The sequence below is a fragment of the Pristis pectinata genome, chromosome 1 (assembly GCF_009764475.1).
Source record: "Pristis pectinata isolate sPriPec2 chromosome 1, sPriPec2.1.pri, whole genome shotgun sequence".
In the NCBI taxonomy this organism is placed as follows: Eukaryota; Metazoa; Chordata; class Chondrichthyes; order Rhinopristiformes; family Pristidae; genus Pristis; species Pristis pectinata.
Window position 1 is genome coordinate 100502164 of NC_067405.1, and position 144179 is coordinate 100646342.

Below are 144179 nucleotides of genomic sequence, written 5' to 3' on the forward strand. Positions count from 1 at the left end.
ACGTACTAATTTAAATCACAGATAAAAGTGGATAATTAGGTAATTTGTTTTCTTTGTTAAAACTATAGCTGAATGCAGTTCTGAAGTGGAAACATGCACTCACTCTGGTGTTAATGGCCATTTGTTTAAGGCCCAATTATACATGCAGAGAAAATCAACCCACTCTTCATAATACACGAAATTCACTAATCTGCAGGCAAGCAGAGGTCTCATTTTTGTTGATTACCACTAATGTTGTTCCTACTTAAGAAGAAAAATAAGAATCTTATTCCTGCATCAGAGCATTCCAACCTATAACCAGGTCAGACCCAAAGTAACTTATTTTATGGATGGTAGGCATTCAAGAATTATAAATTCACCTGAAATCCAAATATTCGACCAGTATAATGGCAGGCAGGCATCCTAATTGTTGTGTTACTGAAGCAGTAAGAACTTAACCAAATCATTCATGCACATTTAAGTCTCAAAACAAAACTTCTACAGAATTCAATTTATTAATTAGTTCATTTTTAATTACTACGTCCAAAATCTTTATAGTAATTTAAAAAAAAATCTCAACTGGTCACAGCTCTTCATAGCCTTCTAGCAGTTGCACAGTAAAATAACTTTAACAATCACATTCTCATACAAAAAAAAGGACATTCTTACAATGAACATTTTCAATGAATGTAAAAAACATATTCTTGTTTTCGGTAGTAAACAATACGTACCATGTACGCATAAACTGTTTATTTAAAAAAAATCCTTTACCATTCATGTATCCTTGAGGATAACAGAAAGCTGCAATTTTCTGAACTTGGGTCGATAAAATCTTTCTAGCTGCAGGGTACAATCTTCACTGTTGCACTGACTCTAAGGAGTGCAACTCAAAGAGTCAACAGTTTATGCAGGTATTCGGAACAGATTGTCATGTCCGCCATCCATTCAGTATCGTCCATAACCTCCTCGTCCACCGTAGTTTCCCGTATCTCCATAGCCACCTCTCCCCCCATACCCTCCTCTCCCCCCATACCCTCCTCTCCCCCCATACCCTCCTCCTCCACCTCCCTGGCCGCCTCCCCTACCCCAACCACCTCCACTTCCTTGGCCACCTCCCCAGCCTCCACCTCCTTGCCCACCTCCCCAGGAACCACCTCCTCCACCTCCCCAAGAACCACCTCCTCCACCTTGGGCACCCCTTCCTCCACCACCTCGTTGGCCACCACCCCAACCAGCTCCACCACGACCACCACCTCCACCACCGAATCCTCCTCTCCCTCCATCTTGTCTCTTCTGCCACGGTGGCATCTCTGGTGGTGGTGCTTCTATCTCAGATGGTCTACCTCCTCGGTCAGGCACTCTCCCCATCAGAACCTGCAAAAAAAAAGGCCACAGGTTTGATTCTGTGTTGAAGATAGCAAGGAAAGTGTCTTCTATGATTTAAAGCAAGAGTTTAGAGCACTAATCAGTGTATTAGTAAAACTATGGTCAAAGTCAATTATTGACTTGGAGCAGAAGCAAACAGATCAGAGGCAAAAACAAATTGCTGGTAGCCTCAGTCCAGCCTTAAGAAAATATGAAGAAGACGAAAAGAAAGAACATTTTTACTGCCATAGAACCAATGGCAAAGAATGCGATAATTGTACATGACAGTTGTGGGTACAAATTATTGAACTAAAAACATGACAGACGATGGCAAATTTTCATGGATTTCAATACAAACCCCTGAACCACTCATTTAAATTGTTTTGTTTACTATATTGATGATTATCCATACAATGATTACTAATCGTTTGCCAAAAACTGTCATGTTGGCAAAATACACAAAATACATAGTCGTACAGCATAGAATCAGGCCATTCGACCCATCACGTCCATGCTGACCAGAAGGCACCTATCCACATTAATCCCATCTTCCAACACTTGGCCTGTAGCTTTCCACGCCTAGGTGAATTAGATGCTCGTCTAGACACTTCTTAAATGCTGTCAGTGACTCTGCTTCCACCACTCTCTCGGGCAGTGCATTCCAGGTATTCAGCACTCTCTGAATGAAACAGATCTGTGTCAGATTGCCTCTAAATCTCTTACCCCTTATCCTAAATTCACGTCTTCTAGTTTTATTCACCTTTGATAAGGAGAAAAGTTTCCGGCCTCATCATTTTTATATACCTCAATCACGTCCCCTCTTAACCTCCTTCAGTCCAGGGAAAACAGCGTGAGCCTCTCCGGTCTCTCATCAAAACTAAAATGCTCCATTCCAGGCAACATCCTGGTGAATCTCCTCTGCACCCTCCCCAAGTGCTATCACATCTTTCCTATAATGTGACCAGCAGACCTGCACACAGTATTCCAGCTGCGGTCTGACCACTATTGTATAAAGTTGGAGCATAACCTCCCTACTCTTCTATTCGATGCCTCAACTGATGAAGACCAGTATCCGTATACTATCTTAACCACATTGTCTACCTGTCCTGTCGCCATCAAGGATTTTTGGACTTGCACACCTCGGTTCTTATTTACCTCAACAGTCCCCAAGACCTCACCACTTATGGTGTATGCACTGGACTCATTAGTACTCCCAAAATGCATCATCTCACATTTATCAGGATTAAACTCCATCTGCCATTTGTCAGCCCATTTAACCAACAGATCGATAACACACTGTAGCCTAAGACTACCGTCCATACTGTCAACAAATCCACCAATCTTCATGTCATCTGCAAACTTACTGATCATGCCACCTACACCCACATCCAAATCATTCACATATATTATGAACAGCAATGGTCCCAGCACCAATCCCTGCGGAACACCACGAGTCACAAGCATCCTATCACAAAACCAACCCTTTGCCATCACCTCGTCTCCTATTGCCAAGCCAATCTTAAATCCAATTTGCCAACTTGCCCAGGATCCCATGGGCCCTAACCTTTTGGACCAGTCTTCCATGTGAGACCTCATCGAAGGTAATACTATAAATCCACGTAAACCACATCTACTGCACTGCCCTCATCAATACACTTTGTCACATCCTCAAAAAATTAAATCCAATTGGTCACATGAGACTTGCCTTTGACAAAGCAATGTTGGCTATCACTGATCTGCTTCTGCCTTACCAAGTGATCATTGATCTGGTCCTTCAGAATTATTCTATTATCTTCCCTACTACTAATGTTAATCTCGATCTGTGATTGCCAAGCTTTTCCTTGCTGCTTCTCTTGAATAGAGAGACCACATTAGCTGTCCTCCAGACTTCTGGTGCCTCACTTATGCCTAGCGAATACTTAAAGATTTCACCCAGAGCCACAGCAATCCCTTCCTTTGCCTTCCTTAGCAAATGGGGATAAATCTCATTTGACCATGGGGATTTGCCAGCTTAGATATTCAAAATACTTCTCCAATGTTCTGTTCTTAAGTTTTGTCAAAATTCTTTTATCAATATAAATCTTGTGCGCACACCAAACAGGAAAACACATTGACAAAAAATTCACTTGAATCATAAACTAGTAATGTCTCTTTAGCTGCAGATGAAACACAGTGTATCTCAGTATATTCTGGTTTTAATCCTTGCAATTTTGAACATTGTGTATCACAAATGTCTTGCATAGGTGATCAGTTATATTTTAATTTTGTCATTATATCAGAAACATTTCTCAGACCACTGAAGAGTCACTTCAAGCTAGTCGCTTATTCCAGCATTAAGCTTTCTCTCAAGTAACCAAACAACACCAGAGACACATTTGTCTTAGACTTAATATTCAAGAGCTGAATGTTATTTTGTTCAAAAATAGCAAAGTTAGGTTGGGCAAGAATAGTATTCCATTATTTTGTATTTTTATGCAATGTTGTACTGATGTTAACTGAATTACCAAATGTTCCACACATTCACTTGCTATCTGAGGAATTAAGCAATTTGAAAAACAGCTATAGAAAAACATTTTTAGCTCCAGCAATCTATATTTTGAAATACTGGAGAAGCAACAACTAGTTCACTCACCAGAAGGTTCAAACAGTGCTACATCCCCATGGTTACACTCCTATTCAAATAGACACTGGCATTGGTATGTCAGGCCATAAAATTCTTAAACCAGCATTTATATTTTTCTGTTTTCTTTTTTAGTTCTTTACCTTTATAATTCAATCTCTCATCTTCATTTACTTCCTTCCCTCCAATATTTCCAGTTCTCTCCATTACCCACCAACTTCTATTTTGCTTGTCCTTCAGGTATTTTCCTGATGAGTTTGCCATTTTACAAGAACCAGCATGCCTCCCCTCTGATATGTAATGAGCAGGTATTTAGTCTGTCTCTCTGCCCTGCTCAAAAGGATACTGGATAGAATTTATTAACTCACAATCATCCAGAAAAAATGAGTGTCAAGTCAGCTAAAATATATACAGTTACTTGTGAGCCACAGGAAGCCTACACCTGTTCCTGACAAATAAACGTGGCACATCTCAGATTAACATTTCCTTTTAAATTAAAACTACATGGTGAAATTCTTCACACTGATTATTCAACAGCATTTTGAATCTTTAGACTTGTCAGAATGCATCATACCGATGGCCCATGATGGCTACATATAGCACAGAGCAATTATGATATCACTTGCTGTTTTGTCAAATCCCAAGTTCATTGCCAAACATCAGATTCAGTCTGCCTGTGATTAACAGCATTAAAACCATATACCACAATACCCAGGAAAAACTGAAGGATTCCAAATATATAGTCATCTTAGCTTTATGACATTCAGATTCTGTAACTTCACTGTAGTATCCTTTCTACCTTACACAAGGTTCAACATCAAATGGGTTTCAAATGATCAGTCACAAATACATGACACACATGTTGAAAATTATTATCTACATTCCCAAAATACATGTTTATCTATGCTGTTATTTGCCATTTGCTTTAAAAACACACAAATGCCCTAAATTATTCTAAATATGATTTGTCTCTCCCTGCAAGATAAGTGACTTGCAAATGCTCTGATTTTTTTGCTGACACTGAAAGAGTCATACGTGGAAACTGCACCATCTGAAAAATGACGTCACTTCAATAACTGCTATCCAAAGTCAAAACATAAATGTGTTCAAATGCAAATAAGCCTACCTTGTTAATGGCACAGGACGTTCCTTCCCTTAAGGAACCACTGCTGGTCTTCATGATTTTGGACAAGTCCTCACGTGCAGCCAGAAGGTGTGCCAGGGTTACAGTTGACATCAAGGATAATGACTGCCTTTTTGGTTGATAGACTTTTGCCATTTTGTCTGTATTTGCCTAATAAAACCAAAAGTGTATTTTTTGTTTACCATATTTTTAAATGATCACACTTTGACTATCATGGCCATCAAAAATATGCTCAGAAAATAACTTGATTGATACTGATTTGACAGGTTTATTGAAATTTTGAATACCACTAGTTTGTTTCTACTCCCAGTGTCTAATTATTGCTTTGCTTTTTCCTTAGTGTAGGCCAATATTAATTAGCCACCTTTAATTTCCCTAGAACTGGTAGCTTACCTGCTTATTCCAGAGAACAGTGATCAGGGAAGAAATATCTGCTGATTGTGACTCTTTAAACCCACAATATTGGGCTCAACTCTTAAGAGTCACAATCAGCAGATATTTCTTCCCTGATGGCTATTAGTAAAACATATGAGATTTTGCAACAAAGTGTAATCACAAAGCCATCAAATGCCAGGTTGAAAGACTTCATAGTTAAATTGGAAATAGTTTAGCCATGTTAATAAATAAACACTATTAACTAAAGGCTATTCATGGCTCTCATCCCCATTTTTGTATTTTGAACTTAATACATCGTATCACTAAATGTTCATGAGAACAAATTAACAGCACTAGCTAACACAGAACGTGGGCAGCTTAGAGTAAGCCAGAGATGACGAATTAGATAAGGCTCGCAGTAATGGGGATAAAACCAGAGCTTGGCAATGCTGGAAATAGAAAACTTTACTGAATGCTGGTATTGAGGACCATTGGGATCAGATTACGTAAGCAGCAGGATAAATTGATAAAATGAAAAGCGGAGGAAAAGGGAGAGCAGGATAGTTCGTTCATTACCACCTTTTTAAGGAAAAAAAAGGATGGACAATAAACTGCAAGTGATGTGCACAAATTAAAATATGCATATTAAAAAGGAGATACAGCCAAGTGTCATAAGTAATTTCAGAATGGGTATGGATGAGCAAAAACTACAGAATGAGCAAAATTTCAGAATGAGCAAAAACTACACCTTTGTACCCCTGGAAGGAGAAGTTTGTAAATTCTCACAACATAGGAAGCGGCCATTGAGAGCAACCCCTTTAACCCTGTTCTCCCACTTATTTCTGTTTCACCTATTCCTTCTCACTTGCCCATTAAGAGTCCTTCCATGCCTCCCTCAATAACCCTACCACCCACCTACAGCACGGGCAATTTACAGTAGACAATTGACATAACACCCATCATGTATTTGGCACATGGGAAGAAAGCAGAACACCCAGGGGAAACCCATGCAAACATGAAAAAATCCTCACAGACAGCACCAGAGGTCATGATCAAACTTAGGTAGGTGGAGCTGTGTAGTGGCAACTTCTTGAATAGCACTGTAAAAATAGAATGCAAGTTTTGAAGGTCTGAAAAATGATAGCCGATGAAGAGTACCAGTTAAAAACAATACCTGCAGAGGAGAAGGCATAAACTGAGCCAGATGTTAAATTGAAACTGGTAATTGAATTTTGATGAGATGATCCCTCCAGACAGGTGGAAATAAAGGAAGCTAAATGATAAGAGTTTTGGATAGCAGATTTACACCCATAGATATTTTGTAATACAATAAACATTACTGTAAATACACATGTCAAGCAGCAACAATGAAGAGAGAAACAGAGCTCATAACCTCTCATGAAAACTGAAAAGTTAACTGCTTCTCTCTCCACTGAAACTGTCTGAACTGCTGAATATTTCTAACATTTCCTTATTTTATTTCAGATTTCCAGTATCTCCACTCAGATATTTTGATCTTTTGCCATTTAGCTTATCAGCTTCTATTATTTATATTCATTACATACATTAAAGATTTTGATGTAGGAGGCATCATTGGCAAGATTGATGATGATATGAAAATTGGTGCTGTTGATAGTGAGAAGGATAGCCTTAGGTGACAGGAGTTGGTAAAATAGGTAGAGCAATGGCATTTGGAATTTAATCCTGTTAAGCATTCAGTAGTACATTTTGGGAAGATTAATCAGGCTAGGAAATATATAATTTGTTAGGATCCTAGGGAGTATGAAGGAACAGAGGGGCCAAGGTATACATGTCCAAGGATCCCTTATGGTGGCAACAAAGGTGGATAAGGTGGTTAAGAAAGCATATGGGATACTTGGCCTCATTAGCTGGGTATGCAATATAAGAGGAGGAAAGTCATGGTACAACAATATAAAACATTAGTTAGGCCACAGCTGAAGTACTGTGCACACTTCTGGTCGCCACACTATAGAAAGGATGTCATTGCCATATGCCTCTTTTTTTTTCTTTATGCACCCTAGATTACTCTTGACATCCAGTGTTCCTTGAACTTGTCGTCCTTATCCTTCACCCTTACGGAACTGAACTCTCACTACTTTACTTCTGAATGTCAGATGTAGACTTACCTGCAAATGGCTGCTCTCAATCTATTATTGCCAGTCCTATCTTATGATAATAGAATCAGTCTACTCCAATTTAGTATCATAATTTCCAGTTCATTCTTACCCATTTTCATAATTACCTTGAAACTTATAGATTTATGATCACAACCTCAAAATGCTCCCCCACTGACACTCCAACAACTTGTCAGGCTACATTTCCTAAGATCAAGTCCAGTACTGCCCTTTCTATAGTAGGACAATTAAAAAGCTCTCTTGAACACAGTTTAAAAATTCCACCCTGTCTAAGCCTTTCACAATAAGGTAATCCAGATAACACTGGGAAGTGGAAATCCCTATGACTATAATTCTATTATTCTTGCAACCTCTCTGTAACTTGCCTACATCTCTCCTCCTCTTCTCCCACTGACTATTAGGAGGCCTACAGTACACCCTAGCAGATTGATCATCCCTTTGTTACTGAGCACTACCCATTTGGCCTCATTTGAAGAGCCTTCTAGGGCACTGCATGGAGCACATTTCTAGTGGCAGTACAACTCTTTAATCTAATACAGCACATTACACAGTATATGAGCAGTGCTTTAATTAGTGCCATTAATCATTATGAGTTGGGAGATTCACCAGTATCTAGATGCCAGAAGGTCAACAAGCATTTCTGAGGTATTGCTCAAACAATATGTATAATTTTCTGCAGGGCAATTGTGGCAATTGGAGAGACTAATGGGGGAGGGGGGTGCAGGGGAGAGGAGGAGTATAAATATGAAGAGAAGTGATCTGATGTACTGTCCAAAGATGCAGAAGTCGTGCACATGAACTGGTGTCATTAGATGCTGCTTGCATGCTTGAGAATAACCAATTTGTTTTTAAAGAGAAAGCAGACACATACACACTGCTGTGCACATACAGTCCCACCCAACATCCTCAACATCTGACCATTTCTCATCTGCGGCGCTCATTTCAACCAACTGACAATTATACATTAAATTATATTATCTGGCAGATAATATGAAGGATAATCATGGCACAATTACCTTTACAAGAAAAGAAACAACCATTTCATATATTCATACCTGTAAGCAATACAATATTCATTTAAACCCAATAAGAACATATTTCTTTTCCCAATTTTTAAAATGCACATTTAAACCTATTTAGAAAATCTTTCTTTTGGTTTTAAGAAGGGTTGCTTTGGTTATATGTTTCATTGGTTCCAGGGCTACAACTGCAGAGCAGCACTCAGGTTTATCCCCTTTGGAGCTGTCCATCAGGTCCTGACCTTCCAGGTCCTGTACTTCATTTCAAATAGCAGAAGTTGCCTGCACACAACTTCTTTTAAAATGAGATGGCTGTTGCACATTAGCTACCACACAGACTTGGAATGAGGTTTTGATCCACTGGCAAAAGCCTTTGACTCAGTCAATCAAAAGGACTGAACATCCCTCACAAGTTTTACTACCCATAGAAATTCATCCACATGCAAAATCTGCTACTTATGACAGACAAGCTGTTACCTTAACCAATGGGTCCACAATAGACCCAAGTTCAATACAGACTGATGCCAAGCAGGAATGTGTCATCGCCCAACATTTTTCTCAATCTTTTTCCTCACAATACTGCATTTCACCACCAACAATCTTCCCACTGAATTGGAATTTAATCTACAGGACAAATGCGAAATCGTTCAACCTATGTTGTCTCTGCTCCAGAACCAGGCTCACACCAACCTTACTCGTTCATCTGCAGTACACAGACAACTCTTGTATATGCACGTTCACAGGCCAAGTACCAAGCAATAAAGTACATGAGAGATTGGGCCTTAAACACAATAAACAAACACAGAACAAAGGTCTTCTCCCAAACTGGCTCAGCTGTACAACACTGCCTTCTGACAGTAAGAGCCATGACTAGACCCTGGAAAATATGAACTGCTTCCCCCATCTTGGGGGTCATCTCTCAATGAAGAGAGACATTGATGATAACATTCCTCATCACATTCACCACTCCCCTCTTCCTGTCTAATGACAAATGTTTTTCAAGGTCAAGACCTCCAAACTCAGCACAAAGCTCATGTTCTATCAGACAGCAGTGATCCTTGCCCCTGTGTACAGTTCTGAGACATGGACTACCTATAGCATACTTCCCAAAGCACTGGAAAAATAGTATCAACACCATCTCCATAAAAGTCTCCAAATCCACTGGCAAGATAAGCAAACCAATGCTTCTGACCTCCCTCATCCAAATATCTGTAGCATTAAGGCCCTAATTATACACCTTGGCTCTGATGGGCAGGCAATATCACTAGCAGGCCCAACAATTCCATCACAGCAACATCAACAGAGGACATGATTCAAGGAGGTTCTCCAAGAGAAACTAACACCCTCACTGACTTGTGAGGATCTCCAGCCCACGCCTGCTTAAAGATGACAAGATACATTTCAGATTGCCTGGAGAAACACAAGTCCATTTGCCCTGGGTAAATGGCAGGAGGAGTGCAACACCTCCGAAGCTACACGCACCTGCGCACCTTCACCCCATCTGTGGCAGAGTCTACAAGCCCCACACTGGCTTCATCAGCCATCTGAAAACCCGAAGAAATGGAGTGGAAGCAAGTCATTTTGATCCTGAGGGACTACAAGAAGAGGAGATTTCATTGGATGTTTGCTGAAGAAATGATAAATTAATAAGCACTGCTGCATCAAATAAAAATGTCAGAGGTTACTCTTATCACAATGTTTGTTTTGCCTGACAGTGACTGCATTTTCCAAATTTTCAAAGAAGTGACTTTTACCTTTGCAGGCACCAGGCTTGTTCTAAGAAAGTCACTTGAAGTCATGGTGAATGTACCAACTTCTACTCCCAAATTCCCACCTCTTTCTTCTTTATCACCTCCCACCGCATCCTACTCAAAAGTAGGGTACCATGACTCCTACTCAACATTTTAGACAAATACTGGCAAATTAGTGAAGGATTTAATTAGCATGGTAATAAATCAGCATTTAAGTAAGGAGCACCCTTCATGCCTTTCCAGCTTATTCAGAAAGCACTTAAAAAGTTTTACTAACCGACACGGAACAACAAAATGTTAACCATTTCTGCATTCATTTTAAAGTACTCTCATTATTTAGCACCTATATACTACAGCCCATGGGTGCATGTATAAACAAAGATTCCTAACGTTCAAAGTTGGAACGGAGTCAGACATTGAATGTGGTTTTGAGAGTCACGCTACAAAAGTAAGCAGCTCCTCTAGATAGAATATCTTATGTCCTCAGACTTTGATTCTTACCTTGGCTTTGTCAGACCAGCCAAATGATTGGACAGTCACATCTAGACGTTTGATCAACATTCTTCTGCGGCACTCATACTCACTGGTGAGAGCTTTATTTATTGCCACAAGGTTCTCCTGTGTAAAAAGATTTTGCAAAAGTGGGTTTTATTCATATGGAAGTTGATTTATGTTTTATATTCTACAGATCCTCTGAATATAGGATATATAAAAGCATTTCAGCCATACTTTAAAAATCATCTGCTTGAATAATTGGCTTCAACAAAAATATATCATCAAGCTAATTTTGTATGTGACTTTTATAACCTATTCCTAGCCCACCAAGGCGATGGCCAAGGGACTTGTGGTACAGCTGTAGCTTTGTGGCTGTATTACTCTCCCAAAGCTTTTTCTTTAATTAAAATCACTCAAGGTTGTCATGCAAAGGGGCATGATCTGGTTCAAGTGTTACCACATTGTACATCATCTAAAAAGTATGATGTATGATAAAATTGTCTAAAATGGTCAACCAGCATAATGCCTTTGCCCTAGGGTTTCAGAATATGCCATAAAATTGAGTACAAGGTTTCCACCTCTAAGATTATCTGAAGTTTATTACGCTCACTGATCAGTTCACATGAAGACAATGTTCCAAAAATCAGACCTCTAGTATATTTTTTCTGCTTAACATTACTCTGCTAGTGCTGATTCGCTACAACGCTTTTGATCCTCCAGTCTGAACACATACATATATACAACCCTTGCATTTTAAAAACTGCTTTTGCTCAGGCTGCAAGTTGCTGAGTCAGGAACCTGGGCAAACCCCTACCCTTCAACTGGGCTCCTGCAGCAATTAATCAGTCCACAGTTTGGTGTGGAGAGGCTGCATGTGAAGCAGGCTGGGGTGAGTGGAGTGACCCTTCAGCAGAAGAGGCGAGGTTCAGAAATGCAGAGCGGCTGTGAGTAAGGGATATTACTCTGGACTGGAGATCTCCGTGGTTCCAAGCTAATATGGTAGATTAATTTTATCTGCACATTAATAATCTCGAATATTCAGATCACTATTTTTTGGACCCATCCAGTCCAAGTTTCTAAATCTCTCTGGTTCTGAGAGCCCCTGAAAGCAAGGATCAATTGACACTGAAGATCAACATAACATCCTGAAACCTGCAGTAGTACTAACAGCAAGGCCAGCAGAAACAGCTTGTATTCATTAAAAATGAAAGCCCAAATGTTGTCCTGTTGCTGATGCAATCTCCTTTCAATAGAATCAGCACAGAGATCACTGTGCAGGGGTGATCATAAATTATCTCCTATTATCAAAGAAAAGGAGACAAAAAGCTTTAAGCCTTTTTCTGTCAAGAGGGACATTGTTATCAGTAACACGATACTTCACAATTACTGCTAATCTCTAGCCCTGAAAAATAGCTCAGCCCAGAACTTAAATTTTGTAGACATTGTTAAAAGTATTTTTTTTATGTTTACTATTTACATTTCTTTCTTAATCCAATGCCTTTGTCACCATCTTTTTTTGCTTTTAAAACTTATTGTTTTTAAAATATTCTAGTTCCCCTTTTCCAAAAATTCTTCAATTTGATTGAGCAATCAGCCTTCCTACTGAATTCCCTGTTGACAAAGTCTACAGATACCCTCCAGAAACAACAAATTCAAACCCAGCCGAGAAAAGAGGAAGTCTGATTTCTGTCATCTGCTAAAAGTTTGTGGACCACTTTTCCATGCTGACTATCCCTAATTAAGCCATGGTTCGCCAAATACTCATACATCCTATCCCTAAGAATCCTCTCCAATAGCTTCCCTACCACTGATATAAGATTCACCGGTCTATAGTTACCAAGATTATCCTTATTTCCCTTCTTGAACAATGGAGCAACATTAGCTATTCATCAGTCCTCCAGACCTTTGCATGTAGCAAGATAGGACACAAATATCTTGGTCAAGGCCCCAGCAATCTCATTTCTTGTCTCTCTCAATAACCTGGGTTTATCCCATCAGGCCCTGGGGACTAATCCACCTTAATGTTCTTCAAGAGACCCAACACTACCTCCTTCTTTATCTCAAAATGACCAAGCGTATTAGCACATTCCACACTGATCTCAATGTACTCCACGTCCTTCTCCCTGGTAAAGTACTCAATTAGGACCTCGTCCACGTCCTCCAACTCCAAGCACACGTTCCTTCCTTTATCCTTGAGTGATCCTACCCTCTCCCCAGTTATCCTCTTACTCTTAATGTACATATAGAATGCCTTTGGATTCTCTTTAATCCTACTTGCAAGGACTTTTCATGGCCCCTTCTGGCTCCCTTAATTCCCTTGAGTTCTCTTCTAGTTTTTTATAATCCTCAAGGGCCCTGTTTGATTTTAGCTTCCTAAACCTTATATATGCTTCTATTTCCTTCTTGACTGAATTCACCACCTCTCTCATAGTCCAAGGATCCCTTACCCTGCCATCCTTGTCCTTCCTTCTTACTGGAACATACATATCCTTTAGTCTGTCCACATGCCTTATGAAAACACACCAGTTAACTCGCAATATCTTAGCCAATATTCCACTTGGACTTTAACCAGCATACGTACATTGATGGTCATTCATGCCACTGCTGATTAAGAGATGTTGCTGTGTACAAAATATCTGTAATGTTTATCCTTGTAATAGCAAATTTAATTCAAAATAAGTAATTCTAAGCAAAATGGTATTGTATTTCCTAAAAGCAGTATCTTACCCATTGTTCAGGAGTTAGTGTCAGCTTCAGCAAAGGTTGACTCATATGACTTTTGGGAGTTTTGGAAATAATACTTTTCACCTGGGAGAACAAAATATATTTAGAAGTTCAGATTTTTAATCGAGTAAATGAAAAACAAGGCTATAGAAAAACAAAATGCATCACTGACCTTTTCCTCTACAGGTTTAAATAACTGTTCATCAGCAACACCGGATGCAGGACAGGGCAAACCCAGTGCTGCAAAGATAGATTTAATTTCCCGAGAAATATCTTTGTTGCCTTCAGCTTTAGACACTGGAGGAGATTTACACTGTAGGATCCTAGCAGTTTGAAGCTCAGACGACAGATATACTGTAAGCAAACATTAAGTCAAGAGACCTCAATATTTCAATCTATTTAACACATCCAGTTAAAACATTTGAAAAGGTTAATAAAAGAAGCGAACACTTTATCAATAGAAATGATGCAAACACTCAGGTCAACCAGCATTTATGAAAGAGAAACAGTTAACATTTCAGATTAAAGACCCTTCACCTGTCGAAGTTCTGATGAAGTGTTCTTGATCTGAAGCACTAACTCTGTTTCTTTCCAAAGATGCTGCCTGATCTGCTGAGTGCTTTCAGCAATTTTTGTTTTTATTTCAGATTTCCAGCATTCATTGTTCTTTTGATTTCCAAACAAATTATCAATTTCCTTTAAAATGGGAATTATGCAATCAATGAATTATTTTTTATATATGTATGTATGTATGTATGCCACAAATTACATCATTACAGAAATAGTTTAAATTTTGCTATGGAGACTAAATACTCCAAATAAAATCCATCTTATATCAAGCAAGTCAGCTGAATTCTATATATTGTTACAATGTTGGTATGTAGATTTAAAAGATCAATACCTAGAACATGCAAAAATCATAAAAGCAGTCACCTTTGTACTGAAACTAATGTTAAAAAATTTAAGAATGTTTATTTAGAACTACTTTTAGAGCTTGTTTTTAAATTGCTCCTTTCACCCCACAGGATATTACAAAGAAATGTAACAACAGCAGAAATGTACTGTCCTTTTGGCCTGTCATGCCATTCATTAAGGCAATGGCTAACTTGTATCTCAGCTCCGTCAACCTATCATGGTTCTGCAACCCTCAATACCTTAAAACTTCATATTGAGAGGAGGACATGGACAGCAGTTTTGTAAACGAAGGGGAAGGAGGGAATAACAAAGAAGGTAATTTTACAATGCTGGTTAGCATAGAGAGGGATGTGAATGGCCATGGGCTTGATGGTAGCAGGGCACAGCAGGAGTAGAGCTTCAAAGAGAAGATAAATTTAAAAGAGAATATGAAAGAAGAAAAAACATTTGAGAAAAATGCAGGTTCACAATTCAGAGAAGTTAAAGGACAATCCGAACGTGGCAGAGATTTCCATGAGAACTTTGCTTGCATTACAAACAAGAGTGCAGGTTTAATCAGATTAGGAGCATCAAAACCAGGGAATATATTGCTCTCCAGACTAACCCAGGAATAGTAGCTATATAAAACAGCTTTATGCACTAAACATCTTAAGACTGCTTTAGCTTTGTTGTGCCTCTGCTCCTAGACTGAGAAAGACAGGATGGACAAGTGTTTCTCAGCCTGATTGTTATCCAATAAACACTTATTGGAGAGCCAGCATTGGACGGTGAGAGAAGGCATATTCGACTTTAGGCACAATGCCTCCACAGTAAAATAACATGTTGGCACTCAATATTCACACTGGAATTGACCTGATGGCCCATCTATTTAGCCAGCTCCCAGCTTTTATGTTTGAATGTAAGCAATTTAGCAATGAATGACAAGCTAATATTCAGTGGTACACTCTAAAGCTCCTTCAAAACTCCACTCAAAGATGCTATTGAATTTCCATACCATGGTATTTTGGAGACACCTTGTGGTGTACCAGATATGGTCTGATTACTTTAAATGCATACACCAGTGTGATGCCTAACAGTACTGGCACTTTTAAAACTAACTTCACGCATCTATTTCTTCACAGTATGTTATATTTAATCAGTAAAATTGTAAAAGATTCCAGTAGCAATTACTGCAACAAATTCTTGCAAAATATTTTAAGAATTCGACCAAGTTAGAGTATAATAATATAACTTACATAGTAGTTTTAAGCAGTCTTCTTTCTTTTTTAGTCTCTCTTTAAAATCTCCTGACAGAAGTGTTGGATAGGGGCAAGACATTTCTTTTAGGAAACCATTAATCTCCAGCAGAAAACTTTCAACATCATCTGCACCTTAAATAGCAAGAGCCAGTAGAATTAAAAATGTATTACAAAGTAACTTGAGAAAAACATGATGCATACAGTTTGTTCAATATTTGCCAAAATGCTACTCAGGAGGATATTTTGATTCACAAATCTCTGCAAAAAAAAAATCAGAAAAATCACACCTAAAAAAATCTAAAATTAGCTGCTGAAATTAACTGCTTTATATCAAATTACATTGCTCTCATTTAACTAACTGATCTAATTTAATTGATATGTATTAAAACTTTTAAATGCTTCTTCACTAAGATATGACAAATCTGTCACATAATTAGTCCAGAGTCACTGAACATCTAAGTTGCATAGAGCCAAGGGCATCATTTGATGAATCCTCATCAAAAAGAGCATTTATCACAACCTTAGTCAAAAAAGACTAATAGTTCTCCACCAATTCATCCCATAATCTTCATGGACACGTGATCTGAACCACGTTTGTCTTTTTCCCATTTGTCTTAACACCTTTTACTATTTGCTAATTTTTCTTTTCAATATTTGAATGTAAAGTTCAAATAATGTCCAGCATATTTTATTAATTTTGGTAAGATTTTCTCTATTTTGTGTCTTCATCTTTTGGAATATTGTTGCCCACCCCTAACTGCTATTGAGAGGCTGGCGGCAAGTCACTTTTTTGAACTGTTGCAGTCTTTCTGGCGACAGTATGCACACAAGGAGTTCCAGGATTCAAACCCGGAAAGGGCGAAGGTATAGGATATATTTCCAAGTCAGAATAGGGTGCAAAACATGCAAGCAATCATGTTTCTATGTGCCTGAAATCCTTTTCTTTGCGATAGAGGCTGCACGTTTGTGCTATTGCAGCTGTCTGGGTGAGTAACTGCAGCACATTTTGTTGCTGGTATCCACTGCAGCCACAGTACACTGGAGGCAGAGTTTAGGGTAGTGCTTGGAGTGCTAATCAAGCAGGTTGCTTGGTCCCGGATGGTGCCAGACTTCAACTGATGTTGAAGTCGCACTTATCCAGGCAGGTATTCCAATATAGCATGATGTGTTTTGTCAATGTCAAAAAGACTTTGGGGTGTCAGGAAGTGAGATACTCAGCAGAAAATCCAGCTTCTGAGCTGCTCTTTTAGCCCCTGTATTTATGTAGCTGGTCCACTCGAGTGTTTGGTTAATGGTGTCCCTCAGGATGTCAATGGTGGGGAATTCAACATTGGCAAGATCACTAAATATTAAGGGTAGGTGGTTATGCTCTCTCATTCTGGAGAACATAGAACAATTAGAGCACAATTCAGGCCCTTTGGCCCACAAAGCTATGCCGAACATGTCCCTACCCTAGAAATTACTAGGCTTACCCATAGCCCTCTATTTTACTCAGCTCCATGTACCTATCTAACAGTCTCTTGAAAGACCCTATCGTATCAGCCTCCACCACTGTTTCCAGCAGCCCATTCCACGCACTCACCACTCTGAGTAAAAAAAACTTACCCCTGACATCTCCTCTATATCTACTCCCCAGCACCTTAAACCTATGTCCTCTTGTGACCACCAATTCAGCCCTGGGGAAAAGCCTCTGGCTATCTACCCTATCAATACCTCTCATCATCTTGTACACCTCAATCAGGTCCCCCCTCATCCTCTGTCTCTCCAAGGAGAAAAGACCGAGTTCCCTCAACCTGCTTTCATAAGGCATGCTCCGCATTCCAGGCAGTATCCTTGTAAATCTCCTCTGCACCCTCTCTATGGCTTTCACATCTTTCTTGTAGTGAGGCGACCAGAACTGAGCACAATACTCCAAGTGGGGTTTGACCAGGGACCTATATAGCTGCAACAATACCTCACGGCTCCTAAATTCAATTCCCCGATTGATGAAGGACAATACACCATATGCCTTCTTAACCACAGAGTCAACCTGTGCAGCCGCTTTGAGCGTCCTATGGACTCGGACCCCAAGATCCCTCTGATCCTCCACACTGCCAAGAGTCCTACCATTAATACTATATTCCGCCAACATATTTGACCTACCAAAATGAACCACTTCACACCTATCTGGGTTGAACTGCATCTGCCACTTCTCAGCCCAACTCTGCATCCTATGTCCCTCTGTAACCTCTGACAGTCCTCCAAACCATCCACAACACCCCCAACCTTCGTGTCATCCGCAAACTTACTAACCCACCCCTCCACTTCCTCATCCAGGTCATTTATAAAAATCACAAAGAGTAAGGGTCCCAGTACAGATCCCTGACATACACCACTGGTCACCGACCTCCACTCAGAATATGACCCTTCAACAACCACTCTTTGCCTTCTGTGGGCCAGCCAGATCTGGATCCACACTGCAATGTCTCCTTGGATCCCATGTCTCCTCACCTTCTCCATAAGCCTCGCATGGGGTACCTTATCAAACGCCTTGCTGAAATCCATATACACTACATCTACTGCTCTCCCTTCATCGATGTGCTTAGTCACATCCTCAAAAAATTCAATCAGGCTCGTAAGGCAGGACCTGCCCTTAACAAAGCCATGCTGACTATTCCTAATCATATTATACCTCTCCAAATGTTCATAAATCCTGCTCCTCAGGATCTTCTCCATCAGCTTACCAACCACTGAGGTAAGACTCACCGGCCTATAATTTCCTGGGCTATCCCTACTCCCCTTCTTGAATAAGGGAACAACATCCGCAAAGACAGTAGGAAATAACGTAACTTTGATATTGACGCAAAAAAGCCTTGTAACGACATAAGATTACATGAAAAACTAGGAGAGGGAAACCCAGGGTTCTGAATTTTATCTGCCAGATAGTGCATCATGCACTGATCCACATGACACCCAGGTCAAGTCTATAATCTTGCCGCTGTCATGCTTTGCGCACTTAGATCATTTATACACTTGAAGAACGGTCATAAACACCAGAAAAATAGGGAATAAAATGTATTTTAAATGATTTCAGACAATTTAATAATAGCAAATTTTGAATCTTTAAGATAAAAATTAAATAACATTGACAGATTTAATGAACAGACCTGAAAACTCACAATGCAACTGATTGTCAAAAATGTCATTTTCATAGACTGCGACAATCCTAAATCAAACTGATCAGGAATTAAGAAATAAGTTTTAAAAACATCAGTGTGCCATTTGTCCCTCAAGCCTAAGTTAACTTTCACTTAAGATTCGTGTCGTAACCACCTTCCTCACTCTGGTTCTATAACTTTTACAAACCTTGCCTGACAAAAATCCATCAATCCCATATTTAAATTTTCATTAGACCTAGTACAACATCTTTTTGGAGGAAAGAGAACTTCAAGTTTCCAGTGCCTTTCCACACCCTGAACTCCACCTACTGGTTCTTCCTGCTCAATCTATTAATGTTCTTTTACAACTTTTCAGCTCTTACCTACACAATTTACAGAGCCACCTAAATTGGTGTCAACAGTAAAACTGAATATGGAATGAAGAGCTGAGGCACCAGTACCAACCCCTGGGAGATAACATTAGTCACAACCAATAAATCTGAATATGTTGCCATTAACCCTATTGTGCCTCTTACTGTCCAATACCCTCTCTTGCTGATAGGTTATTTGTCACTCCAAGTCCTCGAATTTTTGTAAGCAACTCCTTATGTGGAATAACTTTTGAAATAACATAAGTAATATTGACCAACACTCGCTTGGATAAATCTATGCTTGTTCCTTCTGATTGGTTCTCATTTGGCCAATTGCTCTGCCATACTGTCCTTCCTGAAATTCATTTCTATTACTTGCCCATTCCCTATTGTTGTGGAATTCTGCTGCCCTACAAACCTCAGATAAATAGACTGTTCCAATTTTTGTTTTGTGCACATCCCTGATTTTAAAACTCCTTCAATACTGGCAATCATGTCCTCAGTTACTTAAGCTCGCTCCAAAATTTCCTACCCAAACCTATCAACAGTAACTTCCCCACAGAAGACATTAACCAATAATTTCCAAGATTCTTTATTTCATAAATTATTAACAACTTTGATTTTTTTTTTCAGTCCTAGGGACAACTTTTCAATTGAGTGAACACTGAAAGACAATGAATTGGAGAGCGAATATTTGCCCACTTATGACTTTAATACCTTTGAAAATTATTAGAACTTGGTGATTAGTCTGCATTTTGTACATTGCCTAATATTTTTAAACCAATACATCTAACAAGTTCTTTACTCATTATTTTTGCCCCAAATCTGGCACTTCAACCACATTCTTTATATGCATCTGATACGAAGTATGTAACAAGTTTGCTGCTTCCTGCTTTTCAATAACAGTATCAACTGCATGCACCTTAAGTTGCCATTCTCCTCTTAAAATACTTGTTATCAATCTTTAATATCACTCGTGCATTTTTTTCCTTTTATGTAACCACTACCATGTTCTCTGTACTCTCCTTGCCTCTCATTCTATTTTTCCCAGCTCACAGGATCTCTTTGGTTCTTTGTATTTGCACAAGTTCTCTCTCGGTTTATACTTTCTTTCATTTCACTTGGAGACCAATTCCCACGATGTGAACTTTGTTCTCATTCTTTTCTCTGTGGGCAGTTTGGACTTTTTATGTCTGCCTGACCTCTCCCCACTTCCCAAGTTGTTCAAAGTTATTTTTGCAACCATTTCAGCTTGTATTTAGGTTCCAGCCTGATTCAGAGTGCAACCCATCCAAATAGTACAGCTCCTGTCTGTTCCAGTACGAACGCAAATGTCCCATGGAATTTAACTCCAGTTGTCTCTAATGATCCTTCAGCCAAAACTCATTTTTCTATTCTGGATGTCCCTGTGCTGATTTGGTATAAGAACACTGCTAACATTATAAAATGTAAGATCCTGCCCTGTTAATGCTTTCTCAGCAGGCCAGACCCATGCTTCTTATGTTACTTGTTTCCAGATAAAAACCATGACAAATGGATCATCCCACTCCGGGCTGCTTTCCAGCTGCTTCATTTACTCTTCCACCACTGGAAGCAAGTAGGAACCAAACCCTTCACGACTCTCAATGCTATCTATTCTCTAATTACAGAATCTAAAAAAATACCTGCCATATTTCTATTCTATTTCCTAACATTCTATTACAACCACTTGAAAGGGATTCTATAGAATGAATAGATGAAAAGATGTCCTGTTTTCTGCAGCTATTAATTTAAAAGCATATTTCAGTTGTTGTCACTCAATGTTATTGGATGCAAAAACTTCAGTGTTAGAGCCATGGTGTCAACTTCTGTTTAGATTAAAACCCAAGCATATTGTTATCATATTTAGGTCAATTTTTTATTCAAACCTTCCAGTGCAATTTTGTTCAAATAATAATTGAATTTAATTGTCAAGCTTCCAGTAGAAGCAGGTGGGACACATGGCTTTAACTAACATGTCTATGTATACTGAAAATGGAGGCCAACCTTCCAATTTGGAACACTACAATATTTACTTCTTAAAATTACCAGACATTGAACAAGTCTCTTGAGTTTTGTGGTAATCTTTTAGGATAGAGGGAAAGTAATGGAAACATGATACTTGAATGATAGTGAACTGAAGGAAGACAGTACTTACTAGTAATATTATTTATACTTTCTTCCAAATTACATAACATTTTAATCTGTGAAGATAACCACACACACAGTTCAGTAAATTCTGAAGAATATGGTCCAGTCTCAACTGCTTTCAAAAGCGCTTCTTCTTCCAACAAAGGTCCATTGTACCTACATTAAAGAGAAAATGGACAGCTATTTAATGATTAATACAAGTGAAGACTGAATATCAAAACATGTGACTAAATGTACAAATAAAAAAATATAGTAAGGATTAATCACAACTTTATGGACACTAAGATGGATAAGGAAATTAGCAAAATAGTCACAGGCACGCTCTGATAAAGTTCACAATATTTTCAAAACCTACTATGGTTCTTTCATCAAATTTTGTGAATCAACCTCAGCAGTGTTTTGAAAATATTGTAAACATTACTCAAGAATACCCATTAAGTAAATGCACCTCAATCAGGAATAAAAAAGTGAGTGTATTTGATTACTCCCAGGAGAATGGCCAAAACAAAATCTTCTCTGGTACTGCATACAAAATTATTACAACTGGATAAAAAATTATGACATACAAATCAAAAGAAACCTTAATGGAAAATATTCTCAACATGAAGTACATCACATGACTGGGATTGCTTTTCAAAAATTAAAATTTTCCCCCCAAAACTTATATTTCCATGGCCTTCATTAGATTTGAAACCCATATGGATACTTATTCAATAGGGTAGCAAGCATATTATTGAAATCAACTTTAGCTTTAACCTCCATAACCAGTCTTCAACATTCTTTAGTCTACTGAATGCACAACATTGTTTGATTCTATGATACAGATATCTATATCTGCAATCAGATGCAAGTGTTTGTGAAGCTGAATACAAACCTAGCCAGCCCAGATTTTGCAAAACTGTCAGCAGTTTCTCTGTGCAAATGTTACCATTCAAGATTTACAACTCCACTGACTCCCCAGCAAGAAGTCTTTTACTGACTGTGCTTTGACACCATTGCAAAGCACTAAGTATTGGCAATTCACAAATACAGATGACCCTCACATTACGGGTGGAGGGATGTGGCGGGGGGGGGGGGGGGGGGGGGGGGTGGGGAAGGTGGTGGAAGGGGTAAGGTTGTGTTCCTGGAAAATGGTCTGTATTGCGATCTTCCATAATGCAAAGCTGCGGCATGGGATAAGAGTTGAAAGAAAATATTTACTTCCCCCTCCCCCCCATATAAATTCTGAGAGAGTGAATTTTATTCCTCAAAATCTCAAATTTTGCATAGTGATTTGTGAATTCTGTAAGGGCAAACTTCCATATCCTGAATGGCCATAACATGGAGGTTGTCTGTACCTTCATTAGGGAATCAACCTGAAATATGCGTGCAAGAACATTTGAATGGAGATGAAAGGCTGCAAGGAGCCAAGGTCAGCATTGGGTAACTTATCTTTTTCTCTGAACTAATTGTACAGTGTACCCCCACATTACAGCAGTTCAGATTACAGAAATTTGCCCCTACAGGAATCACAGTTCACTACCAAAAAATTTGAAATACGGATAAAACATTCACTTTTACAGAATTTATCCGAGAAAGAAAGAATGGAAAACAACAACTTTTGCCAACTTCTGTCAAGGGTTCACCTTGCGGAAAATTGAGATACAGGCAGTTTTACAGAAACGCGACCCTTCCATAACACGGGTGTAACGGATAATTGTTTTCAATTTTGCTCATACGTGTTTTTTGATAACTGTCAATAATTAAAATGTTTAAATTATTTGATTCTTGAAAGTTTTTTTTATGTTTGTGATCACCAGAGATATTCAGAAACATTCAATGTCTCTGAAAAATCTGACATCTGACTAAGCAATGGGCTTAGGGTTCACACAGCAGCTGGAGCTTTTTTTCTCACTTGTTTCATGGGTTACTCTCCAGTCCCACATGATGGCATTCACATGCACAAGACTGCCATGAAGCAGGGCCTCTCCATTGAGCTTTGGGCTGGTAATTTGCAGGAAATTGACAATGACAGATCCAGGAAAGCTAAGGTCAGCCTCACCACATAAGCCAATGGGGAGCAGAGGTGGCTCGTTGTTGGTGGAAATTTTTAGGCTACCACATCTCTGAACTGTTATGGGATGTTTTAATTCTCCATAAGGGCAGAGATTATACATCACAGCAAAGCAACTTCCATAAGACATGATGACTTGAAAGACTGCAGATGCCGGAATCTGGAGCAACTCAGTGGGTCAGTCAGCATCTGTAGAGGGAAATGGACAGTTAAGACCCTTGATCTGGACTGAAATAATAGAGGGGAGATAGCCAGGTGAGGGAAAGGGGAAGGGGTCAGTAAGAGGCGACAAGCAATAGGTTGATCCAGATAAGGAGGGGTGATTCTCATATGGAGGAGGGAAGTTTGGAAGTAGCAACAGAAGCTGGGAGGTGATAGGTGGAGATGATGGAATCTGATAGGAAAGGAAGGTGGAGCATGAAATCAAATAAGGATGATTGGGTGGGCAGATGGGGGGACCCAGTGAGAGGAGTTTGTGGGTGATGGGCAGATGGTGTAGGTGGAGGAGGGGAAAGAAACAGGCCAATGAGGGCGGGTTTGGGTGTGTGTAGGAGGAACTGGGTAGATCAGGAGGAGAGAGAAAAGGAACAGAGGAAGAGTGAGTTACCTGAAATTGGAGAATTCAGTGTTCATGTTATCGGGTTGTCAACTACCCACACAGAATATGACGTGCTGTTTCTTTAGTCTGTGTTTGGCCTCACACTGGCAGTGCAGGAAGCCAAGGACAGACAGGCTGGTGTGGGAATGGGGAGTGGAAATAAAATGACTTGCAACCGGGAGATAGCCATGGTGGACAGAGCGCAGGTGCTCGGCAAAGGGGTTGCCTCATCTGCGCTTGGTCTCACCGATGCAGAGGATGCCATATTGAGAGCACCAAATGCAATAGACAAGGTTGGAGGAGGTGCATGTAAATCTCTGCCGCATCTGGAAAGGCTGTTCAGGTCCCTGGTTGGTGATCAGGGAAGAGGTGTATGGACAGGAGTTGCATCTCATACGGCTGCAGGGGAAAGTGCCGGGGAGGGGGGAAGAGGGGAGGGAAGAGGAGGGGGGGGGGGGAAAGAGCAGGGATAGGGTGGGAGGAGGTGCGGGGATAGGGTGGGAGGAGGGGGGAGAGTGGGCATAGGGTGGGATGGGGGGGAGGGAGGTGGGGGAGGGGCGGGCAAGGAGGGAACTGGGGGGTGGAGGGGAGACATGAGTAAACCAGGGAGTCATGGAGAGAGTCATCCCTTCAGAAAGGGATTGGGAAAGGAAGATGCGGCTGGTGATGGGTTCACATTGTAGCAGGTGGAAACGTTGAAGAATGATGTGTGTGTCAGTGGGTTTGTAGTAAATGTCAATGGAAAACATGTCTCCTGAGAGGGTAATTGAGAGATCAAGAAAGGGGAGAGAGGTGTCGGAAATGGTCCAGGTGAATTTGCGGGGAGGGTGGAAGTCAGTAGCGAAGTTGACGAAATTGATGAGTTCTGTGCAGGAGGCAGCACCAATGAAGTCGTCCATGTAGTGGACAAAGAGGTGGGACATGGTGCCAGAGTAGGTTTGCAACAATGACTGCTCCATGAAGCCAACGAAAAGACAGGCCTAGCTGGGGCCCACGCGAGTGCCCATGGCTACACCTTTGATTTGCAGAAAGTAGGAGGAATCAAAAGAGAAGTTGTTCAGGGTAAGCATAAGTTCAACCAGGCAGAAAAGTGCAAGTAGAAGGAATTACTTAAGACATGCCTTCTGTAAAAGAAATTGTGAATGCAGAACTGTGGCAAACATTTTCATGATATCTATACTTGGAACATACTGTACCAATTCTGAACTTTTCTTTTTAAAAGAATGTTGGGAGCATAATACTGGGAAAATAAAGCCTCAATGTCTGACATCTTAAAGGGGACAGAATACTGACATTTATAATGTAACCACTACGATGAAATTACCTACAGCAGGCACTGCAAAGGCACTGTAAAAATACCACCAATGTTGTTTCCATAAAATCCTCCAAATTCACTGGAAAGCAAATCAACATTAGTGTCCTCTCACAGGTCAATATCTGCAGTACTGAGTTGATTACTTGAGAGAGATGTACTCAAAGTCTCCATGAAAATATGTAATATTACCACTGACTCCTGTGACTCTCTGGTCAATGACTGCTCAAGATGGAGAAGCAGCACTTGGGATGGCATTAAGAACATGAAGGGCACACAGGGACCCCTTGCATGAGCTGCACACCACCTCGCAAAGTACCAAGTCATCTGCCCCATCAGTGGAAGAGTCTGCAGTTCCCTCATTAGCCACCTCAGAATCCGCAAGTCATCCTCAATTTTGACAGACTGCCTAAGGAGCCGATAATGTAAACACCAAACATTATATTTGGGAAATCCGAAGCCTCCAATTCTTTCATTATAACTTGTAAAGAATAATATTGAAAGTAAACTTTCTTCTAGCTGTTTCACAGATTATTTTAAAAACTACTTTTCAAGGATTTCAGCAATTTTTTTTTCTGATTTAAGCTCTTTCCTTATTGCCTTTTGTTTCCTGGAAACATCAAGCAGTATATTTACAGAGCATGCCCATCCTAACTTGGTGTATGAATCAAGGATTGTGTCCAGGAGAAAGTACCAATGGTTATAAATCAGTCACAATTTGAAAATAAGGTTGGAAAAGATCTGGACATACGGTGGCACTACATTCATGTTATTCAAGAGGCCAGTAGAAATGTAGCACATGGGAGTGCAGATGGATTTGAAGGAGAGCTGGAAAAATTAGGCAGAGGGATGACGGATGGGATAGGAGGAGGGAGGAGGGGGAAGGGATTAGAGGGTGGGGGGAGGGGGGAAGGGATTAGAGGGTGGGGAGAGGGGGGAAGGGATTAGAGGGTGGGGAGGAGGGGGGAAGGGATTAGAGGGTGGGGAGGAGGGGGGAAGGGAGAGGTGGGAAGGATGGGAGGGGAGAGACCATAAGACAGAGGAGCAGAATTAGGCCATTCAGTCCATTGAGTATGCTCCACCATTCAATCATGGCTGACTTATTTTTCCTCCTCAACCCCATTCTCCTGCCTTCTCCCCAAAACATTCGACACCCTTGCTAATCAAGAACCTATCAAGCTCTACTCTAAATATATCCAATGACTTGGCCTCCGCAGCTGTCTGTGCCAATGAATTCCACAGATTCACCACACTCTAGCTAAAGAAATTCCTCCTCATCTCTGTTCTAAAGGGACGTTCTACTATTCTGAGGCTGTGCCCTCTGGTCCTAGACTCTCCCACTACTGGAAACATCCTCTCCACGTCCACTCTATCCAGGCCTTTCAATATTCGGTAGGTTTCAATGAGATCCACCCCTCATTCTTCTAAACTCCAGTGAGTACAGGCCCACAGCCATTAAAACGCTCCTCATACATTAACCCTTTCATCCCAGGATAATTATCATAAACCTCCTCTGGACCTTCTCCAATGCCAGCATATCCTTCCTTAGATATGGGGCCCAATACTCCAAATGTGGTCTGACCAACACCTTATAATGCCTTAGCATTACATCCTTGCTTTTATATTCTAATCCTCTCGAAATGAATGCTAACATTCATTTGCCTTCCTTACTACTGACTCAGCCTGCAAGTTACCTTTTAGGGAATCCTGCACTAGGACTCCCAAGTCCCTTTGCACCTCTGATTTCTGAATCCTTTCCCCATTTCGAAAATAGTCTATGCCTTTGTTCCTTCTACCAAAGTGCATGACCGTACACTTCCCTACGCTGTATTCTATCTGCCACTTCTTTGCCCATTCTCCCAACCTGTCCAAGTCCTGCTGCAGACTCCCTGCTTCCTCAACACTACCTGCTCCTCCACCTATCTTTGTATCATCCGCAAACTTGGCCACAAAGCCATCAATTCCATCATCCTGATCATTAATATAAAACGTGAAAAGTAGCGAACCCAACACCAATCCCTGCGGAACACCACTAGCCAACCAGAAAAGACCCCCTTTATTCCCACTCTTTGTCTTCTGCCAGTCAGCTAATCTTCTATCCATGCTAGTACCTTTCCTGTAATACCACGGGCTCCTATCATGTTGAGCAACCTCATGTGTGGCACCTTGTCAAAGGCCTTCTGAAAATCCAAGTAAACATCATCCACTGACTCTCCTTTGTCTATCCTGTCTGTTACTTCCTCAAAGAATTCCAACAGATTTGTCAGGCAAGATCTCCCCTTAAGGAAACCATACTGACTTCAGCCTATTTTATCATGAGCTTCCAAGTATCCCAAAACCTCATCCTTAATAATGACTCTAATATCTTAACAACCACTGAAGTCAGCCTAACTGGCCTATAATTTCCTGTCTTTTGCCTCCCTCCCTTCTTAAAGAGTAGAGAGACATTTGAGATTTTCCAGTCCTCTGGAACCATTCCTGACTCTAGTGATTCTTGAAAGATCACCATTAATGCCTCCACAATCTCTTCAGCTACCTCTTTAAGAACCTTGGGGTGTAGTCCATCCGGTCCAGGTGACTTATCCAGCTTCAGACCTTTCAACTTCCCAAGCACCTTCTCCTTAGTAATAACAACTATACTCAATTCTGCCCTGACTCTCATATTTCTGGCACAGTGCTGGTGTCTTCCACAGTGAAGAATGACGCAAAATACTTGTACAGTTGGTCCACCATTTCCTCATTCCCATTACTACCTCTCCAGCGTCATTTTCCAGTGGTCTGATGTCCACTCTGGCTTCTCTTTTACTCTTTATATATCTGAAAACTTTTGGTATCCTCTTTTATATTATTAGCTAGCTTACCTTCATATTTCATCTTTTCTCCCCATTGCTTTTTTTTAGTTGTCTTCTGTTGATTTTTAAAAGCTTGCCAATCCTTGAGCTTCCCACTAATTTTTGCAAAATTGTATGTCTTCTCTTTTGCTTTTCTGTTGTCTCTGACTTCCCTTGTCAGCCACGGTTGCCTCATCCTCCCTTTAGAATGCTTCTTCTTTGGAATGAAATGATCCTCCGTCTTCGAATTACTCCCAGAAACTCCTGCCATTGCTGCTCTACTGTCACCCTTGCTAGGTTCCCCTTCCAATCAACTTTGGCCAGCTCTTCTCTCATACCTCTGCAGTTACCTTTACTCAACTGTAATACCAATACATCCTATTTCAGCTTCTACCTCTCAAACTGCAGGGTGAATTCTATCATATTATGATCACTGCCTCCTAAGGGTTCCTTTGCCTTAAGCTCCTGAATCAAATCGGGTTCATTGCACAACACCAAATCCAGAATTGCCTTTTCCCTAATGGGCTCAACCACAAGCTGCTCTAAAAAGCCATCTCGTGGGCATTCTACAAATTCCTTCCCTTGGGATCCAGTGCCAACCTGATTCTCCCAGTCCACCTGCATATCGAAATCCCCCATGACCACCGTATCATTGCCCTTCTTACATGCCTTTTCTACCTTCTGTTGTAATGTGTACCCCACATCCTGGCTGCTATTCCGAGGCCTGCATATAACTCTCATCAGGGTCCTTCTACCCTTGCAGTTTCTTAACTCTGCCCACAAGGATTCCACATCTTCTGATCCCATGTCACTTCTTGCTAAGGACTTGATTTCATTTTTTCACCAACAGAGGCCCTCAACCCCCCACCCCACCTGCCTTGGGAAGGGGGGGAACGAGAGAAAAGCTTGTGTGGAGCTCGGCACCAGTACTGAACCAAACGACCTTTCTCTGCTGCAAAGTTTATAACTCCGTGAGTTCACTGCTGCGAGGGTAGCAGGAGGCGCGGGTATATAAGCGGGAAGGATCCCCCGGCGCCCTTTTAAAGGCCACTTCCCCGGTGCGGAGCGGCTGCTGCTGCTGCGAGGAGGAGCTGCAGATAACGGAGCCACTCACCCCAGGGCATCGAGCGTGTCCAGGATGTCCGCCTCCATGGCGCGGCCCACAAGCTGGAGCGCACACTGCAGAAGCGGGGAGCTGCACCGTCCCCGGCCTCTCCGCCGCCCCTCCGTTCAAACCTCCTCCCGCTCCTTTGTCCAATGACGAGTGAACGAGCGGGGGCCGAAGATGTCCCCTCCTCCCAGAGTGGCTCCCCCTGCTGGCTGGGAGGTGCTGCTGCGGGCGGGCGTCCCTCCTATTTATAAAGTAGACGCTTCCAAAGGTGACAGAGATGGATCCTACACTTTCCACTTAAAACTGCATTTCGTTGATACTGCGATTGGTAGATGTGTTCCCATTTTGATTGCTGTTTTATTATGAGCTTCATCTAATTGAAATGGGTGAATTGTTATATTGACCAAGACCAGCAGCAAATCTCATTTTTAATGTCCAGTATTTAAGATGATTTTCGCTGACGTAAGAAATGGAAGAGTAGGTCCTTGAGTCTGCTCTGTACTTCATTAAGATCGATCACATCTGTTTTCTTGCCAACCCCGACATCACACCATTCCCTAGTGGCCGAAATCTATTGATCCCAGCTGTGTCATCTTCTGAATGTGATACTAACACATAGAAATGGATGGAATAGAAATCAAGTAGGAATAATGGTTTATTAACATGGCAGAATACTGAACTCCAAAACTATTTGCATGTTCCATCCACAACTTCCTAGTTTAGACCAACTGTTCCAGGTACAGTTACAAATACAAACTAGGTATATCACAGAATTCCCTCCAGTAGTGAATTTCCATTTATTGATGAAGTTATGAGCCTTGAGCACATTTAGTGACTGAACATTCACATCTTTTAGAGTGCAAAATTCCAAACATCCCATAACAATCAGGTCATCTTGCTTAATTCAGTAATTCTATTATTGTACAGAATGTTGAGCTTTATTTTGTGATCCTTTATTATTATGAAACTTTCAGCAAAACAAAGAAATAATGAAATGTTTTCAACATTTAAAATTGTTTCCTTAAAGCTCGTTTCAATTTAGAAAAATTCTAGTAATGTTTGCTATTGTTAGAAATACAAAGCTCTTAGAGCCATCCAAAATTGATGATTGCAAACCTTACCTGCACTCCCCTTTCCACGTCAGTGATAAGTGTTAATGCAACAAAGCCTTCAGAGCTCAAAAGAACACTAAATGTATTTTGACAATACATTTTGTAACCAATTGTAATATCTTATCCACATGCATACTCCACACCCCTCACCCCACTTTCCATTATAGAAGCTTTGGACTAAAATATTTATTTTATCTGAAGAACCAAGCCTAATTATTGCATGGGACACAGAAGCAGGAGTCCAACTCTGCCAAGCAGGCAGTTATATATGCATGTGTAGTGTAAAAGCTCATGGCTGTCATGTGACCGTGACAACACTGACCCCTCTGGCTGGGATGACACCATTGAGCACATGGCCGAAAGCGACACCACTGTCGATCAAGGTTTGGCTCCACCCCACTAGGTAAACACCTTTGTCCTTGCTGGACCACTCGGATTGGTCTTTGTGAGCACCTTTGTCCTGGGCACACCTACCATTGACCTGTTTAAACACCTTTGTCCTTGCTGGACCACCCAGCCCCCTAGCAGTATAAAAATGCTCCATGTTTGGTTTTCTACCTCTCTCAGTCTCCGAGGATGTTGAGGTAAGCTGTGCACTACTTCAGGGCAGTTAGATAAGGACTCCCAAGACCAAAGAGCCAATGTTTGTCCAGAATATCAGGGTGTTCAAACATTGTATTGTTTATTCCTCGATCATTTCTACCCAGTTATTGTGTGTGCGTGCACCTCACCCCCTGTTGCGATTCCCTTCACATTCGTGATCTCCTGCTTGAGAGTGTGCGAGTATGCATTTGTTCCTTTCCATTCTGTTCCTGCGTCTGTCTTTGTAAATAAAAATTCTCCTTTTTGAAGTACAAAGACTGTGTGTCCAGATCTCTATCTTGAAGATCCAAAAGGACCTTTCTCACAACATTTGGCGCTGCGAGCAGGGTCTTAAGGTTATTGGCTGGACACAGACGCGGGCGGGATGTTCTGGAACAAGGGGAAGAAAGAAGGTGTAGGCACTGAGGAGAGGATCCCAGGATGGACAGATGAGAGTGAGGGATTTGGGAGCTTGGCCAGCGTGCTGGCAGACCACGATAAGCCAGTGGACTGGGCCGAGCAGTTAGATCCACGTGGTGAAAAACTCGGACACCATGTGGTGGCCCTCCTCCAGCAGTCAGGGTTCCCCAGTGCCAAGGGGAGCCGAAGGGGGGCCCTCTGGCTCCTGGCATCCCTCCTGAGGCGCCAGGTCGAGATTACTGGCCAGTTGCAGGATACCTGCCTGCAGAGAGAAAGAGAGATAGAGTCCCTCCGGCAACGATGTTGCACACTGCAGGAGGCAGTTCAAACTGCCCAGACCCGGGCCAATGACCTCAAGGTCCGGGGTACCGAGGTCACCTGCCAGCTGATCCAGGCACAGCAGGCACAAGCCGCCCGCAAGGCTGGCTGGCAGCCAGATCCATTTAAAATCCGAGCCCTGGTCCGGCGTGGTGACAGGCTGGACGCATGGCTGGGGAGATGGGGATATATGGATGGATACGGACGATGAGGAGGTGCTCGACAAGAAGGGGCTCCCTCGCGCCCGCCCTCCCCCCTACCCACCTGAACCCCTGCATGCTTGACCCGTCACCATGCGGTCCCAGGTCAACCACAGGGGGAAGGGGAGTCAGGATGAGGCCCCCGCAGGGGGAAGTGCCCGTGGTGCCTCCGAGACCACGGAGACCCGGGATTTCTCCATCAAGGAGCTAACCCAGCTGGCGGACTAGTACCGCCAGCGGCCGGGCAAGCACCTGGCTATATGGCTGCTCCGACTGTGGGATGAGGGGGCCCCCAACGTGAGCCTCTCTTACCAGGAAGTGAGCGCCCTAGGGAGCTTGTCTGACCAACAGAGCATTAACAATGCCCTGCGGGCACCACATGGAGGGACTGGGAACAACACTACCCTGTGGAATCGGGTAGTGACCGCAGTGAGGGTCCAGTACCCTACCCTCCTCGAATGGGACTTATATGGGCGACCACAGTGGAGCACGGTCAGTGAGGGCACCGGGGTCGTCAGGGAATGGGCACTGGTGACTGGCATCTATGAGAGGCCCAGCGATCGCGGGTTGTTAGAAAACACCAGGGTGACCAGAGTGCTAACGGGATACCTGGTCACCACCGTGTGCCCCGATTTGAGGCCAGTGGCCCTGTTCCTCATGGGATCGGCTAATGGGAAGATCGTGTGGGACGCCATCACCCTCCTGGAAGGGCTAGAGTTCTTGCAGTGGGGGAAGCCCACCCAGGTCCGTAGGGCAAAGACGAGGGCTGGAGACACAACGCCCTGTTTTACACGCAAACGGCTATTCTTGGACCTGCTGTGTGCAGGGGTGGACCGTGCCAGCACAGATGGGATCCCGATCTCCACCATTTACGTGCTCTGGAAAGAGCAGTGCGGGGGGACATCTGGCCAGGGGAAAACCCATAACCACCCTGGGATCAAGCCCGACCCAGGGGGCGCCCCCAACCTCCAGGCCACACTGGCTGCCCCCGACGACACTGCCTCTGTCCCTCCCCCACTCGAAGCAGTCTCTCCTGCCCTCAAGGCTGAGCTCTGGGACCTGCTGAGACAGGAACTAGCCCATCTCCGCCCGCAGGAACCTTCACCCACGGGGTGGCAGACCCCCCACCCCCCTCCCACAGGATGAAGGCCAGGGGTCCTGGCACATTTGTTCCACTGCCCTCTCCTGTCAGGGAGACCTGAAGCCACATATACCTGTCGCTGTACATTGGGGAAGGGGGAACATAGAGGTGGATGGCACTCATCGACACGGGTGCCCAACACACCATCATCCTGGGTAACCCCACCGCGTGGACGGGGGCACAGATGCAGATAGAGGGGTTGGGAGGGTTGTTCCCTTTTGCCCGTGAGGGAGGTCACAGTCTGTATGGCCATCGGGAACCAGTAACAGTGTTGATAGCAAACTCACCCGAGTGCATCCTAGGGATCAATGTCTTAAAGGGACAGTCTCTCCATACTAACCGAGGCAAGTTTACGTTTGGGGTCACGCAGGCTACAGTCATGGTCGGGGCAGCCAAATGCAAACCAGTTGTTGATCCCCCTCCCTCCAAGGTCGGCTGTAGCTGACAGTACAGAGTGCCAGGGGGATGCCGAGATATCACTGAGGCCATTGCAGGGTGCCCAGACAAGCCTTGGCATGCAGTGGTAGATTTAGATATACATAGCCCCACTATCTGCCATGGCTTAATCTCTCATTCTTATGGGGACCCGAACAACAGGCCACTTTTGAAGCAGCAAAGCAAGCTATGGAACAAGCACTGCCACTTGCTCCCCGCCAGGCAGATGTCCCTTTTGAAGTGCAGGTCTCAGCCAGTGAGGGGGTTGCCGAATGTAGCCTCTGGCAGAAGATCCAAGGGCACAGAGCTGCTTATGAATTCGCCAGCACCTCCAATAAATCAGACTGTGGGACTTGTGTCTGAACCCCAGCACACGCCAGTGAAGCTCTACCACTAACACAGATTCCCCTGGATACTCTTCGAATGAATTGTTTACATGGACTTTCTTTTTCCTTTTGCGTCTGTCGGGTTCGGTATTTTGGTTTGGCAGGGGGGCCGGACAGCAGTTCCCCACCACTCCCCTCACCACTGCAGCACAGTCCTTCCAGAGATTCCCGATGGGGTGGGTGTTTCAGGAGCTGGTATTTCCCTTCCTACAATTTGACCTCCACCCGAGTCCCGACCCTCAGAGCCATCCCACAGATGCTGAGTAGACCAAGGGAATGCTGGTGCAGACTCCACTATGAGCACAGTTCCACTTTTTCAGTTGGTCATAGTGAGTGAGCGCGAAACTGGTATCCAAGTGCCTCCGTGACCACTGCCGATGGTGCCGCTAAGCTGGGGGCTCCCTGCACTTTGAACAGGAACCACTGGATTTGCGGCTACCGTGCCTACCGGTGGCTCCCCACGAGCTGGTATGGCCGCTGCTTTCCTGTGTTCGTGGTGTCCTATATCCATGCTCTCGATGAACTTGGGGAGCACCTGGCATGCAGCGGCCACAGGGACAGGAGGGCCATCGCGGAGTCGGGGAACTTCTGGATGATAGCCTTCCCCACGTATGGCACAGCCCAACTGTCCTGTAAGATCATACAAATGACCAGCGTGCTCCACATGCTGGCTGACGAACTGAGGACAGCAGTGGAGCTGGCTGCCGTCAGGCTGGTAGCCCTGCAGAAACGGATGGCCCTGGATTACCTACTTGCTGCGGACGGTGGTACGTGTGCAGTGATTAGTAAGGAGTACTGCACTTTTATCCCTGATGAATCCAGCAACACCACCAGCCTGGCTGTTCACAATAGGGACTCGGTGGCCAAAATTCAAAAAGTGAGGGACCAGCTCCTCCAACATGACACCTCATGGGGAAACAGGTGGCCGTTTGGGTCACTGGGGGGGGGGGATAGTGGGCAACTGTCACCCAGTGGGCCACCACTTCCATTTTAGTTGTTATAGTTTTTCACCCTCGTTTCTGTTGTTATAGTTTTTTTGTATTTTGTGCTGTGCTTGTCAAGTTATTAGAGCCACATTTGCCTTCCATTAGTACTGCACCCCGATGTATATTTCTTAGTTTAGTTCTAGTTATTCCCTTGATTGGTGAGTGATGTTGCTTTTGAGGGCTGGAAGTGTAATGTAAAAGGTCATGGCTGTCATGTGACCGTGACAACACTGACCCCTCTGGCTGGGATGACACCATTGAGCACATGGCCGAAAGCGACACCACTGTCGATCAAGGTTTGGCTCCACCCCACTAGGTAAACACCTTTGTCCTTGCTGGACCACTCGGATTGGTCTTTGTGAGCACCTTTGTCCTGGGCACACCTACCATTGGCCTGTTTAAACACCTTTGTCCTTGCTGGACCACCCAGCCCCCTAGCAGTATAAAAGTGCTCCATGTTTGGTTTTCTACCTCTCTGTCTCCGAGGATGCTGAGGTAAGCCATGCACTACTTCAGGGCAGTTAGTTAAGGACTCCCAAGACCAAAGAGCCAACGTTTGTCCAGAATATCAGGGTGTTCAAACATTATTGTTTATTCCTTGATCATTTGTACCCAGTTATTGTGTGTGTGTGTGTGTGTGTGTGCGCGCACGCGCATGCGCGTGCACCTCACCCCCTATTGCGATTCCTTTCACGTTCGTGATCTCCTGCTTGAGTGTGCGCGAGTATGCATTTGTTCCTTTCCATTCTGTTCCTGCGTCTGTCTTTGTAAATAAAAATTCTCCTTTTTGAAGTACAAAGACTGTGTGTCCAGATCTCTATCTTTAAGATCCAAAAGAACCTTTCTCACAACAGCATGTAAAATAAGCTTTTCAATTTTAGGGTGCATGAGGAGGTACACACAACATTTCTAACAAAAGGTCATTGGCCCGAAATAACTTACTCCATTTGATCTGTCACTTACCAGGGATTCCCAAGATTTAGTGTGGATGTTAGATTTTCTCAAGATTTTGGTCCTTTAAGTGTTTCCATCTACCTGGTAATCTCTTGCTATGATAGATCTTGGAGTGGAGTGTGCCTGTTTTGTGAGTGGTGTCAGGCAGATGAACAATTTATCTGACGCATTGTATCTAGTCAAGTGTAATTAGAGCTTTGATGTTAGTGGGAAGAGGTGATGATGTTGATTCACATATTCTGTCAATAGACGAAGGATTTTGTGGAGACAACATTTGTGATACCTGTTAATACAGTACATGGATGCATAATGGCCTGTACCTGTGATTGCTGATATAGTTGCTTTCTAGAAGATAGTCTTTTCTAAACTAAAGGCTACACAGAGAGCTGGTTACCAGGGTATTGCAAATTCTCCCATGGGTAGAGATGGAAATTCTAAGTGTATTGCAGTAATTATATCCAGGACTGCACCAACATTGATGCCACTATTCTTAGTGATTACTTTAATCTAAATTAAAATAAAAATAAAAATTAAACTAGCAACTCAACTAAAATTTAAGTTGCAACTTAGAAATCAAATCAAACATTTTTGTTAACAAATATACAAAGAGATAGGTGGTTCGCAAGGTTTGAACTCTAGTCTCCTTGCTTGATTCCTGTAGGTTAAAATTCTACTGAAACTGGCAATGATGATTTACATTTGAAGAAACTTTTAAGTTCATTTTTCACACCATTAATACTGCAATACAATTTTCATATTTAACAGCCGCGAAATTGTCACACGAAAAGATGCAACTCATTCAGGGTTAACTCGAGAATAGCAGAGTCTGGTTGGGTGAATAGGCAAGTAATATTCTAAAACCTGACCCAAACAATCTCCACCCAAGAACTTCTGCATTTGTACTTGGCTTTTGTGCCCACATTTGAGAGCTGAAGGAGGGTGACCTGCAATGATAGTGGGTGAGGCAGTGGTTGATCATGACTACAAAAGTGAAGCAGATTTCAAGTGATATTAGGAGGAATTTAAAAGCTCTAACACAAGTCAGAATAAAGCTTAATTAGGGCAAAATGAAATAAGGCGAGACCAAATTCATGTAGCTCAACCAGCGTGGACCAATTGGTCTAAATTATCAATTAGTTGTAAAATTTTATGTGCCATCTACTAAGTTCCAAAGAATACACCATATTATAGGTCAGCAATAACAACACTGTATCCAGTAATGTTTAAATCCAATGTGAAGTATTAGTGCAGCTGCAGTTAGCACTGAAACTGGAATAAGTAAATTTTTGTTCCCTCCAAAAAAGATTACGATAGCTCTTGGGCTAATCTCAATGTTTGATCATCAGCATCTATAGTGTTTCCCCACGATGTTTTTTTAGTTCATCAGGTTGCTTCCTCCTCGGAATTGTCGCAATTGCAAAAGAATCAAAAATCACATTTATCTGCAAGATTTGTTTTTTGTTAACTAATCCAATTTCAACATTAATCTGTCTTTATGTTGTTAATCTCTAATTACTGCTAAACAGTCTCAAAGATGCTTTGGAGTAAACATAATTGGTAGATTGTGTTAACTGTTTACCATTTTGGCTAGCACTGGCAATAATGGAGTATTACAACAGACAGAATGTAAAGAAATTAAAACTTACTGTTTTATTATGATACTTATTTGATATGTCAAATTACAAGTGTATGATGTAACAAAATCAGTTACAAACTTATATGCATATTTACATTATATATATTTGAGAAATTAAGAAGCTACACCCTCATACATTTAAGAAATTACACCCAAGGCAGGAGTTAAACTAAATTGTACATCACAGACTTTATATCTTTTCAACACAAAAATAAAAAGACCTAAAATTGAAATGTACCAAGTACAATATCAGTCAAATTTAGATGGAGTTTTTAAATGTACAAGCGAGGCACTTTTTGGAAGTTGGCTAGGTATCAAGCAAGTGGCACTAAGCAAACAATAGACAGAATCTGGAGAAAAATCAAAAAGGTACAAGACATTCTATAGATTAAGGTTTCTATTGATGTCTTATTTTGGAAAGCATAGCGTTTAAAAAAGTGGAAGTAGAACAAAGTTGCTTTAAAAAGATAACAGTGAATAAATACCATCAGTACTCAGAAGGGTCAATTAGCATTATTAGCATGCCTTGTAGGCTTTTTTGTTTAAATCCATAAAGCAAACATTGCATACAAATTCAGTACATGGATAGATGCACCATACTAGTTAGTAGTGCCTGATCGTTCTTAGGCCAAGGTATACCAATTACAACAGATAACACTTTGCCACAAGCCAGCAAATTGTTATATTGGGGATAATCACACTTTACATTCCACAGTGCTAGCACTCTCAGACCTTCTCTGGACCCAAAGGGGAAAAAATATATAAAGCAGCTTAAGATTATATTCAGAATTATTTAATGATTAACAGTCTACAGACAACTAGAATTCTGTCTCCAAATTAAATAGGAAATGATTTCCACTATGATAATATTTTTGCTAAAGGATCTTTGTTTAAAAAGTTACAAACACTGATTCCATCTGCACATGGGGAAAAGGATATGAAAGGAAGGAAGCAACTTTTGAATTAAAAACCAAGCATAATGAGAACAGAAAATAATAGAATGCATGTGAAAATTTAATATGTGCACCAGTTCACTTTCACAAATGTACATTAAGAAAAGTTTACCCAATCACAAGAACAACAACATCAATACAAGAGTGAAAAGTGAAAAGGTCAGAAATTGAGTTTAAGGCTTATTACATGGCAACAGTTGGTAAATCACACTTTCTAGGCAGCCAGTAAAGATGATAGATTCTTTTTCAAGCTCTACCTTCAATTTACAATTCACTCTATAACTTATGATGACCAGCTTAATATTTGGAAAAATGAAATTGATTTAGCCAGATGTAGGTACTATTAATATTCATTTAATGTGAAAATGAACAAACCGATATACACACTTTTCTGACCAGACCCCAGATGAGAAGCAAATGCAAAATATTAAGCACTTCAGGAATTCCTAGGTAGAATGAGACTGGCGCAGCCACACACATGAAAAAACACAATGAATGAAATGTGGAAGCCTGAGGAATCTTTTGAAATCTCATGAATTAAGAGTTTCCACTCAGAATATTACATACAGGACAACATTTGACAGAAATCTTACCTAGTAGACATTATACATGCAGAATTTGACAAAGTTTCTGAATGCAAGAATTGGTAAGACTTCAGCTTTAGTTATGTCTATGTGGATGTTAATAATTGCAGTTGACAGAAAAGTCAATCAGACTTTTCCTCAGCTAGCTTGCAGTTCTTTCAAAACAAAACGGAAACATGGACATCAGTTTTTCAAAATGTGGACAACGGAGATGTATAGACAAATACAAAATAAGCAGGTGGTCTCAGACTATGTGCAAGTACTCTAATTACAATTCAAAATGTGTTTTGAATCCCCTAATGTGCAGAACACTGATAAATCAAAGTTCATCAGCATGGATGGAATCCTATAATGAAGCATTACACACAACCTTAAATACTCAAACTTGCAAAAGAAATAACTGCCCGTCACCACAATTTTCCTTGTGAAGCCATTCTATTAGGTACAAAACTAGAAACAAGCTCTTTAAAATTTAGTCTCATATCTTTAGCCTCTACTTTCAATGTGAAATAATATTCAAAGTTAGCTTATGTACAGAATGCTGTCAGTTCATTCCATCTACTCACAGCTGATAAATAGATGCATTCTAAAGTGGAATATCTTACAAATGGGGTTATTTATTTACAATATTTAAAAGCCAGAACCTGGCCAAACAACTTTACCCAAAGTCCTAAATTTTAAATGTAATTTTCCTGTGAATAAATATGATAACATTTAGAAGCATTAAATCTTAGACTGAAGCTGATCCTACCACAACCACATGAGCTTGATTTTCCCCTTCAAAGTCACAGACATGAAAAAATGTAGTACAAAGGTGTGCATAGAAAATGGACAAAATCAAATCTGCCTGTGTGCTCTAAGTAAACTACTTAAGTTTATTCTACATATTACTTGACAACCAGAGGCTCTGCACAAAGTGAAGAATGCATCCAATAATATTTTTTTTAAACTGCAGATTTGATTTTACTGTTTAAGTCCAAGAATTTAATTCATTCATTCTCAAAATTTGTCTTCTCCACTGTGTAGGCCTAGTTCCTGCCAGCCTGCATGGCTCCAATGTAAATTCCAATTTTTAAATCACATCTGCACATACCTATGTACTTCAACACAAAACCACATACACATTTACAGGAACCACTCCACACTAAAAATGTAGATATGTCTGTATGCAAAATTTATCCAGGGAAATCAGCACCTAGTGGTCGTTTTTTTTTTAAAAAGTAAAAGCATTCAATTTTATAATCTCAGAACAAGTTAAGCTAGCATAGTTTAGCATCATTAAATGTTCTAACATACACTTAATTTACAAATTAAAACTGTATTTTTCCAAAACTACATCTACTGTTTTTGGTAGCTTGCGGACTCAAAGCTAGGTCTGAAGTGTGTGCATTGACTATATTTCTTTAGATTTTTAATAGCATACGATTCCCAGTTACATCAATGCATTAAGTCATCTGACTTCTTGGACCATTGACAGGAAACTTGCTGGTTGTGCAAAAATATTGGAAGTGTTCAGGTAATTAGAAATCTAAATATGCCCCAAACTTTCAATAAGTTTTTACATCATCTTAAAATCAGTTATTTTCTGTTTTTATGGGGAAGGTGGAAAAATATTCAAAATAATGCTAAATCATAAGCAAGCATGCATATTACAATGAATTAAAAATAAAAGATGTACCTATGGGTCCATTACATATCAAAATCTTGATATAGGACTGAAAGATTACATTTCAAGTACAAGCCATATCTCAAATTTAGTTATATAGAGTTTGACACTTTACATGTGTTAAATAATTTGTAATTATTCAGACAGTAAATTCATCTGCACTGCTGGATAAGTGATTCTGTAAATGCACATAGTAATACTTATTAGAACCAAAATCTAAAATAATCTTTCTGAATAAAAATCAAACAGTTACCTAGTGCTTTTAATCTAAAACTCGAGTCTCTTCAGTAAAAGCTTCATGTGAGACACCAGGCCCCATAGCCAATTCAATGTACAAAACTGCAAAATGAATACCTTCTGCATCATCACATACAGTGTTCACTATTAACAGCTAAAAAGCAAAGACCTCTCTGCTTCACAAGACCTCTTGAGTTAGACTGTGCCATGCGAAGTATTAGACATGGTGGCCTTGAGAAATGTCATTATCATTTAAAGCACATCACTTCTCCTCTATACTTGGAAACTTGCACAGCTCTGCAACTGATCCTGGCTTTGAATACCAGTGGGCCAAAACCCTCGTGAGCCAGGATTGATGTCATCTGGAGATTAACTATTCGCACAGCTTGGCTCCCAACTGTTCACATCATCCAGCTGCTTTGTGCTTCCCTCCGCAACATCCACAAATCTCACCGCAATGGTGGCAGGCTCTCAGAGGGAGATAGCAGCACATGCATGGTGCAATAACAGACAAGGCTATAAGTGCCAGCCATCGCAAACAGAATTTGTCATCACCAGTGTCACATGAACACGGATCAGAGAAATCTCCCTCAGAGTCCGACATGCAGTGATAGAGCATACTCTCAGCACACAGCATGCAGCTCACTTGATAAATGCACCTCTTGATGGGGTCTGGAGCATCCTGACACTGTCCTCTTCGGTTCTCCTCATGGTTAAACATATCTCGACAATATATACAACGAGAGCGCTCTCCATCCTCTTTCCTTCGTTTGGATTTTTTTGATTTCAGTGAAGTGGGGGGCTGTGCTTTGAATACAATAGAACCTTTTGAATCTTTAACAGAATCAGATTCCATCCCTTGCACTGAAGGATATACATAATCATGTTTCTTAGATTCAGGTTTAAAACACACATACGAGTCTACTTCTGTTTCCAAATCATTTTTTCGCACAATGGGGTGTCTGTAATCTTCATAGCCCCTAATCAATACATCCTTTAGAGGATTTATCCTCACTACTTCATCTTCATCTTGAAAGCTGACATGCCTAGTTGATTTTAACATGATCTGAAAGAGATTTAAAGTTTTCTTGTTAGAAGTCAAACTATGAGGTTGAATATCTAAGATGAAGAAAAAAAATAGTAGAATGTGTAAAATAGATTAGTTAAAAGACATGAAACAGATTTAGGAGTTCCTTTGAATAAGTATTGTAATATCTCAGTCACTGACCAAGACTATTTATGCCAGTAAGGTTTATGCTGCTAAGTTCAAATAAAGTTCTGAGAAATACCATCATAAACCATCATAATAATACATTTTAAAAATGTGCTTTAGGAAGATGCAACTTAAGAGTATAGAGATACTGCATTTGGTGACCTCATGGATTAGTTCTATAAATACCAATTTTTGGATAAAATATTCTATTATTCAGAATAATAGAAAAATACCACATGTCCAGTTTTCATCTCTGTAAAATAGTTGAATGTACTGCAATTTACATTTTCCAAAACAAACACTAAAACAATAAAAGGTTACCTGATTCTGCTGAGCAGGAAAATACAGTCTTCGAGAATTGAATTCCTCAGGCGGAGGTGTTCTATCATAGCAGCTTCTGCAAGGTTCATTGGTCACTACAGTGTCACATCGTAAAATTCTCTCTTTTCTTTTCAAAGAATCAGCATCATTTTCTTGAGGTGTCTGAAAAATAGCATGAATATCCTTCATTACTCATTTTGAAGGGCTTTGGTTAATTCACCACTTCAAACTGTAAACGCAGTACATTTCCAGTTTGACCACCAGAGGTCAACCTATCACAATTCCAGGAAACATTCCAGTAAAAATTAACTAACTACATAGACCTTTTTGGAGTATGTAGATAGTTATCTGCAGAACTGCTGGAATTCCACAAAAGTGCCACCAAGTTTGACATTCCTGCATGAATTCAAAAGTCTTTTTAAAAAAAAGTCCAACAACACAGCAAGAATTTGCAGCTATTTCCCAACACTGGGAATCTAACTCCTAATACCAAATCAGTTTAGACCTGGCACATCTATGACCTTCAGTTGTTTGAATAGAAAGGAGCAGCTGTGAAAAACAAAGATTTTACATAATTTACTTGTGTGAATCAAGTTGTTAAATATTGTTTAGTTTTAAAGTGGTTTAGTTTTTTAAAAAAATTAACAATTTAATATGTTCATTGATTTTTTTTCAGCTGTTTCATGGGCAGGATTAGTTGGAATCCCCTTGGTACAGCAATACAGTGCTTCAGAATTGGGCCAGTTCAATTTGTAAGTGGTGGATTCTCAAATGAGAAGTTCATACTTGCTACACAAATCACCAATAAAAATACTGAAGTAGTGGAGGGATCTCCTATAAGACACACAACATTTTGACTTGGAAACATGCTGCTGGCTCTTCACTGTTGCTGATCTAAATCCAAGAATTCCCTCCCCAACAGTACTGTGGGACCACCTACATCAGTTCAAGGCAGCTGCTCACTTCTCAAGGGCAAGTAGGGACAGGCAATCAATGCTGGCCTTGCTAGGGATGCTCTGATACCAAAAGTGAATAAAAATTCTATAATTCTACTATTAACATACAGAATGTATTTTTGTAAGGTTTGTGTTAATAACATTCTCATACAACTTCAGTTTTAGCACAAAGGTAGGGTATAGGTAATTCTTCATCTTTTTGAAATTAAACTAAATAATTGTTTGCAAACCAAGTAAAACTTAAGTGAGGGAAAGTGAGCAATTTTACTGCTCTGATTACATTTTAAAGTAGTCTAAAAAGTTATATTGAATGTACCAGATTGAAAATACTTCCAAAAGTCAATGATTTACACTATTTTTGCAGCTAGTTTTTCTTCTCATTTCAGTGTGTTTACTATGGCTATTAAGCCATACTGTTCTATATACTGGAATAGCAAATTAACTTATGACTTTTATCTCTTGCTAAAGGTGTGATATAAATGCAATCCGTGGAGCTGCTTTACTAAAAGAGGGTCAAAATTCACTTATTTTTGACATATTTATCAAATCAGACTTGTGAAAGATCAAATTCTGTTATGAAACTCTGGTAGGCAAAAAAAGAGACATTTCATGCTAGCAATGCCCATCTGAACTATAATGCAGGTTTAAATCAGTGTTATTCACCAGATGGGATACAACCTCTTCCTAGTGCAAATTTTCTCAAATGCAGTAAATATCAGGGAGGTGAGAAAGGGTTGGAAAGCAATAGGCCAAACTCAAATCATATTAAGTCAGACCAAATAGCTTGTTTTAGTACAGTATACTTTTGCAGGTAGATGAAGATAACCAGCATCTTAATTAGGATCACAAGTCCTGTGAGAAATAAATTACAGGTAACCCCTGTGTTACAGAGGGGTTGTGTTCCTAGAAACCCATCTTTATTGCAATTTTCTATAACACAAACTCCCTTTTCCTATTGAATCACATCTAATAAGCAAAGATGCATTCCTACGGGATGTTTTTCTCTCTCAAAGCCATTTTATCAGCGATGACAAAGTGACCAATGCCAGTATTAAACAACTGAAGTCAACAACAACTAATGGACAAAGATCGTGGATTAGGAAAGGGTTTAGGAAGTGGGGAAATCAGGGGAATAAAAAAAAATCACTGGAGAAAACGCTGAAAGATTACTTTAAGGAGCCTGTGTAAGAGCTGGTCATGGCTACTGCAGCTCCTCACAATGCAGTGCATCAGAGAAAATGTCTCAAATGAAGAGGGCATTCACATGTCCTTGCACTGGAGAGGGTGTGGCAAAGTAGAGACTCAGCTGTAGCTGCCCACCCAATTGATGCAATGATGTCATATTCAAATCATAATGCCTCACAGTACTGATTAAAAATTAAAATTGACAAAATTTGTAGTTTCTTCTGCATTTGGTATTTATTCATTCATTTCCCACATAAATTCCTTGAGAGCGAACTTTATTCTGTTTTTGGGTCATGATTTGTGAATACTGTAAGGCGAATTTCCAGTACCCAAACATCTGTAATGGTGGGGTCACCTGTATTTCTCTATCATCTGTACATGACTGTGGATTGCAGGACATTTGGTGGTAGAAAGGAAAATGAAATGTGACAAAATTGCAAAACTGGAAGGTCTGGTATTTTTGAGAAAATTAGGGGTTAAAATTGTTCTTCAACGTAACAGAAATTTAGCACAGGTTTAACTGCAACAACTTTAACTGGGCAATATACCTGGAATTCTATCAGAAACCTTCGCTATTCTTTGTCCCAATGTATCATCCTCACTCGACTCTGGCAAATTTTAACTAATAATGCTGTGAATCAACATGGGATGGTTTTGTGCTACTAAATGCAATTTATTATGCAGCAGCTATCAGAATGTACCACATGCCAGTCTACAAATTATTTTCCAAGGAAAGTGAAGCAAAACACATGACCAACCACCTTAAAGTCATACCGGCTTCATTCACAACAGTCATTTTCCTGCACTTATTCAAAAAAAATGCCAGATGCAATTTAAAGCTCTCTGAACATGGACTCAGGACAATGGCTACAATATTCCAAGCCACTTCTGATAAGTCATCTTCTCTGCAATAGATGTTGCAGGACCCACAGTATCCAGAATTTCCTGTTTTTATTCCATATTTTCATTATTTGCAGTATTTTCCATTTTGTTGTTGTAAATTGGGTGTTGAAAAGATGCTACACGAATCCAGAACTACAGGGCATTGTTTCAGAACACAAGTTTGCTCATTAAAGACCTTCATCGAAGATCGATCATGAATCTCTGGAATTCTCTTCCAGTGTTGTAAAGACTGAATCACTGAATATATTGTTGGCCAAAATATATATTTTTGGTCTACAGTAATTCAGTTAAGGGCTAAGGAAACACGAAGTAGAAATTATCTATTTTTCTTCAAGGATGTAATCATGATCTACCAAATGGCAAAATAGGCTTGAGAAGGCCATATCGTCTATTCCAGCTTGTACCATCCATGACATTTTGTTCTCAGAACAATGTTTAAATTTATAAAATAATTTCTTGCTGCCCTTTGAGAAGTAGACTAAACTAATGCAATGGCAAATCAGCCCACCAAGCTATCATCTGCATTTGCTATCCTGAAACACAAATCCCCTCATGTGAAAACTTTATTCGCCTTCACCTTATCCAGCCAGTTTCTTAAATATATGAATAGACTTAAATAACACCAAAATTGTAAACCATCTGCATACAATTAACTGTACATAGAAGTCCTCCTTGAGTAGTCAACAAGCTTTTTAAGGATAAATTCCGATGCTAGCTATTCAAAAGCATTACTGAGTTCCCCATCAACATTTTGAGTCACTATGAACCAGACTAGACTACTCAACTGGACCTGTCGCATAAATACTATGACAATAGGAGTGGTCAGAGACAGAGTATCCTGCAATGAATGACTCACCACCTGCTGACTCACCATCTACAAGGTACAAGTCAGGAGAATGATGGAATATATCTACTTGCCTTGACAACTGCAGCCTTAATTAATCAACTCAACATCATCCAGAAAATAGCAGCCTACTTGACTGGCACCCCATCCACCACTCTTCAACATTTACTGCCTTCACAAATGGTGTAATATAGTTACAGGGTGTACCATGTACAAGATGCCCTGTAATTACTTGTCTAAATTATCTGTCAACATCTCTCAAATCCATAACTTCTACCACTAAGGACTAGGGAAGTGGGCACATGGGAACACTACCATCTAACCTGGTAACATGTCTTAACTGGCATTTGGTCTAAACCCTGGAACTCCCTCCCCAACACTATTATGGAAGTACCTTCATCAGATGGACTGCAGCAATTCAAGAGAGTGGCCCACCACCGCAGAATTTTCAGAAATTATGTTTGCTTTAGCCAATGTTGATAATTTAAGAAATGATTCAAATTACATGGTTTACTACCTGATTAACTGTTACTAATATACAAATTGTTCCTATTCCTTTGCTGAAAATATTTTGCATTTTTATAACATTACCTTCGCAAGAACCCCATTTCCTCTTGTTTCCGATATCAAATGAAGCACAATTTTCCAAATTCACAATCTCTTTACGTTTAACAAACTAGAATTGCATAACACTTAAAAAAACAGTTTATGCATAGCGTGCTGCAAGATGGAAATTTTTAAAAAGCAGCTGAGTGATTAAAAACTGCAACCACCACCCACATTCTGTAACTATAATACTCTGCTCTGACAAAGCTTGGCAAGTTCTGGCTGTAAAAAGCAACCCAACACAGCTTTTATGTAAAACGGAAATCTGTTTTTCTCCCAGCTGCTGTTATAGTAATTACTGTCCTGTGGTTGCTAAGAGATGCTTCCTATGATTTTTTTTCCCCTTCAAAGTACCAAAATGGCTAGGATGGATGATGGGTAAAGTAATAAAATCAACTCCAGCTGCAAAATGTTGGATAAATACAGTTGCATAGAAAATGGGATCCAGACCCAGCTCTCCTTGTTCAAAGTATCAAAACTTCTCCCCTTCCCATTTCTGCAGACTGAAGTTCAAGAAGAAAATTATTAACAGCTTACAAAATATGTTCTGTTTTTATTTTAGCTCAGCATAATTTACCAGTGAAGATTAGTGGAGTACACTTCCCTCAAATCTTTGGATTCTAATACCTGCTATGAAACAAAACTAGCTTTGGATTGGTAAGTAGACATTAGATTGTTCCACATTCAAGTAAATTAATGTAAAATATTCAAATTATTAGTTAATTGTCCTTATCAGATGAGAAATTGTTTACAATGAGAAATTTCAAGAAAAATACAAAATTTCCTTGTAATCATCTGAAAAATTTAGTTATGTCAGTGTTTAACCACAAGTAAATTTCAATATTTAAATGAAGAATCTTGGAGTTAAGAACTTGAAGTGAACACCAAATGATAAATATACTCAGCTCAGAAGAAAGTCCCAAAGAATTCACATGACTCTACATTTAACTTTCATTTCAACAGCAAGGCCGAATACACAAATTCAATTTAAGGTTCAATGAAGAGCTTAGCAACCACAGACCTACGCTTACTCTTTCTAATTTTCAATTTTAAAAGTTCTGACATTTCTAAATTGTGGTACAATTGGCAAGATGTTCTACTGTTGCCTGGAGTTCCCACCAGGCATAATTAGCAAACCTGGCACCAACTGCACTCTGCTCAAATTCATTTGTATATCACAAAAACAAAATCTGTCACGTTCCTATATTTCAGCAGTTTTGTTTAAATTAGTTTTAAAATATTCTTTGCTTTAAGTGGCAATATAGCAGTTTCAATAACATAGCCAAAAATGGATTTATCACAAAAATATTTTAATCAGCCACCATGTATGAGTAACCAGATTCTAACTAAAAATAACTGGAAAATCTTAATGGAATCATTTGTTAGTCACATTGTCCAAGACAGTTTTATTCAAAAGGTTTAATTAAAAAGCTTTGAAATGTGCCTTTCTGTACCTATGGGCCAAGACAGTTTAAAATTAAAGCCTATTGTGGTTGATCAATTTCATCTGGGACACTATCAAGTTTTCTCTTTAAAGTGGAACCCTATTTGAGCACAATTTTTCAAGTACCCCAAAAGCATGCAGAAATTGTGCACACTAGGTGAAACTTCCAGAAATTTTGCATTTTTTTTTTGTGTGTAGGCTGGCTAATTTCTAGCATATTGCACAAGAAAAAGCACACGCAAAACCACCTTTCAGATTAATTGATAAAAAGGCTGATAAAATGCAAGACTAAATTTAAACACAATTAAATAATCAATTTGAGAGGAAATTAAACTCAAACTCAAACCATGGATCTATAATACAAACAGAAAATCCTGGAAACACTAAGCAGGTCAGGCAACATGTGTGAAAGGGAAACGGAGTTAACATTTGAGGTCTGAGACCCTCTAGCCTCAGAATAATGTTATATGGATTTTGAAAGCAAACTCTATAACCACGCACTGAAGATTAAAAAAAAACTGAATATGAACGTTGGAATCCCAAAACCTTAAACTTTTTTTTAAACAGAGATACAGTAGGATACCCTTGTGTACCAGAGTACTAGCCTCTGTCCTGCTCCCATAATCACAGAATTAGTGTCATTGGTCCAGCTGAGTTTCTATTCAATAATAACTGTTACTAACCAGCAACAAAAGAAACACACCGAGTCATGTATAAGTGTTAAAAACTACTTTATTAATAACTACTTATGATAATAAGAAAAATAAAAGTAAAAATGTTAGAATGTTAGAAGTAAAAATGTTAGATCTTAAACATTAACCCCAAAAACTAAACTCGAAGTCTGCGTGTGGCAAATTCTCAAACTCCAAGTCCAGGAATAGTTCTCAAAGTTCAGTTCAGCAAGCCATAAGGTGAAACGTGAGCAAAGGCTTCTTCAACAACCACCGTTGACTGAAGACAAAACACAGAGAGAAAATAGAGACATTACGAAATCCAAATGTTCCACGATGGAACCCATACGACACCTCAGTGTCTACTCAGCAGTGACTACTCCACCGCTTTGTTCCGAAGTATCTGCCACCCCGAAAGGCACTCCAATCGTGGCCGTCCACACAAATACTTGTATCCTTCTACAGGTTAACGACAAAGTGGACTCCACTGGATTATTCCAAAAATCCATACGTGGATTGTAGTGACAGGCACAGTTATTGTTTTTCATCCATCAATAGAGATTAGCAGGCTGGTGCCTCTCTCTCTCTCCTCTCTCCGACTGACTCGGCTGTTCCAAAAACGTCATTACGTCCTTATCTTCTGTTGTCGTCATCACGCCACACACACACTACTCTATCTTAAAGGGACATACACCAATAGTAACCTAGTCCGTAACATAACCCCCAGGATGTTGATAGTGGGGGACTTAGTGATGGTAATGCCACTGAATGTAAAGACTAGATGATTAGACTCTTTGAAATTGATCACTGACTGCAGCTTTTGTGCTATGGATGTTACTTGCCATTTATCAACCTATGTCAGAATGCTGTTTAGGTCTTGCTGTTTCATTTGCTGAGGAGTCACAAACAGAATTGAACATTATGCAATCACGTTACGAGCTTGTGATGAAAGATTATCGATGAAACAGCTGAAAATGGTTGGGCCAAGACATTGCCTTGAATTCCAGCAGTGATGCCATGATACAAAAGCAATGTTTAAGAGGCATTGAGACAGACACAAATAGGCAGGGAATGGAGCTATATAGACTACATGCAGGCAGATGTGCAGTTTAAGTTGATATCATGGTCAGCAAAGACATCGTGGGCTGAAGGACCTGTTCCTGTGCTGTATTGTTCTATGTACTGGGGCTGGAATAACTGACCTTCAGACAGCTCAGTATTTCTTTATTTCTGTTACCAATTGAAATATTTTATAAAAGAATTAGTAGTTGGCCATTCAGGCCCTTGTGCCTGCTCCATCTCGTACATCACCAATCCCTGCAGCACCTGTGGTCACACTCGTCTAACCTGAAAATTACACGTTTATTTCCATTGTTTACATCCCAACGACGAATCCTCAATCCACATCCATATACTACCCCAATATCATATAATTTTGTTTATAAATCCCATGTGGCAATGGGATTTATAAACAAATCCCATTGTAACTAGCAGGGGAGATTATAAATCTCACATACAATCTCAATAAATCCCACTAATAAAATCAGCAAAATAATTAAGTTGGTTGAGTAGTCATGAAGTTACATGGGTTATGTACTGCATAGGAGAATTAAAATGGTCTTTCCCTTAATGAAAAAAAATTAAAGCGGACGACCTTTTCTAAGAAATCTGTTGTGTTAACCTTGTAAATTACATATGCTGTCTAAAGCCAAATTTCACACTGTGTTAGTTAATCATAGGTCCCTTAAAATTTGGTTGCAGTGCAAGACTGGCTCACACCAACAAAAAAGGTAGTCAAATTAGTGCTTGGGGTAACTGAATAGAGTTGACAACTTTAGACTGATATTTTGCCCAATCTACCATTCATCCTTCTTCTGCCTGTAGCCCAAAATCTTAGAAATTCCTTTCTGGCCTCTACCCATCATAAAAGACCAGTGGTGCTCAGCAATGCCAACACACCTGTCTACAAAGCTTAGTTTTGATTAGTATTATGAACTGGAAATCTCAATGACCTTCCATAAGCCTTAAGAAACCTGCAAGATCTCTTGTATAAGAACGAAGTAACCAACACCAAATCATCCAGGTGACGTGCTGAACTCCTAATCTTTTAATTTTAATATTTTAAAATATAAACAAACATCACAAAGAACAATCATGGATATTATAGAAAAATATTTTCCTACATTACTCTGGCTTAAGTAAAAGGTAATTTTTAAAACATTTAGGAGTGCATTTTTGGTCATCTTTTATTCTCCATGAAAACTTGCTGGGGTACAATTCAACATGCACCCACAAATCCCTGCCAGAATCAACATATTGTGGTTTCCCCAAGATTCCAAAAGTTTTTATGGCTTTCAGGACCTCTTAAGGTCCTCACTGCTTCCAACAAAACATTTCATTGCTGACAAACTCAGGAGTATAATTTCACTTCCATACTCACTGTGCTTAATGAAAAAGACAGCTGGATTTCATTTTGAAGCCCATTTGTTTTTTTTTTAAATATTATTGTCTTTTAATTATTTTCCTTGTTCTTTAATGTAAAGGGTATAAAAGAATATGATTTAATTTTTGAACTGAAAATATACAATGTTTTTAGGCGAACTAGAACTTCTAGAAGTGCATCAAATGTTCTGCTACTTGTGAATATAAATTACAACCTTTTTGTAATCACAAATCAAAGTCACTAACTCCAAACGTGCTACAACAAATTGGACATATACCAATAATCATCTCACTTTAAAGACTGTACTCCGATGATGATTTTCTAAAAGTGTCTCAGTACATTACCATGTCCACATTCAGTATTTCTTTACCATATCTATTTAAGTGCTATTGTTTCCTGTAGTAAAATACTTGGAAAATTTTAAAAAATGCTGTAAACCACTTAAACTTGAATTGTATTAAATATTAGTACATTTTAATCTCAGTAAAAAATCTACTTGGTCATTACTAATCCTGAAATATATATCAGCCCACCAAAATAATGGGTCTTCCTAAATTTCACACAGTATGGCAAGCTTCTTGCTGTTACTATAGAGCAGACCAAACAAATACAGGCTCTGAAAAGCTTTTACAGAAATGGCCTTAATCAAATCAATGTATGCATTTTTTGTTCCACTTACTTGAAAGCTATCGTCAGAAACCGTTGTTTCATTGAAAGTTTCTTGGCAACCTGCTGACAAATAAAACATCAATGTCATCGGACTACAACTTGCTTCACCGCTATTTGCTCTTTAAGGTTTGAAATCAGCAATAAAAATTTGTCTCAATCATATCTGTTCAACTGTTTACAAGTTGGATTAAATAGCAAAACAAAACAGTATTGATAAAGCTCAAAATAATTATGTAAAAGGCTGCTCATGTTTAAGTCCCTTGCACTTTTATTGCAGGGATGCCCTAACTCTGGGCTGTGGAACTTTCGGATGAGTTGGTTAAGAGCATAAAATCCAAATCATTAAATGGAATAGAATAGGCCTATCCGTCCTCAGTCTCTCTTCATCAGAGAAGGTATGCTACAGAAAAGACTGCTTGAAGCTGGGTCAAAGAGGAATGTAAGGAGTATTGAACAGATGGAGTACAGGCTGAAAACAATGGTAATGAGAGAGAAGGATGCGTATGGTGGTGATCAGTTCCAAAGGCAATAGATGTCCCTTTAATGCTAAAGCAGGTCTTAATCCTCCAATTAAAACCTATTTAAGAAAGCCTTAATTTTTCACAGTGATGCTCAATGGTCACTATGCACCAAGACATCATGTGCTGGCAACAATTTTGGTTTATGGTCTTTGGCTTTGAAAAGCTCTTCCAAGCTCAGACATTTGGGCACTCCAGCCATAGTGAGACATAAAATGAACTATCAGCAAAATGCAGTGTTCACAAAATCCTTACTAGGAATGGCAGATCTTACCAGTATCATAAATCCCATTTGAAATCATGAATTCAAATCAGAACACTGGGGTCATACAATGCTCAATCTAAATAAAAGATGACATTTATGCAATCAAGGAATAAGGAAGTTAATACAAAATTGTCATTTTTCCTGCACAGAAGTAGCACAGATTAAGTTCTATTTCACCTCTGATGGTGGAAGCGAAATTAAAAATGTGTGGTCATTCAAAAGCTCAAAGTTTTGTACCACACAACTTCCCTTTGCTACAATGTTTATTGTATTGTTGAAATATACTGTTGTAAAAATACTGTTTAAACTGCATTGGGCATGAGATTATTTAGCAGGAGACTGGTGGTAAGGATTATTCAAGTAAGCAAATACCTTATCATCTCCCATTTATCAGCAAACTCTTCTTTTCATTGTTAGTTTCAATCCCCACTCAAGATAAAACTTTTAGCAGTTAATTCGCATGGAGAAACTTCAAGTCAGTCATACAGCATTTAACACTGAACCTAAGTAGGAGTGAAGTTTTGTTAAGGTGGATCGTACTGATACTGCTCCACAATTTGGCTCACTTGTTAATTTTGTTTTGTACCTGCAATGTGGGTAACGTAAGGCAATAGTTATTGGCTATCCCTAGTTGCCCTGAGGGAATTAACAGACAACCACAGTGTGATGCTGGTGTCAATGAGATGACAGGTTCCTCCCTTAGGAATCAGTCAGATTTTACTGTTCTTAAAACAATCCACAGTTTGTATGTCAACACAAGAGACTGCAGGTGCTGGAACCTGGAGCAAGCAACAAACTGCTGGAAGAACTCAGTAGGTCAGACAGCATCTGTGCCCACCCAGGTCCATGTGCCAAATTTTTTTCCTCTCTCTTATCTGTTTCCACCTATCACTTCCAGCCTGTCTCAGCCCTCCCTCTTACTTCTACCTACTAGCTATCTTCCCTCAACTCTCAGTCCTGATGCAAGGTCTCGACCCAAAATGTCAACTATCCCCTCTGCCTCCACATTAGCTGCCTGACCCACTGAGTTCTTCCAGCAGTTTGTTTTGTTTGCCACAGTTTGTATGATTGTCTTTCTAGTGCTGGCTCACTAATTATAGATACTTTAGAATTGAATTCCATAGCTTACCATAATTGGATAGTAAAAGATATAGCTTTTGCAAACATGTAATAGCTATATGAGAAAGCTTTGTGAATGTAACCTGTTGATATTACTGTACTTTAAATTCTGAATGCCTGTCAAATAGAGGGTTTCTTTCTAGGTGAAAGATAAACAGCAATCCATGAAAATCTGATTTTTTGGGGGGTTGGAAATATGGTTTCAGGTCTCAAAATGCTCAATGAGTAAACACAATGAGGTCAGAAGTTTACACTCAAGTTTTACTGGCCTGGTGGAGTATAACTGAGATGACAGAGATGCTTTGTTCTTGACTCATGACAAAAAAAACTCAGTGGGTTCTTACTGATTATGTGTTTCACTGATTCTTACTAGAAAAGTCATTGCACAAGGTAAGATTCAGTCGAACAGGAGAATCTACTAAAAAGCAACAAAATATACTAATGGAGAACAGTAACTTGAATAATGTATGGAAAGGTGCAGGAAAAGAATCAAGACATCCCTTGTCGATTTGTGGGTTTACAGGCCCAATCTCACCTTAAGACAAAACTTTCTTCAATTAGTTTAACTAGGATACTGCATGGCTTCAGGCTGCTGGTGATATTATTAACCAAAAATCAAGTTTAAAGCAAAATTGCAGACATTTATTAAATAGGGCAAGAAAATATCAGGATAACGTGGACTAATTAAACATTTTATCCAGATATCAATCTTTAAAAAAAATCTTAGTCCTATTTTCCAAACAGATTTCAGGTATCATAGTGTACGTTTAACAATTTATTTCAAATAAATTACTGGGAAATTCAACATTCCCATATCATCTCCTGAAATGGGATACTTCTGTCATGGTAAATTTACAAGGTTGCAATTAAAACTGTAATTTGGCTGCAAAGTTTTACCAAAGATGAAGAAACAAAGAACAAACATCATATCTGTTAATTTTGGGGCCAATATTTCTTGTCTGCAGCCCCACTCTTCAAAATATTTACTTCTTGCTTCACAGCATACTCTTGGTCTCTTTACAAAACTAAAGCCGCTTTCACTACATAATTTTATCCCTTTTCCATTCCCTACGAGAATCAGCTGTTCTCTTTTCCTATACCATGCCCAAATTCGCCAGCCAGAGTACTCCAATTGCTGTGTTTTCAAATGCTGGCCCAGTAATTGAAAATCCAGCCTAAGTTTAGTCCTCAAGCAACATGTAAAACACACAAATACAAATTCTAACAGAACTCATAACTTAATATGTAAAACAGCCACCAGCAAATGGGTTTGATTTTATGGGAGAGAAAATGTTACAAAAATAATGAATTAAAGGATCCTTGCACTTCTACTAGCAATCTATTTTCACTTCCTTAGCTCAGTTTTTCTTACATTTTCTCTTTTTTTTAAACCCCTTGGTAAATTTCCTCTCTACCTGCTCATCTATTTTTAATTGCTTAGAATCTTATTTTTAAAAATAACTTCTGCCTGTAACATTGCTGCTCTTCATCATAAAACCCCCAATTATTTACCTAGTGTCAAAGATAGCAAAACATTTCAAGATATTTCTTTGGAGCACAATTACTCACATGTACCTCCATTTTCCAATTCCTTTAAACCCTTTCTGAAGACAATTTTATGGGAATTTTTGCTCTGTTAAAATTTTAGCAAACTAGTTATGGTCTGTATTAAAGGGCAAGAATATCTATTTGGATGTTGGGAAACAAGGGAAATTGTAAAAACAAAGTAGTGACTGGGAATGTCAAAGCATTTAAAACAGAAAAGGTGTATTTTTGTTATTTATCATAACGTTCAGCTGGCTGATGCATCTTCTTCCAATGGTTGGAGGAACCTCAGAATAGGCCATTTTACATAAACGCTACTGGCATATGCAGCCAATTTGTCAAGTCAGCAAGAAAATTTGTCTGAATTTGCCTGTAAAATCTTTGTGCACCTTCAGGTTTGGTACTGCTTTCAGAAGCATTTGCAAAAATAACTTACTTTGTTTTGTGATCTACCAGACTTATGAACCTTTATCTCCCAAATACTAGATAATTTAGCAGTTTTGTCAGGTACACAGAATTATAAATTCCACGAGTTTGTTTCATCCATATGGATTCAAATTTATGACTACTAGCATTAAATGAGAAGTTTTTTTTTGGGGGGGTGGTGGTGTCCATCAATAAAGTCATCAGTAGGCATTCTTGTTGCATTCTTTAAAAATATCTACCATTAATTTTTCAAATCAATCTTTGCAAACATTAACAAGATATGCAATGTTCTAAAGCGATCTGGACAAAAAATCTCTTGTACTTTTGCCCTTCCCTTCAACTCATGGTCACTGTACAGTACAGTTAGAAGGTGTGAAAGGCATATTGTCTCGAGTTCAGATTCCATTGCTGTTCTGTGGAATGTGGTATAAAGAGGCTTAAAAGGAAACCTTCATTCTTGCTTCTCCCACTCCCTTATTCAGTGTCCGAAAGGTGCATCATAAAGTAGATTTGGGTTTTTTCATAATTTCTCTGCTAAAATATTTAATAAGTAAAGCAAGGTAATTGCCTAAAGTACTTCTGTGAATAAAATGTACGAGTCTCTACCTTCAGAGATAGCTTCAGTAGCTCGGCGAATACCACGGTCAAATGCTCTAGCATCAGCAGGACTCTGAAAGGTAAGTCCAAACTTCTTTTCATTTATCTTCCAGTGGTGAAATATTGGGTTAACTTTGTTGTAAACTAGATCCTTCTTCAGGGCACATTCCAAAACCACCTGCATAGTTTAAAAAGATACAAAATGAACTTTAAGCACATGTATTAATCACATTTACAGCCATTCAACTTCAGTGCAATGTGCAAGTGCACTCAATAATCTCATCCCATCATATTTAACAGTAAATTTTAAATTCCAGATGCAATCCTCAATCCATCCCACTCCACCAATAAAAACACTTCCCTTACTTTAAGGGCCACCTGAAAGCCCATCACACTGAAAAGCTTCCAACCACTCCTTACATTTCGTACTCCAGCTGGAGACTGATTTTTACCTGATTTCACTGAATGCAGTTTTGCACTCCCTACATTAAAGGCACTTTAGTAAGCTGTTGGTTTCATTTGAGACTATCAAAACAAACTGATCAATAAAATTAATTTTGCAGTGCAATCTCACAACACTGATTTGCTTGTTACATTTGGCATCACTTTTCATTCAGTCTGATAATATTTCAGTCTACTTTTAAAAAGAACACGTTATGGCTCTTCTTACTCACCTGCAGCATTTGGGGTATACTGCTGTTTCACTTCAGAGAGCAATGAATGTAAAATAATGGGAGTGGAAGGAAAAGAACCTTCACATTATGGACTACTACTTTCCTTCTTGTGGGCTCTGCCACACTGGGTTGTTTGGAGGGGGTGGTATACTCCTTTGTGCTACCTCTTGTATATTCTCAACAAACTAACATGAGGTTTTCAATGCTATAACCAAATCCTTCTCCAGTTTAAACCTGCATGGACCAGGGATTCCCATTGGGAGTGAGGAGTGGGTGTAGGAGTGGGGGGGGGGGGGGGGGGGGGGTGTTAATGTGACACATTTCTCAAAGAGTCTTTAAGAACATCCTTGAATAGCATTGTTTGATCACCTCAATGTCTTGCTGTACCACAGCTTGGAATAGTGCAGCTGTTTCAAGAGGTGCCCAAGAGCAAATACAGCTTCAGTACTGGGGATGTTGAGCTGGGTTTCTGACATTGGTTCACTTATCCTGCAAGTAAATTTGGAGAATTTTGAGGGAAGTATTGACAGCATCTCTCCAGTGCTTTGAGGTACTTGCTATAGGTAGTTCATATTTCAAAAGTATACTTGAGATGAGGGATCATTGTGGCCTGACAGACCACTAGCTTTGTGCTGGGTTTGAGGTCTTGATCTTCAAATATCTCCCCTCAGTTAGTTGAAGGCTGTGTTGGCACACAGAAGACTGTGCTGAATTACATAATTGATGTTTGCCTTTGCCAAAAGGTGGCTCCTGTGATAAGGGAAAGTTGTCTACATTTTCCACGCTCTTATTGTGGACTTTTATTTTGGATGGGCTGTGGCGTACCACTGGGGAAGGTTGGAGAGGAATTCTGTGGAAGTGTGAGGCCTATTCTCTCCTACGTTCCAATGAATGAGTTGATGATGACTTAAGAGCTCAGCTTCAATATACAAATAAGCACTGTCTGTATACTGTAGATCAATGACCAGAGCTGGGTAGAGCTTCATTCTGGAAAGGTGGTGACATACTGTAAGTGGAACAGTTTTCTATTTGTCCTGTAGATTAGTTCCAGTGCAGCCAAAAGCTCAATGATGATGAGGTGCAGTATTGCAAGAAAGATTGAAGGAAACATTGGTGTGATTATGCAACCTTGACAACATTTGCACTGAAATTGTGTCTGTGGACCTGTTTGCATACCAAGAAAATCAATGCTGAAGATAAGGTACCCTGCATAGATAGCTCTTCTCAGACAGTACATCACAGCAAATTGATGGCTCCCAAGTAATAGGAACTGAAAAGTTTCCACAGTGTCTGGACTGCCTTGAAGTCTATCACAACTGGCATCTTGGTTTCTCTACCATGAAAATGTCAGAACTGGGTTGATGAGAATAACCAGGAGATTCAGGAATTAATTAATAGCAAATGCAAACCATTCTTGGATTGGAAGCTCTACCATGCTTGATGGTAAAGGATAAAAACAGAAATCTCTGACCCAAAGCCCAAATGGTGGTTGGAAAGGGCACAGGAAATCCAGTAATTTGCTGAGGACCATGATATGCATGAATTTGTTGATGTTGAGGCCATCTAAGGTCCAAACACCAAGTAGCTCACCCCAGAAAGTGAACTCATCAGACAGGCAATAAGTCCCTGCTGAAAGGAACTCTTAAAGAACTCCTCAAGTGATTCAGATGTCAGCACTTTTGTTTCCTTCACACAGAAAACTACCTAGTCAAAACTCGCTGCCACCACCACCACTGGTTCACAATCAAAAAGGCAACATGCCAACTGAAAAAAATAAGGGAACAGAGGATATCCCTTTTGAATTTCTAACATTTCAGATCATCTTCTACATCTGAGAAGAAGAGAACATGCCAGGGTCCCTCAAATTCCACAAACACAGTCATATTCAAGAAATGAGATGAATCTGACTTTAACTAGAGGGGTCTTTCTGCTGGCTGCCCTAGTAAAAGTCTTTATCAGGTTCCTCCCCAAACACTCCCCTCCCTCCCCCATCATTGGCTGAAGAGCTGCTCCTCCAATCACAGTAATGAACTCCATCCATCTGGAGGCCAATAGACACTCTTGCTCAGCAACTACAAGAAAATGCAGGGAAGGGCATCAACCACGATATATAACCTCTTAAAAATCTTTGTCTCCATCACTTGAGGGACAGTCCTTTTCAAAATGGGTGCTTGCAGAGATTTGTCTCCAGTTGATAAATAATGACCAAAGTTTAAGATCTTACATCTCAATGTCAGAAAGTTCTGCACATAACCAATTTGCAGTAAAATTCTTGCTGAATTGTGCCACGTAAATAGAGGCAACTGATGTCAATCGATGTTAACCACACAAAAAATCTGGTAAACATATTTTTAATACTGTAAAACACCATTGTGTAAAAATATCAAATTTCAAATATTTTACAAAGTCTACTTTCCAGAATGCTTCTGTTGTTGAGAACTCCAAAAGTTTCAGGTCTTTGGCCTGCAAATTGCTTTAACATACATTGCCCTCTCACTGCTCTTTGTAGTCTGATGACTAGACCAAAAAAAAGGTTAAATCAAAATTCATAAAACAAAAGCTTCTTTCAACAATTCAGTAAGTTTGAAGCTTGACAAAAATTCACACCATTACATCCGAACATCCATTTCTGTCTGGTGGTTTGTTCAAATCACATGTTTTCTGAACATTACAATTAGCTTGTTCAGATCACATGAACTATACCAATCAACTATACTCATTAGCAATTTAACACAGATTCAATCAGACCAAAGATCAAAGGAACTTTCTGACATACAGAACAGGAACCACAATTTGTGCTTCATTTTAAACTTGCATGCAAAATGTACATGTGACTGTTCAAAATCTTGTGCATCATATATTGAAAGCTGTGTGTCAATAAAAAGCCAAGGGCAAATCATAAATGTTCTGATGTGGATAGACTACAAATGGAAAACAAAAATTTCTGAAGGCAATAACTTGGAAGTTAAGAGCCTCTCTGGTAAAAAGGCAAAACATGGTCATATTCAAGAAATGAGAGAAACAAAGGAGTGCAGATGCTGGAATCTAGATGTAAAACATGATGATGATGGAGGAACTCAGCAGGCCAGGCAGCATCCATGGAGAAAAGCAGGCGGTCAACATTTCTGGTCAGGACCCTTCTTCAGAACTAAAGGTAGGAAATAGGGAAGCCCAAGGTATAGGAGGGAAAAGCAGAGCTATGATAGGTGGACAAAAGAGGGGAGGTGGCGTGGGCACAAGGTGGTGATAGGTAGATACAGGTAAGAGATAGTGATAGGCAGGTGCAGCAGAACTCCCAACTCTCTTCAACAGGGGTTTTGTGAGTCCCCCTCTCACTGCTCCTCCGTGATCTCCTCTGCTCTCCGCTCCTTGACCATGTGCTCACTTAGACTCGGTTCCACAGCCATGTGACCTTCGTCACTCTGGGTCCCTGCCGCCATCTTGTTCCATGTGGCTTCCAGGTCCATTTCCAGGCCTCCCAGTTCGGCTCCAGTCTGGATCTCCGGTATGTTCACTCTATCCATTGTTGCTCTTTCCTGTTCTCCCTCTGTGCCCTCTGCTCTACCCTCTCTGCTACGCGCCAACATCTTTCTCTTCCATAGCTCTGGACCTCACTCTCCAAGATGTGCCCGGGACCGTTATTTTTCATTGTTCTCTGCCGTATCCACACTTTCAATGGATGATTCTTCGCCTTCCTCAAGGTCACCCGCCTCAAGACCCCCACTGCCATGCAGTCCTCCAACCCCTCCTTCCCCACCTGCTCCAAGTAGGTTCCCACCGCCGCAGAGTCCTCCAGACCCCACCTCCCCCACCCGGCCGGAGTCAGAATTTCCCACCACTGCATGATGCTCCAGCCCCCCCTCCCTCCCATGGTCGACATCATTCTCTGCTCCTCCCACCCCTTCCTCCCCAGGGCTTCCCTCTCTCCAGGCTTCACCTTCTGTTGCCTCTGCTCTGTTTCTTCCCCCATCTACTTCTAATTCTGCATCCCACCTTGCACCTCCACCAGCCCACTCCCAACCCCCTTTATCCCCTCTCCCTACCCTGACCTCTCCTCCTGCTCCTGCTATTGTTCCCTCCCCGACATACACCTCCTATCTTTCATCGCACTCTTCATTCTTGTACCACTCCCAACCCCTCTCACCCCTTTCCTCTCACCAGCCCAGCCCCTCCCACCCTTCCTCTTCTAGCCCCAACTCTAACCCCTGCCAAGTCTTTACCATCCCCGACCTCCCCCCTCCCTGAGGCTGAGCGATCTGTTCTCGGCAAAGGCCTCATCTTCATAACTCTGCAACCCCACCTCAATGAATTCTGAGCCTGGCATGATGCCAAGCTCTTTTTCCACCGCCTCCGCATTCGTGCCTTCTTCTTCGGCAAGAACTCCTCTCCCGCTTCTGATGACTCGTTTTCCCTCCTCCAGCCTTCTTCTTCTACCTGGACTCCCGCACGGACCAACTGTCAGCACGACATCAGCCATCTTGATTTTTCTGCTCCCCTCATCCACTCCAACCTTACTCCTTATGAACACTCTGCTCTCCACTCCCTCTGCACCAACCCTGACATTGTCATCAAACCAGCCGACAAAGGTGGTGCTGTGGTAGTCTGGCGTACTGACCTCTACCATGCAGAGGCCAGGTGCCAATTCTTGGACACTTCCTCCTACCTACCTGAACCATGACCCCACCAAGGACCACCAGGACATTATCTCCTGCACCATCACTGACCTCATCACCTCGGGAGATCTCCCCCTCACAGGTCCCAACGATAGTCCCGCAACCTAGGACTGCCCGCTTCCATCTCCTCCCCAAAATCCACAAGATGTGACTGTCCCAGCAGACCTATTGTCTCCACCTGCTCTTGCCCCATGGAGCTTGTATCCTCGTACCCAGCCTCTCTTTTTTTCTACCCCTCTTTTTTTCCTCCTTACCTTTGACCCATCCCCCGGTGGATCTGCTCTCCCCTCCTCCCCTGCACCTGCCTATCACTATCTCTTACCTGCATCTACCTATGGCCACCTTGTGCCCACCCCGCCTCCCCTCCTTTGTCCACCTATCACTGCTCTGCTTTTCCCTCCTAAATATTGGGCTTCCCCTTTTCCTATCTTTAGTCCTGAAGAAGGGTCCTAACCCAGAACGTTGACCGCCTGCTTTTCTCCACAGATGCTGCCTGGCCTGCTGAGTTCCTCCAGCATCAGAGTGTGTTTCTTCAAGAAATGAGAGTTGCCAAAAAGGCAAAAACCTTTCTGAAGGCAATAATGAAAGCAAACCAAAAGGCCAAAGTGTGCCATAATGGACGGCAAATGGGGAAAATAAATAAATCAACTGATTAACAAAGTATAAAATTGTGAGACTTTTTTTTAACCTGATGTCCTGACTAACATTTATCCTCAAAGTATACAGATTATCTGGTCATTAATCTCAATACTACTTATGGAACCTTGCTGCATGCAAATCAGTGACAATGTTTCTAACACTACAACAGAAATGGCACTCGAGAGTACTTCATTGGCTGTAACATAGTTTGAGATTTCCCGGAGTAATGGAAGGATTTGACAATGTTAAATATTCAATTTCCTGCCTCCGTTCGGAGGTCTTTAAGCTCCAGACAAACATCATTAGAGTGGTTTATGGATAATATTCTAGAATGTTCATCATACATGGTTGAAGAAACTCTGGACCAAAGTGAGGTGAACGTAATGGGGAAAATGCACAAGACCGATGACAATTTTTGAGGGATGATTGAGATTAGAGAGATAGGAGGGGCAAAGCCATTCAGGAATTTAAGCACAACAAGGAGAATTTTAAAACTGCAGGGAGCTGAAGACCAGGAATCTACACAATGACTTAATGCCACTGGGTGACTGGCAGGATAAAGGTAGTTTTTGATGAGCTGGAGCTTGCTTGAGAAGATTGAGGAAGATTGACTGGGTGAGAGGTGGAATTGTTAAGGCTGGAAGTGACCAGGTGTGGATGAGGTTTCCACTTATGACAGGATAAGGTTAAGTGGAAGCAGTCATTTTTATTTTTACAGACATGGAAGTAGATAGTCACTGCTGTGGGATATTGGGTAGGAAAATTAAGTATGTTTGTATAGAATTTTGAGCTAACAAACAATCTAGATAATCTTAAAACAGTATCAAGTTAGTAGATTTGCCAACATTTAGCTAGAGCAAACAGCTTTATCCAAAAATGGATGGTCAGAGAAACAATCTACTAATAAGTCTTGGGGAGAAGTGGAAATTGAGATTCCAAGAGGTGAATGCCATCATCATGTGGAAATTAATGCAGATGATATTTCAAAACGTAAAAGTGAAGATTAGTGGCACTGAAGTGATTGTTTAAGCCCCACTCAGCAGACTAATCCACAAGACGGCAAGTGTAATAGAAAACACAATTTAATTGTCAGAGTAATTTGAATGCAATTCTTTTATTGTAATGTGATATATGCAAACGGGTTCCTTTCAGGTCATAAGGTTAGCAGAAAACAAAATGGTGAGGAAAGAAAACCTGCCTTAAAAACTATTATGATATGCATTTTTGAAGATGTGAACAAGTGAAATGTTGAGATAAGATCAGGTTTCATAGTTTGTAAACTGTTTCTGAAGTTTACTTCGAGAATGACCAAAAGATATATTTTTTTAAATCCCTGGATATTTTGCTTCCTACTGACTCAACACTAAATAATTGCGGAGTGAATGTGTAAAAGTGGAAGCCCTCCTTTCTGTTGGTGTTAGGAGTGGGAATTAAGGGAGAAAAAAGAAGGCAAGTTGGCAATTTGAATGTGGACCCTTCAATAGAAACTACATTAGAAATGGTGGCTGAGTTCAAACTTGCAGGTAGAATTTAAGTAATTTCACTGAAACCATTGCAAAACTACGTTCTGTAGCAAATCCATTAAAAACATAGTAGTGTTTTCTGATAAAAATTAGAATAGCCAAGTAATAAAGAAAGCTATTGAAGTGTAACCAAATTCCACCAGTGAACAATTCTTAAGAGCAACACGTTAGAGTACAACCTCAAGTAACTGGAATTGTCTGCTTAAAATAAAGCCAACCACGTGTGGTACATTAATTAAAAAATGTTTATCATGGTTAAGTATAAAATGTAGTTGTCTGAAAGTAATAAGTAACATACATTTTGTCAACTTAATGTGATATAAAATGCAGCTAACTGCTTAAATTTCTCATTCTTATCGAAGGTAATGAATGATCCGTTGTATTCAATTGATAACTATTCTGGAGTGCAAGTTGATGATTTCAAGATTTAACAATTAACTAGTCTATCTAATGTAAGTAAGGTGATTTTGAGGCTTGGTGCAACATAATTAAAAATTGATCGTATTCTTTTATGTTAACTAACCACATTCAATAAGATCAGGATTCAAGGAGATAAGAACAAGAATTTACTAAAAACCTAAAAATTAACAGCTCCAGAGAAACTTACTAATGTAAGAAAGCCACCAATAAGGCAAGAATTGAAGACAGGCACATCTACTTTTACCCGTCAAATACATAATATGGTCTAACATCTGCTTCATTTCCCTGGATAGTTCTATTCCGGTTAGCAGGCATTCATTCAATGAATCATCGCTACAACAAAGGGCTTTATTTAATTAGTCCTTTAACGACAGTTTCATTCACTACAATGAAGGGTAGGGAACACAATTGGAGACTGATTTTTAAACACAGGTCCATGAAAACCAGTAACATTTAACAGTTTCTTTTGATTGGGTTAATGGGAAGGAGTCTATGAAATAAACAAGCTATTTAAAATATGGGAATAAGCCTCTCAAACACCTGCACTCTTTCATCTGGCAACAATAGCCATTGGATGAATGACTTAAGTTTCAGCCCTTATGTTTCACCTTGTCAAAACAAGTGTGGTTTGTTCTTGATTTATGCATCCTTACTGGGAGAAGATTGATGAGCTTCTGACTTTTCTTACCACCCACACAACTGGTATCCCCTGTCCAAGTTAAGGAGTTAATGCACCTCCAGCTACACAAATTTTTGCATAACAAAGGGTCCTTTAGGAACCTAACCCCTTCAGTAACCTGAGGAGATCTGTGGTTGTAAACACATCAATGCTCAACTTTGAAGGCCCACTAAATTAATGCTAAACAATATGTCTAACTCTCCTTTAAAATAAAAAAACTATTTCATGAACATCTCCAAATCATAAATGAAAACAGCCTTTGAGCCTTGCAATCACTGGGATGGATCTTAATATTGTCCTTTTGTAACATAATTTCCCATTATGATCAAGATTCTTAAAACTGCAGCTTCTACAGGCTATTTGCTTTCTATGCAGATTTGTGTATAACATATCCTCAAGACACGGACTTGTGACATTCTGCTCTGATTCCAATGTTCAATGGCTCTCATTTCTCTGTCAATGGAATTGGACATGATTCCAGATGTCTTGTGGTTCCTGGTGGACAAACTTCACCAGTCTTTCATTATTTCTGGACTTAGGCATTTTTGTTGTCAGCCATGTGAAAAAGCACAGCTGGAACCAGTATGAACAACAATCCCCTGAACTAGTAAGATTGAAAAATCATTAATGAGTAGCACAGAATCAGAAATGGGAAGTACCAGTCAGTCAGAACAGTGAATGTGACGATATGCTGACCATAAAGGGGGGTGGGATGGAGGATGAGGGAGGAGACAAAGTGGATTTCAATACATATGAAGCAAAAAGTTAAACAAAATTAAACATTTTTTAAAAATATCCAACAGCAAAAGATAATTGAAGTCAGAGTCCAACTTGCCCATGCCAACCAAGTTGCCGAACTGAGCTAGTCCCTTTTGCCTGTATTTGGCCTATATCCCCTCTAAAACATTCCTATCTATGTACCTGTATAAATGTCTTTTAAATGCTGTAATTCTACCTGCCTCTACAACTTCCTCTGGCAGTTTGTTCCAAATACTCACCACCTTGTGTGTGAAAAATTTGCCTCTCAGCTCCCTTTTAAATCTTTTCCTTCTCACTTTAAACCTACGCCCTCTGGTTTTGGACACCCCTACCCTGGAGAAAAGACTGTGCCCCTTATGATTTTATAAGCCTCTATAAGGTCAGCCCTCAGCCTCCTACACTCCAGGGAGGAAAGTCCTGGCCTATCCAGCCTCTCCTTATAACTCAAACTCTCCAGTCCCGGTAACATCCTTTTAAATCTTTTCTGCACCCTTTCCAGTTTAATCACATTCTTCCTAAAGCAGGGCAACCAGAACCATATGCAGTACTCCAAATGCAGCCTTACCAACGTCTTATACAGCTGTAACATGACATCCCAATACCTGTACTCAATAGCAACACACAAAATGCTGGAGAAACTCAGCGGGTCAGGCAGCAGCTATGGAAAGAAATGGACAGTCGACGTTTCAGGTCGAGACCCTTCATCAGGACTGAAAAGAAAGGGGGAGAGAGTCAGCATAAAAAGGTGTTTGGGGGGGGGAGTGGGGAAGCAGTGCGGCAAAAGCTGTCAGATGATGTGGATCCGGGTGAGAGGGGGAGTGATAGGCAGGTAAGGGAGGGGGAGAGTGGGAATGATGCAAGAAGCTGGAAGGTGATAGGTGGAAGTAACAAAGGGCTGAAGAAGGTGGAATCTGATAGGAGAGCACAGTGGGCCATGGAATAAAGGGAAGGAGGTAAGGAGAGGAACTGGTGGGAGGAATGTGTGGATGATGGGCAGATAGAGAGGGTGGGGGAGGGGAAAGAGATGGGGTGATGGGACCGGTAGAATAAGGGAAAGAAGGGGGACAGAAGGGAGTGGTTACCAGAAGTTAGAGAAATGAATGTTCTTGCTGTCAGGTTGGAGTCTACCAAGAAAGAATGAGGTGCTCTTCTAGCCTCAACTTGGCATTAGAGGAGGCTGTGGACAGACATATCGAGCAAAGGTGCTCAACAAAGTGATTCCCCCCAGCCTGCATCAGATCTTACTGATTTAAAGGAGGCCACACCAGGAGCATCGGATGCAATAAACGATACCGATAGATTCACATGTGAAGGACTGCCTCACCTGGAAGGACTGTTTAGGGCCCTGAATGGTGGTGAGAGGTGGTGTAAGGGCAGGGGTAACACTTAGTGTGGTTACATGGATAAGTGCCTGGAGGGGCAAATCGGTCATGGAGAGAGCGATCCCTGCGGAAAGCGGAGGGAAGGGGAAGATGTGCCTGGTGGTGGGATCCCACTGGAGATGGTGGAAGATGCAGAGAATGGTATGTTGGATGTGTAGGCTCGTGGGTTGGTGGGTGAGGACAAGGGGAACTCGATCCATTTATGTCTTGTGGGGGGGGGGGGGGAAGAGATGGGGTGAGGGCAGATGTACAGGAAATAGAGATGCGGTGAGGGCTACATCGATAGCAGTGGGGGGGGGGAACCCCGTTTTCTGAAAAAGGAGGATATCTCAGATGTCCTAGAGTGGAAAGCCTCATCACAAGAATAGATGCAGCACAGACAGAAATTGAGAGAAGAAAACTGCATCCTTGCAAGTGACAGGGTGGGAAGAGGTAACTGTGGGAGTCAGTGGGTTTGTAGAAGATGCCAGTGGATAACCTGTCTCCTGAGATGGAGACAGAGAGATCGAGAAAGGGGAGAGAGGTGTCGGAGATGGACCAAGTGAATTTGAGGGCAGGGTAGAAGTTGATGAAATTGACAAACTCCGCTTGGGTGCAGGAAGCGGCACCAATGCAGTCATCAATGTAATGGAGAAAGAGTTGGGAAGCATTGCCGGTGTAGGTTTGGAACATGGATTGCTACACGTAGCCAACGAAAAGGCTGGCATAACTGGGGCCTAAGCAAGTGCCCATGGCTACAGCTTTGGTCTGCAGAAAGTGGGAGGAGCCAAAACAGAAGTTGTTGAGGGTGAGTACCAGTTCTGCCAGACAGAGGAGGGCGGTGGTGGAGGGGAATTGGTTGGGTCTGTTATCCAGAAAGAAGCAGGGAGCCCCGAGGACCTCCAGACGGGATAACTTTCAAGGAACTATGTACCTGCATCCCTAGGTCTCTGTTCTACAACACTCCCCAGGGCCCTACCTTTGAAATGATAACTTGCTGAAGTTATTTACCGGTGCAAAACTAATTCAAAAATGAACTCAAAGATCTTAGTTTTTTTTTCTCCCCCAAAATGAAGTTGGTAAAATACCTGTTACAAGGTTTGTCACCTGAGTGGCAAATTGGAGTATTATCTTTGAAAGGCTTTACAGCTATCTACAAGCAAACCATTTTTATTAGATTTCAATTCATACCTTTCACCCTTTTCTTGCTAAAGAAGATTTTCTAATTTCCCTCTACTATCAAGTAGTAGTCATTTGGATCAACCCAAACACACTTCAAGCACTATGCCAGTCCTATCAAACTTTAAAAACTAGGTTAAAATAATTGAATGGAAACTTTATGGTGAAAGATAATATCCATGAACCCAAGCATTCCTCACCTGGCACTCATGAATGTTTCTCTACATTTGATTTTAAGATGAGCTTCCCGCCTCCAGCCTCTGACAGGAAATGATTTGAGGCCACATCAAAAGGACTACAACTGCAGGCCAGATGCAGAGCAGTGATGCACCATGGATTGCCAGGACATGGGATTCCCCCTTGTGGTTACCCACAGTTTCAAAGTTTAACTGGAATGCAAGGGGATGAAGGGACTGGCTGAGTCAAATAACTTTGTTTTTTTTAAGGGGATGGGGTCAAGAGGAAGAAAAATACCAATGAGTGAGCTGGTCAATCAAAACATACATGTACTGTGCATGGTTTCAAAAATAGTGCAACCAGACAAGCAGCAAGGATGATGGCAAAAACATTAACGGAAATAAAATTAAAAATAATTTGAGCCTTAAAAGTTAATCAATAAAGCCAACTGAAAAACTCATTGTGAAAATTATTTAATGAACTGCAGTTACAAAAACAATCAACTTTCACATCATCTATCCCTCATCAAGCAAAAAAATCTTATCATTTGGATCGACATTTCCCAGATCTCTCTTTTACAGATATAGAGGGATATAATCAGGAATATGACCCAGTTTTTTTTGTGTTTTAAAGCAGCTCGTGATCTCACAAAACACAACCGTCCGTTCTACAATTGACAGCTTACTCCCAAGTCAAAAGCCATTTGATTTTGTTATTTGGTTGCGTTCCCAGTTCTTTAAAATAGTGAAACAAGATTACATATATCAGTACTGAAAAGAGGAAACTTAATCAGTGTTGCAAATGTTTTTTTTAAAAGTGCAATCTATTATTCAAAGGCTACCATGTGCCTGTGCAATTCCAAATAGCTCCCCTTTCAAAACTTTATCCTACATAATTCTGAACTTGTATCATCAGCACAATTAGAACACACTTCCACCCAGAAACTTCACTGATCACTGCTATTTATAGATAGTCTATTGTTAATCATTTATAGGAAAACTGATTTAAAATAAAAGCTACAGTAAAGATAAGCATAATCTTCCACGAAAGGACCAGTCATCCACACTGAATGGTACATTTCTAATCCATGAAAGCTCAAGGTGGCAAACTAAATAAGTGCTCATTCTGATTATTACAATACTTTGTAGTGATTAAATATCCACTTGAAAGATAAGGACATGTAGTCAGGCAAATTTTCTACAGCTCTCCAGTATTAAGAACAAATCAGTAAGCATTACTAGCATTTACTGTTGCTCTTTCATCTATGAAAATCGGTAAAACTGTGGTTCTGAATTTGAAGCCCATTTGTACAATTATTACACATAATCATGATGAATGCCAACACTTACAAAACCTGACTGGAACAATGTCATTAAACTGAATATTCTTCAGGAATGGTTGCCCATTTTCTGAAACTATTACCAAATTTAGCCCTGCAAAAAGCATATATATTTCAATTTTGATTCAGGATCAACATCCTCAGGATATTACAGCCTTCTGGACTTAAATTTGGATTCAAAAAAGCTTTCCAGTTCAAAAACAGAATTGGCCAGTTCAAACAAAACAGCTGTTAACAATGTTAACTTGTATTCCTCTCCACAGTTGCTGCCTGTCCTGCTGAATGTTTCCAGTATTCTGATTTATTTACAGTCATAGAGTACTACAGCACAGAAACAAGCCCTTCGCCCCATCTAGTACATGCTGATCTGATCTTCGGCCTAGTCCCATCTACCTGCACCCAGACCATATAGCTCCAAACCCCTCCCATCCATGTCCCTATCCAAACTTCTCTTAAATGTTTCAAATGAACCCACATCTACCACTTCCACTGGCAGCTCACTCCACACTCACACCACCCTCTGAGTGAAGAAGTTTTCCCTCAGATTCCACTTATATATTTCACCTTTCACCCTAAACCCATATTCTCTAGTTCTAGTCTCACCCAACCTGAGGGGAAAACGCCTGCATGCATTCACCCTATCTATACCCCTCATAATTTTATCTCTCTCTATAAGATCTCCCCTCATACTCCTGCGCTCCAGGGAATGAAGCCCTAACCTATTCTACCTTTCCCACTAATGCAGGTCTTCAAGTTCTGGCAACATCCTTGTAAATTTTCTCTGCATTCTTTCAAGCTTATTGATCTCTTTCCTGCAGGTAGGTGGCCAGAACTGCACACAATACTCTAAGTTTGGCCTCACCAACCTCTTGTACAACTTCAACATAACATCCTGACTCCTGTACTCAATGTCCTGATTTACAAAGGCCAAAGTGCCAAAATCTCTCTTTACAACCCAATCTACCTGTGATGCCACTTTCAAGGAACTATGAATCTGTATTCCCAGGTCCTTTTGTTCTACCACACACCTCACAGCCCTTACCATTCACTGTGCAAGTCTTACCCTGGTTTGTCCTCTCAAAGTGCAATACCTCAAAACTTGTCTGCATTAAATTCCATCTGCCATTTTTCAGATTTCCATCTGCAATGTTTTGTAATTGACAATGGCAGTTCTCTTCGGTTTTCATCCATGTTTTATTTACATCTCTTCCCAGCAGATCAGCTATGATTAACCACCACCATTTGTGTCAGTCTCCCTAGTGAAAGAACATTTCCATTGATCTCTTCAATCCTCCCCCTTCTATTCTCTCCAATTTAAAACGTTTGAATTCTCACTTCAGTTCTGATGGTCATTGACCAAGAATATTAACTGGTTCTCCCTCCACAGATGTTGCTGGACCCAAGTATTCCATCATTTTCCATTTCTATTTCAAATAATTCTAGTCTATGCAAACTAATATCAATCTACTCCAAAGTAGATCTGTACTATTCAACATCAGGCGCTGAAGAGTTATCAGCTCCTATGTACAATTATCCTTGGAGCATTATGTGGAGCAGTGAAGTTTGCACATACTTAAGTATACATAATTTATACTATGATGTTACTCCCTTGAAGACAGAGCAACCAGTCACTTGCTGGCGCATGCTTTCAGGGACTCTCCCTTGGCTGCGCCTGTAACAAATTATGCTATTACTCGCAATTTCTGGTCTTATTGAGTATTATGATTGATGCATTTGGTTAATCAAAATTACTCCTTGATTCAGGCAGGATGATGACTGAAAAGATTTCTTCTTTGTCTAGAAACTCCTTGCAATATGGCCTTTTCTACGAGCATTCCCTCTTAATTTCTTTACTGCTCCTTCTATTCCAATGTCAGTATCATTTAAGGTATATTACTTCTTACCACTGCTCCCCTCAAATTCTGCTACACATCTCAGTGCTGATCATTGCTCATCCACCCACACTGCAAGTACATCCCTTCTAATCTGCCTCTAATTTGGTTTCACCAGCTTCGATATTATTTTTCACATCCAGTCTCAATTTATGCACTCTGGTATAAAAACAAAAGAAGATTTGATAAAGATGTCCAAAATCATGAATGGTTTTGATAGAGCAAGTAAAAATAATGCCACTGGTGAAGGTCAAGGGAGACAGACTTAAGATGATTAGCCGAAGAGACAAAAAAAACATGAGGAAAAACTGTATATAATAATTTGTGATCATCTGGAAGGTGTTGAATGTAAGAGTAATAGAAAGATTCAGAAGTGACCTTCAGGAGAAAAAAATTTACAGCGTTAAAGAGCACTGGAATAGAATTAATGAAAAGTTTTCCCGAAGAATTGACACTGTACAATACAGCAAACAGCCTTGTCCTGTGCTCTATATCATTCCATGAACCCATGATACTATACATCTGTATCTTGCCTGAACTGCATTTCCTTCACCTGTACAATCTTCTTAATAAGGTTAAAGCTTTTAATCTACCTTAAATATACAGATTAAGCCTGGGAACAAGCAAGTACTTGCTTGGGGTGAAAAAGATTATAAACAAGGCAATTACTGAACAGTTGTGACTATAATTCAAGGTCAGTTTAGTATCATTTAAAAATACAAGTTAATCAAGAACAGCCAGATTTCACCAGAAATTCCTATTGATCAAGCTTGAATGAATTGTTGAAGAAATGGATCATGGGAATGAGAATAACATAGTGTACACGTACTTTCAGAAAGTCCCAATAATAATACAGGTGGGGTTCATGTAAACTTCGGTATTTGAAAATTTTATTCTATTGTTCTGAGAGGGTGAGAAGCCAGAGGTCATAGCCCATATACGTACCAATGACATAGGCAGGAGTAGGGATGAAGTCCTGCAAAATGATTTTAGGAAGTGAAGTAGAAAGTTAAAAAGCAGGACTTCCAGGGTTGTAATCTCAGAATTACTACCTGTGCCACATGCTACTAAGGTGAGAAATAGACACATAATGCCGTTCTATACCTGGCTAAGGAGCTGGTACAGGAAGGCTGGCTTCAGATTGATGGATCATTGAGCTCTCTTCCAAGGGAGGTAGGATCTGTACAAACAAGACTGTGCATCTCAACTGGAGGGGAATGACAATCCTCACTGCAAGGTTTGCTAGTGCTACTCAGGAGGATTTAAAATAGAGTGGCAGGGCGATGGGAATCACAGCAGCAGGTCAACAGGTGGTAGGGTTGAGTGCAAGAAAGATGGAATGACAAGTAAGATTGAAAGGAAGGACAGCAAGGGACAGGCTAATAAACATGGTGGGACTGATGGGCTGAAATGTGTTTATTTCAACGCTAGGAGTATTATGGGTAAGGAGGAGGAACTTAGAGCCTGGATCAATACATGGAATTACAATGTTGTTGCCATTACAGAGACCTGGATGCGTGAGGGACAGGACTGGCTGCTCAACATTCCTGGGTTTTATTGTTTTAGATGTGATTTGGGGGGGGGGGGTGTGGGTGCGGTAAAAAGAGGTGGAGGGGTTCATTACTGATACGGGAGAACGTCACAGCAGTACTCAGAGAGGACATACTGGAGGGCTCATCCACAGAGGCAATTTGCGTAGAGCTCAGAAACAGGATAGGTGCAATTATGCTGATGGGATTATACTATAGGCCTTCCAAAAGGCCATCAAGAGGTGGAGGAACAGATATCTAGATAGATTATGGAAAGGTGCAGAAACCACAGGGTTGTCATAGTGGCGGACTTTAGCTTCACCAGTATTGATTGGGACTTTCTTAATACAAGCTTAGACGGGGTGGGATGTCTTCGGTCCATCTAAGAGGGGTTCTTGAAATCGTATGTGGAGAGTTCAACTAGAGGAGAGAATATACTGGACCTAGTTTTGGGAAATGTGCCACACCAGGTGACAGACCTGATAGTAGGTGAACACTTTGGGAATAGTGACCACAACTCATTATGTTTTAAGATAGTTATGAGTAAGGATAAAATTGGATCATGTGGGAAGGTACTAAATTGGGGGAGGCAAATTTAGTACCTCCCACAAGACAGGCTAAGGGGCAATTACTGGGAGCAGCTACTATTGGTCAAGTCCACGTCTGACATGTGGGAGCTGTTTAAAGACTAGCTGATCAGAGTTCAGGATCGGCATGTTCCAGCAAGGAGTGAGGATAAGGATCGTAAAGTAAGGGAACTGTGGATGATGTGAGAGGCCCTAAATTTAGTCAGGAAGAAAAAGGGGATGAGGTCCTGCGAAGTGAATATAGGGAGTTAAGCAGAAGGTTAATAAGCAGAACCTCAAGGGCTATAATCACTGGATTACTCTCAGTGCCATGCGCTGGTGAGGATAGTAATAGGAGGATGGGACAGATGAATGCATGGCCAAGGCATTGGTGCAGGAGGGAGGGAGTCCGGTTCGGGGATCGTTGGAATCTCTTCTGGGGCCGAAGTGACCTGTACAAGAGGGACAGGTTGCACCCAAGCTGGAGGGGGACCAATATCCTGGCAGGGAGATTTGCCAGTGTTACTCAGGATGGTTTACACTACACTGGCATGGAAGTGTGACCCAAAGCAGCAGCGTGGCAGATGAAAAAGTTGAGGTAAAGATCGAAGTTAAAGCGAGCAAGTTCAGTAGGCAGGACGGACAGGAGCAGTTCCATTTTTGATTAAGGAGAACATCACAGCATTAGAGAGGATATTTCTGTGGGATTGTCCAATGAAGCTATATAGTTGGAACGCAACTAAAAAGGGGGTGATCACTTTGATGGAATTGTACAATTGGCCTCCAATAGTCGGCGGGAATTAGAGGAGCAAATATATAGGCAGATTACAGATAGCTGTAAGGATAATAAAGGTGGATATACAAGATATCTTTATTGGTCACACGTACAGCGAAACACAGTGAAATGCATCATTTTGCGTAGAGTGTTCTGGGGGCAGCCCGCAAGTGTCTCTGACCAAGTGTATCCCAGGACACTGTGGGAAACTAGGTGATGTCTGCCAAGCTTCCTTTCAATGAACCCACGCTCCAATTCCTGTGTTCTCTTTAAATTTTTTCCAGAAAATTTATTATTGTATGACATTAAAAAAAGTGAATGAAAAGTGTGTTGGGTATTAATAGGAATAATATCCAGCAGTCTGAAAATCTGCTAGTCCAGCATCAAAGTCTCTAGTGTACTGGGTTATCACAGTTTATTATTTTTAAGTTCATCACTGTTAGATCTTTGGTTTTTCTGTATTTCCAGTATACTTGCAGTTCCTAGATACAAATTTGATTGATTTGCTTTTGTTTTTGCCTTGGTGATCCCTCCCCATTATAACTTCTCCTATATTTGCCAATTTTTTTTGTTTAACATAACTGCAGAAATACTTCAATTTTTTTTTGCTAATAATCTGTCACATCTTTGCCACCAAATTATTGATGATTTGCTGCAAATTCCTAAAATCTCCCAGTCCTCAGAATTACTACTCTTCTTGGCAACAATGGAAGTCTTTTTAGTTTATCACTTTTCCCAAACTATTTAGCCTAAGTTGGATCACTTTCCTGATACATTTCTCAGTTTTCATGAAATAATCTAACATATTAATCTCAAATAATCAAGAAAAATTGTGGAGTGCTATTAAATAAAAAAACAACCTAACATATTCAAGGCAATATATCAGTGTACCTGATAACACACTGCATCTAATAAAGCATAAAGCAGTCCACTGCAAAATGTTGACCTGACAGTGACAAATATTGCTTCTATCAACAATCTCATGATAATGTTATTATCCAAATTAGTTTTATCATGCCCTTCTCTTCAGTAGCCAAGGGTGCCTTGGCACAACTCAAATTTATTTGTACCCTCCATCAAAACACACTTAAAGGCCTTTGGAAAACACTTATCCTAATAATACTTCTTCCTTTAACTACTTAACCTCCATGCAGTCCAAATCTGCATGAATGCTTTCAAGTGAATTCCATGAGTCTACCCATTATTCATGAAAATAAATACACATAGGGGTGAATGAATAGTCAAAGAGTGATGGAGCCACATTCTAGAAGTCCCTTACTTCTGCAATTTAAAAAAAAATCATAAATAGACTTTATTCATAATAATATATACACACACACACACACACACAAACACAGAGGAAGAAACAGTGCAAAAAACATCTACATTCATGGTCATTACATTCAGTGGTGTAAACTTTTAAAGAAAAAAAAGTACCATTGCCACTTGTGGCTCCAAGGTGATACCCCTTTCATTATTCGGGGGGCTTTCCCACCCAACTCTGCCCCTCCATGTGCAATAGTGCAAGGAGCCTATATTGTGGTCCTTCCCCACAGAGACTTAGCAGTGCCTGCACCAAGCTTCAGTGCATTCCTCAGCACATACTCTTGCAGCCTGGAATGTGCCAGTCTACAGCATTCCCTTATGGACATCTCACTTGTGCTGGAGTTCACTTCCAACAAGTCTTGGGCAGGCCAAGTTGATGACCTTCCAAAGCAATTGATGTCTGTCTTGGTATGCGTCCCCAGGAACAGCCTGTAGATCAGAGAGTCCTCTGTTACACAGCTGCTGGGGATGAGCCAGGACACTGACCCTTGCATCCATCTCCACACCCTCTTAGGAAATCCCACACACTTTGCAGAGAGGTGGGTGATCATCCCTTCCCCATGCAGCCAAGCGCAGCATACATTGGGGATGATATGTCATCTGTAGAGGAAAGTTCTGACAGGGAGGGCACTTCTCACCCCAGCCAAGCGAGGTCTTGGTGCTCGTTGGTCAGATCTGGTGATGAGGCATTCTGCCAGATGGTCTGGAACGTTTGCTCAGGGAACCACCCCACTGTGTCAATAGTGTCCCTGTCCCACAGTGTCTGCAGTTTGTTCCACCCAGACCACTGCCTGATGGAATTGTGGTCAAAGGTGTTTACTTGGAAAAACTTTTCCACAAAGGACAGGCAGTGCAGCAGCATCTAGCTGACATGTTGCGCGATAAAGGGGCCAGGCCTATCTTCCGCAACACCAGGTACAGGTAGAACCTCGGCATGTAGTGACACTTGGTACCCATGTACTTCAGGTCCACACACCGCCTACTGCAGCCACACACAGAGGTGGTCATCACGATGAGAGCAACGTTGGGTACACATTTGTCCCCATTCTCTAGGGACTTGCGCATTGTGACCCATTGGACTCGCTCCATCTTAGATCCCCAGATAAACTGAAAGGCATCCCGGGTGATTACTGAGGCAGAGGAGCGAGGAGCAGGCCACACCTGTGCCAAGTACAGCAGCCCTGACAGCATATCGCAACTGATGACCAAGTTCTTCTCAGTCATTGACAGAGAACACAGTTTCCACAGACCCAATTTCTGTTTGACCTTCCCAATCCACGCCAGTCAATTCTTGTTACATGCCTTAGCCCCTCTGAACCAGACCCCCAGCACCTTCAGTAGCCTGACCTGACCATGAAGGGGACATTGGAACGGTTGGGCCAGTTGCCGAACAGCATGGCCTCACTCTTCCTGCAGTTGACTTTGGCCCCCAAAGCCAACTCAAAGTGGTCACAGATGCTGATCAATCTGCGAACTGACCATGGATCCGAGCAGAAGATGGCGACGTTGTCCATGTATGGGGAGGTTTTGACTTGTGTGCCTCCACTGCCTGCCAATGTCACCCTCCTTATGCTCTCGTCCTTCCTGATGGATTCGGCAAAGGGTTCTATGCAGCACATAAATAAGATGGGAGAGCGGACAATCCTGCCTGACTCCAGAATTAATGGGGAAGCTATCTGTCTCCTGCCCATTGATTTGGACTGCACTGTGGATATCTGTGTAGAGCAGAGCATGTCCATCATGTACGTGTGTGATATCTTGTTGAAGGCCTTTTCCTGGTCCAAGCTGACCAGACAAGCACTCCCCCGCCCTCCCCCCCCCCCCCCCCCCCCCCCCCATCCTGCACAAGGCTGTCAAAGATTTTCCTGCCAGGTACAGCACAGGTTAGGTCTGGGTGGATCACCTGTCCCAGAGCAGACTTGACCTGTTGGCGATGGCCTTGGACAGGATCTTTTCATCCACATTGAACAGTGAAATAGGTCTCCAATTCCTGATGTCCTCCCTCTCCCCCTACTGCTCGTTGATGAGGGTGATAACGCTGTTCCCCATGAAGCCTGTCATGCTGCCAGCCAGAAGCATAGCATTAAACACTTCCAGCAGGTCTGGGCCCATCCGGTCCCACAGAGCCGAGTACAACTCTGCTGGTAAGCCATCACTTCCGGGAGTTTTATTTGTGCCAAGAGAATGGATGAAGTCAGTCAGCTCCTCCAGGGACAGTGGCCGATCCAGACTCTCCTGCCTACTGTCATCTAGCACCTCTGTGATAAAGGACAGGAAATTCTGGGAGGCTGTGCTGTTACTGTCATACAGACCAGCATTAAGAGACCTATCCTCAGTATGTCTGTCTGCAAGGATGTTACTAAGCCATCCTCTTCCTTAAAGCTGTGGATCACAAAGCTCTCCGCGTTCTTTTTGGTAGAAGTGCAAGCACGTCTGATCCTGCTCCACAAAGTGGACCCTGGATCTGAAGATGATCTTGCAGGATTCCAAGGTAAAGAGCGCAGCTTGCCGGCTCTTCACCTCTCGGAGTTCCTCTCTCACATTCGCCCCCCTCAGCCGCAGAAGAAGTTGCTGCAAGTCTGTCGGGAGTTGGGATAATTCCCTCCAACTCTGTCTTGCTTTCTGAACACCTTCGAGGATGAAGAACCTCTATGTTCTCCTTGGTTGCCTCCTACTAGTGGGTTGGAGAGTCAAAGGGGGGCTTCATAGTTTTCCAACCTGTGTAATCCCTCTTTAGTTCTCCAATGTTCTCTGGGGTCGGCAACTTGACATTCAATGTCCACGTCCCCCTGCCTGCCTGCCTTCTGGTCCTCCTGAAGGTGACAGGAGGCATGAAGGAGGCAGTGGTGAGAGAAGATCACTGGCGTAGGGTAGGTGGATCTGACTGTGACCGACTTTGACACAAAGATTAAGTCGATCTGGGACTGTCCTGAGCTGTCCGGTCCAGGATTTTGCAATAAAGGATGGCAAGTAAGTTAAGCAAAATATTAATATGTACTAAACAGTGTGCTTGTGTCTGTCTGAGTGAATGGTTGCCCTCTCCTTGGCAGCATTGATTTATACCTAAACAGCATAGCGTATTTTATGCTTTGTTGGAAAAATTGGTGTGTGAAATAAAGCAGAGGAAGAGTCGGTGTAGATTTTAGAAGGAGTTCACAAAATGAGCTTTGGTCCTACGGAAATCAAGACTGGGGAATTAACTACGTAAAACAAGATGACAGAAAAGTTAAACAAGTATTTTGAATCAATCTTCAATATAAAGGATACAATAATATTACAGAAATAGCTTTAAAATCAGGAATTGAAAGGGGAGGAAGGAACTCAGGAAAATTACAATCACCATGTCCTGATGGCCTACATGCTAGCATTTTAAGTGCCTGGTGAAACAGCTAACATGCTGCTTAAAATTTCCAAAATTCCTTTGATTTATTTGCAGAAGGTTCCATCAAACTGAACAACAGCATATGTAACTCCTTTACTCAAAAAGGGGAGTCACAAAACTACAGGTCAGTTAGCTTAACATTTTTGATAAGGGAAAATACTTGAACCTATCACTAAAAACATTAGAACAAGGCATTTAAAATTCAAGGAAATTGGACAAAGTGAACAGAAAAAGGGAAATCTTGTTTGATAACTTATTGAAGGCTTTGAAGTAGTAGCATATGCTGAGGACAAGGCAGCCCTGTGGATAAGGGGGAACCTCACATTTCCAGATGGCATTTGATAAGATGTCATGTTAAAGATTACTGCAGAAAATGAAAACGTATAGAAGTTAATACAGCGACATGCAAAGGTTTGGGCACCCCTGGTCAAAATTTCTGTTATTCTGAATAGTTAAGTGAGTAGAAGATGAACTGATCTCCAAAAGTCATAAAGTTAAAGATGAAACATTATTTTCAATATTTTAAGCAAGATTAGTGTATTATTTTTGTTTTGTACCATTTTAGAGTGGAAAAAAGAAAGCAGCACCATGCAAAAGTTTGGGCACCCCAAGAGATTTGAGCTTTCATAACTTTTACCAAGGTCTCAGACCTTCATTAGCTTGTTAGGGCTATGGCTTGTTCACAGTCATCGTTAGGAAAGGCCAGATGATGCAAATTTCAAAGCTTTATAAATACCCTGACTCCTCAAACCTTGTCCCAACAATCAGCAGCCATGGGCTCCTCTAAGCAGCTGCCTAGCACTCTGAAAATTAAAATAAATGATGCCCATAAAGCAGGAGAAGGCTATAAGAAGATAGCAAAGCGTTTTCAGGCAGCCGTTTCCTCAATTCGTAATCTAATTAAGAAATGGCAGTTAACAGGAACAGTGGAGGTCAAGTTGAGGTCTGGAAGACCAAGAAAACTTTGAGAGAACTGCTCGAAGGATTGCTAGAAAGGCAAATCAAAACCCCCGTTTGACTGCAAAAGACCTTCAGGAAGATTTAGCAGACTCTGGAGTGGTGATGCACTGTTCTACTGTGCAGCGACACCAGCACAAATATGACCTTCATGGAAGAGTCGTCAGAAGAAAACCTTTCCTGCATCCTCAACACAAAATTCAGTGTCAGAAGTTTGCAAAGGAACACCTAAACAAGACTGATGCATTTTGGAAACAAGTCCTGCGGACTGATGAAGTTAAAATAGAACTTTCTGGCCGTAATGAGCAAAGGTATGTTTGGAGAAAAAAGGGTGCAGAATTTCATGAAAAGAACACCTCTCCAACTGTTAAGCACAGGGGTGAATCAATCATGCTTTGGGCTTGTGTTGCAGCCAGTGGGACGGGGAACATTTCACTGGTAGAGGGAAGAATGAATTCAATTAAATACCAGCAAATTCTGGAAGCAAACATCACACCATCTGTAAAAAAAAAGCTGAAGATGAAAAGAGGATGGCTTCTACAACAGGATAACTATCCTAAACACACCTCAAAATCCATAATGGACTACCTCAAGAGGCACAAGCTGAAGGTTGCACTATGGCCCTCACAGTCCCCCGACCTAAACATCATCGAAAATCTGTGGATAGACCTCAAAAGAGCAGTGCATGCAAGAAGGCCCAAGAATCTCACAGAACTAGAAGCCTTTTGCAAGGAAGAATGGGCGAAAATCCCCCAAACAAGAATTGAAAGACTCTTAGCTGGCTACAGAAAGCTGTGATACTTGCCAAAGGGGGTGTTACTAAGTACTGACCATGTAGGGTGCCCAAACTTTTGCTTCAGGTATTTTTCCTTTTTTGTTATTTTGAAACTGTACAAGATGGAAATAAAAAAGTAATCTTGCTTCAAATATTAAAGAAATGTGTCATCTTTAACTATATGCCTTTTGGAAATCAGGTCATCTTTTACTTGCTTAGCTATTCACAGTAACAGAAATTTTGACCGGGGTGCCCAAACTTTTGCATGCCACTGTATATTGGGCATCGATAGATGACTGGCTGGCTAGCAGAAGAAAAAAAAGGGCATAAATTTCTGGTTGGTAAGATGATAACAAGAGATGTGCCACAGGGATTGGTGCTGGAACCTCAACTTTTTACAATTTAAAGAATGATGGATAAGGGCATCAAGGGTAAGGTGGCTACACTTGCTGATGACACAGAAGTACATAGAAAAGGTAAATTATGAAGAGGACAAAGAGAGTCTCCAAGGGGATATGGATGATTTAAGTCAGTGAACAAAGATCTAGAACAAAGCATGGAAAAATGTGAAATTGTTCACTCTGCCAATACAAAAGGCATACTATCTAAATGGAGAGAGATTGGAGAGCTCTGAAATGCAGATAATCTGGGTATTGTAGTGCATGATTAGCAAAAGGCTAGAATGTGGGTCCAGCAAATAATTAGGAAGGCCATCAATGTTATTGTTTATTGTTTAGGGGAATTAAATATAAAAGTGGGGTGATTACACTTTAATTGTACAGGACATTGGTGAGTTCACATATGGAGTACTGTGTACAGTATTAGTTACCTTACTTAAGGATGGATAAGCACTGGAAACAGTTCAGAGGTTTACCAGACTAATACCTGAAATAGGCAGGATGTCTTACAAGGATAGGTTAGACAGGCTAAACTTGTATATGCCGGAGTTTAGAAGTGAAAGGCAACCTGATTGAAACATATAAGATCCTGGGGGGATTTATTAGAGTGGATGGGGTGGTGGGGGGTGGGGGGGTGCTTCTTATGGAAGGATCTAGAACATCCGTAAGAAGGAGTCACTATTTAAAAATGTCATCCATTGACGGCCGATGAGTAAATTATTTTCCTCCTCTTGACGGATTATGAATCTTTGGAACACACCTCCTCCAAGGACTGTGGAACCAGAACCAGAGTCTTTGAACACTTTTAAGGCAGAGGTGGAAAGATTCTTGATCAGCAAAGAGGGTAAGAGTTACCATGGGTACATGTATATGTGAAGGTAAGGCTACAATCAGATCAGCCATGATCTTATTAAGAGGCGAACAGGCTTCAGGAGCTGAGTGGACTGCTCCTACTTCCAATCTGTAAGCATAGAGTAGGTATAGCAAAACAGCATGCATTTAAAATAAAAATTGACACAGGATAATCCATTTTACATATTTTGCATCTTGGAAATAGATGGCAGGACTTGAAAAAACTCAGGCCTTTGATAAGATGCCATACAGTAAACTTGTCAACAAAACTGGAGCCAATGAACAAAAGTGGTAGTGACACATGAAATCAGCTTACATACAGGAGTCATGATGAACCATTGTTTTTAAGCCTGAGGACAGTATTAGTGGTTTCCTCAAGGATTAGACAAACAGCAATGTTTTTTTGTTGATATTTACTGATGATTTGAACTTGGACACAATCACAAAATCTGCAGATGAGAGAGAACTTGGAAACATGTAAAACAGCAAGGAGAATGGTGATAGACTTCAAGATGATACACAAACTTGTGAAATGAGTGAACATATAGTGTAGCATTTGTTGCAGATAAGTGCACAATGAAACATTTTGTCAGGAAAAGGAATCGGCCAATCTAATATAAAGTGGGTGCAAGAATGGGCAAAGGTGCAGGATGGGTTAACAAAGCAAATAATGAAAAGCAGTCTACATCTGAATTTTATAAATAGGGGCATACAATACAAAATCCAGGTGTTTATATTGATCTTCCATAAAATACTGTGGCTGGAACAAGAGGATTGCAACCCATTTTGGTCATCACACTATATGAAGGATATGAAAGCCTAGGGAAGGATAATGTAAAGACTTGGTAGAATGGTCCTCATTAGTATAATGGCTAGTATCCCTGCCTCACAGCTGGAGACATCCTGGACTCAGGTACTGTCTGTGTGGAGTTTGCACATTCTCGCTGTGACTCTAGTTTCCTCCCACATCTCAAAGATGTGCAGGTTGGTAATTTAATTGGGCACTGTAAATTGCCCCTAGTGCGTAGATAAGTGGTAAAATCTGTGGAGCGGTTGATGGAATGTGGGAAGAATTTTAAAAAATGGGATTAATGTAGAATTACTATAAAATATAGTATGGTCAGTGCAGACTCGATGGGCCCAAGGGCCCGTTGCCATGCTACACCTCTCTCTGGCTATGTGTGAATAGACTTGAAAAGCTGAGATTGCTCTCTTCAGAGCTGAGATTGCTGACTGGTGAATTGATGGAAATGTTCCAAACACTGATCTCTCTATTGGCAGAAGTGTTGAGAACCAGAGGACATGGATTTCAAGTGATTGGCTAAACAGCCAGGGTTGACATGAGGACATGAGGAGATATTTTCACACAGCAAGTAGTCACAATATGGAATTCACTGGTGGTGGAAGGGTACTCAAGCAATGCTTTCAAAAGTGATACAGAGAAGGAAAAAAAAAACAGGATCCTGGGGAAAAAGCCAAGGAATGAAATTGACCAGATTGCCTTTCCAGAGACCTGGGCTGGGTTTGATGTGTTGAATTACCTTTCTCCATGCTGTAAGATTCTCTGACTTCTCCTCTTCCCAGTGAGAAACAGGAAGTGCCGTAAAGGACAAGTGACACAAAAATTGACTTCTGCATGCAAAGCTTCAAATGCATTACAAGTGGATCATCCACTGTTCTACCAGTGTAAGCCAGATGGTTTTATAGCAAACAGGCATGACATTCTCATCTCAAATAATCAGACTTTCAGGATGGGTTGTTGGTTTTTCAACAAGAAACAACTTGGGGAATGGATCATGAAGTGGATTGAAACTAATTAATGCATGGTGAGTTATTAAGGGCCAAGGAATTCTGTGGTTTGAGTATATCTAGAGCATTAGAATAGTCAGTAATTAAGGGTGGCACAGCTCCTGCCTCTGTCAGAGACCTGGGTTCAATCCTAACTTTGGGTGCTGCCACTATAAATTGCCCATAGTGAATCGCACAGCACAGAAATGGGCCCTTTCAGCCCACTGGTCCATGCTGACTGTAAGGCTTATGTTCACTAATCCCATTTGCCTACCTTAGGCCTACATCCATCTGTGCCTTTCCTATCTCAGTACCTGTCCAAATAACTTTTAAATATTGTAATTGTATCTGCCTCTACCACCAAATGACCACCATCATCTGTAAAAAAAAAACATATCCCTCATTTCTCCTTTAAATTTCTCCCCTCAGATCACTTTTAAATTTCTCCCCCCTCATCTTAAATCTGGGCCCTCTGTATCTAGATACCCCTTCCTTGGGGAAAAAAGACCATCTATCCTATCTATGCACCTCATAATTTAATAAACCTCCATAAAGCTACCCGTCAAGCCTCCTACATTCCAGTGAGAATATACCCAGCCTATCTAATCTCTGCTCATAACAACAGCCTTCCATTCCAGGCCACATCCAGAGGAATCTCTTCTGCATGCTTTTTAATGGGCCTGCTTCTGTGCTGTATCTACTATTCCATGACATGGACAAGAAGCTATGGTGGAAGTAAATAAAGCATTGTGGTTAGCAACAGAAAAAGAATAAGGGGTGCAAGAGTTATATGAATGACTGAGGGCAACGAATACTAAGAGCAGTGATAAGTTTGAGTGTTGGGTTGGAAGCATGGAGGCAATGACTACATGGAATATGGCAAACAGTTGTGAAAAGGGAAGAATCTGGGAATGGGTATGGAACAATGAAAGTAGTCTCCGATTGGAATTGTATGATGGAGGATGGACAGTGTAAGGGAGACAAATTAAGTTATACTTTGAATGAAAAAGGTAGATATAAAGAAATAGCAGGGGCTTAGAGTGTAGGACATCATGAAGGAGACCAAGTAAAAAAAAATCACTGACCTAAAACTTGACCTGCTGACTATATTCAGCATTTATTTTAAGATGAATGAAATTTCCTCAGATTAAATGGTAGTTTAGTGGACAACCAAGCAATATAAACAACAAAAAGAATACCTAATAAATAGGAGGCGCAAAAAAAAAATCAGTCAAAAAGAAACTTTTAGCCAAACTAGCAAATTTTAAACAGCAGTGAGGCAACAAAGACATCTAAGAAAATTAAGTGGCCTTCAACCTCAGAAAAAGTTTAGGAAAGTTAAAGATCAGTTATTAGCAGGATGCCAATTTATATTTATGCAGAACGGGATAATGAAAGTAAATAGAATAGACCTCCAGTCTGATTTTTCTCCCCCACTCATTTACAGGACATGAAGGTCATTGGCAGGACCGTGAATTAAAACCAAAAGTCAAAGTTAAAAATCAACCCAACAAAATGTAAAACAGAGTTTTGAGTGGAGTCCCTCTCACCCTCCAACTGCTTTGCAAACCCACAACCAACCAAATCCACCCCCCCACCCCCGACCAATTATAAGCTAAGTTTCTGGGAACAGGGTACATTTAGCAAAAGTTAGCAATCAAAATAAATCAATGTTTTTAAAAAAAATCATACACAGAAGCTTGGCATGAATGAATTAATCATTTCAGTTTAAGTGGTAGGCTGTTGCCAAGTGATTTGGTCTGAGCATGCTGTGAAACAAGTGCAAAAAGAGATTTAATCATAATGGTAAAGCAGACACCCCAGAAGAGCTTGATAAAGCTAGTAAAATTTCTGAAAACCACTTCAGAGTCACAGCGCCTCAGAATGACTAAATTATGATACCGGAAGTACATGCAGAATATTTTTAATTAATGACCAGCAGATCTCCTGTGGTTACTTCATGAATCATTAGGCACACAGCATTATAACAGATAGCAATAACGTGGGCAGAAAGAGCAAGAGGAAACAAGTAATACCTGCAGGAAGTACACAGTATATGCAATATATTAAATATATAGTTTATGAACATGCATTCGAAAGCACAGGTACAAATTTGCCTGGTTGCCTATGTAAAAGTTTAGTCATATTTTTCTTCATTGTCTTTCTACATTTTTAGATACTGTTTTTTTTTAAAAATAACATTTTATTACAAACTGATCTCCTTCTGCTCCTTTGTATTTTTCTTTTACATTTTGACCTTCCCTTTTGACTTAGGTAACCTGTGGGGTTTCAGGAACAAATATGAACCAAAGAGCAGATGTGCAGAGACAAGGTGAGAATGATATCAAAGTAGTGGCATGAAGGAGTCCTGGTAAAGGGATATCAAAATGCAAATTCTCCAATGGTTGGAGTTAAAACACAAAGGAAGATGACTGTGGTTGTCGGAGGTCAACCACGTCAGCCCTGGAACACCACCAGAGGAGTTCCTCCATGTAGTGTTCTTAGCCCAATAACCTTCAGCTACTTCATCAAGATCCTCCTTTCCTTTGTAAGGTCAGAAGAAGCAATTTGCCTAATGACTACAATGTTCAATTACATTCCCAGCTCCTCAGCAAAAGAACCAGTTCATGCCTGCATATAACAACATCCAGGGAATGGCTAATAAATGGCAAGTAACCTTCACAGCAAAGTGCTTGGGAATCACCTTTTCCAATAAGACAACCTAACTACCTATCATTGACATCCATCAGCACCATTGTTGAGCCTGCCACCAACAATACCCTGGGGCTCACTGCTGACAAGATACTCAATGGAATCAGCCACATGAATATTGCAAGAATGGGTCAGACGCTGGGTATCCTGTGATGAATTAATTCACCACCTGACAACCCAAAACCTTTACATCATCTACGAAGGACAAGTCAGGTGGATGCATGCAGCTCTAACTACTACAGAAACCAGACACAATCCAGGACAAATTAGCCCACATGAATGGTACGCCACTGCCACCCTAAAAGCTCATTCCCTCCACCACCACACAAAATGTTTTCAGTGTATACAATCTACAAAATGCACTGCAGTTACTCGTCTAGGCTACTCTAACAGCAACCTCTAACATTGAGAACAAGTCTCCAGGGGGCATGGCAACAGCACCCTCTGGAGGTTCCCCTGTTGCACACCATCCTGCCGTGGAAACATATTGCCATTCCTGCATTATTGCCATGTTGTAAGCGTAAACTCCCTCTCTTTCACTAAAATGAGTACCTTCACGAGAAAGATAGCAGTGATTCACGAAGAGAGCTCACCACCACCTTCTCAAGTGCAAATGGGGAAAGGCAATCCCCAGATTACCAAAAGAAATTGGATGATGTGGAAAAATAGGTTTAGAGACTGTGAATCATGTATTAAGGAAAGATATCACATTTTCAGGTGACAAGATCTGAAGGTCTTTAGTTGGCAGAATGGCTGCCAGTGAGAAGCTATGAAATTCATAACGTGCATTTTTTTTTCCCAGAGGAGGGGGGTATTGAGCCTGGCTTTCTGAATGATCAAGTGAGAAAACAATCATACATGAAACTGAAAAGGGTGTTTACTGTATGTTGCACCACAGTACCCTATACATTGAGATCCCAAATCTCAGCTGGTGTGCTAGCAAGGACAATTCAAGTAAAACATACAATTCATACTTTGTATCTGCTCAATTTAGCTTAAAACTCACACACCCCTGTTGTTGTTTTATTAAAATTCTGCAAACACTGAATATTTAACAATTTTTTTTTAAAAAAGATGAGAAACCATAACTTAACAGGAGACTATTTGGGAAATACCAGGGGGTTACAAAACAGCATTAAATAAACACATAACATACACACACATTATATCCATATGGGCAAAAATATTCCACCCACACAAAAATGAAGTCATATGGATTATAGCAATTGGAAGTTTAATTCCTTCCCTTGCCCAAAGTAATGTTAACAATCAATTAAACATTAACTTCAACACATCACTGAAAATTAAAACAAATTGTAAAAAATGTATTTCCTACTGTTTTGTCCCGGAGCCTTTCCCCATGGATAAGAAAATCATCACGAGCACAGTCATCCAGATGAACTTTAAAAACAGTGACACAGCTGAGGCCGCCCCCTCCCAGTGGCACCCATCCTCCACTCGAGTCATCACGGGTCATCACCACTGCTCGCACACGTGCAAAGTAACTATCACTGCAAAAAGAAGGCCAAACATTAGGGTTTTTACCTTAGCAAATTCATTTACCTATCCCCACCTACATTTTCTTCCCAGAATGTACAAACAAAGTTCACAAATCATATTTATTTGCACTAAAGTCTCCATAAATACAGTTCTGTACCAAGAGTTGGGGAAGGACAAGAGAGACAATTGTCCTTAAGCACTTCCTCAGAGCAATAAGGCTGAAGTTAGGATATTGGCAGAATGGGATATTATCATACTGTCCAACCAAAAACCAAGATATAATTTGCCGTAATTATAAAAAATACATAAAGTACTGATATTTAAATAAAGATGGGGGTGCTGAGAGTTCCAACTAGTTCTGATATCTGTGTAATTTAAATTTTTAAAAAATTTTTTATTTACAGCGTGGTAACAGGCCCTTCCAGCCCAACGAGTCCGTGCCGCCCACTTTAAACCCAATTAACCTACCCGTAGGTCTTTGCAATGTGGGAGGAAACCGGAGCACCCGGAGGAAACCCACGCAGACACGGGAGCACGTACAAACTCCTTACAGACAGCGATGGGAATCAAACCCTGATCGCTGGCGCTGTAATAACGTTGCGCTAACCGCTACACTACCGTGCCGCCCAGATTTAGATGTGTGGTACTCATATAAAGCTGAAAAGGGACAGAAAACATTACAGAAAAAAAAACAGCATTTACCTTCCACTTGCAAACCATTTTCTACCTCAAGAGATTTACTTCATGAAGGTTAGAGCATCCTCGCAAACAGCTGATTTACATTTCAGATGTTATTTTGAATGATCGTTAACATGAGAAGTTACCTGCTTCTCTCCCCATAGATGATGGTTGACCTGACCATCACCAATATTTAACACTTTACAAATTGGAATGCAGTTATTACTTTATAAACTCAGCAAAACTTATTTCTGACAAATAATGTCAAAATTCCTTCCTACAGCATAAACAGCTACATAATGCATATAAACTACTGTCAGTACCATACTCAATTTTATCAAAAAGGTCCTTTACCATTTTCTTTTCCTATCTGAAACTTTTAATGAATCCATTTCCTCAAACTCCTAAGAATGTGATTTGTGAGGGAGTACAAGGGCCTCAATGAAGCACTTTAAACTCTTGACAGTTACAAGAAGTTGAAATGAACAAGGGGATTTTAATTTTTCTGAAAGGTGGTGATAATGATGAAAATAAACAATCTTTTACATCCTTGGGTGTATTCTCCAATAAACCATCTCGTTTTTCTTCTTTCTTTGCTTCCTAATTAATTTGGTAACATTCATAAGACAGGCACTCAAATGACAAGTAAGCATTCGAGATAAGTAAACAGAATTAACTACTATTGAGGGGAGGAGATGGCCACTTATATTCTCTGTATGCCCTCTCTCCCTTCTTCTGGCCTCTGATTTCTGCCCAGTTTTGGTCCAAATAGTTAACTATGTCTTCTTGTTCAAAGATTTAATTTTTACTCTTGCAATGATAAATATTTAGAGAAAATTGCATTACTAGGTACTTCTCTGACCATCACATATCAGATCAAAAACAAAGTCAAGGAAAGATTAATTTTCCACCAGCATTTGTATGTTCCTATGTTTTGTCTGTGTGTTCAAGTTGAAGTGATAGAAGCATCATTTTGTCATTAATCAATATTACAGTAAAATCATGACACTGATGCAAACAATTGCCATGTGGAATTAGTACTTCGGAAATTATACGAAATTCAAATCATAAAATATTTTCCAGTCATTAAATGAACAAATGGCCACTAAATAGCTCATCATCCTTTCCAAAACATAAACTTTCTCTGAAAAAATGGAGAGTTATTGCTCATTTGATTTTAAACAACTTCAAAAAAACAAGTTGGCTTGGTAATGAGACACACTTGCTCCTTGGTCCATATTCAACAATAGTATCAAATCAGATTTAACAATCAATTCAATAATGAAAAGCTATTTTATTTGGCAAGTAGCTGAACACTTAATTTCTAGTCTGTCATTTTCATTAATAAAAGCAAGGGAACAGTAAGGCAAAGAGTCTAGAGATGAAATTGTTAGCAGTAAGTGAGGCCTCTCCATATGCCCTCTTAGGGTAGAGGCGCAAGGAACTGGGAGGGCAGAAATGTTTGAAATAAAAATACTTTTCTATATTTCATTAACATTTCTCTTTCTTCTCCAACATCCACCCCCAATCCCAATAATTACTGCGGAGATTTCTCACATCTTTGCCTCTGAACCAACAGTACCCGAATCAAATGACCTGCTCATCAACATACTGCTTTTGGGACCTTGTGTATAAACTTGGTGCTTCATTTCAAACACTATCACAATGACCACATATTTTAAAAATACCTTTTTTAAGTTCTAAAGTATTTTGGAATGCACTGGAAGATATCTTGCAAATATAAATATTTATTTTTCCCAACTCATTTCATGTTAATTTATCTCTTCCTGAAAGTGTATTTTAAATATTACTATTCGTACTTGTCCAGCAAGGATAAAATCAAGCACTCAATACAACTAATGGCACCAACTATTAAAACTTGATATTGGTAACTCGTTTTTTCCCTCGTGTATCATGCTTAACCACGTCCATGGCTGCTATGCTTAAAGAGAAAGTAGCACCACAATGAAACCAGGTATATTCAAATGAATCGCATCAATTCAAAGCAAGTCCAGGAAAACCAGAAACCAAATCAATCACACCAAAGAACAAGATGCAATCATCTTTCAAGCATTGCCTAAAACCTGATTTTCCCACACCAGCTCTCTAGCCAATAGTGAATCTAAAAATAAGGTTACATCACTAATTTATACACTTTCAGCTTTTCCAGTAAATGAGGCACTAAAGCACAATAATTGCACTAACTGTTTCAATGTTGTATGAAAGTTTATTGATGAAACTATTACATTCAATTATGCACAATGTCTGGGAAAAATGGGTAAAGATTTAATTGTTCATGTCACAGACAATTTTTGCCCCATTTCGCTATAAATGAAAAAAAAATCACAAAACTGCAGATGCTGGAAACATGAAATAAAAGGAGAAAAACAAAGAAACTTAATCTGATTTTAACTGTTACTTACTGCCACATTAAGTCATCAAGTCTCATCCTATCAAAGATACTCCCTTTGTTCTACCCATCCATCCCTCATCTTCTCTCCTGCCTAAAACTTGTTTTCTTTCCCAGTTCTGATGAAAGGTGCCAGACTTAAAACTGCAACTATTTCTCTTACCAGATGTTGTCTGACCTGCTGAATGTTTCCAACATTTTCTGTTTTATTTCATATTACTTTAGAACTTATTTTGCAACACGCTTAATGTAAGAATCTTGCTTTCAATATTTTGTCCTTTACAACCAAATGGTTACTACCACTTTCAGTGGTGAGAGTATTCTTATAAAATGCTTTTAAAACGTAAATAGAACAAAAGCCAATTTCACAGCATGTTAAATATCATTTAGAACCTCAGTCAAAACATTCCATACTTAACATTTACATATCAATTTTTACATGACAATTCAACAACAATCATGCTAACTGAATCATATCAGCAGCTGGTTTGATACAGACATGTGTCAGGTACAATTGCTCCAGCCACAAATGCCAAGTTGCAAAACCCTTCCATGTGCCTTAGCTCCCAAGTTTAGTCTTCCCCTACCCCTCTCTATCACCATAATGGTTTTAATACAACTACTTTTACCTTGAACACTGCTCACTTCTATGACAACTGCCTCCTCGACAAAAGCCTAATCCACCCCTTCGTTTGACCCTGGTCCACGTTGACCATTCAGTTCAGAGTCAGTTGGACCCTTTGTGTTGTCACTTACAATATCATACAACAACGGGTTCACCTCTCAATGAAAGCTGAAAATACCCTGCACCTTTTCCTCACCAATGAAAACTGGAAATTGCTTGAAATGCCCATCAGGTCAGGCAGCATCTGTGGAAAGACAGACAGTTAATATTTCGGGTCAGAGACCCTTAGGCAGACAAAGTGTTTTGATTAAAGGCCTTTGAACTGAAACAGTTACTTCATTTCTTTTTCCACAGATGCTGCCTGACCTGCTGAGCATTTCATACTTTCATAGCTTTAGGACTTCTAACTTCTTAACCTCTCACCCTACTCAGCTTAAAATACACATGGCTGTAGTCACGCCCCTGCCCATCATGTCCTACAATTGACAGTTATGGTTTCAGCCATCTAAGCCAATCTGCAAGTCTCTACACCAACTAAAGCCTTTCTTATAATCCAAACATCATTGACTCTATTTTGTCTGATTAGATCTCTGGAAAGCATATTGAAATAGTTTTAAAAAAATGCAAATTCTTGTCACCCTTCATTCTTTAATCATCACCCAAATGTTTTCTTCCATAACTAATTGAAATGCAACTAGATAACTGATTCATTTCCTTCACAAAATGATCTACAGCATTACTAACAGGTACTCTGAAGGCACAATGTATTTTAATGTTATCAAGTCAGAATATTAGGTTGCTGATAGAAGCAAGGAGGTAAATGGAGAGGCACTGGGAATAATATTCCAATTCACAAAATCTGAGGTGGTGCCAATTGACTGGGGGTGGGGGGCGAGTTGGAAATTGCAAATGAGGGACCCTTGGTCAAAAAACATCTGATAGGTTAAGCAATTTACAGGCCAGTTTACTCAGTGAAGGGGAAGCACTTAGAAGCAATAATCCAAAATCAACTTTATAGTCACTTGGAGATGTTCTTGAGTTAATGGAAACAAGCAAAGATTTACAAAGACCATCAAAAGAAAAACTGCAGATGCTGGAAATTTGACATAAAACAGGCAGCATCTCTGGGGAGAGAAACAGGATTAATGTTTCAAGTTAATGACCAGAACTAGAAAAGTTTAGGAGAACAAGCATGTTTTAAGTTATGAGAAAAGGGAGAGTTGAATAGAACTTGGGTGTGTCTTTGACGGGGTGGAGACCAAGACAGACAAGTAGTAGCAGCACTGGACGAAAGAGAACGGTAAAAGTTTAACTGTGGCTGATCTGTCTGGATATGCAGACAGAAGATGAATAACAAGAATTCATGAACATTCTCACACATCTCCTATTTACTTCTCCAGTCAAATCAGCTAACTAGCCTTCATTCATCCTGCACCTTATAGTATTTTACAAAAGAAATTGTGTTTAGCTAACCTGATAGAGGATTTTGATGAGGTAACAGAAAGTTGATGAGGGCAATGATATTAATATATTTATTTGGACTTTCAAAAGACATTTGATAAAATGCCTCATAATAGGCTTTTCAATAGGGATAAAGTCTTTGGAATAAAAAGGACGGTGGTAGCAGAGATAAGAAATTATCTGAGTAACAGAAAGCAGTTGTTTGTTTGGATTGGACATTATAAAGTGTTCTCCAGAAATCTTTGCTGGGACCTCTGCTTTCACTGATATTCACTAATGATTTGAAACTGGACATTGAGACAATTTCAAAACATCCAGTCAACACCAAACATGGAAGTATAGTGAACTGTGGAAAAAAAAGTAATACACTTCTAGAGAATAGATAGGCTAGTGGAATAGGCAAACATGAGATGAACTTTAATGCAGAAGGGAAAACTTAATAGGAAAAACAGGGAGGGGCAGTATAATATGAAGAGCACAATTATAAAAGGTTGCAGGAACAAAGAGAGAGAGAGTGTGTGTGTGTTTGTTAGTTACAATCTTTTGAAAGTGGCAAGGCAGTTTGGCAAAATGGTTATAAAAGCATATATAATCCTAGGCTTCACAGAGGTACAGAGTATAAAAGGAGAAGTTATGAGCTACCTTCATAAAGCACTGGCTCAGTGCTTTGTATCCAAATCTGGTCAGTGTACTTGTAGAGGATGTGAAGGCCTTGGAGAGGGTGTAGAAAATGTTTATGAAAATTATTTACTAGAATGGTTTCAGCGATGAGAACTAGGGATGATGTTCCCCAAGAGCAAAAGTGACCTGACAAAGGTCTTCAGTTTTCCAATTGATATTCATTAGGGTTCTAGTTACAATAGAGAGAACAAACCTATTCCCATTAGTGAAAAGGTCAACAAACATTGATTTAAAGTGGCTAGGCAAACAACCAAAGCTACACGAGGAAACTTCTTACCAAAATAGTGCAGTGAGTGGTTAACATCTAAAATACATGGCCTTGCAAGGATATAGAGGCAGATTATATGATGGCTTTCAAAAAGGAATTGGATCAGAATTTGAAAATGAACTGCAGAGCTGAGGAGAATGGGCAGGGGAGTGGGACTAACTGTATTGTTCTTGCAGTCAACTAGTATTGACTCAAAGGACAGAAATGACCTCCCTCTGTGCCAATACCATTTTATTATTATGGCATCCTATACTAACTTCTAAAGGATAATTTTTGGCACAGCCCGACCACCACTTTAGCTTCATTTATGCACTCTCAACTAGCCGTGCATTTCTATCCATATTCTAGTATTTCACTAGAAGTTTTCCCCGTTCCCCAATCCCTTACTTTCAACAGTTTGCCCTTACTTTCAACAGTTTGGCCCTTTCCTACTGGAACGTACACTCAGTTAACTTTTCTAATCCGAACTGGTTATTAGTGGCTTGTTTGAAAATGTATATTTATGGACATCAGGCAAGCACGAGGTCAGGTTCAGCTATAATACACCAGTTCAATTGCTACCCACACATTATCTAGCTCCACAGCAGAGGTTGGTCTTCAGTCACCTTGTACTCCCCTGCCGCTGGATCAAGAACTCAATCTGTCAAGTCTGTGCCAAAATTCTTATGAAGCAACATTATGCTCAAGTTTCAAGGTAACTGCAATCACTTTGTTTTTGCTCACTTCTAAAATTGAAAAGGGATTCAACTACTTTGAGTCCTCCAGCATCTTGTGTGTTGCTCCAGATTCCAGCATCCTCAGTCTTTTGTGTCATCAATCATTATCCATTGAATCATTAGTAAATAAAGCTGTGCTTGTGTTTTAAACTTGCTCACAGTAACAAGCCTTTCAATGAAACAACCAAAAACGAGCAGAGATTTGTATACTCAGGATCTCATTTAGCAGACTAATTGCTAACTTTAACAATTTACAGCACAACTTTTAAACAAGATGTTCTTTATATAAACATTACTATAACATTTGAAAGTAACCTATTATTGTATGCAATTTACATGCACTATAACTTCTTCAGCATTTCAACATACCTGCAACCCTACTCAACTGAGTTTTTATTAAAGGCGATTTTACACAGAGCGGTAGGTGCTTGGAAGACACAACCGGGGAGTGGTGGAAGCAGATACAATAGCAACATTTAAGAGGCATTTAGACAGGCAGGGAATGGAGGGATATAGACCAAGTGCAGGCAGATGTGCAGATTAAATTGACATCATGGTCGGCACAGACATCATGGATTGAAGGGCATTTTCCTGTGTTGGACTGTTCTATGTAATATTCAGTGATGTTCTGATCATTATAATTTTTTTTGCTTCTGATCAAAGTTATTGCATTGCACAAATAGGAAATATTTCCTTCTCTCTTTTTGGATTCTATTCTCATTGCACAACACTTCTGGTTCAGTAATGATATAATCATGCCCAAGATTTCTCTGAAACTAATTTAATTTGTTATTCATTACAATTAAACTTCTAATTACAACATAAAATAAAACAATAAAACTCACTTTGAGGCGTCAATCTGGATTCCTGCCAGTACAAATTATGATCTCCAAAGTCAAATCTCCAATATAACCTAACATATCCTCCCAAATGCCAATAGAAGTGAAAAGTTCCTTAAATCTGGACCTGTAGATTACATCTTGCCTACTACATTAGTGAGAATCAACATTTCTTCTAACCTTTATCCATCAGAAATTTTGTGCTTAAAAATGAAATTCAACTGTTTCAGGTTAAAACATATTAAACCATATGCTACCAAACAGACAACTGCAAGGTCACAAACTTTCCACATTTGGTGAATTCTCTCTACCAGGGCAGTTTCCCTAACCAACTTTCAAGACCTAATCTTCAATGTCCCTCCAAGTCACACATCATCCTGACCAAAAAAACATCAATGGTCCTTCAATGCCACATGGGGCCATATCCTGGAATTCCCTCCTTTACCATACTGTCAAAGTAACTTTACCAAATGACTGCAGCAAATCAAAATGAACCACTTTCTCAAGGGAATAAATGCCAGCAGTGACTGCCTTTCAAAAGCATGAAAATCTCAACCTTCTGTTAGAGAAGGAATGAAAATTGAGGCTGTTTAATGCCATGCTTGCTTGGAAGCTGCATGCAATTGCTCAACGATGTGATTCATGCCCATTTGCCACAAATCCCAAATTAATATCCAGGCTTAGGCTGAATGGGGAAATAACACTTGTGCCACACAAACAGCAGCCAATGACCATCTTTAACAGAAGTGCATAAACTACCATCCCATGATTTAGAAGTGGGAGGTGGGTTATTCCTTTGGGGTAGACAAACAAGGTGAAGGAATACATGATAAAGAGTAGTATACTAAATGTACATGAACACTGGATTTTTTTTTGCATGCATGTCCATAGATTCATGAAGGCAAAGCAAGGAGCTAAAGTGGTTAAAGCAGCATACAGGATGTTCATTCTGGAACTGTATAAAATACGAGAGGGACAAGGAGCATCACGTCTTCTTAAGTAGTTCCTTAAGATTGAGGATTACTGGCTTCCATTCCAGTTCTGAACAATGGGAGATACGAGTCTGTGAATTCTTTCAGCGTGTGCTGGCCTCTGTACAATCAGATACCATACAGCCTGGCAGAATGAGGTATTGGCCCAACGGCAAAGAGGTCCAAGATCAGTGGAGACCAAGCTCTGCTGCAAAGACTTGGCACATACACACAAGCAGAGACACATCAAACAAAGCACACCAAGATGCACTTCACACACACAAATAAAAAAAGGGTAAGGCATACAATCTTGCTTATATTCTCTACTACCACTTTCTCTTTGAGTCCCTTCCCTCTTGATTCCACCACACTCCTCTCTTGCCACCACCCCTCCACTCCATTTCCCAGCTGCTTGGTCACTCCAAGAGCAAGACCACTGTCTGACCACTATCACTCACCCTCTTCAAGGCTCTTTCCCAAACTGCCCTCCTTCCACTCCCCACAACCCTGGTCCCAGTAGCCACACTGCACAATTTATGGCCCAGCCCAGAATCACCAAAACTCTCCAAGAAAACCAGAGGAGTATTTTGCCATCTAACAATTACTCACCAATGTTGGCATACTGCAGTTTCAGCAATGGTCTATTAGTTTCTGGCATATACTTCTGGACAACGGGCAGAATCATCCCAGCAGTGTGGGAGCATCTCACAAGGCCAGCATTATCAGTCAATAAACATAGTTAATCCTAAATTTATCAGACCTCATCTCCCAGTCCTGCTGGGAGTGGGGCAGGAGGGGGGATAAAAGACGATCAAGGTGTACAAGTGTCAGGAGCTGATACTAAGTTCTGTAACAACACATTTTATTCTATATCTCAAATTTTGGGTAGTGATTTGTGAATTCTGCAAGGGCAAATTTCCGTAACCTGAATAGTCGTAATATGGGGGTCACCTGCAGTATTGAACTCAAACTGGGACTGAAGCTTTTATACTCAATTTCATTATTACTTTATTACTACATTGGATCTTAATTGAAGTTATAATCACTCAAAAAAGTCAAGATATTGAACATAATGTTAAACTTTTTCAGTTTCTTATAAGACTCCAAGCATGGTAGACTTAAACTATTGTTTCCGTGAACATAATATATGAGCACTTTAACACTAGATATTCCTCTGAGCTACTGGCTTCAAATTCAGTCATTTGCAGTACAGCAGTAAGACTTGGAAATCACTCCAACAATACCAGTTTACAAAGCACATGCACAGAGACATATTCCGAATTGGGTCAAAGTTTGAGAAGATTCCATTGGTGACAAATCCTATCATGAAGTACTGGCATCAAGAGGTAAAGCTGAGGTACTAAAATTAGTTTTACCTTCATTACCTCAGCATAAAAATAAATTTTACCTAAGGTCATTTCCTGCCCAATCTGTGCAATTCTTCCTTTGGGACCATGCTCAGTTTTGAATTCCAGTGTGAAGATTTGATAGTTCTCTTCAATCTTCCACTGATCAGACTTGCACTTGCTTTTCAGTATCACGATGAAGCAAGAATTTAACTTCTCAGAATTCCATAAACTTTTTTTTAGCATTATAAACAAGGCTGCAATAGTGCCAATTCTTAGCTGCCCCAAGGTTAAGAGCTAACCACATACTGAGACTAGAATCACAAATGGTAATCAAGTAGAGGGCACTGGGTTCCCTTAACGGGTTAGGTAGATTTTTACAACAATCTGAATTTGCTGTAATTCTCTGGTTCTGCTTCAAAAATTATTGAATTCACATCCCCAACTTACCAGAGCAGATTTAAACTCAAAACCACAACCACAAGACAACTGCAGACCCATTCGAGCAACAGTAAAGATATGTGAGTGCAACTTTAGCTATATCATGTTTAAATTATTTTCTTCCCTTCATTTGATAAAGCACTGTCTAATGTACCAGCTGGTCAGATTTTCTAGCTCAAATCAAAAGCAAATGCAAGTGGTAGCTCTGTTAAACTCGAAAATAGTTCACATTGTTTATGGACATCAGAAGGTCCAAGTTTACAGAATTATCATTACTGTCAAAGCATGTGTTTATTATATACAATGAAAAGTAAAAATAGAAATGCTAAAAAAAATCCAGTTCTTGAAAAAGACTACAGGAAATGATAATGACAACTGATGCGTGCCAGAGACATTCACCAAAGGATAATAACAGTGGATTATGTCTAAAACAGACTATTCTAACGATTCTTTGGAAGACATGAGGCTGTTTGTTGAATTTTATGGAATTAACTAATTAGAGAAGGCCAGCCCTTCAATATTTCTATCAGAGTGACCATTCATCTTTATGGAACAATAAAAAGTGCTCAGAGATATTAGACCACATTTACTCCTGACATTCTGCCCCAACTTCAAGTCACATTGTTAATGCTGTTCTGTTCGGATTGATACAACCTTATCCTAAAAGACCAACTGAAAAGCAAACAATCACTTGTTACAATAGTAGTGTTTGCCACTACCTAGAACAAAATTAACAAGCAAAAACAGAAGCTACTGGATACTTATACATGCACGGTCATATCTTTTGGATGACTTCTAAATTGAAAGTTTAACACAGACAAGTGTGAGGTGATGCACTTTGGGAGAACAAACCAGGGTAAGACTTGCACAGTGAATGGTAGGGCACTGAGGTGTGCGGTAGAACAAAGGGACCTGGGAATACAGATCCATAGTTCCTTGAAAGTGAGGCCACAGGTAGATTGGGTTGTAAAGAGAGCTTTGACACATTGGCCTTCATAAATCAGTGCATCCAGTACAGGAGTTGGGATGTTACAATGAAATTGTACAAGAGGTTGGTGAGGCTAAATTTAGAGTATTGTGTGCAGTTCTGGTCACCCACCTACAGGAAAGATGTCAATAAGCTTGAAAGAGTGCAGAGAAAATTTACACAGATGTTACCAGGACCTGAGTTATAGGGAAAGGTTGAATAGGCAAGGACTTCATTCCCTGGAGCGCAGGAGAATGAGGGTAGATCTTATAGAGGTATACAAAATTATGATGGGTATAGATAGGGTGAAAGCATGCAGGCTTTTTCCTCTCAGGTTGGGTGAGACTAGAACAAAAGGTTTAGGGTGAAAGGTGAAATATTTAAGGGGAATCTGAGGGTGGAACTACTTCACTCAGAGGGTGGTGTGAGTGTGGAATGAGCTGCCAGCTGAAGTGATGGATGTGGGTTCAATTGTAACATTTAAGAGAAGTTTGGATAGTGCATGGACGGCTATGGTCCAGGTGCAGGTAGATGGGACTAGGCAGAAAACCAGGCAGGCATGGACTAGATGGGCTGAAGGGCCTGCTTCTGTGCTATAGTACTCTATGACTCTTCCTAATAAAATAGGCTGCAATGGGCAAATAGAGCACTCTTGTGTGACAAATAATTGCACCTTTCTAAAAGCAGTCTTTCAAAGTAATGTGTGCGCGCTCTCCTAGAGTGGAGGTCAGTCAGGTACCTTGTTATGCCAAGGGCAATACACCAATATTTTGCCATCTCAATATAGACAAACTGCAGCACAAACATAATTCAATTTAAATGGTAGCTTTATTAAAGGATATTCCAAGGTGCTTCACAAAAAAGCAAATCAGATAAAAAAAATCAACACTGAACCAATGGGAAGCCAACAGCTTGGCCAAATACATCTCATAGTTATAACTTAAACCTCATGCATATACATCTTGCTTCCTGCTTTCCTAATAAGCATGTTTGTCAACTTTCCCCACTTTCCAATGTCTACAATGTACACTGGAAATAGCCTGCAAATTTGTCACACTATTGCTTCATGTCTGAAGCTAGCATCACCTCCCATTGCAATGTGTGCTTGCAAGTCAATTCCTGAATACTTTTAGAATCTCCATACTTAATCTATTAAATGATAAGTGCATTGATTAAAAATAGAATGCTAACCTTAGAATGACTACTGAATTATGTCTTGCCATTTTGTCCGATTTTCACTGTACTTTGTATTGCCACATGATCATATATAAATATCTACTTATAAATGCATTCTGTACAAAAGACAGGTTTCACAGAAAACTCAACTACATGCCTTTCCCATTATTCACTTCTATGTTATGACTTTTCAGTGGTTTAAAATTATTTAGAGATTATTTCCAATCACGAAACATGGTCACTGGAGCCGAACAAATCACTCAAAGCTTTCCAAAATAACTTTTGATCCACCACTTGCTTACCAGTAATATATTTCCAAGTCCAAAAGAAAAATTTAAATAACAATTAATAAATGCACATCATTAAATGTGTCCTCTGAATTGTAGACTTTGCCTTTTGATAACTTATTAAAATATATTCTTTAAAGACCTCAAATCCCCTCAAAAACTTGTCTTTGGCCTTGACATTTTTATGCATACCTAATATTTTTCATTAACTTTTGGAACTTTGTGGTCAATGGCCTTTGGTTTCCAAACAATACTTTCAGAAAAAAGGCAAATATCAACAACGTGCCAAAATGAGTTTTTTTCTAAAGAAATTACTTGCTTTGTTTTACTTTTAAATTCAGTTCTGGCTGGTGTGGTAAAGAGAAAGAAAAAGATGTCCATATTTTTGTTCAAATTGTAAGCAACTAAAAAAGCAATCAAAACCTCAAGTGATTAGAAACAGGACAGGTTAGAGATATTAAGCAGGTTGAAGAATAGGGGTCATCTTCCTTCTGACCTACGCTTGGTCAGGTAATTCCAGATTTAACTCAAGTCCTCAGTAACTAGCTATTTCTTTGAAAACCAACAAAACTCTCACAAACTGAACTATGCAAAAATCAGTAAATGTGCAATATAGTTTTTTTTTCCAGAAATTATGAAAGCTAATTTTTTTTGAAGCACAGCATTTTACATACAAGTCCCCATACAGTTTTTTTATTATACAATTTTTTTTCTTAAGTAGCAACCAGTTGAAAGCAAGATTTATTACAGAAGGCATCTAAACTGCATGGCTTGGTTGCTCATTCATGCTAATAGCTAGGATGCATTATAATTCAGACCATGGGACAATATTCTGAAGCGCTAATACAACTAATTTATAAATGGTTAACTCTGAATGTTAGTGGAATAGTGATAGAGTCACAGAGTTGTACAGCACAGAAACGGGTCCTGCGGCCCACCACAGTCACGCTAACACGTGGGCAAAGAGAAATTATCGAATGGGAAAGGAAGATGAAACTGTACCTTTTGAGCAAAAAATAACTGCAATAATACCACCAAGGCATTTAACTTCCTTACTAAGCCAAAAATCACTCCTCCTACTCACTCAATCCCAACACTAACCAGTCCCTTACCTCACAGCACTACTCTCAATCTCTGCACTTGTTAACAATCAACTGCCTGTATCCAACATCCTTTCTCTAACAGGTTGTTGCCTCCAAGCTGTGCACTCATCTATGCTACAATTCAATATCAGCCTCCCTCAAACCCACAAATATTTCAAACTTAAATTTGTAAATGACATAAGAAAAAACATGATGTATTAGCCGTATGACCATAAGATAAAGAAGCAGAATTAGACCATTTGGCCCATTGAGTCCGCTCCACCATTCAATCATGGCCTCTGACTGAAGAAACTCTACCTCATTGCAGTTCTAAAGAAGCTGTCCCTTGGATCATAGACTCTCCTACTAATGGAAACATCCTCTCCACGTCCACTCTATCCAAGCCTTTCAGCATTCGGTAGGTTGCAATGTGATCTCTCACCTCCTCCCCACCCCCCCACCATCCTCCTGAACTCAATGGGCCCAGGCCCATCAAACGCTCCTCATAGGTTAAGCCCATTAAACAGTCCTCATACGTTATCCCCTCAACTTTGCAGAATCCTTTAAAGAATCAGCCACTCCATCTGCCATCAACTTTTTCCTCTGCTCTTCAGTGACATAATATTTCAGATCTTTGTATCATTCTTAATTCTCTGATCTTTCCCTGAACATTTATCCAGTTGGGTTCCATTATCTCACCACTTTTGGAGCAAGTCAAGGTCCTAATTTTGGCTTGTTCACTCTTTACCATCTGTACATTATTTTTGGCAACAGTTGTACATGGGGTTAACACCAATAACATTGTGGAAGTGCTAATCTGACACTGTTAAACTAACCAAAGGACTAGGAAGATTGAACCATCAACTTTCATGACCAATTTTAAATCCTACTTATTCTCCCTTCAGGCCAAATCAAATTACACCAAACAACTGGTATGTTCCACAATGAGCTAACTTTCCAACACCGAATCTTCTCCATTAAAGCTCATTTGCTTATCATATCCCTTCCTCAGCATATGAAGACTTCAAACTCTGAAATGTAGTGATAATTCAAGACTAAGTTAATGTTACCCTTTAAATTCAATTTAATCTAAAACATTTTCCACACCCGTGTCCAGTAATCTATTATCTCAACACCTAAAGCTTAAATTAATAAGTATTTAAATCATTCTACAAGCTTGTGCTCCCCTTCCTAACCTTCTTCAATCATTTACTTCTCAGTCCCTCTCCATATCCCCAACCTAAGCACATCACCACAAGTTTTAATACTCCAGTAGCTTGTACATCCTTTTCTCCCTTGGTCACACTGCTAGTCATGCCCAAGGATGCCTGCATCCCATTATGAACTACCATCTACACACATCTGCCTCTCCTCAAAATCTTCCACAAATCTTGTCTGATAACACTTCCTTGTATTTATATAGCATTTCTTGTTTTAGTCAATAAAGATCTTATTCTTGAATGCAAACTTTCCAAAACCTTCCAGATTCCCAAAACACCATGTTTAATTTCCAGATAGAAAGTTTATACCTAGATTCCATAATGATGCATGTTAATACCCAATGTTAACTTTTATAGAACCATTTACATTTATATAGATATCAAAAACTCACTGAAATTAAAATAGCTATGTAAATGCCAAGCACACTTTACAAAGTTATGCCACAAGACAGTTTCTTAACCCATTAGTCATAAACCAGTAGCGGTTAGCATAATGCTATTACAGCGCCAGCGACTCAGGTCCAATTCCAGCCACTGTCTGTAAGGAGTTTGTACGTTCTCCCCATGTCTGCGTGGGTTTCCTCCAGGTGCTCTGGTTTCCTCCCACATTCCAAAGACGTATGGGTTAGGAAGTTGTGGACATGCTATGTCGGCGCCGGAAACGTGGCGACACTTGCAGGCTGACCCTAGAACACTCTACACAGAAGATCCATTTCACTGTGTTTTTCGATGTGCACGTGACTAATAAAGATATCTTATCTAATCACCAGGATCAAAAGTAACTTTCTCACTTCAGATTAGGACAATGTGCGACAAGTTCCAATCTGCTATTCCTTTATTCACTTTTTTTAAAATCTGAGCTATAATAGAGCCTACTGTATTCATATTAAACCAGTGAACCATATTTTTTTTGTTCTTCAAGAATTAAATATCAATCTCTGCATAACATGCCTACTATGGACTTGAAATCAATCAGAACACCGGACAAGGTGCAGCTACACACCCTACGTACAAACTTAAAATTGGAGGTCAAAAAATTCAGATCCATAAGCATTTATAACAAAATTAACATGAAGACTGTATTAGTATTACTATGCCATAACATGGTCACTTTACACAATTTTAATTAAACTAGAGGCAGCCATAACTTTGAGAACACCCTATGACAGATGTTTGATGTTACATTTTGCCTTGATTGATCAATTTAAAAGAAACTTTCAGAGCATTATGAAAATTGCCTGAAAATCAAAATCTGCAAGGTAATTGAAATAAAAATAGAAAATGCTAGAAACACAGTAGGCTACATCTATGGAATAGAAACAGTTAATATTTCACAGCAAAGACAACTTATTAGAATATCATGAAGACCACTTCAAGAACAGCTCCCATTACCCTTACATTATTCTTTTACATATTACAAAAACTTTAGAATAGGTTCATGGCTGATGGGGTGACTGAGCAAACACTAATGCTAAAATATTTCAGTTCTATAAAAAGAACTCAAATTTATTCTAAAAAAAAGTCTCTCCATAATTCATAGCAAATAAATACTGATTAACTTTTAAATTGGTAAATATCAGCTTGCCAGATTTTTGGAGTTGTTGCTTTTAAGATGGCCTGGAGCACTTTATGACTGTATTCATTATTCTATTTACATTGTCAAAAAGCCTGGCAACAGATCTTCATATTCTCTTTGCAAATACAGTGTCAGGAAAGATGCCGGCTGTGCATTTAATAAATCATTTAATAAATGATGAGGTAGCATATGTCCATTTTATTTCAAGAGAATGGAAAATTCAGGAACTACATTTGAAATCTACTTTCATTAGAAAGTGAAAGCATCCAAAAATATCTTGCAAAGAGAACAGCATCTTGTGAAAATCATGCAGAAATTGGCATGCAGGGTAACTGATCTGTTATCACAAAAAGCTCTCAGCATTCAAATTATATAAACATGGTTTTCAACCTATGGGGGCACAGACTTTCATAATGTTGCATGGGAGTAGATTCAATTTTGGAGGGGAAGCATGGGAAGGGAGAGAAGGGAAAATTAATTATGCCAAAATAAGAAGAATAAAAAGTCTAGGACCTCTGAGACACTACTAAAACTACAGTAAGCCAGTCAATGCTAATCAGCTGCCATTTCAAAAATGTATTTAAAATAGTTTTAAAACATCCAAAAAATGTTCCAAAATGATTTCCAAAAAAATTCCTGAATAAAATATTTTCACTGCTTCCAAAAGCAAACAATAGTTTTGAAATCAGAACCCTTGAGAATCTCACAATGAAGGCTTCCTGTAAACATTTTAAAAAAGCCCATTTTAGAACAGTCATGCAGAAGGAAAATTATCCCAACTGTTCAATCACAAGGTCCTGAGTTCTAGTGCTCAATGTTCTACTTTTATATCAGAAGTTCAATTTAATCAAAGGCATTTAGAAAACAAGCTACCTACAATGCTTCGGCAAACTATACCTTATTATAATTGACCATTTAAGTTCCAACTGCTACACATAATAAAATGGCTGCAGTGTTGGCTATGAATTAAATTTTAAATATAAATTACAATTTGGCTAAACACAGGTTGTCTCTGAACCCAATGCCAGCAGGAGGAGGGACAATAAAAAGGATGAAGGGCTGGGTCATGGGAACTAACTTACAAAACCAAAACTAGTAAGATGTAAACTGCAAAGGGCATAAGTCATATTACAGTCTTTAAGAGAAGGATATTAAAATGAATCTCTCATGAGATATTTTCTGTTGTTATCTTGCACAAGTAAGATCAAAATTCTACAGGCACATTTTCAAAGCTGTATTGCAACTACTTCTTTTTAAAGTGTATCAGGAGCCTTAATTATTTGTATCTCTGACATCCATCTTTGACTCTCCCTTGAATAAGGAAGTTAGTGGAGAACAAAAAGTTACAATATTTCTGCACAGTTCTCTACCAGCTGCGGACAGCTAGCCTGCAGCATGTTTAGGTAGGTTCATGGAAAAGTTAACCTCAAAGCTAAGCGCGAAGCGGATATCCTATACAACATTTGGGCAAATTCGTTTGGTATCGGGAAGTGGTTTTGAACTGCAGTAACCATTTGTTTCGAGTTCAAAACAGCTGGTGCCTGAAGAAAGCGGGTGTGTGAAACACCCAAATGTTTCAAGTTCCAACAGTTCTTGCCCTTGACTCTTAAAACCGCATACCTTTTTGAAAGGATGCTTAAACTTAAGAAATTAACAATTTGACATGACATTTTTACAAGGCCAACGTGCAACTCTGAAGTTGTGAACTTCATTAACGCACTTAAAGTCACTGTTTCATAGTTTAACAAATATTAGTCTCCATGCATTTTCAGTAATGTCAAAGTGAATACATTTATGATCTGTATGGCTATTAATCCTATTTTCTCCTGAAATTGTTCATGGGTAAATATTGACCAGTTCCAGCGTATTGTAGTTACCCAAGATTTTGAAACAAAATGTTTCTAATATTTCTTCACTAAACTGAATTCAAATTGTGAATTAAAAATGGCATCAAGCATTGGATCAATGGATATTCATAATGTATTTACAGGATAGGTATAGCAACGTAGCAGAAATTGAATAGAGTAATACCACCTCAAAAGAGCATGCTCTCTTGAACATCATTACAAAGGGGCAGTGCATGCACTCAGACTTATTTCTTACTAACCTTTTATGTACAAGTTTGCATTATTATCTACAGATCTGATCACATTCTCACCTAATACTACACTTTTGGAAAACTTTGGTTAGATTTTGTTGTTCACTTTAAAGAACCATAGTTTTAAAAAATGTATGTTTGGACATGTTTACTGAAATCTTAATAACAATGCATCAACAAACCACACCAGCTGTTCAACTACAGGTATAAATAAATGGGTATCTGCAACTCCTTCCATTTTCTGTGCTATTCAGCCAGAGGTAGCCAAGGTCCCACTTTACAATATATTGCCCAACGATCATTTACTGCCTGGAATTGGCCAAAATTTCCAGAAAGAAATACAAGTCATCAAGAAAGAAAACAGTATTAGGGAGGATAGAGACATTTTGCCAAGAAAAGCCTATTTTGGGGGAAAAAAGACAATTCCCAATGTAAAAATGTTTTACAAAAATCTGTAGGAAATTGGTTACATACTACATAATGGTAGTTTCAGAAGTTCCATATTTTGTAAGCTAATTAAGCTTACATACGTAAATTCAAGTTCTGAGTATAATATTGTTCTCTCTCAAGCTATTCACACATCTAAAGTTACATATACAACTTCTTGGCTATTGTCAAATTGTTACAAAACAGTACACTGTCTAGCAAAAAGAAAATTCCCAGAGTTGGCTTCTCCCCTGCGCCACTAATCTTACTGTACAATGCGAGTAAATGCAGGGCTGTGAATGGACAACAGGTATTTTATGAATGGGATGGTCACATGACCATTGCACCTCCCAAGCTAATATTTCTCACCGCATGAATGCATCCTGCAAGCTGTTCTCCTTTCACACGATTCTCCACGACCAAGATTTCGAAATGATACTACTGCAACCAATAACGGAAGTGACAAGGCCAATAAGTAATTTATGTATCGCCTGAAATGGGCCCCTTTACCGCAGGCTTGAGTAGAGAAAGGAAATTACATATTACAGGACTTTTTTTTTATGAATGAAAATGCGATACGTAGAAAAGAATGATCAACAAAGAAAAACAGGGTGGCTGAATCCGTTGGTGGGTCATTACATAGCGGAAATCTCACCCATCAAACCACCCGGGGGCGAGAAAAAAAGAAAACAATCTAAGAACGTAGGATCCAGCAGGAAGGATTCTGCATGTTTCTAACTGCACTCATCTCCATGCCTGCAGTAATCGCAGAGCTGGCACCATTTAAATAAAAACACAAAAAGCTGCCCAACCCCCAGGGCAAACCAAGAGGACCAGTTCCAAATACAGAGGCACACCAGCCTTTCAGAATCTGGCCCCAACTCCTCACACTCTGCCTGCAACAGCCTTTACCAAACACCTCTGATGTTGATCATGAAAGTAAATAACTCAGGCCACCAGAATACCAAACAAAACAAAACTCGGATGTGTTTACTGAAATACAAGTTGTCTTTTGTTTGGTATTCGGGTGCAAGAGATGGATGTGTTTACTTGCACTTAACCAGTCTTCCCATCAACCCCGGAAAATTAAGACTGTGCACAACCAGCTCTCCCCGCTCTACATGAGATATATACACCCCAAATCTACACATGTAAGAGGTTTGAGGCGTAGACTTCACATGTAAAAGTCTATGCCTCCATCTGCCCAACATGCCAATGACATTTATCACCTCACCCCTCCAGATACTGAGCACAAGTATTCATCTCGTCCCATCACCCCTGTACAGACGAAACAGATTTAGAACATGCAAAATTTCTACAGACATTAATAGCATTTATCCTCACTGCACAGTCGCTACCGTATCCAACTAAGGGGGGAGGGGAGGGGGTGGGGAGAGGAGGGGGACGAGGGAGAGAAGGGGAGGGGGGTGAGGAGAGGTGGGGAGGAGACCGTGGCGGGGGGGGGGGACGGGAGGAGAGGAGGGGGAGGTGAGGGGGGGAAGAGAAAGAGGATAACATGGCGAGGTGGGGGGAGACCGTGACGAGGTGGGAGGAGGGGGAGGAGAGCAGACTATGGCACGGGGGGGGGGGGACCGGAGACCGTGGCGAGGTTCGGGGGAGGGGGAGACCGTGGCGAGATTGGGGGGGGGAGGGGAAGAGGGGAGACCGTGGCGAAGTTGGGGGGGGGAGGAGGGGCAGACCGTGGCGAGGTTGGGGGGGGAGGAGGGGGAGACCGTGGCGAGGTTGGGGGGGGGAGGAGGGGGAGACCGTGGCGAGGTTGGGGGGGGGGGGGAGGAGGGGGAGACCGTGGGGAGGTTGGGGGGGGGGGGGAGGAGGGGGAGACCGTGGCGAGGTTGGGGGGGGGGGGAGGGGGAGACCGTGGCGAGGTTGGGGGGGGGGGAGGAGGGGGAGACCGTGGCGAGGTTGGGGGGGGGGGGGAGGAGGGGGAGACCGTGGCGAGGGTGGGGGGGGGGGAGGGGGAGACCGTGGCGAGGTTGGGGGGGGGGGAGGGGGAGACCGTGGCGAGGTTGGGGGGGGAGGGAGGAGGGGGAGACCGTGGCGAGGTTGGGGGGGGGGGAGGAGGGGGAGACCGTGGCGAGGTTGGGGGGGGGGAGGAGGGGGAGACCGTGGCGAGGTTAGGGGGGGGGAGGAGGGGGAGACCGTGGCGAGGTTGGGGGGGGGGAGGAGGGGGAGACCGTGGCGAGGTTGGGGGGGGGGGGAGGAGGGGGAGACCGTGGCGAGGTTGGGGGGGGGGGGAGGAGGGGGAGACCGTGGCGAGGTTGGGGGGGGGGGAGGAGGGGGAGACCGTGGCGAGGTTGGGGGGGGGGAGGAGGGGGAGACCGTGGCGAGGTTGGGGGGGGGGAGGAGGGGGAGACCGTGGCGAGGTTGGGGGGGGGGGAGGAGGGGGAGACCGTGGCGAGGTTGGGGGGGGGAGGAGGGGAGACCGTGGCGAGGTTGGGGGGGGGAGGAGGGGGAGACCGTGGCGAGGTTGGGGGGGGGAGGAGGAGGGGGAGACCGTGGCGAGGTTGGGGGGGGGGGAGGAGGAGGGGGAGACCGTGGCGAGGTGGGGGGGGGGGGGAGGAGGTGGGGGAGACCGTGGCGAGGTTGGGGGGGGGGGGGAGGAGGGGGAGACCGTGGCGAGGTTGGGGGGGGAGGAGGAGGGGGAGACCGTGGCGAGGTTGGGGGGGGAGGAGGAGGGGGAGACCGTGGCGAGGTTGGGGGGGGGAGGAGGAGGGGGAGACCGTGGCGAGGTTGGGGGGGGGGGAGGAGGAGGGGGAGACCGTGGCGAGGTTGGGGGGGGGGAGGAGGAGGGGGAGACCGTGGCGAGGTTGGGGGGGGGGAGGAGGAGGGGGAGACCGTGGCGAGGTTGGGGGGGGGGGGAGGAGGACGGGGAGACCGTGGCGAGGTTGGGGGGGGGAGGGGAGGAGGGGGAGACCGTGGCGAGGTTGGGGAGAGGGGAGAGGAGGGGGAGACTGTGGTGAGGTGGGAAGATGAGGATGGAGGGGGGGAAGATGAGGATGGAGGGGGGGAAGATGAGGATGGAGGGGGGGGAAGATGAGGATGGAGGGGGGGGAAGATGAGGATGGAGGGGGGGGAAGATGAGGATGGAGGGGGGGGAAGATGAGGATGGAGGGGGGGAAGATGAGGATGGAGGGGGGGAAGATGAGGATGATGGGGGGAAGATGAGGATGGGGGGAAGATGAGGATGGGGGGAAGATGAGGATGGGGGGAGATGAGGATGGGGGGAAGATGAGGATGGGGGGGAAGATGAGGATGGGGGGGAAGATGAGGATGGGGGGGAAGATGAGGATGGGGGGAAGATGAGGATGGGGGGAAGATGAGGATGGGGGGAAGATGAGGATGGGGGGGAAGATGAGGATGGGGGGGAAGATGAGGATGGGGGGAAGATGAGGATGGGGGGAAGATGAGGATGGGGGGAAGATGAGGATGGGGGGAAGATGAGGATGGGGGGGAAGATGAGGATGGGGGGGAAGATGAGGATGGGGGGGGAAGATGAGGATGGGGGGGGGAAGATGAGGATGGGGGGGGAGTGGAGGCGGTGGGAATCCCTGTCCATCAATGCCGGGGCAGGGCTGTGGTTCCGCGCCCGGGCAGCTTCGCTTGCGCCGGAATCCGGGCAGCAGCCCGGCGGCGGTGCCCGGGGAGCCGAGCGGAGCCCCCCGGCCGCCACGGTTTGTTTATTTACGACCGGCTGCGGTTCTCTTACTCGGTCTGGTTCGTCTCCTCGCTCATCTTTCAGCGACTTGCGATCATGGCCACGTTAATCCTCAGCAGCAGCAGCATCCCCCCGGCCCGCCACACCGCTTCTTCACGTTGCGGCCGTCCTTCCTGCTGCCTGTCCCGGGCCGGGCAGCGCCTCGGCCGCTGGTATCCACATCACACCGGGGGTAGAGGGAGGGGGGTGGGGGGTTAGGGGGAGGAGGTTGGGTTGGGGGGGTTAGGGGTGGAGGGGGGGGTCGCACCACTCGTGGCCTGATTTCAATGGCCTGACCCCGGCCTGTCCACTGCCATCGCTCCGCTCCGAAGCTCCATCCCGCTCTCACTCGGCTGGATGCGAGAGGAGGAGGAGGAGGAGGAGGGGCGCTGAGCCGTCTCGGAGGAAGGAGGAGGGGGGGGGGGGGTGGCGGTGGGGGTGGGTGGGGGGGCGGGGTGGGTGGGGGGAAGCGCTGGCGTCCGGGCGGAAGCAACGGCCGTCACACGCACCCTGGGAAACCCGTATCCCTCCACCGCTCCTACAACAAAAGCCCCCACCGACTCATTCGCCTTCCTCTCTCCCTCTCCCCCCCTCCCTTTACCCCCCCCCTCCCTTGCTGGAATGATTGCAATTAATCGGTAATTCTACCCCTGCCGATGGGTTAGTTGTGCCCTTTTTTCTTTGCTCCCTGTCAATGGGAGCTGGGTGGAAATAGTCCTTCCCTTTTTCCCGGTGGGGAGTGCGCAGTAATTTAAAGGCAGCCGGTCGGTGAGGAGGCTGTGTGTGCTCCAGCCTGTGAGCGTTGCTGCGCCGGCAAGGGGAAGCCCGGGTGCTGGAGAAGGCTGCGGGTAGCAGCGTGATGCACTGCAAACAACCTTAAACAGTAAAAAAAATTACGTGTGCCCTTCCATTTGTAGTCTATTTAATGTAAAACAACTATCATGATTTTATTGATAAGGACCACTTTGCAATCATCTTGTGTGAAAGCCTTTGCAGAAAGATTCGGAAGGATCAAGGGCTGAAGTTTGCTGATTACTTCCACCGCCCCCACCCCAGTCAATCTTTGGCCAGAAGCTTGAAGCCTATTTTGAATCAAGAATAGTTTATGTTGGTTTCATTCACCGACTTAGTCCTGAAATTGCAACAATCTGAAGTTAATGTGAAGATGCATTCCTGAATGTGAAAGACAATAATTACATTTGAAACTTGATAAACAATTATTTTTTTTCAAAGGATGTGGGTTCTTCCTTTCGGTTCCCTGCAATGATTAGTTCCTTGTCTAACGGAGGATTTTTTTAACCACAGAAACTGAGTCGAATGTCAAACATCACGGCTTGCATGCATTTCCTCACAGTCACTTCAAGAGCTTTCCTGGCCCCTTAGCTAGGAAATAATGAGTAAGGGAGTTAGCTATAAACCATAAATAAATAAATACAACAAGGTTTAGTAACATAAAAATAAGGGATTTGTTTTGATGGCAAATAATGCACCAGTTCTGATCAAACATCCAGAAGCCCACAGAGTAACAAAATATTGGTTACCACAGAGAATAAGAATCAAGTTTATTATCACTGACTTATATGACGTGAAATTTGTTGTTTTGCAATTGGTAATCAATCAGTATCAGACTATTCTCCATCACTTTTTCATTCTGTTACTTACTTATGTTTCTTCCACATCAGTATTTTTTTTATTATGTTTATGGTCTCTTATGCATTTGCCATGATAAACATGCCCTCTGAATTTTGTTCTTCCCCTTTTGGTTAGCACATGGCATCTGCTCCATGTCTTCATAGCCAAGAGTTTGAAGTTTAAATTGAAACCTTGGAAAAGTTGTATCATTGTCCCATCAAGTCAGCTGGAAATTTAATTCTTTCAAATCCATTTCATAACATGAATAAATTTTTAGTGATCTTCCTTGCAGAGCATATTTTGTATTTGGTACCCCAATTTAATATTTGAGTAATACAAGCTTAATTTATTTTTAATACGATAAGGTTCCATGTTGAAAGTCTGAGACTTGTGATATCTGATACTGTTGTGGTTGAAAAAGTGAAAGATGAGAGCGGGTAATGATATGCTGGGCTTTTAAAAGTGTTAACATTGTTGAAAAGTAAGATAAGGTTGAGGGAGACTATTGTTTTGAATTTAGAAAGAATGAAATAAGTTTAAAAACTGAAATCTTCATTTAACCACCACAGATATTTGTGATGAAGATTGTATCTTGTAGCACATTTAGCACACTTAAAAGTGAAGAGATGCATTGATTAAAGAATCAATAAAGTAGGAGATCAGGAAGATTGCAACAGAGGGGGGAGGGAGAGAGCGAGAGAGAGAGAGAGAGAGAGAGAGAGACTGGAATTTTCACATGAGACCAAATATCCTCTTTGAGAGTTTGAAAAATGTGTTGAAAGTATGTTACAATGTTTGGCTTTAAAAATCACTTACAAGTTTTAAAGATTCTGTGTTTGCCCAATTCCTGTTTCCCTCTTTTTCGTTCTCATGGTTCCCAGGACAGCTCTGAGGGTCAGGCAACACTAAAAGGTCACATTTTTGGTAAGGCCGAGAAATCATAAGTATGTAGCAGCCCTCCTAAATGGACTAGTGAAAATGACAGCATTGGGAAATTTAAAATAGTTTAACATTGGATTGCTTTGCTGGTATTTTCAAATTATTAAAAATATTTCACAAAGAACTTACTGAAAAATTTAATAGTGTCACTGTCAGGTATTTGTAATATTCATTAAATAAGATATTGCTTAACAGGTCAATTAATATTGTGATGGGTCAGAGACCTTCAATGTGCTCAATACTGGTGGAGCATAAGCATAAACTATGTATAAGGGTAATTTAGCACCGATAATTTAAGCTTGAGGTTATCCTATAATGTAGTCAGAGTGTGTGTGTAGTACAAATGCTACAAAAGGCTTATCTGGAAGAGGAATAGAATGGATGTTTGCATTCCAAAAGAAAGAAGAATGCTGCCCATTTCTTCTTCTCTGACACCCCAGTTTATTATGTGTTGTTCCACACTGCTTACTGCCTTAGCAGAAGATTATTCATCATCCAACAATAGTTCTTCGTGTTAAATGGCAAATTTGATTCACCAGTGATTAGGCACACACATTTGCAAGGGGTGCATCTTTTCGGCATATATAAAATCTAGAAAAAAAATCTATGAAATAAGGTAAATACAAGTAAGTGCTTGAGTTATTTTATTTTAATGTTTTAAATTATTTCTTGGTGTATTGATGCATTTTTAAATAAATACTCTTTCAAGTTTTTTAAGTAGATTTTTAAAAATTGTTTAAATCGACTTGAATAGTTCTTAAAGATTGCTAACTGACATGGGACATCTATACACTATTAAAAGGCCTGTTACAAATGGCAAGCTGCCAAAGGCTTTCAGGGCATCAGCATATGTGGCTTAACGTAGTCCGGAGCCCACTCTGCCTCACTGGATGTCTGTTGGGTGCAGAGAATCAGCCTCTCTGACCCTCCACATTGGGAAGAGGTAAGTGTGGTGGATGGGGGCCATAGATATCAAGCCCAGGCAGTCAGCTGGGCCCAGAATGATCTGCCCTATATTATCTATAAATTTACATTATAGATTCATACCATGCTAATAGTGAATGTTACTTATTTAAACTTGTCACAATGTATATACATCATCCTGTTAGTCATCCCACTGGCAACTTCCATTGTAAGTGTGGAGATGTTAATTTATGATGGCAAAAACTGATGGGAAATCTGTGCAGAAATATGCTTTATAAGATGAGCTGGTCACCATGGCAATGCACATAAGTGCATTGGGTCTTTTTCTTTTGCTATTACAGACAGTGTTTGATGGTGGTGATTATGGAACCAATATGGAGGGAACAGGAGGACAGATAGGGGACATGATTGTACCTAGATGGGGGGGAGGAAGGGGAAGGGAAGGAATGAAAAGGGAAAGGGAGAGACCAGGAAGCAAAGGAGGTGAGGGAAATGGATGGAAAGGGAAGATTTTGGAAAAGAAAGGGGGCTGGAAGAAATGAGGAAGGGAATATTCAGAAAATATTACCGGTGGTAGGAATCCGTGAGATGCAACTGTCAGTCACTGGGGAGAAGAAATACATCAAAGTGGTCCAATGTTATGGATGGGAAATATAATCTGGTGGTTTACTGTAAGTTAGAAATGAATCAATGCAGGGATACCTGCACGAGGGGTGGAAAGAGAAAGGATTTATCAGGCAGGATGTGTGCTTGAATTACGAAATCTAAGAGGTCAAAATTTTGTTCATCAGATGGGGAGAAATGTGATTAAAATCCTGTTTTGTTGACTGAAATTTTGTTCACACTGTCAGGGAAGTTAGATCTCAAATCTTGCTTAGTCTAACAAGAAAACACATTGTTGAGTGAGTAGTTCTTACCTCACAGTTCTTTTTTTCCATTAATGCTAATTTTATTAGTTCAGCTTCACTTCTCCTTGTTGTGGAACGTCGAACTATGTTTTGAGTATTTCTACCCTGGGGGACATTTTTTTACAGTGTTAGAATCTGGGAACAGATTCTGACTGTCTACTCTATCTATGCCTGTCATAATTTTAAACACCTCTATCAGGTCTCCTTTCAGCCTCCGACGCTCCAGGGAGAACAACCCAAGTTTATCTAACCTTTCTTAGAGCTCATATCCTCTAATCCAGGCAGCATCCTGGTAAACCTCTTCTGCATCCTTTCCACAGTCTCCACATCCTTCCTGTAATGGGGCAACCAGAACTGCACACAATTCTCCAAGTGCGGTCTGACTAAAGTTTTATATAGCTGCAGCATGACTTCCTTACTCTCACACTCAACACCCCTACCAATGAAGACAAGCATTCCATGCACCTTTTTACCACCTTATCCACTTGCATAGCCACTTTTGGTGAACTATGGACCTGGACCCCAAGATCCCTCTGTATCTCAATGCTATTAAGGGGCCTACCATTAACTGTATACTTTCTCCTTTCATTTGACCTCCCAAAGTGCAACACCTCATATTGGCCTGGATTAAACTCCATCTGCCACTTCTCTGCCCATATCTGTAACCAATCTATATCCCTCTGTATTCTTTGATAGTCCTTCATACTGTTCACAACTCCACCAAACTTGCTAATCCACGCATCTACATTTTCATCCAAATCATTGATGTGTGTTTGTCTATATATATATATATATATAGATAGATAGATACATACATACATACATATACATACACATATATATAAATATATGTGTATGTGTGTGTGTGTGTGTGTATATATATATATATATATATATATTTATAATATGTGTTATATATATATATATCACGAACAACAGAAGTCCCAGCACTGATCCTTGCGGAACACCACTGGTCACTGACCTCCAACAAGAATGATAGCCTTCCACCCCTACTCTCTGTCTTCTATGGGCAAGCCAGTTTAAATCCAAACTTGCAATTTACCCTGGATCCCATGCATCTTTATCTTCTGAATCAACAAATCATGAGGGGCCTTGTCAAATGTCTTACTAAAGTCCACTGCCTTACCCTCATCACGTATCTTTGTCACCTCCTCAAAAACTCAATCCAGTTTGTAAGACATGACCTGCCCCGCACAAAGCCATGCTGACTGTTCTTAAGCAGGCCATGCCTTTCCAAATGTGCATACATCCTATCCCTCAGTATCCTCTCCAATAGCTTCCCTACCACTGACCTGAGGCTCACTGGCCAAAAGTTACCTGGATTATCTTTATTTTCCTTCTTGAACAAAGGCACAACATTTGCTACTCTCCAGTCCTCCGGGACCTTGCCTGTTGCTAGTGAAGACACAAAGATCCTTGTCAAAGTCGCAGCAATCTCCTCACTTGCTTCTTTCAATATTGTGGGATATATTCCATCAGGCCCTGGGGACTTATCCATCTTAATGCTTTTCAGAAGACACAGCACTACCTCCTCCTTCATCTCAAAATGTCCCATCACATTAGCATGCCCCACTCTGTTTTCACTGTCCTCCAATTTCTTCTCCTCAGTAAATACTGATGAAAGGTACTCATCTACTACCTCAGCCACTTTAAATTAAATTTTTTAAATTTTTATTTACAGTGTGGTAACAGGCCCTTTTGGCCCAATGAGTCTGCACCACCCATTTTAAACCCAAATTAACCTACCCGTACGTCTTTGCAATGTGGAAGGAAACCGGAGCACCCGGAGGAAACCCACGCAGACACGGGAGAACGTACAAACTCCTTACAGACAGCGACGGGAATCAAACCCCGATCGCTGGTGCTGTAATAGCGTCGTGCTAACCACTACGCTACACTTGGTCTGACTCCAAGCACAAATTCCTTCCTTTATCCTGAGTGGACCTACCCTCTCCTTAGTTATCGACATTTTCTTAATTTAAGTATAAAATTCCGTGGGATTATCCTTGACCCTGCTCACTAAGGACATTTCATGGCCACTTTTGGCCTTCCTAATCACCTGCTTGAGCACTTTCATGCTACCTTTATATTCCACAAGGGCCCAGTCTGATTTTAGCTTCATAAACCTTATGTATGTTTCCTTTTTCTTCCCTTTAGGACCTCTCAGGATATCCACAGTTCCCTTACCTTACCATCCTTGTCCTTACTCCTTCCTGGAACATGCCGACCCTGAACTCTGATCAGCTGGTCTTTAAACAACTACCACATGTCAGACGTGGACTTGTCCAACAGCGGCTGCTCCCAGTCAATGCCCCTTAGCTCCTGTCTTATCCTGTTGTAATTTGCCCTCCCCCAATTTAGTAACTTTCCGCAAGATCCAATTTTAGCCTTATTCATAACTGTTTTAAAACATAATAAGTTGTGGTCATTATTCCCAAAATGTTCACTCAGGTCTGTCACCTGGCCTGGCTCATTTCCCAAAACTAGGTACAGTATGTTCTCACCTCTAGTTGGACTCTCCACAGACTGTTTGAAGAAACCCTCTTGGATGCACTGAATAAATGCTGCCCCATCTAAGCTTCTTGTATTAAGGAAGTTCCAATCAACACTGGTGAAGTTAAAGTCCCCCACTGTGACAACCTCGTTGTCTCTGCACCTTTCCATAAACTATCTACATATCTGTTCCTCCACCTCTTGATGGCTACTGGGGGGAACCTAAGGTATAATCCCATCCATATAATGCTATTTCTGAGCTCCAACCAAATTGCTTCTGGGGACAAGCCCTCCAGCATGTCCTTTCTGAGTACTGATGTGAAGTTTTCCCTTATCTGTAATGCAACCCCTCCACCTCTTTTACTCCCTCTCTATCACATCTAAAACAATAAAACTCAGGAATGTTGAGCAGCCAGTCCTGTCCCTCATGCATCCAGGTCTCTGTAATGGCAACAACATTGTAATTCCATGTACAGATCCAGGCTCTAAGTTCATCCTTCTCACCAATAATACTCCTAGCATTGAAATAAACACATTTCAGCCCATCAGTCCCACCATGTTTATTAGCCTGTCCCTTACTGTCCTTCCTTTCAATCTTCCTTGTCATTCCATCTTTCTTGCGCTCAACCCTACCACCTGTTGCCCTGTTGCTGTGGTTCCCATCGCCCTGCCACTCTGTTTAAATCCTCCCGAGCAGCACTAGCAAACCTCCCGGTGAGGATTGTCATTCCCCTCCAGCTGAGATGCAAGCAGTCTTGTTTGTACAGTTCCTACCTCCCCTGGAAGAGAGCTCAATGATCCATCAATCTGAAGTCTAAAATAAATGAAACCCAGGAACGTTGAGCAGCCAGTCCTGTCCCTCACGCATCCAGGTCTCTGTAATGGCAACAACATTGTAATTCCATGTATTGATCCAGGCTCTACGTTCCTCCTCCTTACCCATAATACTCCTAGCGTTGAAATAAACACATTTCAGCCCATCAGTCCCACCATGTTTATTAGCCTGTCCCTTACTGTCCTTCCTTTCAGTCTTACTTTCATACCATCTTTCTCGTACTCAACCCTACCACCTGTTGCCCTGCTGCTGTGGTTCATGTCCCCCTGCCACTCTAGTTTAAATTCTAGCAAAGAGTAGCACTAGCAAACCTCCCGGTGGGGATATCAGTTTGCCTCCAGTTCAGATGCAAACAGTCTTGTTTGTACAGGTCTCACCTACTCTGGAAGGGAGCCTAATGATCCATAAATCCAAAAGGTAGTTAAGATATGTAGTTAGGTTGTTAACTAAGTATGTAGTTAGATGTGTAGTTAGGTTAAGATAGGTAGTTAAATATGATCCATAGGGTAGTTAAGAAAGCTTATGGGATGTTAGCATTCATAAGTCGTGGGATCGAGCTTAAGAGCCGCGAGGTAGTGATGCAGCTTTACAAAACTCTGGTTAGACCACAATTAGAGTACTGTGTCCAATTCTGGTTGCCTCATTATAGGAAGGATGTGGAAGCGTTGGAAAGGGTGCAGAGGAGATTTACCAGGATGCTGCCTGGTTTAGAGAGTACGCATTATGAGGAGAGACTAAGGGAGCGAGGGTTTTACTCTTTGGAGAGAAGGAGGATGAGAGGAGACATGATAGAGGTGTACAAAATATTAAGAGGAATAGATAGAGTGGACAGCCAGCGCCTCTTTCCCAGGGCACCAAAGCTTAATACAAGAGGACATGGCTTTGAAGTAATGGGTGGGAAGTTCAAGGGAGATATCAGAGGAAGGTTTTTTACCCAGAGAGTGGTTGGGGCATGGAAGGTGCTGCCTGGGACGGTGGTGGAGGCAGGTACATTGGTCAAATTCAAGAGATTGCTAGATAAGCATATGGAGGAATTTAAAATAGAGGGATATGTGGGAGGAAGGAGTTAGATAGTCTTAGGTGAGGTTTAAAGGTCGGCACAACATTGTGGGCCGAAGGGCCTGTATTGTGCTGTACTGTTCTATGATTCTATGAAATCTGAAGCCCTCCTTCCTGCACCAGCTCCTTAGCCACACATTGAACTGCACTATGTGTCTATTTCTCACCTCACTAGCACATGACACAGGTAGTAATCCTGAGATGACAATCCTGGTTGGATGCACTTGCCTCCAAAATCCACCTTGTACGATGCAGTTGCAAAAACTGAAGTGAGGAGTATGGATAGTTATGGTTTCCTATGGAATTTTCTGCCCACATTGGAGCTCAATCCAGCCCTATACCAATGTTCACTGCTTGATGTGCCCTTTATTTTGTGTCATCTTTAAACTTATATGTATAACTCTATTGCTTCGTTCTCGTCATTGACACATTGGAACAATATGTGATGCACTAGAATTGTTTGCTGGGGAGCAGACCTTTTTGTATCCTGCTAATACTAGGAAATAACCTTTATCAATACCCTTCCATGTCCTACCGTCCAACCAAATTTCAAATTAAATCAAAAGATTACCCCAATTCCCACAAGAACTCACTTTTGCTAATAATCTTTTGTCTGGAAATGTATCAAACAGTTTCTTAAATAACTGCCTCACTGATGATTTATTTTAAAAAAATGAGCTGGATTTGTCAGACATGGCTTACTTTTTAACAAACTTTTTAAGAAAACTACATATGCTTTCTTTGATCGGCTCTTATTTGTTCAAATACTTAATAACTCTACCCATGCTGATACATTCTAAGTTCCCTTCCACTGATTTTAAACTGACATACCTGTAGTTAACAAATTTCTGTCCCTTATTCTCAAAGCATTAGTAATTACTGAGTTCAAATGAGGAAGTTATAGGTAATGCTTCTGTAATTTCTTCATCAACTTCTTCTAATCCCAAGGGTGAAAAATATCTGGCCCTGTATATTTATTTATGTTAAGTCTCATGACTGTTTTTGTACTACTGATACGGAAACTTTCTCCTCCTGTTTTGTTTAGAACAGCTTTTGACAATAGGTATATTATCCTCTTCTTCTGTTGTAAAAATAAATGCAAGGTTGTTGTTTCATAAATCTAGTATTCACTATCAACAATGCTTGACTCTAATAGGCTACATCTCCCTTAGTAACACCCTTAATCATATTAGTAAAATAATTTACAATTAGACAATATTATTTGCAAGCTTTCAGCCCTAATTCTTTTTTTAGCTCTCAATCTTTTCTTTGTCTCACTTTGCCTATTTGTATATTTCTTAGTTCTTTAGATTACCACATTTGTGGGTGTTTGTATAAGTCACTTCCTTTAGCTTCATACTTCATCTTACCTCCCACGTTCCCCATGGCCGTTTGACTGTACATAGAATTTTTGCTCTTTCGGGTATGTATTTGCATTGCATTGTGCCAAATACATGTTTGAGTATCTACCACTGCTTTAATGTACCTGTTAACAGCTCAAGTCAATTTAATGTGCTCAGTTTGCAACTCATTCTTTTAAAATTAATCTTACTAAAGTGCTTAAACCTGTGTGTATGATCTTTTTCTCATCTTTGGTGTCCAACTCTTATATTACGGACATATTTTGTGATATGTTTCCTCATTGTCGGTTTATTAATTAATTCTGGCTCTTATTCATTAGGAAGTGTTTTGATGTTAACCTGTGATAAAATAGAGAAGGATTGACCAGAAACTATTTCCATAGAAAGATAAATCAAAGTGCCATGAAACCTTTAGCTCCTCTCATATAACTTCCAGTGAATGGTTATACAGTGGTTCTTAAAAAAGCACAGAAGCAAAGGTTCAGCCAATCACCCCACTAATGGAAGATGCTTCAGCATCATAGATCCAAAAGGGAGAAGTAAAGGGAAGACCTTATACTGTCAGAGATGTATAAACACAAGAAACAACTGTACCAATACCCATCACCACAGATTCCTGGGACTCTCTCAATGACCACTGGAGGGGAACATTTGGGATGGTATTGGAAACCTCAAGTCCATGCATTGGAAGTCTGTGTAAGCAACACAAGGAGTGCCCCATTGCTCAAATTATGCACCCACTCACCTTGGGCACCTCCTGCCTCATCTGTGGAAGAATCTGTTGTTTCCTCATTGGCTTCATCTGTCACCTCAGAGCCCACAAAACTGGAGACAAAGCAAGTCATTCTCAAGTCCAAGGGACTGCTTCAGAAGAAAATATGCAGTTGATTTCCAGGGTGTGTGTTTATTCACTCCTTTTGCTTAGCTGATGATGGTTGAAGATCATTTCATTTATTTTTAAAATTGCTCATACTGAACGTGCCGATTGTTCCACTATGAAATAATTACCATTTGATTTCTCAGATTGTGATATTGCCATAAAGTCTTATCATTATATAGAGACACCAGAAACTGCAAATGCTAGAATCTGGAGCAAAAAACAAGCTGCTGAAGAAACTCAGTGAGTCAGAAGGGTCTCCACTCAAAATGCCGACTGTCCATTTTCCTCCACAAATGTTGCCTGACCTGCTGATTTCCTCCAGTGGCTTGTTTTTGCTTACATTTTCACAGTTAAAATTGCTTGCTTTTTAATTGTTTTACAACTGTATTTTATGTGAATGACATAATTTTGGTTAAGTAATAAATTAAAAGATGAAAAATGGATGCCAAATCTATTTGTGTAGAACTAGTTGGCATTGTAGATTAATTACTGCACCTTTCCTTGTAAATGCTATGTAAATTTAACATAGACTAATAATATACAATGTCTTCTTCCTGGTAGCTGTATGGATGCAAAGTGTTAAGTGATTTTAATCCAGATTACTGTTGCTGCACATTCACAGGATGGAATCAATTTTAGGCTGGACTAATCAATGCAAAATCACAGATCTTAGCTGGGGTGAAAATGTAAACTGATGAAGGGTGAGACTAGATCTTTGAGAGTGGACCTTGTAACAATATTGGGGTGAAAAGTTCATTCCATATTTTATATTTGGCTCATCTTCTACCTTAAAGGGAACCAAGAGTGCAAAATTGTTCCATTTCGTAGCACTTGCATCTGTTGCCATAGTGAACTGGAAGATCTAAAATTTTCTTTTATTCTTTTAACTTTTTCCTGACACACTCATGTACACAGTATTATGCCACTTTTGTTCTACAAAAGAGATAAAAATTTACAAGAATGAGTCGTTTAGTTGTTTTGTTTTCAAACCTCTGAAATAATAATCAAACCTCCAAAAATATACTAATTAATTCAAAATTTTACCACAAGAAGTAAGGCAAAGCAAGGCTGAGTATTTCTCACTTGTATTCAGTGGGGAATTAAAGCATAGTATATCAGAACTTATTGCATTTCAAATTGCATACAGCTTCTGTTTGTTCAATGATAATAGGTACTATAATTATATTAAAGTTTTTTATTCAAATATGGTGACATAATTGTCAAAGTGACTTCCAAGTAGCTGGAAATTATTGCAGATGGGAAAAAATACAGTAAGAGTACTGCAGAAAATACATACAGTATACAATTTCCAGATAGCCTTCTATCCTTTGTCAACCTGAAGATATAAATTTTTGCACCTGCTTCATTAAATTTCTGTAAACGCTTACTTTCAAAACATATCAGAAAATATTTGATGCACAAGAGTAACTTCGTATTTTTTGATTTTTTGGAGAAATTGTGATATTGTGATACAATTATGATTACATTTCATACTTTCTTGGTTATTGGTCATCCTGAAGTCATGAATGACATTGTGCTTTATATTTTTGGAACATTCCTATAAACTTGTGTAAGAAGTAACATCTCTGCAACTATTGGAAGTATGATTGCAACAAAATAAAATTATTTTGGGCAAAGTTTCAAAGATTGCTCACGGACTTATTGGAGTAGATTATATTAGTCAGAGAGTAATCTCAGAGTGTAATTGCACATTGCTGTCTGAAAAGTGTCACACTGGAAAGATCTCAGCATCTTCTGTTTTAAGCTATAAAGAATGACTCATATGTTCCACATAGGGCTAAGCTTTTTCTATGTTGCTTGTGAATGCATATGTGCATATATGATTTCAGATGCTGGACTGTATGCTGATGCAGAGCTTCTGCATAAGAGCTATCTATATTCGTAAATAGCATTAGCGTGAGAGGAATTATATGATTTATCACATTCCATCATTAATTTCCCTTCTGTTTTCTAGAATAAACCGCGGCCATCGAATTCAATTAGCTGCAAAACCCAATTCTAGTTTATTTTCGAGGCAGGCATATGATAATGAAAGAATGCATAAAGTTAGTTTTGGGTGGATTCGATAAAAGAAGATATAGTTTTGCCACATGTCTCTGTTGTAATTTCATGGATACTCTGAATCAGCAAGTGCCCCAAGAAATTTAAGAAAATAAAACAGTCCAGTGCAGGAACAGGCCCTACGGCCCACCATATCTGTGTTCACCATGCTGCCAATCTAAACTAATCTCATCTGCCTGCAAATGGTGCGTATCCTTCTATTCCCTGCCTGTTCATGTGTTTGTCCCAATGTCTCTTAAATGTCGCTATCATAAATGCTTCGACCATCTCCCCAGGCAGGGTGTTCCAGGTACCTACCACTAAATTCCCTCAATTTAGCACCTTCACCCGAGGCCCAGTCTTATCCTTATCCGTAACTATCTTGAAACTTACAGAATTATGATCACTGTTCCCAAAACAACCCCCCCCCCCCCCCCTGTAATTTCAATCACCTGGCAGAGTCATTCCTCAATACAAGGTCTTGTAGGGCCTCATCCCTATTTGGACTTTCTACATGTTGTTTCAAGAAACCCCCCAGATGCACTTAACAAATTCTTTCTCATCTAAACCCCTGACACGAAGAAAGACCCAGTCAATGTTAGGGAAGTTAAAATCACCCACTACAACAACCCTGTTGGTTTTACTGATTTGCATGATCTGCCTACATATCGGTTCCCTGGCTCCTGCTGGTTATTGGGAGACCTGTAGTATAACCTCATTATTGTGACTGCACCATTCTTATTCTTGAGTTCTACCTATAAGGCCTCACTGGATGAACTCTCCTAGACGTCCTTTCTAAGTGTGGCTGTGACATTCTCTCTAATCAGTAATGCAACTCTCCCAGTTGTTGGTTGGATAAGAAACTGATTATTGATTTATATATGGAACAAAAGGCTTCACAATTAATATTTGGTCAATACAGCTTTTAAAAAATAATGACAGTGTGGCTGACCTTTGTACTCACCTTTTAGGATGCTAGGAATAATTCATGAAAGAGCCATCATAGGTGAAATCCGCTCCACTGTATTCAATTGCATGTTTGAGGTAACAGTTGCACTGAACAATAAAGAACACTTATTATATATATTTTATTGGTTAAAAGGTGAAATAATAAAGTCTGAAAGTATGATAAAAAACAGAGAAAATGTGTGGCAGTCCAATTTCTTCTAGCCAATAGAGCAATGAGTATTTATTTCAAAGGGGAAAACACCAAAATATTTGCCAAAGGAGAAAAGGTTTCAGTGCCTTGTGTATTTATTTTTGTGGTGAGCTATAAAAGTTAAGTCAGTCATTGCCTTGGACATTAGATAAGTACTTGAAAAATATGGAAGTTGATAAAGAAATAACAGTGGCATGGGATTTGAGGATATAACTGTAATATGAATCTAACATGATGACGAAATATTTGAAGTTTTTGCTTTCAGTTATATCCCAATTATTGCTGTGTAAGTTTTCCTATCAAAATACAGACTCTCAATATAAACTGCTGTCAAAAAAGGGAGAAACTTGAATACAGAACATGAATTGGAGGAAGAATTAGTAGAGTGGATAAAAGACAAAGATGAAGACATAATCATGAGGAGGTTTCTGAAGGTCAAGCTGAAGCAAGAGGAACACCCAGAGTCATAACGGTCAGAGCTTGATAGTGAGGAGAAAGGAAGGTTGGGGAAAGACATAAGAAACTAGTTTAAGCAGAGCAGAATGGGCAAAGTAGGATATAATACAGAAGGAAATTCAAAGGAAAGCTGGAGCAAGGCTGTTGGACATTTTTTTATGAAACCTGTGTGCTGCCGTCCACACAAGTGTTGAGTTGCATATATCTCCACATGATGAAACTGCATGCAGAAATGAAAAAAAAATTTCATTTTTTGAACATGTAAGATAATTGAAAAACCCAAACTGCATTGGTGCTACTTCCTGTACACGACTCAAAAAATACATTACATTTTACTACTAACTTACTCCCAGATTTCACCTTCACATGGTCCATCTCTGACTCTTCCCTTTCTGGATCTCTCTGTCTCCATCCATTCCCCCCACCTCACAATCTCTGTAACTGAAAGCTAACTTGTTTTCCCTCCTTCCCAATTCTGAAAAAGGGTCTTTGACCTAAAATATTAACTCAGTTTCACTTTCCACAGATGCTGCCTTACCTTCTGAGTGTTTCCAGCATTTTCTGTTTTTATTTTAGATTTCCTACTTCAGCAGTTTTGTTGATTTTCAGAGCCGGAAATGCTTTAGTTTTGTTTTAATTCTGTCTATAATGATCATTTCGAGGACTGTCTTCAGGGGTTTTATAGAAGTTGTTACATTATTAATGCAAGTTTATATTTATATCTACAGACTCACATTTACTGGAATTGAGATGAGTTGATTATGATAGACTAGGTTACCTAAAATGGTGGAGTTAATGAAAAATGCATTAATCGAACACCTTGTTGCATTTTCAAGATTTTCTAAAATGATTGCCGATCAATGAATTGGTTCTGAAATGTAGTCTATGTTGTTGATGTTTCGATCACAATATTTTCATTCTTTGAATATTCTAAGCAAAATTTGCTAAAATCCAGTTTCAGCTTTTAGTTTACTTACTTTTTTCAGGATTTGGGCATTGTCGCAAAGACAACATTTATTGTCTATCTGCATTTGAGGTGGAGGTACTTTTTGAATCAACAGCCCAATTGACAGTAAACATTAATTGATAACATTCTTCCATACTAACAAGCACCAGTTTGCATTAAACATGATCTAGAAGAACTTGAGCATAGTATATTTTTTCAGGCTGCCTTCATTGTTAGAAGGTTTAGTACCAATACACATCTCAACCTTTGATGTGTACCACTCAGTACCTCACAACGTTGTGACGTTGTGGGAATTGGATAAATCATGCCAAAGAAACATACATGCTTGGTGTCTGTTTGGGTTGAAGTTATAAATTAAATATAAGCTTAGCAGTGATTGAGAAAATTAGCCATTTAGGAAGTTTAAGTAAAGCACGGCATTCAAATGTTACCTTTTCATCCCCAAAGACCCAGTTTTAAATTGTGATGTGAGTCAGGGATTTGGGGCCAGTGGCAATTTTGCATCTTGGTGTCTTGTGAAGCCCATAAAAGCTTAGAAAGATACCTCTCTGCATAAGTAAATATCAATATGGAATTGACATAAAAATGTCTGGGTACATACAAAACGCATGGCACATTTATCCCATCAAGGAAGAAACATTTACTCACTATCTAACCAGCACAGAACACAAAAGCAGTTCATTCTGTTTCCATTAAGTACACTAAATAATTAAAATGAAATGCTTAGGGAGGGAAAGGCAAGCACTTGCCTTTGATATTGTGGCTTCAGCCACAGACGACTGTAACTGTTTGCCAACAATGAAAATGTTAATGCACATGTAGAGGAACTCTTTGCTGGTGCGCAAAAGTGAAATGCAACTCAGGTGCCTACTTTGGACTTCAGGCCCTATCCAGAACATTTGCAATTTCGGGAAGTTGCCCATAGACTACAGTCCTTGAAGGATTTTCTGTCTCGTCACTATACGTTACAGGAGATCATACACAACGCAAATCAGTGAAACATGCTGGAGAGTCACAGGCAGAAGAAGATGGAAGCAGCTTCCATCATTCAGATTCTCCTGCATTAATTCTGTTTTTTTAATAAATGCAAGGAATGTGTCACAATTTCCCAGCAAGTATTTCCACCCCGACTTAGTTACTGCGATGGGATATTCTGAAATTCTGAGGCAGTTGCGTAATTAAGTGAGTCTAGAACTGTCATTAACAGATAAATGAAGCTTGATGAATTTATAAACTGATCAAACTTTAAAACAGGGGCACGTGCTGCCAGTTAGCTGGTGGGTTATTAAAAACAGTGAAGACAACACTTACCTTACATTCATGTTAGTATAAATTATTGATTATTATTCATAGTTATTGGCAATTCTTTTGCCAAATGTATTTTTATATACTGTTGCTGCTGGTGAATTTTGTTACTTAATTTCCTATCTTTTTCTAACACTAACAACTTACCAAAATTAGGACAAGTATATTCGCTTGGATCTGCTTAGTTCTGCCTTAGCCAACCAAAAGCACTCATGCACTTTCAACCAAAGAGCTTTCGCTTTGGAGAATTTGAAGCACAAAGGGAACTTTATTGTCAGTTCAGTAAAAGCTCTGACTGTTTGATACAGTTAAGCAAGATTTAGACTCTCAAGCTACATCACAACCTTTAGTGACTAAATATTTACCCCCAGTGATGGCCTCTTCTCTTAGGAACTTTTCTAGTTCCCTTTTAGAAGACATTGGAGGCCCCATACTTACCACTTGGATAATCTCACTCAAGATTTGCACATGTCAGACAATCTCAGAATCAGAATTATCATCACTGACTTAGATGATGTGAAATTTGTTGTTTTGCAGCAGCAGTACAGTGCAAAGACATAAAAATGACTATAAATTACAAAAATAAATAAATAGTGCATAAAAAAAGGAAAGGAAACTGGTGTTAAAAGAAGTTCAGAGGCAGATAAATGTTGATGTTTATTCATTTTTTAAAAAACAGTTATGCTTAGGTGTGAATTTAATGTTAAAAATTTAAATGACCCATTCACTCTTCTTTTTCTTAGGTACTCTCTTGGGATCGAGGGTCACTTACTACCATTCCAGTTTTGTGGGTACTGAATACAATGTGGGTACCACAGACTCTTCCTCAGATTGGGCAGGTAGTTTGTAAGGAAGTGCACTGCTACTGCTGCTTGCCCAAGGCTTCTGTGTAGTCCTGATGCATGGCCTTGAGGCTTTCCATGCCATCCCAAAAGCTCCTTCTTCACATTGAGCAATCATGGGCCAGACATTCCCAGGATTTGGGGTGGGGGGAGGGAAAGGTGCATTTCTTCAAGGAGGCTTTGAACTCATCCTTGAATCCTGACCTCTGTCCACCTGTTAATCTCTTCGCATTGACAAGGCTCAGAATAGAGTGTATCCACTCTTAGATAATTAATCAATGACGCTTCTTGTTCACTATTTTTATATCTACCTGTGGCACAGTTGTGCAGCTAGTAGAGCCACTGCCCCATAGCTCCATCAATCTGAGTTCAAGCCTTACCTCTGTACAGAGTTTGTATGTTCTCCCTGTGACCAGCTAGGTTCCCTCCAGGTGCTCTGGTTTTCTCCCAGCCTCAAAAAGGTGCAGGTTGGTAGGCTAATTGGCCACTGTAAATTGCCCCTAATGTATAGACAAGTGTTAGAATCTTGGGGGGATGTTGATGGTACCGTGGGGGGAATAAAATGAGTTCGGGTAGGATTAGTGTAAGAATGAGTGCTTGATGGCCTGTATAGACTTGATGGGCCAAAGGGCCAGTTTCCATGCTGTACCTCTCTATGGAGTGCATCAGAAGCACTGGTTTAGGAGGCAAAAGGAACGGTATGTTCGTCCAGGCTTAAAAACTGCATCTACATACCAACCTCACTCCTTGAGCGCTCTGCATACCTCCACTTGATCTCTGACTTCTTGCACTCTCCCCACAATATCTGTCTCACTACTCTTAAATCTTTTACCCTGCAATCTCAGGATATGAAGATCTCTGACACCTCCCACTCCCACACATACATGCATGCTTACCATCTCCTTGGCTGCTTTACTACTTCAGGCAAGCAACCTGTCAATCAAGCTGCCTGTCTCGCAGGAAAGCTACTAAAAAAAATGTAAAAGACATCAGGCAGTCAGATCCTGCTGGACATCCGGGAAACCCTTACTTCCGGGTTTCCTGTCCGGAAATCCTCCCCCCCATGCTCTCTTCATGAATCCAAGTAAATATTGGTGCCGACATGTCACAGAGCTTCTTTCCAAAGGCTACTGACTTTTTGCAAAAGGAAATGTTTTTTGGCACCTAATCTAACTCTTTCCCACAGACTTCTTCAGTAAGAGTAATTTCTGTCATCCCTATCTAATAAAATAACCCATCTAATAGGGCTGAATCTAATCCCTTCATTTTAAAGAAAACCTCATTCATATCCTCTCTAAGCTCGAGCTTCTCCAAAATAAACAGCTCCAACTGCTGCCAGGTTTTCCCTTGTGCTCCTATTTTCAGTCTCTACACACACCGATATTGTAAACAGGATGAGGATGAGACTGGGTTTGTGGTTTCTGGGAATAGGTTGAAGTACATCAGGGAATTAGAAGGTGTTTTGAAGTACACAACTGGGAATTTACTTTATTGTATTCCTAATATTGTGCAGATTTGCAAGATTAGTTACACCAGAGCATCACTTGAAGTTTTTCTTTGATTATTTTTCCCAGTCTTGTAAACTGTTTTCTTTTTCCTTTTAGGCTCGTCACCTGATGCAACTCTTCCTGGAGCTCTTTTATATCAGCTAAAAGGAAAATATTAAAGCAATATTACTTGGTTTATCCACTGAGTTTTTCCTTCCCTTTCAGTATCTCACAGATAGCTTGTGCGACAAATGCAAATAATCGTGTGACAAGTCCTGCCAGAAAGTTAAGAGCTGATATTACACTCTATTTACAATTCAATGACTCCATTCCTGATCCATCTACTATGAAAACGAATGGAGCTTCTGTCAGTGAAATTACTTTGAATAGTAGAAGAGTCATGCAGATGCAGAACCACTCACTGCACAGACATTTTGGGCCCATTGTCTTCTTCCTGTGTTCTACCAGTTGCATTGATGACTTTATCATCCTAATGAAGCAAGGAGAAGATCAAAGCAGTTGTACTTGTGCAGTTTTCTGTTTTAGTTTTCTGGTCACAGAACCTCCTGTCTTTTTAAGGAAGGCCAGCAATACAAATGCAAAAATCACATTCTTGAGCTCAACAGGCAGTCTGAGCCAGCAGTGATGCTTCCTTTATGTTGTAGGACAGCTGTGAAATGTAAATGTAAATTAAGTTTATCTCAACTTTCAATTTTCTTCATAAAATAAAACGAGATTTAAATATGACTCAGATCTGTATAAATTCCAGCTGTTTACAAATTGTCCTCATATTTCTGCAATAATTTTTACAAAGCTTTCAAGTAATTCAGTCTCCAGTGATGGAAAGGTTTTGTTTCCTGAAGGGTTTTGCAACTAGACACTGTTCGTTCTTTTAAAAAGCACATCACTAGGCTTAAACAGCGATTAATTTCCCTTAATTAAACCATTTGAACATTTTTCCAGCTTTACTTCTCTTGTCCAGGGCTGCCTCTCTTCACTTCCCTTTTCTAAGCATTCATGTTTCACTCACATTGGTCTGGCTCTTCCCTTTGAACTTTATTTGCTTCTTTCACAAAATAATGTCCTTTTTAAATTTTGGTTTCCTCATCTCTCTCCCTAGTTTTATCTAATTCTCCCAGAGCTCATGGGGGGAAAGATTGGATCACACTTAAACACATAAGTTGCAATGCACGAATAACCCACACCTGTATGACGCAGTGAAGGTCTCATTTGAAATTTGTATATGTATCACTATCTTGACTGCAGTGCCCATGCAACGCCAATTATGCTGCTTATTGCAAAGTGCAATTTCACGTTGTTGGCACTGATGAAGCCATGATGTCCCTTCTGTAAGGAGAGGTGTTCAAGGCCTCCAACCACTCCGGGATGTCACTCCAATGATTTTGGAACAAGTCACAGCAGAACACAAATGTGAATCGGTATCCTATTTATGCTGATGTTGCTCTTGAATGTCTTAGTTTGCAAGGTGGAGAGGAGAAGGGGAATGGGTGTGGAAGGAGGGATCCTCAAAGCCTGGAGATCCAAAAAGCCATCCAGCTCCATTATGAACCACCAATGCATAGGGGTGGCCAATGAGATCAATGGCAGGAGTGAAATAGTATGGACATAGATGCAGCAGGACAAAAGGTTTAATGACTACTCACACGCAGTCAAAGGCAGTGAACACAAAGACAAATCCTATTTTCCAACAAATTTACCACAAGCCTCAAACAGCGCTCCAAGCTATAAACAGCAGAGAGTGCTGGTCATTATTGAAGCTGCCACCACAGGATCAATGTGGATCAATTCTCTGTTCAGGTAGCCAAGAACTCCCACCTGGCCCGAACATCATAAAAGTCAAGATAATGATACCAGTCGGTCAATATGATGTTCGCAGTCACCATCTCAGCTCCTGCACTGAAGAGGGTAATATAGATGCAGGATGTACGTATTGTGAGTTAGTGGCCTTAAGTGCCCTGTAGTCAGTAAGGAAATTTGAGTGGCTCACATGCTGCCTCACCAGTGGCGATAGTATGTTCTGTCTTAAGCCAGAGCTATTCTGTATTGTTACCAAATAAAGTAAAGATTTAGCTCACATACTCAAAAGTAAAGTCATTATTAGTTTATAAGATTATTGGAGTCAAACTTCCTAAGTAGATTCCTACTCTGGCAGGTGTCGGATAGAAAGTCTTGGAAAAGCGCAGATCTGGATAACCTGGTTACTGACCTCAACTGGAATTTTACTATTTTGCTTTGCAAGGGGAAAACTCCTGCCCTGTTACACGGGGTCATTAACCTAAGAGGTGGCAAGGCCAGGAACAGGGTCTTCCCATGCCAGGAGTCCCAGCTTCCCTGGCACAGAAGGGACCTGGCAAAAGACTGAAAGCATACGCTGAGTGAGCTGAGACATAAAGCACTCCAGAATGACAAAAATGAGCTGGGCTCATATTCCCTGGATGATGAGATATGTTATAGTCTGTTATCGTAGGAGGATCTTCCTTTCTCAGTAAAACCACAGCAAGTCATATACATACCTTGGTTTCAGCAAACTATGATTCAGAACTAAATCGAAAATGAGTCGACAACTTATCTCCAAACGTAATATATTGCTTCATGCAGGATTCATGCTGTAAAGGTCATTCTGCAATTCTGTGTTTCCAGCAGATCTGCCACATTCACAGAGAGCATGTGCAGTAGATTGAACTGTCACTCACACTTCCTTTGAGCCTTCACTGAGAGTGTCGTGATACAAAACCTCCTGTTATATTTAAAGTCTCTCAGTGAGCAAAATATATTAATTCGTATGGACCCAAATGTACAGACTGCTGCATGCACACAATGGGCCAAATAGCCTATAACAATTTTATAAAACTCCATAATAATGCACTAAACTGATCTCTTCTGGGCTGAAATTATTGTTGTCCCCACTACCTGTTGGTACTAATGTAATTTGCCTCTTTAACAGCATGAACAATTTAAAAGTGAAACTTTTGCCAGTTAGTTTTAGATTATGGAGAGGGATCCCTGCGTTCTTGCCCGGGATCCATACATTTGTAGTTTGCAACTGGATAGGCCTAGTAACAACCTCTTAGCAGCTGTGATCCCATCTGCTACAAATGTGAGACGTGTGGGTTTACTGGAATTTGGACCACCGAACTGGGATTGCCCTGAGGGAGAGGAGGGGTGAATGAATCATTTAATGAAGATTCAGAAAAATGAAAGAGTTCCAAGAGGAGCATAATTCAACAATTTCAAACTCTTACATTCACACTGGATAAATGCATCAAGTAACATCATTAATGAATCACTATCAATACCATTAACTTATAGAATTCACGGATGAAATATATTCATTAACCTCTTAACTATTGACTAACTGACGCAAATGATCAAACAATTTATTCTTGGCAGCATTATGTGGTGGTTTCTCAAAGCAGTCACCAAGTGAGCTGAAATGTACTGCACTCCGGAATGGTACAAATGGGCTGGACTCATATTCCATGGATGTTGAGCTATGTTGCACACTGTTACTATGGGAGGATTTCCCCTTTCCAGTGAAACTACAGAAGGTAGTATGCATACTTCGCCATTCGCAAGCTGTAACTCAAAACTAAATAGAGACTGAGTTTAACACTTTTCCCTAAAAGTAATACATAACTTCTTGCAGGATTGAAATCAATTTAGTTTACAAAATAGAAATGTATCAAGCAATTAAGTATTGAAGCAGTAATACAGACCATATGCATTTTCCGAATGCCCACTTAAAAAGGCAGTCTTCTTTCAGCTTTTCATTAGTCTCTTGAAACAATTTTCTGGCAATAATCATCACAGGAAATGTTATAGGGAATACAGAAAGCAAATTCTTAGAGACCTTTTTTCAGCTTTGTGGGGACAAACTCATTACTTTTTGCTTTAGTAGCTGTACAATGTTATAGGCAATCTCTTCTGACTGCTTGAAATTTAGTGTGATCTCATTAAAATACGTACATAGGGATCCTGTGTTTGGATTGAGATCCATGCATGGGAACTTCAGATTTGATTTTTATTTGCCTGCTCAGAAAATGTCATTTGATCATTTGGGGACTGGACTGAAGTAAAGGTGTTCACCTCCATCAAGGTAAGTCACCGAAATATGATGTTTTTGGTTACTAGGGATCTATTTCTCAGCTGCTTTGGAAGATCTTGACACAACTGCGTGGAGAAGCACTGACTTCTGACTATGGCTGCACTGTTTAACTTTGGTGGCTGTGGGAATACAAGAAGCATATGATATTCCTAGGGGGAATAAATGGGTTTGCAGCAGAAAATTGGCAAGAAGATCAGGATGCTTGCTTTTCCTGTGCCCATTTGATCGAGGGCAGATGACATGCAAACACCATGGTGCCAGTTCGATAATGTGAATGTAACATTCGGGCACCAATAACCATGTTGTTAAGTTGATGAATGCCTCAGCAGGGAGTCCAATTTCGTGTGTGGCTGACACCTGTTGAAGCCAGCATGATCCTCTTCAAACTGAAAGGCATTTTGCCTTCAGTAACTGATGAGAACCAATGTAGTAGTGAATACAATTTGGTCAAACAGCATGACGCAATGCAGGAGAGTATGCATCCCACTTTGCCCTAAAGATGGACAATATGACAAATTCCACTGCAATCACACCAATATCCACAATCCAGCCAAAGCTGCTGCTTTCTTGTAAGGAAATGAGAGGTATTCAGACCACTTGGACTTGAGGTTAACGGCTGTTGTGTGACATTGCAGACAGTCTATAAAACGTTGCAGGTATCCTCTGCTCCAGCCGAAAGAGAACAATGTGCAGAAGTTAATGGACACCTTGAACTTAACTGCAATTGCTAAAGTTCCCTTGCATGGATTTTCCATTGTAGTTGTTGCTGAAGCATGTTGTGTCGTTCAATGAATCATGGACAGCTCTTGCATTGTTGAGGTAGAAGTAGGAAAATTGCTCCCAAGAGATCCTTGGTGGATATGGAATCCCACTGAAGGGTCTTCCCCTCCCCTCTCGTTTACGTTGTGACCCCCTTTGTTAATTTGCCCAATCTTGCTTCACCCTGAGATGTATGGACAATAATGTTCTGAAACTAGTTGGGTATTGCAGAAGCATTTGTAGAAGCCAACAGAAGTTGACTGAGCTCCTGACAACCCCTCACTGTCGACTCTAAAGAATGCTGCATGTACCAAACAGTACTCAATGACAACTTGCATTAAATAACTTTATCTGTTTTATAGCCAAAAATTCTAAGTGTTTCACAGGAACATTTTTGAACATTTCATACTGATTCATGCTAGGTGATGACAGAGCAGATGACCAAATGCTTCTTCGAAGTGGTAAGTTTAAAGGTGCATCTTGAAAAATCTGGATCGCCCAATAGTTAACCTGAGAGCCACAGTGTGGATCCAGGAACAAAGCTTGCTGTAAAAAAGATGCCAATTATTTCTTCCTGAACGGCAAGAGTACTTGTACTGCCAGAACTGCTTCCAGACAGCGCCTAGGAGAAAGATGATATGCTGTTCTCAATGTATACATCAGATTTTATTGGGTTGGTGTAAAAGTCCAATGAAAAAGGGGTTGGAGCAGGAGTGGAGAGGGAATTATGGTAAGCAATAGGAAGCTTGAGGCTTCAGAACAGAATAAGGCCATTTGGCTCTCTGTGCCAGGCATTTGAAAGAGCTTCCAATTGGTGCCAACCTTACTCTTCCCCAACAACCTTTCAAGATTTCCCTTTCCAACTATGTATTTAATTCCTTTTTGAATGCTACTGATGAAGCTGCATTTTCAGACAAAGCAATCTACAATAAATTGGTACACAAACAAATTGCTTTGAGTCTCCCCTGTGAACCCTATAGAAAGCATATCGATCAAATGCAGGTGGTCCTTGGTCTGAACACATAACAAAAGGAATGGTGTCCCCCCATTTTGATGCAAAATGCAATGAAACAAGATATATTTCTCCACCACACAGAGACACAACAATCCTTTTTTTAAAGGACAGCAGTTGTTCTCAGCAGGGGATGTGGCCAATCACAATGTTAATGACATCTTGGAAGTTAAAGCATAGAAATCTAATAAACCAGGTTATAAATTCAGCAGGACCAGAAAGTTGGGGGGATGCAGGACCTTGTCCACGCTGGAATTTCAGTAAAACACCCGATATACATCGGAAGGGAAAGGGAAAAAAGATGGAAGGGACCGAGCCTTGGTTGTTGCCAGCCAGATTATGATGGATTAATACACCTGTACAGACACCAAAAAAATTTATCCTTTATATTTTAATCCTAAAATTTATTCTATGCTATAGATTGTATGAAAATTTAGGACACATGCACCATGGATAGCAGCACATGCAGTTGAGCCAAGATGTCATTAATCCCACAGAGTGAGTAAATTTTTTTAAAGAGAAAGGCTTTGTACGGTAAGATCAACTTCATGTTTTCCTAAATGTAAGCCAACACATGGACAATTAACTTCACTTTACAAAATGTCCTTCATTGTTAACATATAGGCCTGAAGGCACCGTGATATTCATCAAATTATCAGTTCTAATATAAAATACAGCAGTTGGTGCAGCAGTGATAAATCTGGCACCTTCCAAGACAGTATTTTTTGAAATGTTATGGGTAACAAAGTAATTGTTTCTATGTCATATTGATCATTACTGCCAATACTCTGGAACCATGTCAGAAAGCACAAGCACCATTTTCAGAAATTTAATTAATCAGATTCTGCGTTGGGACTTTAATTAAAAATATATCAGGGTTGAACAGGTCTGAGATTATTCTCGTCTGAAACCATCCCCACTTCCTCATGGAAGCACAATAAAAGATGGCAAATACTGAACATTTGAAATAAAACTGCTGCAAATACTAAGGAGACTCACAGGCATCTGAGAAGAGAAAGTACAAAGTAAATATTTTAGATAGGGATGTTTGTCAAAAGAGTGCAGTGAAATTTTCACCAACAGTTTTCCACCGAGTACAGTCTAAACATCAGTAATATGGACAATCTCTCACATTACTCATGATTCCCTCAGTGTAACAATGGTAAAAATGGGGCAAGCATGGTAGTGTAGCGGTTAGCAAAACGCTATTACAGCGCCAGTGACCCGGGTTCAATTCCAGCCACCATCTGTAAGGAGTTTGTATGTTTTCCCCGTGTCTGCGTGTATTTCCTCTGGGTGCTCCAGTTTAGTCCCCCATTCCAAAGATGTACGGGTTAGGAAGTTGTGGGCATGCTATGTTGGCACTGGAAGAGTGGCGACACTTGCGGGCTACCCCCAGAACACTCTATGCAAAAAGATGCATTTCACTGTGTGTTTCGATGTACATGTGACTAATAAAGATATCTCATCTTATCTAATAATTAGTTACTTTACTCAGATGTTTTAAAAATTGGATAGAGCTTCAATTTTACAAACTTTTAAGGAAAACTTTGACAGGAAATCTTAGAAACATTTACCTGAACTGATGATAGGCTATCAACCTGATGCTCCCTTATTTGCTGAACACTTCTAGCATTTTCTGTTTGTAAACTATTTTTCCCTGTAATGTTTTCCCTATTTTGCTTGGAGGAGCTGTGTGTTGTGCTAAGAGAAGGAATGCTCTTCTGGGACCTACATGAAAGCTTAGGCCTTCTCTGCCCTGGATTATCTAGCTCCCTATTTCTGGGCATTCCAAAAAATCTCTCCCCATGACTCACAAACATCAGCAGCTCAGCAGCGTTCTGTGCTCACCCACTGGCCATATCCCGCTTCCTGATCATTTCAGGATAGCAGCTGCCTGAGGGTATTTGAGACAATACCGTCAATGCCTCTCAGTGCTGAAGAAAGACTCCACCACGGGCCCCATCCTGCCTATAACTACCCACTTAAAAATCTGGGCTAGAGAATCCCATATTCACATCTTTCAAGTTAATTGTTTTCTGATTTATATTCATGACAGAAGTTATTTATTTAGCTTTGTACATTTTATTTTATACAATCTGGTTGCAGTGGAGAAGCAAAACATGTATTTCCAAGGACAAAGCAATGTAAAACTCTTCCACTGTCCTTGGACAGAATCATTACACATCCCTTTCCAAGTAGTTCTACTTGAAATCTTATTTCAGTGAAGCGACACAAGGCTAATCTTTGATTTCATCATCAGTGAACCCGTGTGAGAAAATCTGCTGCGATGCTGATATAGAAACAAAACACTGGAATGGTTCTGAGGATGAAGGATTGCAATGAGATTAGACTGGTGAACATGGGGTTGTTCTCCTTGGAGAAAAAAATAACAGAGAGGAGATTCGAGTGCAATTCAAGTCCATAGCTCACTGAAAGTGGCCACGCAAGCAGATTGGGTGGTATAAAAGGCATATGGCATACTTGCCTTCATTGTTCAGGGCATTGAGTATAAGAGTCAGGAAGTCATGTGGCAGCGATATAAAATTTTGGTTCAGCTGATCTTGGAGTATTGTGTGCAGTTCTGGTCGCCCCAATGCAGGAAGGACGTGGAGGCTTTGGAAAGGGTGCAGAAGAGGTTTACAAGGATGTTGCCTGGAGTAGAGTTGAGCTGTAAGGAGAGGTTGGACAAACTTGGGTTGTTTTCTCTGGACGCTGAGGGAACACCTGATAAAAGTTTGTATGATTATGAGAGGCATAGATAGGGTAGACAGTCAGAATCTTTTTCCCAGAGTAAAAATGTCAAGTACTAAAGGACATTTAAGGTGAGAGAGGGAAAGTTTAAAGGAGATATATGGGGCAAGTTTGTTTTATGCAGAGAATGTTAGGTGCCTGGAATGGGCTGCCGGGGGAGCGGTGGAAACAAATATCATTGTGGTGTTTATGAGACTGTTAGTAGACACATAGATATGCAGGGAATGGAGGGATAGGGATCATGTTCAGGCAAAAGAGAATCAGTTTAATACGGCATCGTGTTCGGTGCAGACATTGTGGGCTGAAGGGCCTGTTCCTGTGTTGTACTGTTCTATGTAATTTGATCGAGATGGACAAGATCATGATGTTTCGGATGAACTATGTCCAAGGGAAAGTTTTTTCATTCAAAGAGTGGCCATGGTCTGAAACTCACTATCTGTACGGTTGGTAGACACTCAAAAGGAAAATGGGTAGACACTTGAGGGGAAATAATCTGTAGAGCTACAAGGAAGGAATGGGAAATGGAGTTGCTCTACATGGAGCTGGCACAGACTCTTGGCCAAATGACCTCCTTCTGTGCTATTATGATTCTATAATAAAGGCATTTTATCTGGGCTACATCAGTGATATGTTAAAAATGCTATACAGATGCTCCCCAGCTTACGAGTGCCTGACTCATGTGCAGCCTGTACAAACAAACAAGTCTTTGGGAGACTGGCGGGATGCACTTGCCGTCTGCTGTGGGCATCTTCTGCCATGTGGGAACTCGGTTTGCAGCCACATTTCTGACTTGCCAGCTGTTCGGGTTACGAACATTTCACAGGAACAGAACCCTGCCACACCCTAGGGAGGACCTGTATCGCCTTAAAGAGAACCTGAATATTCCTGCCCTGGGAAATGAAATTTACAAGTGGTTACAATGTTTTTTAGTGACTAAAGGAATTTACAAGTAGCTGTGCCTATGTGACACCATCTATTCAGACCCTTTTCTTCAATTCCTTCTAGAATTGTTCAAGCAATAATTTTGCGGCGATAGGCCAGGTTAGTAGTTAATAGTTAAATTTCACAGTTGAGCTCCAAACCTTGAACTACCTGTGAACAACATCATGGAAGGTATATTTCAAAATGGGCCATACTCACTCAGATAAACAGCTTATTTTCTCAGGGACTTTCATGTGTGAGCTCACAAATATATATCAGTGCAAACACAGTTTAAAGCCATCTTTATTAATAGCAACCCAGAGTGGTATTTATAAATCTGTAATCCTGGTTACAGATCCAGCTGCAACCTTTAAAGACAAAGATTTTGTTGCAACATTTCAGGGAAAATGAAATTTGACATAGCTATACTTACTTCACTTCCTCAGACTTTTATAGCTATAGTGAAGTGTACTTAACATTTTGAGGACTGATGATTCCTGTGGCACTCTCTTGAGGTTTTGTTGAAGTTTCAATTTTTCTCAGAGCTCACTGCGCCCACCATGTGCATTAAAACTTCACATTGCCACATTGATGTGAAGGGTTAACCTGAGCTGAGTTGAGATTGGAGCCCTCAACCTACTACTCTTGATGGTCCTGCTCACTGGCTGCTTGATATCATAGTATTTATGAGGCAAGAATTTAGGATTATTAGCACACATATGATTTGTATGTTACCACTGCATAACATGATGTCGGTAGTTCAGACATGCATCTGTGCATCAAATTTCACTCGACACCATATTGCTGAGGGCATTGGCCCCTGTGCAATGAATTTCTTTGGAAGTATATGAACTAGGCTGATCGTGATGTCTTTAGCATGCAGTGTTGACTTAACGTGAGCACTGCCATTTTATTAGATGCACCAACCATGCTTTCACTTAATATCACAAGCATTCAGCAGCAGGAAGTGCAACCTCCCCTTTGCTATTTAAAGGTTCCTACTTCCAGGGGTTACTTGCTGGTTTACTTCTTTTAGCCCCTGTTACAAATCTACAAATGCTTGGTGCTTTCCATGGGTGTTTCAAGTTGAAAAAGTCTACATGGATTGGGGTGGCAGGCTGAGGGACTCTTTGCAATCTTCAAAGTTTCTGCAAAAAACATTTGTTCCCCAACAAGGGTGCATTCCTTTTAAAATACGATGTAACAACAACAATTTGTATTTATAGAGTGCCTCTTACGTAGTGAAATATCCCAAAGTAATTCATTGGGAGGTTATGAAACAAAATTTGCTGCTGAGTCACACAGGGAAATTTTAGGGCATGTGACCAAATCTTGGTTGAAAGTTAGGTTTTAAGGAACATTTTAAAGCTGAAACAATTTTAAGAAGCAGAAAAAGGTTTAAAGAGGAAATTTCAGAGCTTAGGGCTATGGCAGCCGATGGCATGACCAGTAAAGGCAAAAAAATTAACTTGGGATATAAGGCAGAATAATTGGAATGCAAACAGAAAATAGTGGAGACACTCAGCAGGGCAGACAGCATCTCTGGAAAGAGAAACAGAATTACCATTTCAGGTAAAAGACCCTTGGTTGATCTGCTTCTCTTTCCGCAGATGCTGCCTGACCTGCTGAGTGTTTACAACATTTTCTGCTTTTGTTTCAGATTCACAGGCTGCCAGGCAACAGCAGTGGTGTGGCAAGGATGCCAGAGTGAATGCTGTAATCCTAAGAGAGGACACTGTGTAAACCTGTCTCTGCACTGCAAATCACAGCCATGGTGTAGTTCTCAAAGGCTGGGTGGTTGCCATGTGAAACAATGCAAGTTGCAGCCGTCACCAGTAGTTGCTGCGTCATGGTTAGGTAGACCCCTATACCAAAGGAGTTGCCTACTGCTTCTACGTGCAAGAGATGGACTCCAAGCTTCACACTAAACCCTGTGCAAAGTTGCCGCCTGACTCCCCTATGTTACTTGTCACCCTGTTTATGCTTCCTGGCTGGCACTGTTGTTGCACCAGGCCTTTCCTTGCACAGAATTCTTCTTCAGAGCCTGCCACTGAAGTCCTCACCTGAAGCTTCTGGTGCAGAATTTGTATGGGATCTTACCTTCTGATGAACAGACACCTCCATTTTGCCTGCCCTCAAGTTGGCCGTGGGCTGGTCATACCCATTATCACAGCCTACGCAGTTACCACCACATGGCATCTGCAGTGTGAGTATCTGATCGGGGATGTGACAAGGATGAAATCAAGTGATGATGCAAATTCATCATCACTCCCTCTGCTGTTCCTTCACAGACTAGTCAGTTTGTAGTCTGTGGGTATCTGAACTGAAAAAGGACAAAGGTAAGATTTTGGTGCAGAAGGCAGAAGAAGCCAAGAGAGGCTTATATCATTTGCAGACTGCAAATCAGAAGAGTGTGTGAGATGTGAGGAAGATTAGATATGAGGATATCTCCATCCTTAATTGTTTCAGGGCTTACAACTGGTCATGATCTCAGCAACAACTGTGCCAATATCGTCCACCACCACTATCTCCTCCTGAAGGGTAAGGAAATACAGGCACTCCCATCTCCTTCTGGTTAGCTCTTTGCTGTCTCTGATTGCGCTTCAAGGTAGAGAAGATAATTCAGTGAGCATATAAAGTGGCTTTCTTGGCTCAATAGATGGCAGAGTGGGAAGGCTATGAAATGAGGGTATGAAGCATGTAGCAGTACTAAGTGTGTGCGGATGAAACACATAACTGTTTATTTTTCATCTTTGTACTTTGTACTTGCTCTAGCAACGCTTCTGGTGCAGGATGTGAAGAAGGGTCCTGACCTGAAATGTTGACCACCTGCTTTTCTCCACGGATACTGCCTGGTCTGCTGAGTTCCTCCAGCATCATCGTAGGCACACGTGGTATTGGCTGCCAACTATTTTGTTCAGCTCAGCGGCAGCACAGTGGGCACTTATGGAATTAATCAATGGAATGAAGTTGTATGAAATTGGTACATTGGTTGCATTGCAATTAGTGGGTTTAGGTTAAGTATTCTATAAATTTAGCCCCTGGTTACTGAGCAAATTCCAATAATTCAATTGATTTATAGTTAGACATTCACTCCAACTATGTAAATGTGCATAAAGCTAGGTAGCTTCTAGCCAACATAGGTATAATGACAGTATTGATCTTAATCAGAAATGCAATGAGTTTCCCTTGTACCACAGATAAGGGACACTTATAACTATTATTCCTATTGTAACTTCAGTAGATGTCAAAATGGCAAGAAATTGGTTGCTATCTGGTCTTGATGCTGTGTTGGGCTTTCTAGAATGGTCTTGTCTCGGATAGTGGGAAGATAGATGTGGCAGGGGGTTGAAGCCTTTTAGTGCACCTTACAAGACTTAACGTAATGGAGCAGATGTGCCTGCTGATGAATGAGTAGATGTGGAAACCCCAGGGGATCCTGGGAAAATCCTAAAGATGTGTAATCCTGAAGACTTGCCTCTAGATTTTGGTTTACTTTTTTTAAGAGCAAACCCCCATGTGCATGGACACTTGGAAACAGTAAGCAAATAGATCAATTTCATCCTGAAGGCAGAAATACTGGTGGGGTCAGGGGCAAAGACCTTACCAGGCATTAATGCCACAATGTGCTGTCCACAGAATTTCAGGTGGATAGGTGGAGCTTGGTGTGAAAGTTATATAAGTTATGGCTTGAAGCATGGTTTCAACCACCAATACTGCAG

The 144179-nt window shown here is 40.7% G+C and overlaps 2 protein-coding genes across 3 annotated transcripts; both read right to left on the minus strand.

Annotated features, from left to right (window-relative positions):
• Positions 1–475: 475 nt before the first annotated feature.
• fam98b (family with sequence similarity 98 member B) lies at positions 476–29521 on the minus strand. Its single transcript, XM_052022072.1, has 8 exons — positions 29367–29521; positions 21466–21614; positions 15779–15913; positions 13801–13982; positions 13632–13712; positions 10911–11027; positions 5091–5258; positions 476–1353 (listed from the first exon to the last, which is right to left on the minus strand). Exons 1-8 carry the CDS (start codon positions 29402–29404, stop codon positions 925–927), a joined length of 1299 nt encoding a protein of 432 aa, XP_051878032.1. The 5' UTR covers positions 29405–29521; the 3' UTR covers positions 476–924.
• An 8003-nt stretch (positions 29522–37524) lies between these two features.
• On the minus strand, positions 37525–111970 carry spred1 (sprouty related EVH1 domain containing 1). Of its 2 annotated transcripts, none has more exons than XM_052027305.1 (6): positions 111569–111970; positions 88410–88584; positions 56708–56876; positions 52239–52288; positions 42508–42669; positions 37525–42039 (listed from the first exon to the last, which is right to left on the minus strand). In XM_052027305.1, the coding sequence occupies exons 1-6, from the start codon at positions 111592–111594 to the stop codon at positions 41380–41382; spliced, it is 1242 nt and encodes a 413-aa protein (XP_051883265.1). In that variant the 5' UTR covers positions 111595–111970; the 3' UTR covers positions 37525–41379. The 2 variants fall into 2 exon arrangements, with proteins under 2 accessions (XP_051883265.1, XP_051883255.1); XM_052027295.1 differs by having other exon boundaries at positions 52239–52291.
• Positions 111971–144179: the final 32209 nt, after the last annotated feature.

Excerpts from the sequence above, each read along its gene's own strand:
- fam98b (XM_052022072.1), bottom strand. The coding sequence starts at position 29,404 with ATGGAGGCGGACATCCTGGACACGCTCGATGCCCTGGG. Across the intron at positions 13,983-15,778 it reads AGACTGCTTAAAACTACTAT|TATATCTGTCGTCTGAGCTT; the intron begins GTAAGTTATATT and ends GTTTGCTTACAG. Across the intron at positions 13,713-13,800 it reads TTAAACCTGTAGAGGAAAAG|GTGAAAAGTATTATTTCCAA; the intron begins GTCAGTGATGCA and ends TTGTTCTCCCAG.
- spred1 (XM_052027295.1), bottom strand. The coding sequence starts at position 111,594 with ATGAGCGAGGAGACGAACCAGACCGA. Across the intron at positions 88,585-111,568 it reads GAGGAGACGAACCAGACCGA|TGATAGTTACTTTGCACGTG; the intron begins GTAAGAGAACCG and ends TTCTTTTTGCAG. Across the intron at positions 52,292-56,707 it reads TACTGAAGCTATCTCTGAAG|CAGGTTGCCAAGAAACTTTC; the intron begins GTAGAGACTCGT and ends TTTATTTGTCAG.